Source organism: Amyelois transitella, chromosome 15, assembly GCF_032362555.1.
Source record: "Amyelois transitella isolate CPQ chromosome 15, ilAmyTran1.1, whole genome shotgun sequence".
Lineage (NCBI taxonomy): Eukaryota > Metazoa > Arthropoda > Insecta > Lepidoptera > Pyralidae > Amyelois > Amyelois transitella.
Window position 1 is genome coordinate 6,831,123 of NC_083518.1, and position 144,179 is coordinate 6,975,301.

The 144,179-nt window shown below is 35.3% G+C and overlaps 5 protein-coding genes and 1 non-coding gene across 14 annotated transcripts; 4 read left to right on the forward strand and 2 right to left on the reverse strand.

Annotated features, from left to right (window-relative positions):
* Positions 1–37,434: 37,434 nt before the first annotated feature.
* On the forward strand, positions 37,435–48,869 carry LOC106139515 (uncharacterized). Of its 6 annotated transcripts, none has more exons than XM_060948119.1 (8): positions 37,435–37,574; positions 40,746–40,862; positions 41,150–41,389; positions 43,356–43,598; positions 45,160–45,324; positions 46,016–46,240; positions 46,391–46,473; positions 48,559–48,869. In XM_060948119.1, exons 2-7 carry the CDS (start codon positions 40,772–40,774, stop codon positions 46,459–46,461), a joined length of 1,035 nt encoding a protein of 344 aa, XP_060804102.1. In that variant the 5' UTR covers positions 37,435–37,574; positions 40,746–40,771; the 3' UTR covers positions 46,462–46,473; positions 48,559–48,869. The 6 variants fall into 6 exon arrangements, with proteins under 6 accessions (XP_060804102.1, XP_060804104.1, XP_060804105.1 ...); XM_060948120.1 differs by lacking the exon at positions 37,435–37,574 and adding an exon at positions 37,604–37,801; XM_060948121.1 differs by lacking the exon at positions 46,391–46,473.
* A 3,066-nt stretch (positions 48,870–51,935) lies between these two features.
* LOC106139514 (uncharacterized) lies at positions 51,936–54,972 on the forward strand. The gene is made up of 3 exons (XM_013340975.2): positions 51,936–52,198; positions 52,301–52,510; positions 54,391–54,972. The coding sequence occupies exons 1-3, from the start codon at positions 52,083–52,085 to the stop codon at positions 54,707–54,709; spliced, it is 645 nt and encodes a 214-aa protein (XP_013196429.1). The 5' UTR covers positions 51,936–52,082; the 3' UTR covers positions 54,710–54,972.
* On the reverse strand, positions 54,723–66,143 carry LOC106139513 (serine/threonine-protein phosphatase PP1-beta catalytic subunit). 3 transcript variants are annotated; one of them, XM_013340973.2, is made up of 7 exons: positions 66,007–66,143; positions 64,179–64,310; positions 62,788–63,003; positions 62,195–62,386; positions 60,870–61,021; positions 58,110–58,244; positions 54,723–56,405 (listed from the first exon to the last, which is right to left on the reverse strand). In XM_013340973.2, exons 1-7 carry the CDS (start codon positions 66,053–66,055, stop codon positions 56,307–56,309), a joined length of 975 nt encoding a protein of 324 aa, XP_013196427.1. In that variant the 5' UTR covers positions 66,056–66,143; the 3' UTR covers positions 54,723–56,306. The 3 variants fall into 3 exon arrangements, with proteins under 3 accessions (XP_013196427.1, XP_060804032.1, XP_060804031.1); XM_060948049.1 differs by lacking the exon at positions 66,007–66,143 and adding an exon at positions 65,797–65,817; XM_060948048.1 differs by having other exon boundaries at positions 56,396–56,519.
* A 731-nt stretch (positions 66,144–66,874) lies between these two features.
* LOC106139509 (nuclear factor related to kappa-B-binding protein) lies at positions 66,875–87,223 on the forward strand. 2 transcript variants are annotated; one of them, XM_060948140.1, is made up of 22 exons: positions 66,875–67,611; positions 67,696–67,989; positions 69,380–69,496; positions 70,005–70,378; positions 70,679–70,809; positions 71,213–71,464; positions 71,959–72,071; positions 72,576–72,691; positions 72,803–72,919; positions 73,807–73,980; positions 74,611–74,757; positions 75,145–75,301; positions 75,752–76,456; positions 77,009–77,098; positions 77,477–77,566; positions 79,724–79,838; positions 80,378–80,448; positions 80,735–81,550; positions 82,047–82,214; positions 82,651–82,729; positions 83,135–83,190; positions 84,939–87,223. In XM_060948140.1, the coding sequence occupies exons 1-22, from the start codon at positions 67,180–67,182 to the stop codon at positions 85,068–85,070; spliced, it is 4,746 nt and encodes a 1,581-aa protein (XP_060804123.1). In that variant the 5' UTR covers positions 66,875–67,179; the 3' UTR covers positions 85,071–87,223. The 2 variants fall into 2 exon arrangements, with proteins under 2 accessions (XP_060804123.1, XP_060804124.1); XM_060948141.1 differs by lacking the exon at positions 84,939–87,223 and adding an exon at positions 83,938–84,904.
* Positions 83,445–83,518, forward strand: Trnai-aau (transfer RNA isoleucine (anticodon AAU)). The gene has a single exon. It is a non-coding gene; the product is annotated as a tRNA-Ile (tRNA).
* Positions 87,224–87,874: 651 nt separating the features above from the next.
* On the reverse strand, positions 87,875–95,169 carry LOC106139512 (uncharacterized). The gene is made up of 3 exons (XM_060948177.1): positions 93,515–95,169; positions 91,900–92,031; positions 87,875–90,527 (listed from the first exon to the last, which is right to left on the reverse strand). Exons 1-3 carry the CDS (start codon positions 94,541–94,543, stop codon positions 90,447–90,449), a joined length of 1,242 nt encoding a protein of 413 aa, XP_060804160.1. The 5' UTR covers positions 94,544–95,169; the 3' UTR covers positions 87,875–90,446.
* Between the last annotated feature and the right edge of the window lie 49,010 nt (positions 95,170–144,179).

Here is a 144,179-nt window from a genome sequence, read left to right on the forward strand (position 1 = left end):
AACAAGTCTTTTTCTTATTTTTTTATAAAAATTTTTTGCACTCATCATCTTGTCAGATCCTTTTTTTTAACCCATCATCATTGTCCTTGATGAGGTCTTGTAATTTAAGTATTTACTCATTTTCTTTGTGTTTTTTATGTGGTCAATTAGAGTTATTGTTTTGTATCCTCCAGGCTGTAATACTCGCTGGGCTCTTACCACTTTGTAAAAGACAATAATTCCCCTTTGATCACGATTTGAGAAGGTAGCTAAGTTTGATCTCATTCTACTTGTTGCTTACATTTCTCAGATCTATGAGTCAATGCCATTCCTAAACGATGACGTCATCAGTTTACATAAAATGAATGTTCACGAGTTTGCTAAGACCTCTCGTTATTCTCGTTACGTTACCATGGCACATGTTTTTTTTTGTTGTGGAAAAATCTGAAGAGATAAAATTATATCAGAGTTGTATCACACTTCTAATACAAAATAGTTTCTTATCAATATTTTCTGTAATGAGACCGTACAGGAAAAATAAAAGTAAAATGCCATTCTAGTCTTTCGATCCTACGGTGACACAGCACACAATACAATTTCAATAAATGACTAAATTTTTGTTTTATTAATATACATACCTAAGATTTATACAGTTTAAATCTATATAAATGTAAAGGTTTGTTTAAAAATAAAGAAATTTTAGTAAGAAAAGCTATGGGTGGAGATGTACTACATAAGTAAGTAGACACAATAAAAGTAAATTCAAACAAAGCTGTACTATGTGTGTACTATGTACCTATGTAAGTACTTAGGTACGTCATGATAAAAACAAGAACAATAATAATATTGTTTCACGTGAATCTTTGGCAGTATATCTATTTCACTTAACTAAATCCGGACCGTTTTGGACCGTTTTATCATTATATACCTATTTAGATAGTAATGAAACGCTTTCTTTTAACTAGATATGTTCCGGTATAATATGGTTATAATAATAATATGGCTTTTTCTATCTTACTGCGGCATATGCGAATCAAACTTTATTATTTTTGACTTCCCAAAGAAATTAAAAAGAAAATTAAATAATCTGGATGTTAGAATGTAGATACGAGTAAGTTAGAATGTTACATTGTGCTGACTGTATTTTTTATTCCGAATAGTAAAATAGAGTAGACACATTGCTGACACAAGTATCGATATAATTCCAGTTTTTATCCGCATGTGTAGAGGTGTTTATCCGTGCAAAAGAAGTATGTAGGTATAACGCCTTCTCTGAATCGTTTGGGAATACATTCAACAAAGCGATGCCGTTTATTAAATAAATAATAACAGTGTACAATGGAAGACGGCGGTAGCTCGACAATGGCCAGACAAACTGAGAATTAATTTCGATAAATTCTCAACGCCTTTGATAGATCGCGGCTTCTCTTTGGTATTTTAAATTTGACCCGTCCAATAAAATAAATTTTGTTTTCTTAGTTTTCGAAACGAAACACATTCTATAAAGATGACGTTTTTAGACATTTAATTTTCATTTATTTATTATGCGGTCAATGTAGAACTCTATTATGCTATGGTTAAGTTAAGTGCTTTCCACCTTTTCCTTTCTTTCTTTCTGGTTATTTTAATAACATATTGGTCGTTACTCTGGCAATAATTAATCTAGTCAAAGGACCATCGTGCAAGCGTGTGTGATCAATTTACCTGGTCAAAGGTTTATTTTGTCTCATCGTCTCCGCTCTAGAACTATTCAAAAATTATCAATTTTTTTCCAGCAGGTATTCCCGAAAAACTAACGTGCACCGGTTTTACTTATTAATAGGTATACTTCCTTTTACGCGGTACTTGGTTCAGATTTTCTTAAAAAAATTAAGTAAGTTTTTAAAAATGTATTCGTTCAAAATTTAGAATCTTTGGTAGAACGGATGATCACGACGCCTTCATGATTACACATAAAATATGGATTTCTATTTATAGAGGCAACGGGAGCAATCTTTCTTGAAAGAGATGCAAGAAGAGCTGTGCTGTTGAATTGAGCGTAAAGCCGATTAGCACACAACAGCCTTTCTGAGCCCAATTGTGATTTGGTTCCGTCGCCCGTGAGACTCAGTTTGTTTTTATAGAACACACACCCAATCGCAATGGTGGTGTGAAATGTACTCGTATAATTGTGCACTCAACTGCAGGGTCTGCCTGCAGGTAGTTTAAATACATGTACTTACTTAATTCTTGTATATAAAAAAGGAAAAACCGACTGAAATATGTATGTAAATACACAGCACACACACGGCTGAAATAATTGAATGGTTTTAATTTTTGTATGTTGTTTTGATAAGATTGTTGGGGATGACCAGAAAGGTCGGGTAAAAATGTTTCTTTCATATGTAATGTTATTTTTTTTAATATTGTTGGATTTTTCGTTTTATCAGTGAAAAAGTTAAAAAAATCTTTTTTATTTTATTTTATCTTGCCGCTATATAGGGGCATTTCTGGAACAAGGAGAGCTGCGGGTCTACTGGGCTTTACGAATAGAGATGATGAAAACAAGTTTTATTAGTTGCCAGTTGATTCGTATAACAATTGCACTTTGTTGTGAACGGTTTTTTGTGCTGAAAACAATTTATTCTAACCAGGGTTAGGTATGAATTATAAGGAACTAGAATTAGAACTACCTGTTTTCGTTCATAAATGTAGGTAAGTAAGTACCTACCCAATCTCTAAATGCTCGGCTTTAATAATCACGGTTTTCTTCTGAAACTGGACGCGGAATAAATGTAGTTGTACTACTTACTTTAGGTAATCAAATTTCATTAATCATAATTATGATGTTATTAGTTTACTAAAACTATTTCTTCCAAGACTTTATAAGCAGATATGATTCATATTTTACCTTAATATTTTTCCCAACTAATATCATCGATTTGTTTTCTTTGTGTGACCGGTTGCAGAATGTGACATGGACTAATAAGTGCTTCATGGTTATGACTCCACATTATTAACGTGGACTACCCTTACGGTTTTTCATAGCATTTCATCCCTTATCCCTCAATATTCACGAACTATAATCCTGTGACGATATTCACGATAAATTGCTCGTGATAGAGGCATGAATTGATCTCGGGTGGATGATATTAAAACGTTTTGGGTTTTATTATGTCGTGATAGAGTATATTTTGTTATGTGAGATTTCCCGGAAGTAGCATATGAAACACACAATATTGTCGATGTAAGCAATAACGTTATGATGGACGAGGCCGCGTATCTCTGGTCAGCACGCAGTCGACTTGAAGAGATAAGCGAAGAGAGCTTTACACTTTACACGTAAGCTTAATGGCGTTCAAAGTCCTTTGGAATGATTTATCGTTATGATTGGATTAATATTGTTTTAATCAGATGCAATCTAATCTTTTAGCAGGGTCAAATAGGCCACACGGGAATCGTTTTATGTAATTATCTGAGTTGGTATCAATTCCAGGATCCGTCAGGATCGAACGTGTTAGTGGGACAATGCCATAAGGACATGAAACTCTGATCTTTGAATATGGTTTGTCAGTTTTAGTAAATTTTACGAGATATACTCGTAAATCAAATAAGTACGAGTATTTGAAGCGTGTGAACATAGTAACATTAAACGTGTATATTAACCGTCAAAGTGCAGTTAATACTGGCAACACTAATCCGATAAGTAAATCAAAGTCATCAAATAGTGTAGTTAGGATCTGAAGAACATTGTTAGGGCTCATCGGCACGCGTTGGAGCCATTTTGCGGCTAACCGTGCGGAGGCAACCCTCGCGACTATGGTGACTATGATTCTTGTGAAGATGGAAATTTTGACTAATTTCTTCGTATAAAAAAACAATAGGCTACCGTGGCTTGGGCAGTAATGGCCTTCTCTCATCTTTGTGTGTTTAAAGTTTGCCACCGCCGTCAATGTTTAATTAAACAAACCGAAAAGTCATTAATTTTATGAGTGTCTAATTAGACACTCATAAAATTTGGTTGTATACCTAAGTTAGAATTGTTTGTCGATTGTTTTTCAAGAATTGGGTGTAATCACTTGATTTTTTATTCGAAACTTTAAACTTCTAATTATATCTACATTTTAACAAACATGTAACAAGCTTTTGATAATATCGTTGCATCAATTTTGATTTCGTATTCAATCAGTATACTATTGGATGTTGACATTATATACATTTAAAAAAAATGTAGAAAATTACAAGAAGAAGTTTGATATTAACACCTTCATCTGAAATAACAAACAAAAATTAAGTTATTTTTTTCAAAATAAATTACCAACTTATCACAAACTCATAAGTTATTTTACAAGCGTACGGGATTCGATTTCCGGAAGCACGTCGAACCTCTGTATTACTTATCCCACGCATTATTCACCCACATCTGGTCCCTTGAATGGCGACTGCATGAATTTCAGAATCTTTGCAGACCTCCAGCACTGGATAAGCCGATCCGAAGAGCTTCATTAGTTTATCAACCAGGGTGTCGCAATCGCAACAAGTGTCGCATAGATTGCTCATCTTCGGCGCATGCCCTGCAAATTGGGCTGTTGACAATTTTTTATTTGAAGATGCCCACTGCTTTCAAAGTGTCAACTCCTAAGTTCTTTGTAGGCCTAGTTTGATGGTTACCCTATTCGCGAGCGCATGGATTTATTGCCCTTTCTCTAATAAACACGTTATGTTGTATACCTAACGAATATTAATAACCGACTTCCTGAGGCGCCGATGATTTTCATTTCTGCTATTGGCCGTCGTCACGTTGTTATGGCTTTGTGGGATTAGCAAGTCTAATATGGATTGGGCTTTGAATAGTATTTAGGTTCGTAGTCACAACTGTTTTAGGAAAGCGCGTGACGTCAAAGATACTTATCTATGTATTTGAAAAGAAGTTCTATCTTTTTAATTGTCATGAAGATTTGAAGTTATTGAGGGCATTTACGTCATGTGAAGTCTTATCAAAAGTAATAAGTAACTTTGTATAGTTTAAAGGAAATTTTCTTAAAAGATAGATAGATGTAGTGTGGGGCAATTTAATTAAAATCTCGTTTAGACCTCGCCTTTATAATAAAGTTATAGTTACTTTTCCCTGGTGTATTGGTACTGTCATTACTCGTCCATATGGTCTGTAAACGTAAATACACTTACGTGTAATAAAAATATATTATTATAGTTTCAACTTTGTACTTTCACCAACTTTGTAACGTGAAATAAACCAAAGAACTAGTCACTAAGCGTAGTTTAGCGAAAAATATTTGAGTTTTTCTATTAGTATCGCGGTCCCATTTTTCACGTGCCAGCTCCGACGCACAGACATAAAGGTTTACGACAGGACGTCATATTTATGGCGTTGGTATTGTGATATATTTTTTGTTGTGCGCATTAGGTTTTATCTGACTTTCCGCTAAATCAAGTAGCTACTGGCCGGTGTCAGGATGTGCCCCGTATATCATCGGCTCATGCGACCGTTTTGGGGTTATGTCGCGAACCGGAGGGCGACCGTTTTGGTAACATTTGTCTTATCGATTGACGGCCAATTTTGCTGGCTTGTGAATTCATTTATCAATAGTTTATAAATAAATTAATGATTCCGCTATAAACAGTAAACACAATATTTACATATCTCACAATAAAAATTATAATTATTATTAAAAGTATTTCTTATTATATTCGATGCAATTATCAAATAATTTTATAGTTGAATCATTAGTTATAATAACAAATATTTCATCATCTTTAAATCATTTTAATAGTGAATAAGTTTCATTTTAAGTTTTGTAACTTTGTGATAAAATATAGCAGGTACAAAACCTACAAAATTAAAATTGTAAAGGTAGTTTATACCGGAAATGCATCTTTGTCCGACGCATTTTAGGTAGGTAAACATAAAGCAAAATGCTTTACTTATTTAAAGATATTTTGTGCCTCGCTAAATTGTCTAAACAGACGTTAATCCAAAAAAGTTAGAGTAAATTCGAGGTAGACAATAGCATTAGGGACAATATTGCTAAAACATCCCTGTCAACCTCCCGCGGCGCGCCCGACGGCGGCCCATCCGTGACGACTGGACTTGTGGACTCCCTTACTGACATAGTATAAACAATATCTCTTTCAGAACTGATGCAATTGCTGATTTTATACATGAGAATGTAAGGTAAACTTTTAGTCTGTGACCCCCGCGTTACTTCGCCGAAGTTTGTTCGATTAAGACGTCTCGCGCCCTTTTTTCTGTAAAAAAGGGAAAATGAATAGCACTGGGCGGAAATATTACGGAGTAACGGCATTTCCGCACAATAAATCGCCCTCTAATCAAAGGAAACTAGACGATGTGTCCCGTCGTATTTCTTTATTAATGCTACACTTTATTTTATTGGCCTTTTTTATCGGTTGTATTGTTGAGCTGTTTAGTTTAATTGTGGAGATCCTTTGCTATTCTTGCAAAAAATGAAATATTTTTTGAGATAAAAAATGTGAAGACAGTTTAACAACTGATTTAATGGCAGCTTATAAGCTTCTTCTTTTTCACAAAACTCAGTCCAAGGTTAACATAACACATAATCACGTCTATATCTCTTGCGGGGTAGAAAGTGCCAACAGTCATCAAATAACTGAAAGACCACGTTCAGCTTTTTGGCTTAAATTATATAATTCAGATTCAAATAGGTTGCTAGCCCACCGCCTAAAAGAGGAATCCCGATTAAATAAGCCTATCCCTTAGTCCGTCCAAGTTTGAGTGTAAGCTTGTAGTGGTGCATGTAATTTTTACTTTATTTTTACCGACCATGCTTCCTACCTACTTAAGTATACCAAGGTCAACATTTGTTTTCACTTCAATTTCAAGAACAACAACACACGCATGCTACATTAATATCATTTGAGCATCTTGCAGCTTGATTATATCAAATAACTAATACACAGGTATATGAGGTAGTAGTAGGTAGTTCTGAGCGCCTACTAACGAAGGCGGTTGCATACAAATGATCTCATCCAGTTGTAACAATACTTACAAAATGAAACAACATAGTAGATACCTTGTACCTGTCCTCGTTATCTGTAGGGCGGGTAAATCAGAAAATCGATACGAACCAAGCACAGCGTTAGGGTATCAATCCACTGTTTGGTAGCGATATGTAGCTAAGGTTAGCTGTAGCATGCTATGTTAATTTATTTTCGCGCCCCGACTCGCTCAGCCGCGAGAGTCAGATGAAACGGCGATGTTAAAAACCCCTTTAGATATATTAACTTGTTGGGAATTTCAATAAAAAGAATGGCGGCGATGCGACCTTTATGCATTCATCCAATGCATAAAGATCTAAAGCTAAAGTGGACTTAAAAGACGAGAAAGAACCTTTATTTATAAAACATTATTAGCAAGTCGACATTGGTAAAAATACGCCACTATAGTGTATATATACTATATGAAAATGCTGCAGTGCAGTTTGTTACCTCTTCTTCTGCACTGACGAAGCGGCAGTAAACTTAGTTTTAAGTAACGACGATAAAGTATTTGACGTCAAACAATGTTGTGAAACCAAAAGTTTTGACAATTATTAAGCGATATGAAGTAGGTATCCTATAATAATGAATAAAAATTTTGAATTTTGAATTTTTTATTTCTGAATACAAAAAAATAAAAAATCATTATGATTATCAAATCACGACTACTTATATATCATAGTATTACTCATTTTATAAATTCAAAAGTTAATCTTTAGCGTAGTAGTTTAGACTTTCAGGCAAAACTGCTGGTCGGAATATAACTATACCTATCGCTATAGAGTATCTACTTTTTTAGCCAGTGAACGCGTGGACAGTAACGTGCACACTATTACGCAATAGTGGAGTTGCTGCTTTACGTAGGAGCGTCGCTGTCTACCAACTTCCAAGATAGAACACCTACATATGTCAGAGCAAATTGACGAAGTTCGTGTTTTCTTGAAAACTTAGATTGCTCGTTTTTCTGAATTGAGTTGCCAAAATGTAAGGTGAATGAGGTAAGTAATAGATTAGTTTAGATATTTGTAAAAATATGGTCTGCACTACTAGAAATTAGTTTATCAAATTTTCTGGGTTGCTGATGAGATGTCATAGAAAATATACAGACCTTTGAGTTCGCTTCTACTACACTAGGTACTATACCTTTTTGTGTTAAAAATGCCTAACCCAGGTACTTTTTTTAAGCATTATGGTGCTTGTTCGTGTCGTAAGCTTAGATTACTTATTATTAAGTATTAATCATAAAATATGGTATCGTTGAGTTAGTATCTCGTAACACAAGTCTCGAACTTACTTCGAGGCTAACTCAATCTGTGTAATTTGTCCCGTATATATATTATTTTATTTATATATTTATTTCTGAATTTGATTTGCTAATAATAGTTTTTAAGAGCAAATAAATTTATTACTGCCAAACCACAAGCTATCACCGGAAGTGCAGAATTGAGTCGTCAATAACGTCATTTCCGGGTACTCCCGCAAAATGGCGTCCCGCTGGTTGTTTTGAAAGATTTGCTTCCATCGATTAATGAGCGAATGATTTGTTACCACCATCTGACCACCAACGAGGCAGATTTATTGACCACATTGACCATCTTCAGATGGAATTCAATCACCAAGTTTTAATCACCTTTTGACCGCACGCGTCGATATTGATCGTATAGAAAAACGACAGCTGATACAAAATACAACTCAATTTGGTTATAATGGTTATTGTTGCAAAGTCATTCATTTTAATTTTTTATTAAAGTAATTAAAGTATTTTGATATTACTGTATTAGTTAAATTATTTCCTTCTATAAATATCTAGCGCATTCGCTTTTTAAAGAAAATAATCATCATTTTCTTTTACGAATTATACTTAAGTAGTATTTATACATGAATATAAGTAATCCCGTCTTTATCCCTTGAGAGATAGACAGAGCTAAAAGGATGTGATTGAGATTCACATAGTGACCGTTACTAATAACGAAATAAACACCTACATAACCTTGACGAATATAAACACGAAATATATAGACTACGAAAACTTATAATAAGAATTGATAATACCCTAAAGCGTAGTAGTTTTAATGCTCCCATTTTACCATTGACACAAGCTAACATAAGGAAGTTTATGGTGTCTGTTCTACGAAGTAGTACTAATCTTATAGTTCTTTGTAGGCAAAGGCAAATCATCAATGGAAGTCAGTTCTCATCATAGAGCCATCAACTCCGCGGCCGAGGTCTGATAAGGATAATTAATCACATAGCCACTAACGGATGACCATTAGCCGAGTGCTGAGTCATCGTGCGCGGTGGTCGTCATCGCAAAATGAACAATTTATAGAGTTAAGGTCTTCTACCACTTTACATGAATAGTCTAGGCAAAAGGCCAGGTGAAGTGAACTTGGCCGACAAATACCCAAAGAGACAAGATTTATGCGTCTTGAAAAAAATGATGAATTCCAGCGGCAATCCTCGCACCATGGGAAGGAGCGTAGAAGAAGAAGGGTTTCTATTAGGCAATAGAATAACTGTGTGGTTCCCGTCCGTTTAAAATTGCCCCCTCCATCTCTATCTTAGGCATGTGGAAAAAGGCAACAGAGTAAAGGCACATTGGTATAGTGCAGCTTTTGCGGATTTTGGGTGTGTGTTAAGTTTGGACTGGTTCGGATGGTCAATAGGCGCATCCCGGGCACCTCCCATAAAGGTGAGGATTTATCAGGGTTAAACATTAAGAGGAGGAATCTGAGGTACTATAGGTATAAAGTTTGCCTACAGAATACAAAACATAAGAATATTATAACTTCAGTTCATTTGTGTTCTAAGAGTTTTCCAGAGTTTACCTGTTCTGGAAAGTGAGCTTGTGTTCTATATATTCAATAGTTTGTGCAGGAAGACTGATATTTCAAAGAACCACTTGTTAAATGTTGTTTATAAAATACGCCCTGTTACCCAACACCAGTATTTTGATTCGAATTAATGCTGACGAGGTGCTGGGCTGTAACGATAACGATTTTAGTTCACCTTTATTTCTATTATTATCTATTACAATATTATTCCTTAATCTATTTTCTAAGTAAATCGTTAGATATTCCAGTAAAACCTAAGATTTACCAACTCTTCCTGGTAAATGTCCGAACAGTTTTGAGGTTCAAGTTTTTACGCTATTCACTTTGTTCTTAGGATCTTGGAAACACTTTCTGGTAAGTACAGTAAATGTTGAGAATGTAACACTGATAGTAAGAACTTGACATTGACAGGGATAAAACTGATCAGAAAAGCATTTTTGCAGTTGTGACAGATGTGAAGGACAATGAGTTTTACCAACTGAGTACCAAAGTTATAGTGGTTGGTTAATTAGCTTTACATATAGAATCAATTTATCTCTTGTTCTGAATAAAGATAGAAGATGTTGGCAGTGAGTTTTTATAAAATATGTTAAGTATTGACTGAAATAAATGATTAAGAATAACTCATTGTTTTATTCCCAAACCCTCCATTTACCCGCCGTCAGTGGCAAAACCCAGCATATACCAAACTATATATAATCTGATCAATTTTACAAAGAAATATAAATCGAAAACATAATACTATTTATTTAACACCCCGTTACAAATTAAGTGATAAGCTTATGCCTATTTGTATGGAAAATTGGAATGTAAAGTGGGACTAAGTAGGTATTAAGTTTTATCTGAAGTGTTGTGTTGTGTATTTTCCTAAGTATCAAAGTTATTAAAAAAAATGTGTTTTTTTATCTATTAGTGCTTTCTGTAAACAGTGAATTCGAAATATGAGTTATTTTTATTTGGTTTCCGTTTGTTTGGTTCTATGTAGTTACGTTGAGTTAATACATTTTCTACGAGCGCTAACGACCACCTTTTGTGCTTACAACGGACTAAATTGATCTTCTATTTAAATGTAACTTCAAAAATACTGTAAGTTTGATCTGTGTATATTAATTATACGTCAGCTTCAGAATTATTTCTTAAAAGTTGTTTAGACTGAATTGATTACGATATGACTGTGATAGATAAGCGGGAGAAAATGAGATGGCTGCGGGGGGTCCACCTGACAATGACATGACTGGACATCGGGCGGAGATAAAAAGTTTCTCTGTTATTTTCTAACTAACGTGAATTTATTGTATATTTGTATATTTTATGTTAGGCTTACAAAAATATAACTTTGGCGTATTCGTTAACACATGGAGATTATTTCATTGTATCATTAAATTACGCTAATCCCTTATCCTTTTGTGCGTTTCTTTGAAATTCGGAAGCTGGAATGCTTCTATTAAGAGGTGTGTAGCGTCAGCAATCGTTATAATTGGCTCCTTTATATGTCGCGCGACCGGAAAGGGACCCACGTCAAGGCGTCGCGCCTTTAAAGGGATTTGTAATGGCGAAAATAAAGAAAGAATGTGTTGTGAGATGCTATTGTGGAATTCTACATGGCAGACTGAGTGTCTCCAGACTGAATGACAGTACAGATATCACGTCTATTTTTACGGGATAGACGGAGCCAATGGTCAGAAGATTTAGGCCACGTTTAGCTGGACAGGCATCCAGCTGCACTTCAAGCCTTGCTGCAGTTTAACATTAAAAATAAATAAAACAAAAATACATAATTGTAATGATCATGATTATTTTCAATACCTCATAAACCAAAAGTAGTGCGAAATATTGATCCTCAGTGCAATTTAATCTATGTATCATCCTAAGACAGCGTGTAGGGTAGGTAGATATTGTTTTGATAAGAAATACTGATTTAATCTTTCCAGTGAAGTACTTTTACAATAATAAAGATAATGGACACTATTGATAACAATAATTTAACGTCTATCTATTTGTATTGTTTGATAACATTTATCATATTAATTGTAAGTAGGTATCGATCTGATTCTACATTTGTTAGTGCTACCGCATAAAATCTTCGTGGCTACAAAAAATGGAAATATCGTGGTAAGAGCTACAAAAGTAGAGCTAAATAGCGATCCTACATGTTTGGGGTCGCAACATAATACAATGTCAATCTCAAATGGCAGTTCATTTCTGTTTAATTCACTGGGTAATCGAAGCTAAATTCGGATGTGGCTTATTCTCTGGAGGCGTTCACTCATACTATTTGTTATTCCCGATAAATCGTACAGGGAAACTGACGTTTAGCGAAATTCCCTATTGAGGGGTTATTTGTGTTTAAATTCAGTTTTATGCAATGGCATAGAAGCGTGAAATTGATTCGAATCTGCGCATTGAGAAGGCGGAAGGCTGTGATCGCCTTCATTCATAACCCACGGCCATTCATGCATTTTACAACTTGTAGTACTCTACCGTCGCGCAGGTAGGCCTATTTTATGAATGAATTTTGCATTTAATATTTTGGTTACCTATCTCTGGTATAAAAATCTGGTGTAAAAGTTTTCTTGCATCAAAATTATCTCTACTACAATACTGTAGTAAAAAAAACTTTTACAAAAAGGATTATCGTTTGTTGAAGTTGTAAAAACAATATTATTGACAAAATTACCTACCTAAGAATAGGACCACTCCATCTCTTTCCCATGGCTGTCGTAAAAGACGACTAAGGGATAACCTTACAAACTTGGGATTCTTGTTTAGGCGACGGGCTAACAACCTGTCACTATTTGAATCTCAATTCTATCATTAAGCCAAATAGCTGAACGTGGCCATTCAGCCTTTTCCAGACGGTTGGCTCTGTCTACCCCGCAAGGGATATAGACGTGATTTAATGTATGTATGTATTACCTACCTAATTCTGAATTTAAATATGGCGGGAGCGATCGTCACCCATGCGTCGCCGGACACAAATTAATGTTTACTTTTTATTTAAGTTTTGGTATGAACAATTTGTAGTAGAACATCGATCTTATTTTAATTAATCATGTAATTTAATTATGTCAATGAGAGCGTGCCAGTAAAATAATATTTATGAATATTATCAAACGCAGCACAGTGTCTCATCTAGTTTGTTACAAGTTCAAATACGCAATCAATCAACTTCAAATATACAAAAAATTTAAGTTACTATTGTATTAAGTCTCTTTTTTCTCTAGATGAGAAAATATATTAACTAAAACATTAATCTTGAAACTTAAGTTCTTTTAAAGACTGTTGGCTTTGATTACCCCGCAAGGGACGTGACTATATGTATGTATGTCTTAATTTGCTTATGTTCTAATAATTTAAACAACAAAGGCATATTTTTTTTAAAAGCTGACTAGATGACTTACTCAAGTTAGCTTCATTCATGCAGATGAAAAGGACACTTCAAATGGTGTTCAATGGTCACCCATTATTATAAGTGTTTTACAACGTCCGAAAAAAAATTGTCCATTTTTTTCTTAAAGTCAGGTATCGGAATGAGACTTAAGGCAGTTTCCCACGAGTGGGCCATAAAGTGGGTTATATAGGCTTCGCAAAAACAGTTACGCATTATGCAGTGACAACTCCTTTATTGTTTGTTAAGGCTCGGTTAGAACAAAGCGCCACATGTAGACGAACAAGGATTTCAAGAAGAGAAATCCGCAGATGTTTCAACTTTGGCAGTGGTATTTGAACACGTTTTGAAGATTTCCATGGTTCAAGGATTTTTTGTTTCTAAGAATATCACAATCACAAAGATTAAAAATTGTGATCAAGTAAAAAAGCGAGCGATCTTACTGTTAGCAGCAGTGCAGTTAAAAAATTCATCAGTTGTCACCATATAGTAATATATAGAGAAATGGATTGTGGTCAACACTTTCTATGCATGGGTTGAGCAGTGCATTAATACGAGCACTGAAATCTTTATATGAACATTCGTGTGCTTGTGTCGAGGTTATCCTCGGAATACACTGTATATATAAACGGAGTACACTGAGTGGTTTAAAATTGAGAAAGGCGTGAGACCGTGGCTGTTGAACTATTTACGGAGTTGTTTGACAGATTTGAAAGAGTCTGAACGTGGATTAATGAGTTACTCGTCAAATGTCCTCTCTATGCCGACGATCAGATTATATTGTCGTCCGCCGAAGAGTTACAGGAGATCGTAAACTGTATGCATGAAGCTTTGAATAAGACAGGAAAGACGTGCATATAAGTAAAACAAAAACATTGGGTATTGAAATGGAGAACGAAATGACAGCATGTTATATTTTGATTGGAGGAGAAAAATATGTGTAAGTCAAGAGTTTGTATACAGGATCAAAGTTTACGTCAGATGACAAGTGTAATAGAGCTATTGAAAGGCGAGTGAACGCGGGGGGAACATGGTGAAAAGAGCGTTGCATGCCTTTATGAGCAGTCAGAAACTGCCCAAAAAGGTGTTGTGTCCAAACATTAATGAATGGGAGTGAAAGTAGGGTGTGCAATTAAAAGAAAACACGAAAGCAGAATAAATGCGATGGAAATGAGAGCGTTAAAGAGTACGATCGGTGTTAAATTGAGTGACCGGATAATAGATAGAAACAGCGTGATACGGTAATGTTGTGATATGAAATACGATGTAGTAACGGGAATAGAAAAGAGTATTTTAAGATGATTTGTTCATGTGGAGAGGATGAGAGAGAGAGTATGGAGGGAAAGGTCGGAATGAGAAGGTCTATACAAAGGTGTGATTTTAAATATGTAGTACTTATGTCACCATATAAAATGAACAGCTACAAAGAACTAGTTTAGTCTATCTATGAATAATTATTTGTGATAAAAAAAATGATAGCTATGAAACTTCGTTGAAAGTACAATTATAATGGAAAGAAGCCTTTTATTCAACTTATTTAAAAACCTAACCTAAATGTATTGTCACTTGGCGGTACACATACACATACACACAATCACGTCTATATCCCTTGCGGGGTAGACAGAGCTAACAGTCTTGTAAAGACTGATAGGCCACGGTCAGCTATTTGGCTTTAAGATAGAATTGAGATTCAAATAGTGACGGGTTGCTAGCCCATCGCCTAAAAGAAGAATCTCAAGTTTATATAACATAGCCTACCCCTTAGTCGCCTTTTACGACATCCATGGGAGAGTGATGGAGTGGACCTTTTCTTTTTTCTATTGGTGCCGGGAACCACACGGCACTTTGAGGCGGTCCATGGAATTTTTCAAATATTTAAGTATCTTTATTAGACGTCTACGTGATAAACGGTTTTTTTTATAGATGTTTATGTATTCATAACATATTAAATTTTTAATATACCTACTTACACATTTTAAATAAATGAATACAGTTGATAGGAACACATCCAATTTGAAAGAGCTCAGACGCAAAAACAAAACCACTATCTACGTCAAACTGGCCACAAATTTTTTTGATAATAATTGTTTTGTGAGACTCCTGACAATTATTATATTTATAATTGTAATTTCGGACCATCTATTGAGTAGGTATTCCGGGAACATCCGTTCGGAAGTGACCGGTAGAGAGGAAGGCGAATAATCTTTAGTGTGCGGTGGGCTGTTTATACAGATCTCGGCAACAAAGCTGGTGAATGCGTAAATGTGACCGACCACCCATAGTGACTGGCCACTCTTACAGAATGTTAGATGAACGAAAATACTGCTCCTTGGTACTCAATAAAATGTTTTAAATTTTCTTTTTTGATATCATAGTAAGTATTTTTTTTGGTAAAGCTTAGATTTATTGAAATTATTTTAAGAATTAGGTTCGCTGAGACTGATCTATATTTTGCATTAGTTAATCAACAGATTAAACGGTATAAGATACCTATTATGCTTATAAAAACTTGTTCAAAGCTTTTTCAAACGCAAATAGAGATTTCATTTATCCATTCATAGAAAAAATACTTTAAGTCTGATCAAATATGGCTCTGGTAGAAGAAACATGTTATCCGGATGGTAAATAAGACGATGATTAAATTTTTATTACGTAAATATGATGTCAAGTTCTGAAATAGGCGCAATAACAAATTTGTCTAAAAGACGTAATATTTAATTGATTGTTTTAATGACAGCGACATATTTCTGTTACGTATTGGGTGTTCAATGGCAGCGGTGATGCGTGCCAAAATTTCTCCGACCTTTCTTGCGATGTTCCTGTTTCTGACGGTCATATTATTTTTGTCTCACATTGCGGTCACACATACTCAGTTGATAAATAATATTTAAAAAATCGAACACATCATACTAACAAATGGTTGACACGAGTACGACAAAACTATTTTGGCAAGACTTCGATGTTTTTGTTTAAAAGGTGACTGCGTTCTGAATGTCCTGTAATTCATCTCGCCCGTACAGCAATTACTCGACTGGTCCATTTATCACAGCACCTTTAATTCCAGCCCACATTACCTATTGTAAACAGGCGTTATTCTGTAAACGCTTCTCATTATAAAACTACACTTTGTATAAAAATATGTGCTCGAGTATAAAGGTAAACATTGATTTTTTCAATCGTCATAGAGAATGCGTGTTTGGGCCGGCAGTGACAGACGGACAAAGGGACAATGAGGGATGAGCTTGAATGGAGACCGCACACTCGGTGCGTACTCTACTCCATACACTTGGAAATTCTTTCCGAAATTGTTGAAATTATAGGTAGGTATATTAAAAATTAGTGGTAGATAGGTATGTAGTATATAAATTTAATATAATTCATGGTTAACAACGTATTCGATTCTTTTTGTCAATTGTCTTTAAATTGTGTGCAACCTTTAAAGTAATGATGTAAAACCAAAAGAAATAGAACGGGCATTTTGAGGATAAAATTTATTAACATACATTTATTACGTAAGTACTTACATTATAAAAGTTATCTGTTGCGTTTTCTCGCATCAAACATACAAATCGATCGTAGGAGATGGCTAGCAAACTCTTACTAACTCAAAACCATAGAAATCGGATAATTCTATTTCTGTGCTCAGAACAATTTAAAACATCTAAGGGCCTAAGCTAAGCATAGCATCTGTAGCATCTAGTCATAGGTTCTGATAGTGGAATACTATAAAAACTAAATTTCACATCTGCTGTGTTAAAAGTTTATTCTTAATGGGAGAAATCTCTACTGAACGTTCCCTTTTCCCTAATTGTCAGTTCGCTTTTACAGCAGCCACCTCAATGGCACGGCTTTGATATAAAGAGGATCACACCCACTTCTGTGCGATTGCTTCTCCGCCCATCATGGCGGTTTCTTACTATTGTAATAGTTACGGATTTATTTGTATCCAGGGGCATTCAAGTACGTAACTACCTTTGTTAACGTGTTGATTAATTGGCGAATGCTTGCATTACTTTTATTTGTGAGTAACAGCCGTTTTTCGAGATTTTTCAAAGTTATTTTTTGACGACCAATAACTTAAAGTACTAGGTATTTTCATAAATTAGAACTCCAAACAGAAAAACATTCCATAAATAAATCTCGCGAAATTGGACCGGGTTTCTATAAGTATCTATTGAAATAGTCGGCAACTAGTACTTCTATCCTTTTATACAAAGTTAAATTTTCTTCGAGATTCCGAATAATTATATTTAATACAAACACATAGGTTTTTCAAGACTTTTGGCTCTGTCTATTTAAATGAATTAATGAACATAGGTGCATTCTTTTAAGACAAAATCTACTTTCGACGTAAATTTACCTACTACTACCAGCCTGACGGTACACATACTTTCAAAATAAGCACATAATAAGAACAAAAGACGGCCGTCTCTTAGCTTCCAACGAAACGACACGTAGGAGCAGCGACTGCAGTAAATGTTAACAGATCAGAAGCTATAGCCTAGTAATGTAATAAGTCCTTATGTTAAGTAATTGCTATATCTTCATTCTCGTCGCATCTCTACAAACACAACATATCGGAATTTAGCTGATTTGCAGTATTATTGATGGCATGCGTTGAAAGTCTTAACTCAGCGGTAAAATATGATAGACTGACAAAATTTCACTTCATATATAACCATTAGATTTTCCCACATTTTGTATCAAAATGATGGTGATTTTCTTTTTAACATTTCAAATATACCAAACAATTCACATTATCATGCCGTCCGTTAGTTCATATTTATAATAATCTTTATAAAGGACGGGGAATAGTATAATTAGGTTGCAATATATTATGGAAACATTTTGCTCATACTACACTTCGCAATCTCATAAAGTCTTGAAAATCCGCTTCGAGTAAATTGAAATTGGAGGGAGACGGCACATGGCAATGTTTCAGTTTTCAGCTAGTGTGCGAGAGGGACGGAAGGGGAGGAGTGAGAGCTCAATAACGAGGCATCCAAGGGTTGGCTGTTTCTCTTACGGGTATACTCCGAGGCAATATGTGAAGATTTATGTACCTCCCGCCGTACACAGGGAATACTTACGAGAAGCCTTACGGAGCAACTTATTTCTTTTAAATATCTTCAGCTTACGTTGCGTGGATGCTATAGTAGGTAACAATTTATCTTGGGAGGGATTTATACATGGATAGGTTCATAGGAGTTTGTTAATGAGAAGCTTTTATATAAGTTCTCACCTTGCATTGATCAAAATGGGTGAAACTATCGAAGGCTGTACCTCTACTAGGTATTCTTTTCTAATGGGCTTTTACTTTTTGTAAACAACGGATTCCAATTGGAATTGAATTTTAATTTACTGTTTTTATAATTTTAGTGTTTCATCGCTCGACGTGTGGCCGACGAGTGAGTACTTTTTTAACCTACTTGTCTATGTGTAATGTCTCTACAGGGCTTTTTTATTCCGAAGCTATATAGCTACTGCATACCCTTTTTCTTCGTTGTGGCAATCAAACTTCAAGAGCTTTTTAGTCAGTGCTATAGTTACAATCATCATATAATGGTCGAGTAAAATCTGTGGCTGCTTTCTTTATCAAAAGTCGCTAAATCCGTTATTGTAATGCTTTCCAACACTAATACTTGTCAACAAACACTAAATTATTAATAACTCATTAGGTAAATAATAGTCTATCAAGCATACATACATTTTGAAATATAATAATATTACAGCACAAACAATGTGACGTTTGGGTTTGGGTACAAAAGTCTATTGAGTATACTCGTTTTTTTTTTAATTTTTACCCAACCTTTTGTATATTAGTCACAATATCAGTAAGTAGGCTTACGCGTCAAGGCGAGACGGGAGGGCGCCACTGTCTTCGTAATGAGGATGGATGGCCCTGGATATTGCGCGGCGATAATCCACAGTCAGCTTTAAACGCCTATCACCGCCATCATGCCTTTGTCAAGCCCTAAAGAGCTTTCAGTTGATCGTTGGCGAAGTTAAACTTTTTAATTTATGTCGGTGAATTAAAAAAAAATGTATAATAAAAAATATTTTCTTATTTGAATACGTGAATGAAAACGATAATTACTTTAGAAATGAAATTAAATGATATAAAGGAACCTAAATTCCTGCTCAAACTTGCGGACTATGTGCTGAATACAGTATCAAACTGTACCTAAGAAAGATCATTGAAAAGTAAAGAAAAAAAATACTTTGAAGATATGGAGCCAGTCTCATTTCACCCTGAAATTAGGTCAGTAATTTTGTTATGGTAACATTGTAATAAACCTACTCAACGACTTACACACGTCAGAGAAATCTGAATTATATATGACTATATTCCGATTTTTACACACACACCTAATAAAAATAAACATCCATATCTGAATTGTCACCCTCGAAGCCAATAAGAGTCATACCAGTCCCTCCCACTTAATCTGGAAGTATCGCTAACAAATTTAATATTTACTCGGCCTGACTTATCCTTATAAATCGTCGACAATATTAAAACCACCAGTACAGTTTGATTGCTGAATCGCGGCCACCCCTGCAATTTTAAGGTGTGCCACAATTTAGAAGCTTTCGACTTAATCCCAACGTATGCGAAAGTAGTACTAATTCCCTTCGTTTTTGGCCCGTTTTTATGCGGAGTTCTCACAGTATTCTTCAATTTTTCTGTAATCTCACTCTTTTTCTCCACTTGTCTTCCCCACAGATTACCTATAATCTAGGGCATTCCCCAGATAATGTATTAAAACTGCTTCTTTACGAGTTGTAAGTATTTTTTCAAAACCAAACCCATGTGACGAAATGTTTTAAGAAATTTTGGTTTTTTTAATTTTAAAATTTTTGGTTTGCTTTAGCAAAGTTTGTAGGTAATTTGTTTTTTTTTCCTAAATACGTACAAGAATAATTCTAAACATCTTTATAGTTTCATATTTTACACTTTAATTCCTATACCAAGTAGTTTTGTCACAGTCGCCTACAGAGGAACACGACCCACTCCCCCACTCTTCATGCAATAGAAAATCATTGGGGGGGGGGTCAAATTTATCTTCATTCAATTGGTCTCCGCCGTAAGCGTTTCTATTGGCCCCACGACAAATCTGTACTAGGGTCCTCTGTGCCCCAGACTTGGATTTGCAACTAATCCGGCCTGTGTGTACTGTTCTCCGATAATATCGCTATACAAGCTGCTAAACAATGTGCTAACTTTATTAATTTAAGTTGAAACATAGATGTGAAATATTAAATAGTTATACAATTGATATGCCAAAAGGACAGACAATTTCTCAAATGTTATATTTTCAAATATATAAAAACACTCTTTAAAAGACAATATATTATATATGCACCTTTTAGTAAATTCCATTTCTAATATTGATTAAGTATTCGTTTTTATTTCTTCAGGTTATTTTCTAGAGTTCATCTTTAGACAGATTTCGTTTTGGGCATTTTGTGTCAGCCATCAGGGCATAAATATCATGTTTACACTTTTACACAAATAAACGAACAGTTGTCCTTAACCTGATTAAAAATTTCAACTAAATCTGTTAACCCTCAAACAGCAACAATGACTGTCTAATTAACTGACTAGAGGGCGACATTGTGACACCACAAATCTGGTGTGATGGATCCCTTTAATATCGTGCTACGGATAGTCTGCGTAGGATTATAATCTCTAGTTTTAAATTAAAGTTTGTTCATTAAATTTGGATTTTACTAGCGTCTTTTGTTACCATATTAATCTAAGGGAAGTGGGACAACTAAATCTATGGCTGTATTAAGTTGTATTATGTCCTAACATGTTATATTATGTCCTAACAGTTAGTTTGTCTAAGTAATTAATATACCTATTTAAGGGTTCAACTGAAAATAACCATTACTTCCTTTGATCAAAAACCTAGTTTGTACCAGACCAGATACTTCTCCTGTCACAAGGGAAAGGCTTATTAAACTTAATATTTTTCTTTTTGTTGATGGGCTAGCAGTCTGTCCCCATCAGAATCTCGATTCCATAATTATATAAAGCCATGCAGCTGAATGGAACCTTCACCTCAAGATTGTTGGTTACGCTGTAAAGGGTAAAGTTTTGGCGTATGTAAAATAAGTAACTATGTATGAAATGACTTTCCATTTAATTTTACTTACCATGTTAATACTATGATAATGCTATTAAACAAAATCAGCTGTCCGATCAAGTAACTGCGGCATTAAAGTAAGATGTCCCGGCAGGGTGCGCGAGGGAGCCAATATTGCCTAATCATCCGGCGTTCCCGCCCTCCGGTTGTTTTAGCATTCATAGTGTTTTACGCCACGTGGATTGATTCCCCATTGTTGGAGGCAAATGTTTCACTAAAAGGGGATTGATGTTGCATTCATTATCCATTTTATGGTAGGAATCTATTCATGTAAATATTAAAAGAGGACACTGATTGGCTGCACTAACTTTCAGCCCAAATTGCTGGATCTTCTAGATTGTGAAAGAAGAATCCTTAGTTTAAGAGCCTTTCCCTTGATCGACTTTACAATCTGCGTGATAAGAGAAGTACACGCTATGTTTTTTGCTTTGCTACCCAGACTTACGGCATGGAAGCTTGCACTAGGTATATAAATATTGTCCCATTCCTTTAGTCGCATTTTGCGACATCCATGTGAAAGGGATGGCATAGTAATTCTTAAGTGTCAGGAATGACATGCGAAATAGAATTTCTTTTTTCAGCTTTATTACATTGTATTAATACAGTAAAGCTTTTAGGACCGTGAATTACGCAACGTCGGCATCTTATTGTATTGCCGTGTCTGTAGCCGCCGCCAGCCAATACTAATCGAATAAAGATTATTCACTTCCTTCCTATTGCTGGGTCCACAGAGCTCAGCACGACCGCCACTCTTACTTGCTCTGTTGTTATATCTTTTGTTGGAATGGCTGTCAGCAAGCTACTCTTGCATGAAGCTCTCTTGTGTATTGCCGAATAATTAAAAAAAATCGTAAAAGTTTTCGTATTTGTTTGAAAACGCGTTATAGTTAAAGCAAAAATTTAGATTAGATTTGTGATCTCAAACAATCGCAACGCACTTTTTCAATTAATTTCAAAAAATTAATGAAACAAGAAGAAAATACAATACTTATTTATTAAAACGAACATTGGAACGTATTCTTCTTTAGTTGATAAGAATCTCAAACCCTCTAAATCAGCTTGTTTCATATTTTTTATTTAACTGTAAAGCTTTATTATAAAATATTATTTAGTAAGTTATATGGATGCAACCCTATTCCACTGACTCAAAACACGAAGTAAATTAGCAAGCCGAAAATCAATTGTATATCTCAGTGTGCCCATCGTACCGTTGCAATGAGTAAAGTGCCGCTTTTGTCTGCTGACTGTCCCCGCATGCAATTAGGGGAAGCATGCACCCACATAACTACATTTTTATCTTTCTCCACATTAACCATCGCTGGCTGTTTCCACATAATTAGGCCATTCATCTTTACCGCGAAGCAATGGACTTTACACAGCAAAACAAAATCGAAGGCCTGTCTAATCATATAATAAAAGGCCGTTTCCCATTTTCGACTAATTACACGGTGTGCGATGGTCGCGTTACGATATGCGATAACAGTAAAAGTCCCATAATGGCACTGGCGACGTCGATTGTGTCAACTTTGCCACGCTTTCTTAATGATCCAACCCATAGAATTAATTGGTTGATTCATTGTCATTTATGGAAGGCAATATACGGCGTAATCAAAGGAGTTCACTTCGAGATGAAAACGAAAACCTCGCGACGCTGCAGAAGATCGAACACCTGTGTGTACGCAAGGGATGAATAGAATTGATAATCACTCTACTACAAGTGGTTCAAAAGTTCCGAAAGTTCTTAAAGTCATTTCCGATTGTCCGACATGACCGATGAGCCCGCTGACTTGTGGGTGGAAACATCCCCTGTACTAGAATGACTTTGTGTCCGATTGCATAAAAACTAAGTTGCGTTTGTTGGCGGCGAAACGACGCGAATCGCATCCGCTCTTCCGACTTTTGTCGGCGCGTTCCATTGTCGCATTCTATATTTTTGATAAAATTACGTCACACAATGAGATGGCCGCGCAATGGCTTGTTGTCCGATTGTTGTAACCTCATTGAGCGAATGATGAATAGCCTCTATTCTCGGTCTGTTCCTTCCGATTTTATTTGGTGATGCTATTGCACAATACGCTTGTATTTACTGAACATTACCGAATCTCTATTGCAGAGGGACAGTTTTAATGTTATTTGTTCGATTTATATTTCAACCTTTACGTTCATGGTTCTTTTTATTGAAGAGATCACATAAAGGGGAATTCAGATAATTGATAAATTTATGCTTATTTGTCCAAACAGTGCAACCGAGTCGAAGATGTATCTTTTTTTCTAGAATGATTAAATTTTAAAATAAAATGGCCCATCCTCTAAATAAATTATTAAAATAATATAAAAGATATCAATAAAAAATCAATAGATCCCTAAAGAAAAATGTCAAAATATTTTAGCGGGCCTTAAATCAACCCTTTCGTTACCCACCAGCACTTTGTCAGAATTAATAACCCGTGAACTGGGCCGGTATTCATAGCAACAACTTTTCTGATTTCGGGATTGTTTTACGCATTATTAACCTGGCAATGCAATTACGCAAATAAGATTGAAGAGGAGATGTAGGTAGTTTACTATACAGTCTTGCCTTGATTACCGCTTTGATAATTATCTCAAAACACCAAGCGTAAAAATAAACAAAAAATGTTACTTATGCCTTTTCCTATAAAATTAAAAGCACAAAAAAATTCCGAATATTAATGTTACATATTCCACCTTCTGAGTTTTTTGCTGTGTTTTATATCGGTTAATCGAAAACTTATTTAATATATAATTCATCAATAACAAACCGTCGAACGCGAAATACTCACTTCCAGTTAAATTTTTACCTTTTTTATATCAAGTAAGTATTTTTAAATGATTATCGAAGAGGTTGTCCGATATATGTATAATTATAACAATAGAAGTAGGAAAAAATGGTATGCGAGCCACTGGACTGAAATCCGAGGACGCCGAAAACTGGACTAAGTAGAGAGAAAGTCGAAAAGCGGACCCCGGTCCCGAAAGACGCATCAGGAAAAACACGCAAAGATGAGAGAGACATACAAGGAGCGTCGGTAGTCGAATCGGGAAGGTGCCGGTTAAAAGCGTGATGCGCATAAAGGCACAGGTTCAAATCCCACCTCGGAATTTATGTCATACCAATGCCTTTTTGAAGTTATGTGCAATTTTACATCGTGAGGAGAAAATATTCAGGTAGGATGTGTAACTATGATCAATCCACTACGAGATACCCCTTTGTGTTAAAACTTGATTCTCCCAATCCAGGAGCCATACCCCTAGTATACTCCGGGTTACTCTCCCAGAGTGGTGAGGATGCAACCGGGACTAAACCCAGGCCTAAAATACAAATAATATTGTGTTTATTCTTCCATGCTGGTTTATTAGTGAAGGAAACAACTTAGTGCTTTCGTACTCAGACTGTAAGTAAACCTTGCAGCTCGCACTGTAAAAGATTTATGCTTTTAGCTTTGTCTACCTCGTTACCGATAAAGCCGTGGTGTATGTGTGTATAATTACTTTGACAAGGCAATTTGCTTTTGCAAGAAAGAGTTCAGCTATCCGAGTAATAGATCGGTACAGCGTTTCTTTGCATATCTGATGCATCAATTAACCTATCAGGTAGTAATGCATTGGTAAACACGGGTATAAAGCGAGGGTATAAAAATCAAGCTCTTTTAAGTGTGTTCGAGACATTGAATTTCATTTTCGTTTTGTTAAAATTATTTTTTACATAAAAAAACTCAAGATTTTATTTTGGGTAATAATAATCCATGACATATGATTTGTCTTAGTTTGCAAATGTTCGTGTTCAAATCAATAAAAAAAACTAAATTTAATTTATATTTTATTAATTTGCAGATTAAAGCTAAATAAATTAATTTCATTGCATGAAATTTACATTTAGAATGAAATTTTGTTTACATTAAAGTTAAGAGTATATGTAACACCTAGTCTATACCATGACGATTGTTTTTAAAAACATCTTAACTGTCATTTATTATTTATTCACAATGATATTAAGATTTATCTCCCCAACATCACTATTTTGTGCCTCGTGTAATTGTTTGTAGGTAACGCGGTAACAAGCCGCCTTCAGCTGTCGGGAATCGAACCCACAACCCGGCTAATTACACCTACACCGTGATGGGAAAGATCCAATCACAGCGACGCCTTTGTTCACTTTGAATTTGCATGTTCCCAATAAACAACTCGGTGATGTTGGAAGTGATTTTACCTTTAAGAACAAGATGTCTAAATATATAAGATTGAACACGGATTGACTGAAGATTTATAATCTAGAGATTTATAATTTGACATGTAGGTTCTTTATGTGGTCTGTGCACTCATAGACGGCCTCTGTGGCTCAGCGGTAGTACGCTTGTCTGTGACACCGGAGGTCCCGGGTTCGAATCCCGGTCAGGGCATGATGAGAAAAGAACTTTTTCTGATTGGCCTGGGTCTTGGATGTTTATCTATATAAGTATTTATTATAAAATATAGTATCGTTGAGTTAGTATCTCGTAACACAAGTTTCGAACTTACTTCGAGGCTAACTCAATCAGTGTAATTTGTCCCGTATATATTTATTTTATTTATTTATAGAAATATTCAAACACATAGAAAAATTAAAAAAAAAATGCTTACTTACGTATGATTACTTACTACGACGTTGCGAAGCCAATCATAGCAATCATTAGCATAAGTTTGGCGTAGACGCCTGTACCCAATAACTTTTGTAACCGTGCTACGAACTTGTGCTACGAAGTGCTACCGACAAAGAATAATTTGCACATAGACTTTTGCTTCTTATATTTTTTCTATTATTTTCAAAACTTTACATTTTATTATTATACTTTTTATCTATTCCGTTGTTAATTTTTTTTTCAGAAGTCACATTAACCACTAGTAAAAAGTGTCATCCTTTTAAAAGGTTATTGTCGTGATTTAATATAAATCGGGCCCTTTAAATAACACGATGATAATTTGTCATCGCAGAATGACTCCAAGCACCTGGCCCCACGCGACCCTATGCCTAGTATACAAAGGGCTTTCCGTTCGATTCGCAACGCACCTACTTTGTCAATATGATTGTTTAATTTATATTATGTGATCTTCAAATGGTGTTTAAGTAGTTCTTTAAACATTGTGCAGATGTAGGGAGGCGTTGTTTGGCAGCTGCGGGTTATGTACGGAAGATACGCCTAACGGGAAGACAACGATTTGTTTAGTTTATTTGTTGGTATGCTATGCAGTTTGCAGTGATCTTTCCTGTTTCAAATTAATCCACAATTACCTTTCTTGCTTTGAAGTCACGTTTTTTTTTGATTTGGTTTTTTCCGATTTCGATTGACCACAAAGTTTAGATTTTTTTGGTTTGATTTAAATAAATTAAACCATGATTAAATGAAAATTGCTGATGATGATCTTGTAGCGAAGAAAAAACACAGTGTGTGCCAGCTCTTGCCTATAAACTTGATATTTTTCTTTAAGTCGATGGGCTAATATAAAATGTCACTAATTCCCCAATGTCACTAACTCCCCCATCTGAATTCTTTTTGTAGACGCAGCTGATTATAAGATTGGTGTGATAGTAGCTCTGTCTGCCCTATAAGGGATGAAGTCGTGAAATTTGTGTGTTCAATAAATATATTTCCGAATCGTTAACCGAGTCGGGTAAGGAGGTAAATAAAATTAAAAAGCAGCCCTGTCGACGGTGGCGCCACATTCGCGGTCTCGGGACCGACTTCCTGTGCGCCGTTTCCCGCCGAAATGGATCGCTTCCGGCGCGCACCTATTTGTCATCTCCGAATTGTTTTGCGCAGAAGAGTCGCTATCAGTAATAATTTGTTTTCTTCTATCATTTGAATGCCTGTTAGTATAGTGGTTAGTAATCAAATAGTCATGTCAAGTATACCTAGTAGCTACTCCCTCATATCGCTGTTTTCTCGTGGACCTAGAATTTTGTCTCATTTTCCGTTCCTGCGGAAACTTTGGACAGTTACTTTTATATATAACAAATTTCTATAGACCCAGCGGTTTAGACTGTACTTATGTTCATATTTGAGTCAGTCAGTGTAGGTACTCTTGTATGTAAGTGATTATAAGTATATTTAAAGAACGAAAAATGTTGCTCCATATTTCTTTTTATTTTATATGTCTACTCCATGGCTTCTATAACCAGATTGATCTCGGTGTTGTAATCCGTTTGCTAGTAAACACATCGTTACTCCATCTCCGAGATTAATTCTTATCAGAGGGCGCCACCCTTGCCGAGAGGATTCCCAGGTCAGGCTTAATGAGCCTTGACTCTCATAACATTGTTCATGGTATTTTAAACAATATACGAACGATGAAGTCCGTCGGAAGGACGATTTTATTTTTTTAATTTTATTTGAAAGGCTTATAGTATTTATAGCAGGAATTTAAATATTCAATGCAACATCATTTGTCAGTCATCACGTTACTCGAAAACTACTAGGCAGATAAAGATGAGGAATGAAGGAAGGTAGATTGTAACTAGGAGACGTCCGCTAAGAAAGTATTTTTAGAAATTCTTACGGAAACAGGAGATAAAGGGATTTTTACGCAGGCGTAGCCGCGGTCGGTCTCTAGTAATTTTAAATAAACGTTTATGTAACTGGTTTAATGGTTTTTATGTAAGTACATTCTTCTTTTTACTTCCGTTGTGGAATGAGTAAGGTCGGCTACGTGTCTGATAAGAATTCTCTCTGGAAAGAAAAGAAACTACAATTTTATTAACATTCAACAAATATCTGTACAGAAATATAGTAATATCTACAATTAACCGATTCAACCCCTAATATTTACCTCCAGGAAGGTGTGCTAAGTTGTGTGTGCGTTGCGTCGGCAGGACGGCAGTGTCACGATGTCACGGGTAATTGTGAGAACTGATTGCGTAATTAGCGCGACAAGGCGCAGGGGCGCGGGAATCTGACGCCCCTGTGTTTTTATCATACCCGTGGGACCTTTTAATTACTTTGTTGGTTTAGGGATGTATTACCTAGGATATTGTGTTACATGGTGATCTGTTTCGGAAATAACGGAGGAAGATAGAATAAGTAGTTGGAGTATTCAGTGTGACGGCAATATGCATTGCGATCGGTATAAAAACTCTTTTGAAAGTGAAAAAGTGTATGTAATGAAATGCAAATGCAAGTAAAACGTTGGTTAAGATATCGAAAAGTTGTAGTAAGTTTTAATCCAGAAAACCTGGTTTGAATCGATGAGACTACGAGTATTAGTGATTACAATAGGTAATCCACTTGACTCCCCGACAAGAGTTAGCTCTTTAATTTAAGAAGAAGAAGACAATAGGTAATGTTATAGTGTTACCACTTTTCTATTGCAAATGTAAAGTTAGAATAATGTCAGGATATAGAAAATTTTACGTAGAGAGATTTGAATGGTCGTTATACCATCGTACAACGACCATTCAAATCTCTCTTTTAGCTAGTCATTCGCTTGAACACTTAAAACACCTTAGAGGATGATCTGTCGATTTATTGTTTGCCAAAACAATGCGAGTGCATCAATTTATTTCAATTTACACGAACGTATTGTTTCATGGCGAGGGTGCGTTCCCGCGCTTCCGGACGTCGCTTCCGCCACGCGTGAGACACGTGCCGCCATTTTTGAATTACACCCTACAACAATTGCAGTTTGTTGCCAGCAAAAAGCACACCCAGAAATCACTGTAAAACGGCAACCAATAATGTTCTCTATCAGTTTATCATAAGAACTGTTTTCCAATGTTTGATAAATTAAGATTTACATCGTTTTGATTCAACTTAGCGATGATTGCTTTATCTGTTGTTTTAATGCTGTTTAATAATTATCTGCGACATGGTTTCGTATGGTGTGGTATTACGATGCCTATAATTTAAAGTAAAAGTCATGTCAACGATTGAAAAGGGTGATTTTTATTTGGTAACTGACAAAATGTACATTTACGTGCAAATATTTAAACTGTTTATAAATTTTCCGGGACCCCATGATTGTTTCAAATTAACTACTTCTTCATTATCATACTCGTATGAGTATTTTCATGATTATTATCACATACATAGACTATATGATAATACATAATGAATATACAAGGGGAGTGTGAATGGAAACCGTGGACTGGGAAGGCCTAGACAAATGTACGCTTGATCATGAAGCGAATAAAGTGTGCAAGGATCCATGACAATTGAGGAGATGTAGTCTCTGATTCTGCCTACCCCACCGGGAAAGAGGCGTGATTATATGTATTGATAGTAGCTACTACTTACTTTCATTCAATAAATTACCTTATGTAAAAGGACCATGAGCAATTTTATTTTATGGTCTATTTCTACTATTTACGGCAAGCAATTATTGTAACAAATAAAACAAATATCTCTGGTGAGAACGCGATCGGGTCGACCAACAGAGGCGCATGCATTACAAACATTTGCGCGCCGCACCCAATGTTTGCGCACTTGATTGCTTGTTTGTAGGCTAACTGCAGCATTGTCTGTGGGTCGACTAATATTGGTTTAACATTAATGTCTTCATTTTGTAAATTACATACATACATACATATGATCACGTCTATATCCCTTGCGGGGTAGACAGAGCCAACAGTCTTGAAAAGACTGAATGGCCACGTTCAGCTATTTGGCTTAATGATAGAACCGAGATTCAAATAGTGACAGGTTGCTAGCCCATCGCCTAAAAGAGGAATCCTAAGTTTATAAGCCTATCCCTTAGTCGCCTTTTACGACATCCATGGGAAAGAGATGGAGTGGTCCTATTCTTTTTTGTAATAGTGCCGGGAACCACACGGCACTGTAAATTATTTTGTAAATTATTGTTATAAATTGTCATATATACTTTATATCACCCAGTTGTAATAGGACAGAAATGGTACTGAACTTATACTTTAAAAAATAGCAAGATACGACTATAACTACATTTGTTTAATAAGTCTTTTTAATTAATGTGCTATATAAGTATGTGATGATTTAAGGATCATAACATACTTTTTTAAATAAAATATTACGATATAATCGTATCCAAGCCTCATTTATCATTTACGACATGTTATTTTTGATAACGAGCCAAAATTTCCTCTTTGTAGATTTTTCTTTCCCATGAAAAAAAATGTGCGAAATCCATAAATTTTACTGTTTATAGAACGTATTCTTTTCAAAAGGAAGAGATAAGTAAACTACTGGGTGAAGTACATTGCACGACACAACATTACATCGACAAAGTTTCCCCAACAATAGATAATGTTGCTATTCGTATGCGTAAAACTCCCGAACGGAAACACCGAGCTGCCATCTTCACCGGCGGCTGGTAACTTCGCTATTGTGGCGCCATCTACACTGTCCGATTCACTGACGTGTTTCCGGCTTCTCTTCAAAAGTCTCGAGCTGTCAGCTCAAGGGGATCCCTCGGAGTTTCCTTGAGGGTCTTTTTATTCATCCAATTCATTCGAGATTTATTTGCTTTGCGTAAACAAGTCAAGGAATTCACCAGCGTCCTCTCGTTTCTGTATCAAAACAGGAACGACGTAGTTACGACTGAAATAAAATTAAAGTAGGAAGTTTTTTTGTAACGACTTTGAATTATAGCTAATTACAATAGACGTCATTTATTCGCACTGTTTATCCGGAAATTTTCGCTGGTTTCATCATTTTTAAAGTTTTGGTTTCCAAAAATATAATGTTCTTACATCCGGTCAATGTAGAGATCTAGAGGCATACACGTAATAGTGACTTTCTTGCGACTGAAATCATAAACCACAACTATTTATGAGACGGCCTTTTACAAAAAACTAATCTTAGTTAACCTTTAGGTTTTATACTATTTCACATCATTAAATTTTTTTTGGTATGTTAAGGCAAACAAAAGTAACAAGTGTGTGTACATTTTTCATGCTCACAGTGTCATCTTGCAGTTCGTAATTAAATATGATTCAGACTTGATTAATGCACGAATTAAGGGATATTCAGTATGACGTACGCTGGCTACTTCAGTAGCAAGAACCAGGCCAGGGTCACCGATAAGTGGAGCTCTGACCTGATTCCCTTGCTTATTCATCGCATCACTGCAAATCATACATTTATTTTAATAATATTTATTTATCATTAAAATGACAATTTCCACTTTTGTTACACCAATAAGCCTGCCTTGCTTTACCAATCCAGATATTTAAAAAACAATTACTTTGTTGCCTTGTTCCCGGTGCCAATAGAAAAAAGAATAGAACCACTCCATCTCTTTCCCATGGATGTCGTAACCGGCGACAAAATAATAGACTTATGTATATGTATAATTGGGATTCCTCTTTTAGGCGATGAGCTAGCAAACTGTCACTATTTGAATTTCAATTCTCAATATCATAAAGCCAAATAGCTGAACATGACCTTTCAGTCTTTTGATGACTGTTTGTTCTGTCTACGTATGTGAGAGGTATGTGCTAACTACAAATGTTAAGTATAAGACATTGGACAAAGATAGAGAGAGGTAAAGATTAAATATGATTATTAAATGGTTATTACGAATTTGATAATAATAGTTACTGCAAGAGAACGTCTAGATTTTGTTTGTATCAAACATAATATATCTATTACTCAAAGGCCAAAATCCAACGGGTGGTGATATTGAAGAAAATCGAACAAGTATGCAAACTCGTCTTTATCGCCTGTCCGTAGGCGGCCACTATTCGCAGCAAGGTCGGGCGATATTGTATTACAACTAACCACCAGTCTTGGTGGACCTCTCATTTTCTTCAGTATTACTTTCGTAGTATTTTTTACTGAAAGAGGGTCGGATAAGAAGTCTAGATATAAGTGTCGGTGGCCTAACCGTTAAGGTATCCGAACTAAGAAGCGTAATGCACAGGCATAGGTTCAATCCATCGAAATTTGCGAAAATCAGACCGGAGTCGCTTCCTGAAAAACCCCGATTTATCCATTCATCATAGGCTCAATTTCAATTTATTAATGCATATCCTGTTATACCATTCAGTTCTAACTACTACATTAGTCACATGGGTACTACAACATGAAACTCGAAGAAAATCTAACCTATAACAAAATTTACAGTGGAACGGCAAGCTGTTTTTTCAATTTAATTAATTAAGCAATTTCATTTGATTCAACTGATTAATTAATGATATGCAATAAAGATTTCGTACCCAGAGAGGTGAGGATTTAAAGAATGTAACGAGACTAACACCAGAAAGTTGATGAAGAGGTCTAGATATATTGGTGGGTGTGTGGTGATGTGGTGATAGTATTGTGTACTCTCCGCCCACGGGTATCGACGCGCGTCATCTTTGCCCGGGTAAACAGACGCTCTTTATGACGCCCGGTAGGAATCACGTGTAAGAGAGGAAATGTGATGAAAAGCTGTTAGTGGATCTATTGCATGTCATGTCTCTAATTTTTTGTACCAACTAATACGTCAAGTTGTGTGTTTTAACGTCAAATAGTATTACAATTTTGGCTTTGTTTTTGTACAGTCAGTATAGTATCAATTCTACGACAACATTGTTGTTGGCTGATTGAATTTGTCAAATGTTTACTTATTTAAAGCTACGACTACACTTTAATTATGAGCTTGAATACATGTATGACTGTTAGTTGAAATAGACAACGACAATGTATGTTTAATTTATTCCGCATGATATAACCTGTCTCATGAAATGTTTTGAATCATGTACTAAACCATTAAATTTCCTCCGACTGGTTACTATCTAATTGAGTCATAAATTGAATATAATATATGTACATACATGCGCTGTGCATCATTCTGGCATGTTTCTCGATCGCCTTGATTGTATCTAGATATACAAAACAAAAAAATTAAAGAATCGACTTACATTACATCACTATGAAAAAGTTTACGGTCGAGCCGTAAAGATGCAACCGGAACTTACGTCAAGAAGATGCGATGATAGATAAATGCTACTTCTGCTTCCTCTATTTTATGCACCATACGTGAACCAATACGCATTATCAGCAACTCGAGCATTATTATTATCGGCATTTCTCAAGATAACCTTTCGGACGGTTCAGACGGTTCTGAACATTTCCTACTCCTGTCAAAAGTACTCGTTCCAGCTCATCTTTTCCACCAAACGACAGTTCCGTTCCTTCCTTTTTTTAATTTATAAATTTATAAAATATCTATAAAAATCCGAATGCTGTCAAAAGTAACGTACCAGCTCATCTTGCGACGTCATTTCTACCAAACGACAGTTCTGTTCCTTAAATCATTTGCAACATACGTAAATCAAGACGCCATGAAAGCAACTCAAGCCGCCGTCACCGCTATTCTCAACAACACGTGATGGTTCCGAATGCTGCCAAAAACATACATGTGGCTCCATTGATGGTCGACATTGTTGGTAAACAACGCTTCACATATACGAAATGACTGCCGGGACGATGGCTACCGATATATAATAGGGCAGGCAGAAACATCGACCATGGTTGATTAAATATGTGTGGTCAATTTTTCGTCATATTGTATTCTTTGTCGTTTGTTTGTTAGGCATGATGCTTGAAGGCACGCAGCACTGTTTCTTTTATTGTCTCGCATCCATACGACCAAAAGAGCAAGCAAGATATGTGTGTGAGAAGCTGTAGACAGCATTTTCATAATTTTTATTAACCAAGAATCCGTTGGTCAAGAAATTTTTAATTAAAAGAATTGTACTCTCATGAAAATTTAAATAAGTTATTCTATTAATTAACTTGTTTTAATGTAGGCACAGTATGGCGGTGTCTGGTTTTGAGTTACCTGCTATTTCTGACTGGGTCTTGGAATTTGGATATAAACTCGTCTTGTATATTATTATTTAGTATTAAAAACGTAACAAATTGAAACGGTTAGCAATAAATATTTTAGAAATATCCGGACAATTCGTGGCCTTGACTAAAGGTAAGAGATTTATAATAATGTGGCCTAGAGGTCTATTCTTGGGACATGTGACTCACTCATATCCAACGAGACGAGACGAGATACTATTATCAAAAAAAGAGTAGAACACAATTTTAGCGAGCGTGTAAGGTAAACCAAAAATTGGTTTATTCCACATCCTGAAGTCACCCGTGATTTATAAGAAACGGGTAGCATTTTTGATTGTTTTTGTAATGAGCCTAAGAAATTCAAGGTTTGTACCGCATTGCACGCTAAATTAATTGGCGACTCACTCTCAATATAGTTTCCTCTCCTTGCAGTCATAGTGAAGGCCAGGCGATTTAGATTAGAATGCTAGGCTGCGAAATGTCTACTGGTTTTGCCAATTAATTTATAAGAATGAAAGTACAAATATAAAAAAATCATAAATTCTACTTACAATGTGGTTTCCGGCACTTATGTCAGTTATGCTATCAGTTTTTGGATAAATATTTGATGACCAACAGACATGAAATTTTTAGCCTTATTATGTGTTGATGATTAATATTGTTTAACAAATGTACATACACATAATCACGTCTATATCCCTAGCGAGATAGACAGAGTCACTTGCAAAGACTGGAAGGCCACGTTTAGCTGTTTGGCTTAATGATAGAATTGACATTCAAATTAATTTAGAGTTGAATTTATGAGAACGATTGTAATATGAAGTGGTACTTATTAATTTCATTTCATATCAAAATTAAACACATCATTAACTATTACATCTCTGCTTGCCAATTGTCTAATCCATTAATAAATATAATATACTAATTAAAAATTTTGAACATGGTGCGAGCGTCCAAGTGTAAAAATAAATCTGTGGCAGATACAAATGAGATTATACAATGGGTGGATTTACATTGATGTTTTTGTTAGCAATTTGTTTTGGTTAAGTGTATGTGAATATCCAATTCATATGATGTCATGTTATTTTCACTTTTAATTTTTGGTTAATTTATAAACTTATATATATTCCCGCAACGTGCGTCGGTGGTCGAATCGGTAAGGTGCCTGGTTAAAATGCGTGATGCGCAGAAAGGCACGGGTTCGAATTCCACCACGGCCACGTACCAATGACTATTTTAGATATTATGTACAATTAATTTTGAATACTAACCTATGCTCTTACGGTGAGGGAAAACATCGTGAGGAAACCTGCACATAGCCAATCAGATGTGAAACCATGATCGATCCAATACGGGTTATGTTTAGGTACCTGCAAAGGATGCGGAGGTCAGATGAGAGTCGCTTCGTGTAAAAACCTGACTCAATCTAGGATTCATAGTCAAACCCCGGGCTCATCTCCAGAGAGGTAAGAATGCAACCGGGACCAAAGCTAGAAGGAAGAACAACCAGTACTTTAAAATAAAATAATAATAGTTAAAATAAATGCCTGATTTCGTAACTTTAAAATAATACTATTCTATCTCTTTTCTAGAGATTTGTAAGGCGACGCGAAGGCTAGCAAGGTATAATATATAGACATAGGTTAGGTTACTGTTGGCTCTGTCTAGCTCGCAAGGTATGTATGAAAATCAAACATTCATGGAAAATTATAAGTTAGTATGTTAATGAAAACATACTATACTATATTGACGACCTAAAAACAAAAAATAACAATCAAATGCGCATAGCAATAAGCTCGCCGCAGCAGTTATTTCTGCGTCTGTCGTGGATCCAAGGAGCTTCTTGCTGAAATTCTTGCCGAGATTCTTGTGAAAAGTCTCGCGTGATGACTCGCGTGAGTGTGGAGCGCCTATTAGAATTACGACAAGTTTAAAACTTGAAAAATAGAGAGAGAAAAAGATAAAGAATATTTGCCAAAACAAGAAAAAATGTTTTCATATTCACAAACTTCTCGATTTCACATTCCGCTTTTTAAGAAGCTACAGTAAGAGTAGTCCTCGGGGATCACTCGCTTACTGTAAGTTCTAATAATAAAAAATACTTTTCACATGATCCTCATCACGATTCTCATACGACGCACTATCGCTGTATCAACACCTTTTTCTTTAACGACGCACATTTAAATCAAAGTTTTACAAACATCCGCTCATAATTAAAAACTTACGATCTGCTGAAAATGTTCTGTAATTCTTTTGCGTAGAAGGATTAAAAAATTGGCATTTTTAAAACAGTTAGTAATTACGTATATGTGCATGTGCTCATTAGTATAATGATAAGAAAATGATTTCTAATTTATCTTTTTGAATCATATTTCAAAAAAGGCAATCTCTTTTTCCCAACATAACATCGTGGAGCAGAAAGCAGTAAAGGGGATGTTTAAACAAACAAAGTTAAAAAAATATAAATGGTAAAGTAGTATGGGTTTGGTAAGATCGTTTATCATATTACCAATTACCGTTATTTATTTATTTCGTAAACGAGCATTACGAGCATATAAATATACGTAAGAATCAAGGTAAACAGATGTAAATTTCAATGTCATTACAGCACTGTACAAACAAACCACTCAGAGTAAGAAAATTTGCGGTTGAATCACCTGCGCTTGGGCAGCATCAGGTGGGTGATTCTATTTTTGTCGTCGTTTCAGATTTAGGTATTTACTGTGTGGAAATTCATCTGTTGGAGATATTTAACACACAGATCAATTATGTTTATCTATCAATTATATTTTACGGGGAAGATTGATTGCTAATAGGCATAAAACTTGAAAGGCCACGTTCAGGACTAGGTTTTATGATAGAATTGATATATCCAACGAGCTTTGATTAGATATACCGTGCAAAAATGTAAGTAAATAATTAATACCGGCGCTAATTCTGAAGACTATTAAAAGTAAAAGCTCAAAAGTATTATGTACTCGTAGTAAGTAGACCTCAGATAAGGTTAATTTAACGACTTAGATAATTGGCGATGTATAAAGTATTCACCGGTAATTGTTGTCACATAACATACCTATTTAAAAAATACAATAATCAACTAAGATAAGATAATGCAGATGCCTAAAATAATTTTCAATCACCGGCAATTTATCAACAGTTTTAACTAAACAGACGATGAATAAAAGTGCGAGTGCAAAACGCTCGATATATCCTAGACCAGGAAAGTAGTAAAACACGAACAAAATAATATGTTTGGTGATTACGTTGGGCGGGCGGGAGTCAGGGCGGGGACGCGGGCGGGCGGCCGGCGCGGCCCGAGCCCCAGTGCGCGCCCGCCCCGGTCCGACACTCGACGTCGGCTCGTCCACGACACAACACAACTATTATTTAACGACCATTATTTTAATCGGTAAGACCAGTGTTTCATCTAAGTCCCTTAGGGCTGTGCCAAGTGTGACTCCGTTTGGTCAAATGCGACCGCCCGAGTACGAGTGCTTCGTCTCCCTAAAGTTGCGCAATTGTATCGCCGTCTCGCTCCACAGTCTTGAATGTCGGCCTGAAATACTAGTTTTCAGTTTCGCGGGTGTTTTGTCGAGATAAGCTGACTTCTTACCGGTAACTTTGGTTCTTCAGCACGTAAGTTATGTACTACTTACCTGTTTTAAAGTGCTCGAGATAAATAATAATGTAAATATTAGTGACCACCCTTACATTATAATATTTAATTAAATATTTTTTATGCAATGGCTTACATAATAATATTTAATTAAATATTTTTTTTTATGCTGCCAAATAATATTGGGAAATTATTTGAATGACAATGAAACTTGTAAACTGTAAAAAGAGAGCAATTTGGAACTAAAATACTGCAATTTCATATTTGACTTTTCCTTTATTAACGATTGAGGAGAACTTTAATATAAAATTATGACCTAAAGTGTTTAAAATCTGGCTATAAGCACCATCAGTGGCATATGTCATCATGTTGCTGTGTGCGCATCCCGCCACGCCACAGCTGTCGCGCGGCGTCGCATCCCGGATTGCCGTGAATCCGATCCGGCCGCGCGCGCGCCTATTTTCGGCCGCGCCCCTCCCTAGCCAAATTTGCAATCCCGCCAAATCGACGCCTTCGTATATTTTCGTAACCGTTTCACAATCGCACGATTTTTAACGGGTTATCTAAATGTCGATAAATAACGACCGATCGCGAAAATAGTTCGGCATTGCGTAGGTAATTTTCTATTTTTAAACGTCGTCCGGTACACTTTCACATTTCTTTCGTCGATGTTGAATTGACATTGGCCTTCGTTCTTGACCTGAACTTTAATGGAAGTCCGTTGTATGGTTTGCTATAACTCCATTGCCGATAGCTTCCCTTAGAAGGAATATAAATTCTGATGACTAGAAGCGTACTTAGGTACCTATTTAAGTTTTTTTTATCATTTTTTAATTTTTATAATAACAACATCCATGAATGTGTCAACTTTACTGAATACTGTGTTCAATGAATCCGTTCTGTGATTATTTACCTAAGAAGCATATGCATTGCATTCTGTTAAAATTGCGTCCATCGTACCTACAAAATAAAACTTACCGGAGAAAGTAAATTGCTAAATATAATTAATAAAGAAAAATAAATAATCACAACGAAACCTGATGTGAATTATATTTTTTACAGTAGGTAAGTCAAGGAAGAAATCAATTCTACCTAGTGAAATAGCCACGATGAATCTGAGTTAGGTACTCTTATGAAGTTATCAGGGACCAGACTTAGCTTTGTGCTGATATATCATGGATTATGATAAGTGGATCAAGCTTCTCACCAAGGGAGACACATTCATAAATATATCAAATCTTTATTCAACCAACAAGAGTCAACAGCTTCCAAAAGACTGAAAGGACACGTTCCGCTAGATGACCTTATAATGTAATTTACAATCATAGCCTATCATTTAAAAGAAGCATCCAAATTTATAAGCCTTTCTCAGAATTTAACAATCTGCACTGCAGCTGGCATACATTACTTTTTTCTACTTTGCTACCGGACAAGCATGAAAGCTTGTAGTAGTCGAAGTAGGAGCGCATCCTTAAGTCTCCTTGTATGTAAGCTATGCTATAGAGATGGAGTATTCCTTTTCTCAAGATACAGTTAAAACAAACGCCAAAAGGATAATGACTGTACTCAAAGTAGCTAACTGCCATACAAATCAAATGCTGAAGAAATTTCGCTTATGTGCTTCTAAATTTACCCCTCTGACGCAAATTACTAAATGAATGCTGTAAAGCCCACGTTTTGTGTACATAATCACGTCATATTGAAGTGTGGAAGCGTTTACATTAAGAGATTGATAGCCAGTAAACAACATAGCATTAGGCTAAATTATTACAATCTAGCTTTACTGTCGGTCAGCTCTCAGTTACTTGATTCTTTTTATTCCTTCGGCTTTTATGACTTTGCTTATGCAAAACTGAAAAGAAGTTTGCCCATCGGTTCATTATTGTTACCTATATTACAATTAGTCAATAATACTACAAAAATGGATAAAAGTCTGTTCATGTTATGAGATAACACTTAATATCAAAAAACCTTCTTCTTACGATAAAAATAAGTAAATATCAATACATAAGTTCAAGTGTCATAAAATAGACACAAGGAAAAATTGGCCAGTTTGGCTGCTTTTTCTTTAAACCTAAAATCTGGATTCGTTCCTTGTTCAAGTCAAGATACAATAATCTTTTTCTGGTTGGTTGGTTAGCCTGAGATGTTTATTTACATAGAGTACTTACTTAATATACTATTTATATCCTAAAATTAGTATTCCATACCACTAGGGCGACTTACTTTTGGACTAAATCGATCGGTTTTATTTGTTCCTATTCTATTAATTCATTTCTTTCGTCACATTATTCTGCCCAATGGGGTAGATTAACCTCTTTTTTGGAAATATAGATGCACGTTTAACTATTGTGTTATTGTTACACATACGGTCATAAATTTTGAAGTTCGCTTTCACTATCAAGTTGGTATGAGTTGGATTCTGGATTGTTATATAAAATAATGTAGAGCAGTTGTTCGTTTTATCAAAAGTAAAACTCGAAATCTATAAAGCCAAGCTACCAAAATACACCGAGGCCGTCGTAAACCCTCATTAGTTTCACATCACATTCTAAAGAGCGAGCTTACGTAATAAGAAATTGTGGCCGGCCGCTGACTTGTCCGAAATGAAAATGGCAACAAGGTCGACAGAAACTCGAAAATAACCGCGCGGTGAGCAGACATTCGTAAAAACGGCCGATTTCAAGTTTCCCTGTGGCACGGGCAAGCTGGCGCGCGGCCAAGACCATGGGCCATTCGACACGACAGCCAGCCGACGGCTATTTTTGCTCTGCTGCTAACTCTCCATACGTCACTGCTCTATTTATGAGGGACGAACAAGCTATTATACTCAATTATGTCACTTGGGCATCGTTTTTTAACATAACCTAAGTTAAACTCAAGGTTAATGTTGTTTATTCATTAACTTGTAGACATAATGCCGATCTTGAGATAATTATTTGAAAAATAATCGTTTTGTTACAGACACGAGCACGACATAAGCTGCCACAATGTTTAAAAATCATTTAGAAATGATTGGCAGAAACGAGACGCCATCAAAGAAAGCCAGATTTTGGCAATCCTTTGTGCGTTCTCTTAAAGGTATGTTAATATTCCTATAACAATTTTACTCTTTGGTCAGGAAAAGATGTCAAATAAACTATGATGGGTAAGGTGCTCCTGAAAAGGTTCCACAGGTTAGACGAAAGCCGCTTCGTTCGTATAAGAACCTGACTTACCCAATTTAGAATTTTGGCGCACCATTGGGCTCTTTTCCAGAGAGGTGTATCTACTTGAGACCAACTCCAGAAGTAAAAAATATAAATAAGAAACTCCCACAGAAATTTTAAATCAAAGGTGTCACTTAAACTATGATTCTATTGCCGCAGGATCGGAAGACATCAGAGCCGAGGAGAGGTACAGGCCCACGCGCCGCAGCGTTTTCCCTGAGCTGCTATCTACGTCATATCCCTACAGCAAGTCCATCTACGACGACCCCATCGCCGCTGCCGAGAGGATCACGGTCCCAGGGTACCGTTACCTCCCCGTCCACCGCGAAACTTACGGCTACTCCCCACGCCCAATCTACGCCCACAATTACGCGCGTTCCCTCGATCGGTACAGGCCAGGTTAGTACACAAACCTTGCTAATACATTAGCACTACACTAATGCTACAATCATTGACACAACATTGATGCCCTTATTCACAAACAGCGTTAACGAAATTATTTTTAATTTGACCATAATTTAAAAAATAAACTGTGGTCAGTGCATAAATCGGAATAAGACATTGGAAATGCCATAATCTGTATGAAACTATACAAATAATGTGTCGCAGTCTTGCAGATTTCCGCGCAGTTGTAAACTTGTCAAATAAAGCTAACAATTGAAATGCAATATTAGAAAACGTTTTTGTTCTTGATGGTGATAATTATTATCAGTTGCAAACACACATTCTAAAGTTATTCTATGAAACAGAATACTCGTAACACTGTGGACTAATCATTTTTCTGGCAACTGTTGCCATAGGTCTAATGAAGTATTTTCAGTAGTTTGTAAATAAGGACAGCTCTGTTAAGGACACAATCACCATTTTAATTAATCATTGACGGATTGTCAATTATCTAAATTGGCAATCAGTTTTATGTTTTGGCACGCTGTAGATTTGCCTTTCAAGGCTCAAAATGTTTTAAATCAGCTAATAATAACGATTGATTATATGTATTATACCCACTGTATATACCTTTTGGACATATCATATTGTATCTTAATAAAAATTTAAATACAATTCAGCTATGTGCTTGTTCAAGAAGATTTCATATAGACATGGTTAGGTGTTATACAAAACAAGACACAATTAACAAAAATTGGCATTGAATATAGGCGCCATTTCAATTATTTTCAGGATCAAAAGTCTCCGGGGGAGTTTAAATTAATTTCGGATCAAGTTCATATGAATGCCGCGATACTTAATCACGCGAGTTATTGTACTACTAAAGTACTCTAATATATTAGAGTGTAAATAGAACTTAAAGAACTGCAAGAAGATTATACTGAAAATGCAGTTATATTTGTTGATAATATGTATGCCTACATAAAATCTATGCGGGCTTATTCTGCTATGTTAATATTAAACTTTCTATCGTTTTTTATTTAAAAATAAATAAATTTTGGAAATACTGAATCTGATGTGAATCCTGTCATAGGCTCGGAGATACTATTTGCTAATGAATCGGTTTAACATTACATGGAAAAACACACAGACATGATTTCAATCGAGTTATAAAAATCACGTCTCATTCATATACCGTCTTGAGTTTCAAATCTCCATAATACTTATATATTTATGAATTTAATTACACTCTATTTAATGATAATTATTAAGTATATAAAATACATTAATTATTAAAAAATATTTTATAATTTTGCACATAGTTCAGTCACATAAGAGTTTCGCCATCCGAACTCATTTAATATTTCACCGCTTCAGTACTTTAAATGTTGTTGCTTGCGCTAGTCTACGTTCATAAAGGGTCATGGCTAATAACGCATGGATCATCAAACAGAAATCACCTCTTTTTTATACATAACAGCACCTCACACTTGTATATCCATGAATGTTACATCGATTTCATTGTTTATATCTTCTAGCATTTGTCAGGTGACGCAGTTTATTTTATTTATCGCGTTTAGCGAATATTATACTCAATAAATAATATAATAATCCCATAATACTATTTTACTTATATAGTCATCCCAGGAATATAATTAAGAGGTGAGTTCTTTAGTTGGCTGTATATTTATATCTTTATACCCCATAACATCATTATCATTAAGATTAACGCTTTTGCTCGGCACATTAAATCCAACTAATAGAAAATTCTAACATTAGGAATGCCATGTAAAAATGGTTGGAATTCCAAAATATCTATTCTGTTTCAGATTATCCATTTTTTTGTAAACCATTTCAAGAAACTATAGTCAATTTTCTTTACTCTACTTTTCCACTTAACAAGGATTCTTCAGACGAATCTATTCTTCTTCCAATGAGTTTGTCACATTTTTGGTTATTTCTAATTCTTTTTTTTAAACAGTTTACCATGTGCCGAGGCGCGTGCGACGAGGCGTCGACCCCTTCGACGCCCACAAGGCGTGGCAGGATCATCTGGACAGACTGGCTGCCATTGACAGGCTCTATCCCTCCCGCTACGGCCTCTACCTGAAGGACCGGGCCTACCCCATCACCGACCTGAGCGCCCCCATCCTCCCCAGCCCCCTGGAGAAGAGCCTCAAAGGCATCGAATATGAACCCGACAACAAACCGCACTGGGGAACAGGTAAATACTAACAAATTTATGCACGAACATAATCTGAACGCATTTGTGACGTCACGCGTCCGGCACGATGGGACCAAGTTGTAAAGTATGGAAATGTATGAAGCAATGTACAATACGCGCCTCAGCAGTGCTCCTCGCGCTAGGCGTAATTTCAGCAGTGAACGTGTTCAATTAGTTCCAGGTAGTAGTTGCAAAACTTTACACAACGATTTGACATTCCACTGACGTGGTCGCGTCGTGTTGTATCGCGTTACAAATGCGTTCAGAATTTAAGAATAACATCATGACAGACATAGAGGTAATTGATAGATGATCATCGTGGATAAGCTTTTTACACTCGCCGATATTAATAATTTATTTGTTTTTCCTTACGAAGCTGTTGGTACAAAGTGCTACCTATGTATAATATGTCCAAGAATAATAGAACAGTTATTAAGATGAGAAAACATGTCTCGATTGTACATGACATCTGCTTTACTTACATGTCTGTAAATGTTATCATAGAGCTAGCAAAAAGCAAGCTTTTTTCTAGTTCGATGGATATAATAGTAATGCCAGGATTCGCTGTTTTATTGCATATATAAGAATTGTCTTTTTTGTGTCTCGGGGGACTTAACGAAACAGCGAATTATGGTTATTCGATTATTCCAAAATTATGTACGAAATATAAACAAAAGCATTGCTTTCACTGTGTATGTATACATACTATACGTATATGTCATATTTGGTATATTTCGTATATAAACGTAAGGATTTAAATTGTCAAAATAAGGGCAGTCACCTACTAGATTCAATTTCATGTGAATCTTTTTGTGTGGTTTAACTGCCCAATCTATTTTAGATCTATATATGTATAAACACTTTTTATATTGTTACCAAAATTTGTACAATTTTGCCATTATGAATATTAATCATTGCTGTAAAATAGAAATAAATAGTCACTTAAGATCAAAATTCAAAATTATTTTGTACATAAAATCGATTCTCATCATGTTTGGCATTTGTTTTATAACGCTAGTTAACCACATTGTACTTGAACTCAGGAAGCCAAAGTTAAGACAAAATATATATAGCTATTCAAATAAATAGTATAAAACTTAGAAATATTTTTGTAAATTATGCAAATCAGCAACTTTAATTTTTTTGTTGGATAGTACAAAATTTTATTTACCTAACCTAACACGTTGCAAAATATTTTTATATTAAATTATAAAAGACCAATTCGTGTTTTGATTTTGTAGTTTAGTACCTTGATCATTATTGGTTAATTATTTTGTGTAACGCCAGTAATTTATCCTTAAACTTAAATAATTAATGTTAATAACTCGTTCCACCAGCGCAGCGCCGCCACTTATGCATGAAAGCATTCTGTATAAACATTATACGCAAAACATTCATCAAAGAATGTTCACCCCATTGCGTATTCATGATAGCAAGAACACTACACTCACTGATTCAACACTATAAATAACTTTGAGATCCCTTTGAGCTAGTTCTCTCTGTACGATGTTCGGTTTCCGCGTTACTCGAGTTGGTATTGATAATGAGACTTGCCGTGAAGGAGCGTGGCCGCAGAGGATATCGGACGCATTCAATAAGGATCCCTTTTTCGCTGAAGCTGAAAAATGGGCTGACATTGACCGCTCGCTCCGAGGGAAGTCCCCGACGCCGGTGAAGCCCCGGATAAGCCCGCCCCGCGATTGCGAGGTCGCTTACGATGCCGACGGTAAGCCGGAAGGGCAACAGACCCTAAATAAACACCCTGTATCTTCGTCACGACCCTTCAGCATCGATATTTAGGACATTCAGCGCCTAATAAAGTTCCTTCTGTCTCACATGTGATGTAGTTAGACTTGAATAATTAAAACTGTAGATAGTGCAACAAATCCTTAAAACTATTTAAACATCTTCTCTGTGACTGAAATATCAAGACGTTTTCACTCACCAGATCTTTACCCACTGTTTCTAGTTAGTTTTTGTTACCTTTGTTATGAATAAAACCCAACTGAGTGTACGTGTTCTATACCTGTTAAATAAAAAACCAGCATGAGGAATGCCAGCTTCAATAATATCTTCATATTTTTAGGATATAATTAGAATCACTAACATTTGAAAATAATTCATTTCTATCTTATTTTTATCACTGTTAAAGATACTTGTGAAGTTGTATTCTTATTATGTTCACTTTTTTTTCAACTTCAATGCAATTGATATTAACTCAAGCATTCATGGCCATACCATGGAATGTGAAACTTCAAAATGTTGCATCATTACATGAACTAAAGCATTTGTTGGACGTATCATGTGTGGCTACTCACTGATCGCTTTCGCTTTTTGTTTGGGCGATGACGAAGAGCAGAGCTGTGGGCACAAAGTGCCAAGTCTGTTGTCCTGGCACTAATGGTTTGGCGTAATAGGTGCGCCGCTGTACTCCGCCAGGGGGCGCCGGCCGTGGGCTGATATTTTCAACCCGAGCCCGTCCCTACCGATTTCGGCCATCACTCGAGACCCCTTCTGGTACGACTGGCCGGAGCTGAAGCCGCTCGCGCGATGGGACCGCAGCCCTTCATACATCCGTGACTCCTACCTGTCGCCGGTCAAACGCACCTTCCTATGGGACAAACACCCGATCAGGCCTTTAGGTTAGTCGGTGGCTGTAAATACGCAATCACACAACGGCTTTGGTGTCCGAGCTGTAAATCAGCCTAAATATTTCACTCTCACAAATTATCACTCACTAATTTGTTTTTACTTATTGAATCGTATTTTAATGATGATGTTAATTATGACAGATTTAATGGTGGCAGACTCTCTCACCGTGGATGATCTAAGCAGGACTTTACCGTTCATTCGTAGTCTATAAAGCAACTACCAGGTATCCGATCTTGAAGAGATCCAATTGATTTTACGAGTTTTATCTTGAGCATTTTGTAGAAATTAGTTAGATAAATGGAACCCTTGCACTTATATCTTTAGGTGTACCTACCTACTATAGAAAGCTACAGGGCAGACTTTTAGTTCTTTCAATGACACTAACCACAATTTTTTCATTCCTGCTCGTAGAATGTGTTGTCTCCGCCATATGTTCAAATCCTCATCATTTCAATTCATGAGACTAAATTACATCTAATCATCTGTCATATCAAAAAAGAAATCCGTAATTCTATCGTTACATGATCGTAAATCATTCGTGTTGTCCCTGTTGTATTTCTGACTTAAAAAAAGCATCTATCATTGAACTTTTTTCATATTTTCATATTGTAAAATAAATTGACTGTGCCTGTTCAATACATGACATCACATTTAACTGTGGACACCAATCACGCGAGTTATTAAGTAAATACTTTGCACATGCATTTTGAAAGCTATAAAACTATTAGTAAGTACTTTTTCGATATTGAATCTTTTAATTCATCTGATACGTACATTGATGTAAATAGACAGGTTTCTTTTGGGATTTTTTTGAAGTCGTAAATTAAAATGACTTCCATTTATTTCTTATGTAAGTTCTTAGTGCTTCTTTGAAATGTAAAAGACCAAATTTACTTTTGCTTCTTTGTCAATTTATCTTCTTTAAATATCGGATATTGTCTCTTCAACAAACTCTTTATAGTTCTCATTCGTAACAGGAACTACGGCGTAGCAAAAGTACGGCGATATGTCTCGTAGCTTCGTAGCAGCTACAAAGCTACGAAATATTTCGTAGCAGTGGTTTTAGTCATTTTTCTTTTCAATAAAGATATAAACAAGAAACTGCCTTATTTTGTTTATGAAATAAAAACATAGTACATATATAAAAAGACTACCAATAGGTACCTATCTTCACAGTCGAAGGGAATTAATACGAGAAATGCCAGAATGGATAACGCTTTATTTACGTAGCGACGGCAGTCGCTAAGAACTTTTCGTTTTTAAAGTACAGATATACAGTATCAAATTTTATGAATTTGATTATTCTTCTTACATAGTATTCTTATTTAATCGGGGACTAAACGCATAAAATTCTCAACTCTCATATCGTCTCTGTCTTGTTGCTTACACATAGATAAAAAAAATTAGAACGTTTTTGCTAAAACTGCTAAAATTCACAAGGTATTTGTACAAATGTATTTTTATTTCCGAATGGCTCATTCACGAACTTTAATAGGACATATTTTTTTTATCTTTCCCCTCTTTCTATCTTTGATGTAAAATGAAGTGTTAAAAAGAAAGAGAGGCTAAGACATGTGCGTCAATATTCGTGAATAAGTGGGCAGGGCAATAAAACTAAATAATAATGTATACCTATCATAATAAACATTTTCTTTTTTGAAAGGCAGTAGCCGAGATGATAATATTGCGTACTGTCAGCAAAAATCTCAATTATTATAAAATTCAGGCAGACTCTAAGTGGAGTAATCAGTCGTGAATCCCACTCGTGAATCGAAATAAATTTCTGTGGCGATTCTTTAACTTGTGGAATATGTTATACATGTATTCAGTAGATTTTGTTAAATAGTAAATAACCATGAAAATATAACAACAATTGAAAGGCGTCTGTTGGATCTCTGAATTTTGTTTAATTTCCTGCTTTTTTACGACATGCCGTCATAGTATTTGAGCTTTTCCAACATGGTTAAGACTCGATATTTATTTTACATGTGGCGAAATATATACGCCACAAGTCACAAAAATAAAAAATAAAATCACGCGACGCTATCAGTCAAAAACAGATTGGAGGCATATATACCTAAAACCTCCGACACAACATCGTCGAGCCGTATTATCGCTCCACATACACAATGAAAAGTTCAAAATCATGGACACAGTCTAAAATAATAAATAAATAAAAGGATGCCATGAATTTAAATTCACCACGCAAAATAATTTCTTAGTTTATATATTTTGGCGGAGAGTACGTAATATTGTCTGAAAGGGTATTCAATTAATTACCAACTAATAATATTATTTTATTTTTCAGCTGCTGCTTTCTAAGGGGCGTTCAGCGGATCTATTTTAAGTTATTTACATAATTATCTTAATTTATTACTTTACAAACATTTGTCTACAGCGTCGATTATGTTTTATTATGGATTGGTAAAAATAAAACAGTGAACTGTAAAATTATTCGAGTCATATTCACTTTGTTTCATACAAGATCTCAAAGACTGCAATTCATAGTCACTGTCACGATGAAACACTTGTTACTTATGCATAATACGAATTTTGTTTAAATAAAATATTTTTATGTATTCCAAAAGATAAAAAAATCAATAAAATACTCTAAAACTCTGTTGTGTTTTATCCTTATCCTCTTAGCATTGTTTCCGGGTCGACTTCAAAACACAGGGGCAAGAAATCTCGGAATATCCAGTAATTAAAGGCTGTAAGTATACCTACATCTTTCTTTGTGCCAAATTTCAATCAAAATCAACCCACTTCATTTTGTAAAGACTTATTTTCGCTGTCTTTATGCGGTAATCTCCGAGAGTTGTTGATGATATGCTTCCCTTGTGAAGCTGGAGCAGGTCGCTAGTTTGATATAAACCAAAAACTAGCTGGAAATCTATACAGTTCTTCCAATACAAAGGTATACAAATGCAACATTTCATGGCGATGGGTTTAGTGGTTTTGACGTGAACAAATAAACACTTTCACATTTAAGATATATAAATATGTATGGATATCTTTATTAGTAGAAATAGATTTATTTTCAATTTAAGACAAGGTACCTATCGCTTATTGACGTCAATATACCCGTAAGTATAATAAATATCTACTACCGCTTTCAAAGTGCAGGTATAACTATATGTGTTTTAAACATGTAACGGTTAACCGTTATAGTGCCTTCAAACTATTCTACTAAATCAAATCGCTCATCATTCATCATACAGGTATACTCAGACTCACGTGCTGTGTAGTGCAATACATACTAATAATCAAATCATGCGATGTCCAAGTCGGTCTATTTGTTTAAATCGTAAAATATTTTTAATATTGGCATGATAATAAGTTATGTAATAACTTAAGGCAGAAGGTCCTTTAAGTAGAGACTAAATAGATTAACCGACTTGGTATTACATGGATCTCACAACTTTTTACGGTAGAAAGGAAGGACTGAGCTGCGATACTTGGGCTTTTTTACAGGATGTTTTTGATAGCATCTCACTTCTTTTTGTAGAGTCCTACTTTTTGGTACCATTATGTTTATTTCTTAGATTTTCGTACTTCAAGACATGTCCAATCATGTGTTTTTCATTCCGTCGGCCATTTTACAAGTAATAATGTTGTTCACTCTCATGGGCTAAACACACCCTTACCCACCCTATACCCCCTCCCGTTATGCCTCATATAGTAGGTACCTATCTACACCTATTTTTTTCTATCATACAGTAATGATTCGTTAACTGCAAATGTAACCTTGTAATCCTATACATTTATATAGGATCACAAAGTTATTCGTGCAGTTGTATTTAGAAAACTGGACCGAAATTACAAAATATTTAGGTTTTCCCATGATTAAGACACTTAACTCTATTTGTATTCTAAATTTGAAGCTTCCATGTCTGCTAGAAGTGCCTTAGACTTTTGATGATGGGTGAGTCACAATGAGTGACAAAATTCAGTAACTAACAAATTATCATTCTTAAACTACTGGTTCAAATTGACTGAAATTTTAAATATACCGTGTTTATATAATGCTTGATTACCTACTGAAAATTCAGGCTTCTTGTTTTAACACATCATAATTATAGGGGGGGGTCGAAAATAGCCTGAATTGCTTCGAGAAAAAGATGGTACGGCTTTTTTTTTTGTTAGACTTGGCGGGGGCATTACCGTGTCCCCAGATCAGATATCGCTCTTCATAAATGGCTTTGACAGAACTACGGTTAGATGTCTGCCGATACATACATAAAATCACGCTTCTTTCTTTTTGCTTATTGATGGTTCAATATTGAGCTTCAATACTATCGCTAGTATCACCCACTACATCTACAGGGAAGAATAAGGATAAGTATTTTTTACTATGTATGCTGTAAACCAAACGGCTTCAAATTTTTAATTATTTATGTCACGTCTCAGGTCATCGTTTGTCACGAAAGAAAATAAAATACAGACCTCGGTACCCATCGATTCAAACCTTTGTTGGAACCCATATGTCGTTGAGCTCAGTCGAAAGGTCTACGGGTCTCTACATTACCTGCAACGTCTGAAACATTTTCTTCCCATCAAAACTAAAGTAATGCTGGCTCAAGCACTTGTTATACCCATTATTGATTATGCTGATGTGTGTTGTCTGGATCTAACTGAAGAACAACTGAATAAGCTTGAACGTCTTCTCAATAATTGTATCAGATTTATTTTCTGTCTTCGTAAGTATGACCATGTCTCTGAATTCCGTTCTCAGCTTAAGTGGCTGCCCATCCAACAACGTAGGAATCTTCATATTCTGTGCCAACTTTATAATATTCTTAATAATCCCCTAGCTCCAGGTTATCTTAGATCTGAATTTCAACTTTTAAGTTCCACTCATGAAAGAATCCTACGTTCCTCTAACAGGTTGACCCTTGCAACACCTTTTCACCGTACAGGTTTTTATTCGAATTCTTTCGCTGCTACAGCTGTTAGACTTTGGAATGCACTACCCGATTCCGTTCAAGCTTCTCCGAGCCGCGCCAGTTTTAAGTCGCACGTGGTCCAGTTGTTTCTGACCCAGTCATGAGAGAGTAAATAATCTCTGTATGTAATCTGCTGCAAATATATGTATATATATATATACATATATTTGCAGCATATATATATATATATATATATATTTGCTGCATATATATATATATATATATATACATATATATATATATATGTATATATGTATGTTTAGTGTAGTATATAGGTATATATTAGATATGTATAGGTTTTTAGTATACATATATCGTATAGTAAGTATGTTTGTTATACATTATTATTAGCACCCACACAAAGGTTCTCCGCTTAACCCAATGGTAGACTGTTAGATAATGCTATTAGCATTAAGTCCGCCTATTGTACTTTACAAATTGTAATTGTTACAATAAAGAATAAATAAATAAAAAATACGAACATCTATCGATATAAGAAGTTTGCTTCTTTGCAACTTATAATCATTGCCATTGCCACTAGAAATAGCTGTTTTAAATATAGGTTATATTCCACCTACTCTGGTGAAGGCTTGTACTTGTATGAGACATCGTCCGTATGTCCGACAACGTGTCAACGACAAATCGGACAGAATCGTCGGATGAGATTAAACCATAGAGTCTGGCATTTGTTCATTTTCTATAAGGTTGGCCCTACTGACTTAATAAATGTCAATGTCATCAAACTGCCAAAACACAGCTTGGTTTTGATTTGAATCTTGAACTCAGATCAACGTTGTTTTTAAGTTTGAAACGAATTCTTTTTCTGTTTGCTGTTGGCAATCAACAAATCAATGAAAATATTATTAATTGCCTTTTGATACAAGAAATGGGAGAGCAAATAATGAATAATCAAACTGGTGACGAGGATATGAATTCTTCTGGGATCACTTTTGATAATCTTACTATTTTGAAAGAATTTAGTAATATAGCTGATTTAGTCAGGTAAAAAGAGTTATTAAGTTCTAATGCACCAATTAATATTATTAAGTTACGACTGGACGTGGATGATTATAAAAAAAATAAATTGTATGGAACTTCTTGCAGGATTGAAGATTTCTTAGAGACAGTACCTAAAGCCAAACTCAGAAGAGTCAAATGGATTCCAATGTTCAATTGTTTGAAACAAGCTATCCTTGATGAAATGGAGCAAGAATTTAGTTCAATGTGGGAATATGAAAATATGCCTGCAAAATTGGCAATATTAGAAAAACAAAAAGAAAAATTTGCAGAAGTTGATTCTGATAAACAGCTTTGGTGAGTTTTGTGCTATTTTGACAGCCTCTGTGGCGCAGTTGTAGTGTGCTTGTGACACAGTAGGTCCCGGGTTTGAAATTCTGGTCAGGGTGTAACAAGAAATGAACTTTTTCTGATTGGCCTGGGTCTTGAATGTTAATCTTTTAAAGTATAAGTAAATAAGGGTATTATAGAGTTAGTTATCTCCTACCACAAGTTTCAAACTTTGAGGCTAACTCCAATCTGTTTAATTTGTCATAAATATATTTATAACTCAGACCATATTACCAGGCCCACTTGAAAAATTTTGTGGTACCAGTATGGCAAAGCAGCAAACACTGCTATTTTCACCAAGAATAGGATAGATTTATTTTCAAAATTGGATACAAGGTATCATTTATTGATGTCACATCACTTAAATCTAATTATAACTACTACTGCTTCCATAGCACATGTGTAGAAGAAGTGGAAGAACAAACTCCACTGTAGCATTTTTACCGGACGTCAATTTACAAATATAGATCGCTTAATTATTGCCTACATTAATAAACATGAATAAATGTAAATCAATGTAGGCAAACTTCTTGGTATATGCTATACCATTATTTCAATATCAATATTTTGTCAAATAAATAAAGATAAAATAAAATATGTACACACTGTATAAATACAAAAATGCACAATTTAAGAGGCCATTATGTCAAGCTCAGGCCAGGATATAACCCTCGGTGCTGTAAAAGGCTTTCCTACAAAGCTTATCTTTAATCTATTTTTTTAATTTCCTATTATTCATTTCAACAACACTTTTTGGTAATTTATTATAAAATCTTATACAATAAATCAGAAATGATTTCCCTATCTTAACCAGCGATGCTAACAACTTATAATTGTTGATTTACTAGTACATTCACCTTCTTTTTTTAAAGGGTCTTAAGTTTTTCCCAAAAATTTCCTTTAACATATTTAGGTTTTTGAAAAATTCTTTAAGTGAATCTCTTTGTTTTAGACCATAGATAGCTTGAATTGCATTTTTATTAGAATGAAAATAGTTTGTATGTCTGCTGCTGCTCCCCAAAGCATTAGACCATATGACATTAAACTATTAAAATAACTACTATACTTATACTATTAAAATATATACTAGCTTAGCAATTGCCACATCTGAATAGCATATGCTGCAGAACAAAGCCGTTTAGAAAGTTTCAAAACGTGGGCATGCCATTTCAAATTTGAATCTAATGTTATTCTGAAGAAAGTAGTACTATCAACAAAATCTAATCTTTTACTACTTTTAGTAATATCCACATTTGACTGCCGCACATTGGGAAGTGTAAACTTAATGCTTTGGGTCTTATTTGCATTTAACAGTAAGTTGTTGATTGTAAACTACTTAGAAATGGCGGCTAAAGTGCTATTCACATCATCACAGATTTCGCTAATACGGTTCATCTTAAAAATTGGTGACATATTATCATCTGCAAACAACACAATGCCAGTCTGTTTCTCAATCATGCTTGGCAGGTCATTAATATATACCAGAAAAAGAAAAGGTCCCAAAATGGAACCTAGTCTAACCAAGACTCTCATTAGTATAATGATGGTTTTAATTTTTTTTTATTTCCTACACCTATTATTTTTTTTAAATTATCATCTGAATGGTTGAATTCTTACCTCTGGAGAAAAGGCTAAGGCACACCTGACCACAGTCCTGGATTGTGTTCACTCCCATCTCACGCTCTGCAAGCTTTGCAGGGGATCATAGTTCTACAAATTGTTAGTAGACCTGCACGCTCACTATTAGTTTTGATGCTCTATGGTTTGATTAAAAATTTCTTTATCACTTATTTGGTAATACTTGCGGGAGTGATGATAGATAATGACATCGTTTTTTTGCTTTTTAGGAGACCTCAACTTGGTGATGTAAAAGCACAGTTGAAAGCAAGGGATATTGCAAATTTACAGAAACAGAAAGTTTTATTAGAATCTCTTGCTAAGGAATATGAAACAAGAGTTCAAAAATTGAAGAAAATTATTTCAGCAAAAAGAGGTTACCTGAAAGCTTTGCAAATGGATATTCAGAAATATCAACGCAAAAATGAAGACTTTATAAGAAGAATTGGTGACAAACTAGAGAACCATCAAAATTTGGTCAAAGTGATGATACCTGAACCAGTAGACGTCAGTGACCTGACATGGTCTGATGATATGGATATAAATTGATAACGCACAACAATATTATTTGAATAAAATTTATATTTCAGAAAATTGTACACACTTGAGAAAAAGTACAACGAAATTTTATTTTAATTATATTAAACTCAAAATCTTCTGAACTTATCTTTAACTAGTGTAGATGAAAATAGAGAATAAATGTTAGTGATATTTAAAAGTGTTACTGATAAAATCACATAAAAATCTAATGTTGCTTTATTTGGTTCCAGCTACCTACGGCTTGCTATACACCTGCTATTACAGAAAGCAAACTTTGAATTTAAAAAATAGCAACTTATTATTTATCAACATTATTTACCGACAATCAAATATAAAGCTTTTAATGCATATTCAAGGAAATATTAAAAGTGAAAATGATATCCTAATAGCATAGTACATAAAGATTTAATTATTATGTTTAATAATTAGCACAAGATACAATTACAATGCAATTTTTCAATTACAAGTAAATGCAAATTATACAGAAAGAAAAAATTTACATCTTAGTTTAATAGTTATATTTATTAATGAAAATCATTTGACATTGTTATAACATAGCTAAAAAATAAAATTGTACAATGCAAAACCTGCATATAATTTTATAATATTTAATAATAATAATATAGCAATTGCACTATGTTGCGAGGACTACACTGTTTCTACCACCTTTATTAAAATTATATCAATGCATGAGACTTGCTACCTCTGCAGCGCGTGACAGCCTCCGACGAGAGATCATGCCAAATCTTAATTTTGGAACGTCTACTTAATTTGTAAAGAGTAATACTGAGTGCGAAATAACATTATCAATTTCACTGGGTTCTTCACTCTCAAACATAAAAGGTGAATGCGATGCGGTCTTGTCAGGAAGTAAGACACTTATTTCCTATGACATGACATAGTGAAGGTTAATATCATCTTAGGCCAGTCCCACAACTGGATAAATCCCAAAAATAAATAAACACTAAGTGTACAAAACTAATAGAATGAAAAATTTGATGGACGATTGTAAAATTTTTGGAAAATAATTTTGCCTAATACATCCTAGAATTTTTCAAATAAACAATTTGTCGTCACTTATACGAGACCTATTCATACTTTACATTTATAGGCACATTAGTTACAGAATAAATAAAGCAAATGTGCTTTCGATCCACTACAACTTAATAAATAGTAATATGAAATGTAACGACGCTTTACATCCAATGCCCGCATCTTTAAGATCGCTAGCCCCCACCCCGAGTCTTCAATATCAACTAAACAATTTCATTTCAACATCAACATGTTAGAACAACATAACAGGGTACACTCCGGTGTAGGATACATCAGGGATCGAAAAAGCAATAGTCACCGAGGCATCGCCGAATAGCTCATGTCTTTGCATCCACAACGCTGTAGAACTAAATTCATAAATTAATATCACTCACATTAATAATTAAAATTAAAAATAAGAAGGCACAAGCAAATTGATAAATAAATTTTAACAATATGCGACATATTATTCGGCTTTGTCCAATGACCACACTAACATAATTATAATACATGATACAATTAATCATTTGTAGCGTTCCTCTCACTGTGCCGCACACTGGATTCCGAACGTCAGTTATTTCTTTTTTGGTGGCGACCGTTGAGGCGTGGCGGGCCTGCCGCTGTTGATGCCATTGTATTGATATTTCGCTTTCTTCTCGGATGGTTTCAATATCTACACACCAAATAATACTTCACTTTTGGCAACGTTCAACAACATTATTTAACGTTTAGTGCGAAGAAAAAAAATCTATTGCAACTTCGTCTTCTTCTCTGACGGTTTCAATATCTATACACCAAATAAAACATCCATTTTACTATGTCGAAAAATAAATTAAAAGTGTAAAAAAAATAACTACATAGTAAAAAGAACAAATTCGTGACACTACTGGTTCTACTTTAAGATATATTAGGTGTATACAGATACCGAATCACGTCTTTAGAGTTTGCAGGTTAAACAGAGCTTTCTACATTCAAGGATTGATGTACACAAATTTTCCCTTGAATATAGATTTTTATTATACTCTGTTCTTCCCACTTTAATCCAATAATTTTTTTAGAACACCTTTACAAGCTAGTCTACAATGGAATGGCTAAATAACAAAAATGCATTTACTTCTTATTTTGCATGTTAAATGAATATTTAGCCACATAACTACAGTCTAACCTCATTGCTTGTCCTCTATTACAGAAAATAAAATTCCAGAAGTCAACTCTAACTGTATAGTTGTGGAAAAAAATTAAGAATACTTTTTTATTTATTTTCTGACGCAGAGGATTTTTGAGGTGCAGGTGTAATTAAATAGAAAATTAAGGCGAGATTATAATATCAGATACATAAAGGAGATATAGGCAAGTTGGATTAGGCTTAAGAAGTTGTGAAAATGTAAAGGGTGATAATCTACCCATCCAATTTTTTTTAAGAAACCAATGCTGTTAAAATGTGTATTTTAAGAGTAAGTATCTATGCACTTTTTGTTTCAGTCTTGCCTTAATACCTTTATGATCACGAGAGCTTGCTTTTCAAAAACTATTTTGTACATTTACAAAATCTGTTAGGGCAGTTTATTTTTAGGCCACATTATAAAATACATTTTATTTTATTAAATTGGTAAAAAAGGTATTTATAAAACAACAAATACCCTAACAAATAATGCAAGTAAATCGCAAAATAAAATGAATATGCACTGGTATAAGAAGCGGAGATTTTTTTTTAAATCGTTACAAAAAGCCTTTCTGGTATAAATTTTTAAGAAAGGTTACGAAGAAAAATTTATAAATATTTAATAAAAAATGTCAAAATTCTCCTTTTCTGGTATTCAGTTAAGTGGGTTAATGGAAACAGGTGTTATTTGGTTCGCTTGACAAAAGGTAGTTAAGAGTTAGGTTTAATGAGTATGTTATTATATAATTATATAAATTATCGATATAAGTTATGGTCACACCCCATTACAACAAGCTTATTTTCCTCTCGCGTTTAATACCTGTATTATTTATGAATAGTGCAACACGAAGAATTTAAAAAGTTAAAACATTTTTTCCAGTTTCCATTCATCCGAAACTTTATGACTATACTTCCTCAGCTGCAGAAAAACTTAGCAATTAATAAAATAAATTTAATCGCGCCCTGTATGCCCGTATTACACTTGACTAAATGAAGACTTCCCAAGTGATTTAGAAAAAAATTTAAGAGAAATTTTTCAGTAGGCGGACAAATGTTATATCTTATATTAATCGCAATACAATCAAAAATAGTACTTACGTAGTATCGAAAAAGTCGCCATTGACACCACTTTTATTATTTGCTGTTCTGCCTATTGAAAAACTAGATTTTCAATCAAGTGTAATACCTGCTTTAAAATATTTTATGACTTCATACCTGGAAAGAACACATGAGCGTCTCATCGACGGACATCATACCGCCAGCGTTGTCGAATTCACCGCAATAGTTTGGTGCGGAGAACAACGTTACGAGTTGCCTCTTCGCGAAGAACTCGTATCCATCTTCGACCACCTAAAATTCAGTAATGAATAAATTTATTTTATTGCACAACTGCTAGCAACCCGTACCCGCTTTGCACGGGTAACATTTATAGATATAAACCTTTCTCATAAACACCTCTTTTCTACATTTTAAACAGGAACAAAATACGTCGATAACTTTCCGAGATTAGAGCATACATATAGAATGTGAAACTGACTGTGACTTTATAATATACTTACATTACATGAATAGGTACATCATAAGTGATGCACAAAAAATTATAATAAACCTCATATCACCCAGATCAATCTGTGTGGTTACATTATAGCTCAAACAAGATCCAAAGTTCGAGGATAGTAACTCAAAGATAGTATTATATATATTTTACGGAGACAGACTGAGCTAAAAGTCTCAAAAAGACGATAAGGACACGGTCAGCTGCATTGCTTAATGATAGAATTGAGATTTAAATACTATTATAACCTGCATGGAAAAATAAGCAGTTGGCACACACTATGATTCCCCTTCGCTACCAGACCATGGCACGCGCCATGTTATGGGGACAGCACGAAAGCTAACTCAAGATGAATGTGCGCAAATTCCCGTAGTCGCCTCTTTCGTAAGAGGAGTCTACGGGAATGCGCAGCGTGGGAATGATCCTATTCAAATGTGCCTAGAACCGAATAACAAGAGCAATCCTCTAAACAGATCTCAACAAAGGACGGTAGCCGTACACGCTACCTCTAGTGTTGGGAGCACAAAAGATCTAATAATAGATGATTTGTAAGCGAGTTTACAATCAGTTTGAAGTTAACGTTTGATAACTATGAAATGGAACACGCGTAGACAGAATCGATTGTATTGCAATATGTCTATTATTATTGTATTGCAATATATTAGTTATAATACCTAGTGAACTGAATGGTTCAATATATTATGTACTCTATTGAAGTTTTATTTTATTTTAAAAAAAAACATATCTTAGGAAAAAAATAAAGAAGACAATCTTTTTTTACCCAATATTATGATTCATAAGGAGACAAAGATAAATATAAGATAAGACTTCTCAGAAATTGACATAACAAATAAATATGTGGCGTTACGCTATCAAAGTTAGTAATTTGGTAAAATCGTTCTTATGGATATAAATGTTTTTTTTTTGCATTATTGTGAGCTACCATCCAAGGATTCTGGATTATTTCATTAATTCTTTAAATCTCTATGTACATTTTGGCAACTACTGCCATACATGTATTGCGATTGCAATAGCTTTCAAATTCTTACTTGTGACATTTGTACCAGTTGTATGCAAATAAATCATTTTGAATTTTTGTTTTTTTTTTCAATGCACATCATTAATACTCAAAAGTCTATAAATATAATCAGATCGTGGGTACATTACTTGAGAAAATATTTTTTCTCAAAATATAAGATTTGAGCCACATTATTTGATATTAAAAATATTATAAAACTAAATTTTCCTACAAATTTCCATCTTGCTCAAATGTTTACCAATCAGCTTACTAAAGAGTAAAGAACATAAATACATACTTAAGTACATAATACATACGGATTTTCCGTGAGGTTCATATCATTATTGTTTTGTTACATTTCAGCGCAAGGTCGCAGTCTCTTGTAAATAACTCGCCGCTCACTCATTACTACATTCTTTATTATTTCTACTCATATAAATGTGAAAGGTGTATTTACAATTAATTAACATAGGCATTATAATTAAAAATTCTCAAAGTCAAGGCCTAAAAGCAGTAATAAAAGTTATTTTGTTATTAATAACGTCTCTTTTAAAGAAAATTATTGTCTTGTTAAGTTGGGTTGGTATCCCAAAATATAAACTTACTTTTTACATAAGATAATCATAAATATAATATAAAATAAATAAAAACAAGCTTTGCATTTTCCTCCAAAGAACGTTTTTTTGTAATATAATATTTCAATGCTGCCTCCGCTGGGCCTAGGCAGAAGGAGCATACCGAAGAGTATGCGGAACCGAGAATGGAGAGAGACCGGACAAAATGGAAATAAATAATTTCAGAAAGCTGACCTTGAGCTCTGAACCATATTAGTGTCGGGTACGACCAGGAATAAAGATGGGAGATATTGTCGTTTATTTTGCAGAAATTCCAACATATTGACTGCAACATCGTATAAGGTACACCTTGTTCAAAGTTACTTCATATGTTTTGTGCTAGACAGTTGTTCAAAGAAACATATTGTCTTTCAGTGAGTTTCGTATGTATGTCACGATTGAACAAAAGGTAGCCTCGTGACCTGTAGCCTGCTTATTGTCAATCATTTCTGTCAGAATTATAATTGTTGTGATCAATAAGGTATACCTTTTATATAAATATCTATTTGTTACACTCACGGGTAACTGCTGGACAGATTTTTATGTGACATTTGAAATCGACTTTAGAACCAGAGGTCAAACATAGGCAACATTATTCGTGAGCCAAGTCGCGAGTTAATCCTATAACATTTTAAAAATTGACATACGCATCTGTCTGTTTACAGTAGTCAAAACCGACTAAACAATATACAGTATACAGTAAAAGTTAAGGACTACAATGAATCTGATTTTCTATGCATTTCCCTGAACAAAACATAAATAAACCCGAATTTTAAAATCTTACTTACCTGATGGGCACGACAGATCAAATCTAAATCGTGTCTGTTAAGGAATTTGCTGACGACATCCGGGCCGAATGTGAACGAGACACCGCGGTCATTCTCACCCCAACCTTGCACGTCTTTGTCCGGGTCTGACCAGAGCAAGTCGCATAGTAAACCTGAAAACATACAAGTTTGATGGATATTCTTTGTATCTACAATTGTAAATTGTAGGAATAGTACAGTCGTCCGCAGGGCAACTTTACACCACATTTTCGATTTAAAATAAAATATAATTAAAAAATGTCATGTTTATTTGCAGGCGAGTGCTCACGGGTATGTTCACGGTTGCCTACATTTGCTGTATTGCTTTAGAGCCCGGGGTCATTACATTGACGGTGATTTGACTACATTAGTAATTTTACACAGATCGACTGTAGTCGGCCCTTCGCAAACTAAAGGCTATATTAAAACAAAGCTCAAAGGTTGCTTATTTAGCTTAGTTTTGCCATTTTGTTTTCTAAGTCATACGATATCCATTGATAAATTCGGAGTTTTCATCGTACTGACCACTACTGTTATTGTTACTGGTACTGTTGGAACCCACACGATTGTAAGTAATATAGAAAACATAGAGGAAACATTGAATAAATAAACCAGTTATTCAATGCACAGTTAAAATCACTAAAACAATTTAGATACAAAGCTAGTAGGTGTAAAGTGTTAAAAAATTCGCAAGTTGTCTGAAATATTAAGGTTGAAACAGGTAATTCTATATCTGTGGCGGAACTATAAAAGACCTCTCTAAGCAGGCGACGAAAAATACATGGAATTTGACATACTTAATCCTAAGTGATAAAAAGATATGTTAAAAGCAAAAAGTATCGACAAAAGTTTCGAAGAAACGCGTGAGAACCAGAACTTCGATTACTCATGGCAGAACCTTAACAATTCATTCAATAACATTCCAAGGACGAGCTGTAATATAATGACTCACAATCATTACTTACAATAAATGACTATATAATCAACAATTAACAATGATAACGACACAATCTATTGTCCTAATTGGCACAATTAAATCCGCCACATACTAGATTGAAGAGTATGGATTATAAATTCAGTTCATGATTCTTTATTTAAAAATAGCCACACTACTGGATCGATCAAGCATGCCAAACGCAAATATATGTAGATAGTTGCTTATGTAGAAGTCCGCTTAAAAGGATTTCCCGAAATTTCTAACATACTTACTGCATTTCATCCCATAGATGTTAAGAAAAGATGTGCCGTCTTTATCTCTTACGGGGTTCTGTGTGAAAGAGAGAGTACTTAATTCAAATGTATATTACCTGTATCTGGGACATCAGTCGGTCTCATTATCCGCCTAATCTGCTCCATACCCTGAAGGTCTGGAGACAGGCCACCGTGACAGCAGAATATCTTTTCATCAATGATGGCGGCAATCGGCAAGCAATTGAAACAGTCCGTGAATGTTTTCCACAGTTTTATGTTGTATCTGCGCTTGCATTCGTCGTAAAAACCTGTAGAGGATAATTGATCGTAGGATAATCGATGTAATAATCTAAATATAGACTGCAATTTACATGTCATGTTGAGAAGTTGATTACGTAAATTATCAAGTTTAGAATAAAATTGAGATCGAGTTTTTCGTACCTTACTAAGACTTGAGAGATGGTTTTTCATAAAGTGTACTACTGACCTTATTGGTTTTAATTTCAGTGGTATTAATATAACGAAGATATAAAAGGTATTTGCAGCTGAAGAAAAAATTGTGTCGCTTAAAATTATTTTACAACACGGATCAATAAAATAAAGATTGAAAAAATTTTTACTGGTAAATCAATACATGATTTTACTAAATACCTAATTAAGTTATTATTATTTTACTAAAAAAAAAGCTAAAAATTACAGAACTCATTACCATAAATACGATTTATGCTGGCACATTCATGGTTTCCTCTGAGCAAGAAGAAATTCTCAGGATATTTTATTTTGTATGCGAGCAGGAGGCATATAGTTTCCAGTGATTGTTTGCCACGATCTACGTAATCACCCAAGAATAAATAATTGGCCTCCGGTGGGAAACCTCCATATTCGAATAGACGTAGTAAATCTGTGTACTGGCCGTGAATATCACCTGTAACATTGCATTATTGTTATATAAAAGTTGCTACATAAAATGTATAAAAGAAGGGGATGACTGGCTTATCTGTCAATGCGAAGATAAATCAGAACAAAATGAATGCTGCTATTTGGCACACATACAGATATAGTAGTTAAGTCATGCTTTGGTGGCAATAACATTTGGAAATTTCCATGGATGAGAACAAGATTATGCTTTTTAAAAATAATATAGGTACGCGCATGTAATGTACCTTTATTTTATCTCGGACATTTCAAATCATGTTACAAAGATCCGTGGTCATTCGAGCAACTGAAAACCTGTGGGCTATGGCTAGTATAATGCAACGCGAAAGTTTTAATATCAGTTTAGGGCATTATATCTATACATGCCCATATGTTTAATGCCCTATAATTAATAATTAAGGATTAGATAAAATAATGAATGAATAGTTTGGTTCCTAAGTTTCTTAATACCATTATCTAGCAATTAGATTTATTTTAATAGTGCCGTGTGGTTCCCGGCACCAATACAAAAAAGAACAGGACCACTCCATCTCTTTTCCATGGATGTCGTAAAAGGCGACTAAGGGATAGGCTTACAAACTTGAGATTCTTTTTTAGGCGATGGGCTAGCAACCTGTCACTATTTGAATCTCAATTCTATTATTAAGCCAAATAGCTGAATGTGGCCATTAAGTCCTTTCAAGACTGTTGGCTCTGTCTACCCCGCAAGGTATATAGACGTGAACATATGTATGTATGTATGTAGATTTATTTTATGATAATATCCTAAGTATACATATAATGTACGTATATAATAAACTAGCTGTGCCTACTATGCTGTGCATTGAAGCCCTCAAGGATGAATAATTTTCCCCATTTTTTTCATATATTCCATTATTTCTTTGCTCCTTGTAATTGCAGCGTGATGTTATATAGCCTAAAGCTTCCTCGATAAATGGTCTATTCTACGCAAAAATAATTTTTCAACTCAAATCAATAATTCCTGAGATTAGCATTTTCAAACAAACTCTTCAGCTATATAAGTATAGATATACACGCAAACAACATTGTTATTATGAATGAAGGCAAACCAAAGGACACATACTTATTTGCCAGCTATAAAAAAAAATAGCGGTAAGACAAAAGTAACTTGTATTACAACAAGTTATGATATTATGAGTTTACCACAAATTTTGAGCGGTGCCTCCAACTCCAGTAGTATCGGCTGTTGCAGGAATATCTCCCTGGACTTGGTGCAGAGGCCGCGGACCTCTGACTCCGACATCTGCACTGTCTTGCCAGGCCTGCATCCTCGAACTACAACAAAATTTTGTGTTTTAAAAACTTAAGACATCTGTTTGTTCAGTAATTTCATGAAGTAAACTGACATATTCAATAATCTATATTTCAAACCAGAATCTTCTGTTGCCTTGATAACATCCAGATCAATTTTAGAGGCAAGGCAAGATTGCAACATTAACTGCCAACCAAAACTATAAAAAATTCAATAGATTAAAATCTTGTGATAATATTGAATTAGTCAGATTACTTGGATTAAAATCATAAAATTTACTGAAAATAAATCATTAAAGGATCAAAACAGACAAGCATATGAATTTGAAGCACTATGTTGAAAGAATAACAAAATTGGACATTATATTTAGACGAGCCTGATAAAATAATATATTGATCAGTAGAGCTCTTTTAACATAGTTGACCTTAACTGAGATAATACATGGTTGAATGATTCTTCATAACAGCATAGGACTAGGAACAAGACAACTGTCATTTCAAGCAAACAATGGTTGAACACAATACAAAAGAGAATACCTACTTAGCTGTCTTATGGATGTTTTAATGAGTTTTACAGTAGTCAAAGAATATACATTTAGCTCTATCTGTGAAGGTCCTGAAGTTTATGATTAGTGTAAATATTATTTTAGATTGAATATTTTTACTTGATGGAATATTCTATAGGTAGATCAACAAGCCATGGTTTATGTACCTAATACTGTATATTGTATTGTATCATATTTATAACTAATCCTCACTGAAGAACCATTCACAGTAAATAGCTAAATTGAAGTTCTAATAAATAATACATGCAAATTTAACAATTCACTTAATCTTCAGATGTAAAAAATAATCATAATGACACTTTCAATTTCAAGCAAAAACACACAGGAACACACATATACTTCACAATGCTGAAAAATTCTCAGTTATTTTAAAATAAAAAGATAGTGTATACCTTGAATATAATAAAAATATGTTTGGCTTATTAACAATTATTAAATAACAATTATATAGATTATAAAAAAAAGTAAAACAAATGAAAAATTGATTAAAAAATTATAAGGCAAAGTTTAGTTCATGAGGCAATTTTATTTCAAGTGTAAAAACAATTTATTCCAACAAGAAAAGGAAAGATATGGAATCATGGAGCACTGGTTGTGATGCTGTCTCTTGGGACTGTTCACTAAAGGGACAACAAAATAAACAATCTAGCTCAACAATTTTTATGTGACCATACATTCTCCTGAAAAGATGTCTTTCAATTTCCCTTTTCGCCTCGCCGTTTCCTGTTGCAGCCTGTATACTGTTGTAACCCATCAAAAAGCAGCGTAATAAAGTAAAATAAATAAGTTTAAATCGAGTAATAAATTTAAGCACAACAACAGGCTCATAGAAGTATTCCATGCAATGAAGTCTGACATCATTGGCAACAGAATGCTTCTGTAGTGTAGCCTTGCTTTATAATATAGTACAGTTCATTCCAAAGCCGAAAATAGATATTTGCTACCTCATAAAAAGGGCGAACATCAATTGTGGAATCTGATAAGAATTTAGGATAATCGATTTATTTATGAGTTTGACGTTTCTATACCACTACATACTCGGTGATATAATTACGCAACTATGAACACAATGAGCTTGGATCAATTAATCTAATAAAACAATCTGGAAATATAGGATCTGGTGTGCACTGATTATGAAAGAAAAAGATCTTTACCTTCTAAAAGTCTGTGAATTAGACTGTCAACATTGAGTTCGTCAGCCATATTTACTACACGAATAATTTACGTCAAAAAGTCAAATCCTTCGACACACATAACACCATTGTAGAATGTAGACTGCCACTAGTGTTGACGCACCATGTAGTTATCGATAGTGTTTCGTTCAACATACGATATTTTAATATTTTAAAGAGAAAGAATCGCTTATCGATAGTGAATTTTGGTGCAAAACTATTTAAACAACTATAATATCTATAGTATTGCAACATATGGCTGCACTTTATTGTCACATCTTTACATTTACGTACAGCCAAGGTTTCATATCTAATAGTGACATCTAAATAGTGACAGGTTGCTAGCTCGTCACCTAAAAAGAAAATCCCAGGTTTCTAGGTGTAAGAGATAGACTTCTAAGACTGTCTTTTAGACTTGGGCCATGGGAATGAAGTGGTCTTATTCTTTTTTATATTGGTGCTGGTAACCACACAAATATACATACATATTTACACCCCAAGTTGATTCGTAGACCCCTTTAGCTTCTCTCATTCGATTTATTAAATACATGTCGCTGCAAATTATATAAAAAGCATATCTTTCATTGTTTTATCGTAATAATATTGCTAAAATATATCGATATTGAAAAATTAAAAAAATCGATAACCAAATTATCGATAGTCCAATTATTCACGCACCACCGTGCTTGTTTGGTATCAATACATAAAATTGTCTATAGAAGAGACTACTAAGCACTGAACGGTTTTATTTTACCGAAATGGTGTGTTTTGACCTTTATGTACCATAGACTATGGAGCATTATCACAGACAATACTTTTTTATTCATAAATCCTATTCTCGTGTGAGCAAAATGTCGCTGTTCTTGATTGTCAAGCTATTTTCTCTTCGTAATGTGCCGTACTGGCGCATAGTATGTATGAAACGCCGAGCTTTGGCGTGTGCGTTCTATTTTATTTTAGACAAGACTTGACGACTGATTACAAAAACTTCATGACTCCCAGTTCGACTTTGTTGTACAAGTGCTTTGGTTTTTCATAAACACGAACAAAACAACGCGAAAACTCAATGTAGTAGTTGGAAATTCTCTGTAGGGAGGAGTGAAAAGTGTAGGTTTACTAACACGGTTTCGAAAGAGTCCTTCAAATTTGGTCTCCATGGAGAAAAAGATGGAAAGTGAGCAAAGTGCGAGTGGGTCCAGTAGCAGTAGCTCGGAGAGTTCGAGCGGGAGTTCGGAGGGCGAGGAGGAAGCTTTGGAAACCGTTCGCATTTTAGGACAAACAGTAGAAATCCCCCAGGATATCTGTGAGGACTACTCTATTTTCAAAGAATTCTTCTCCATGAAGACTTGGAATGCATTGGAAGATAGTCATAAGGAGCATTTGATGAAATACTTGCCCAAGTTCACAGAAAATGATAAGGAAGAAAAAGAGAAGACTCTCAAAATGTTATTTGATCATGAACCATTTCATTTTACATCACCTCTTGACAATTTTTACAATAATCTAAATCAAGGCAACTATAGACCAGATATAGCAAAAATGAGGAAGTTCCTCAAAAAAGCAAGTTTAAAACAACAAAAACACAAGGTAATTCTGAATCCTGATCTTCTAAAAGGATTTTGTTAATACTTTTATGTTTATTATTCCTAATATAAAGAATTTTACTTTCAGCTGAAATCATACTATGCAAAACTTTTACCTGAGGTCTTAATATCTCGAGAAAGATTGCTGGCTGTGGCCAAAGGAGCGCCCCCTGGTCCTATACCTCGCCTGCCCCTTTTGCCTCCTAAACCATCTTCTAAGAATAATTTCAAATCTGTTCAAATGCGAGCTAGGCAACGATACTTTGAGGAGCTGGCTGCAATTCGAACAGAAGTGGGCGGGGAGGAGTCTGATGACGAAAACTATCCTGATGGTCCACCAGAACAGGCTGTCAAGAAAAGAAAGCCTACTGGCTCTATACAGGTAACAATGAATTGTTTTTTAGGTAAACTTTGAAGGTAGGTGTAATTTTCACTAAAGTGCTCAGAATTTAAAAATTTGATTTGACACTGGTCAAGGTTCAACATCCTTACATAATTTGTCAATGGAATAATTCCAAACATTTAATAATAATATCACAAAAGCTTATACTCTATTTGAATTACTCCTAGTAGTGATACATACATACATAAAATTACGCCTCTTTCCCGGAGGGGTAGGCAGAGACTACCTCTTTCCACTTGCCACAATCTCTGCATACTTCCTTCGCTTTATCCACATTCATAACTCTCTTCATGCAAACTCGGCGGTTTCAGATACTTTTGACCTGACCCTTTACCAGGACATCCTTAATTTGATCAAGATATGTTCGTCTAGGTCTTCCCACTCCAACCTTTCCCTCCACACTCTCCTAATACATATGTACATACATATAATCACGTCTAAATCCCTTGTGGGGTACACAGAGGCAATGGTCTTAAAAAGACTAAAAGGTCACATTCAGCTGTTGGGCTTAATGATAGAATTGAGATTTAAATAGTGACAGGTCACTAGCCTGTCGCTTAAAAGAAGAATTCTAAGTTTATAAGCCTATCCTTTAGTCGCCTTTTACGATTTCCATGGGAAAGAGATGGAGTGGTCCTATTCTTTTTTCTGTTGGTGCCAGGAATCACAGGCGGTAGAGATCCTGTTTAAATTTCTTGACCTTGACCTTAACATGCTACACATGATCTATCCCTCCGAGAAAGAGGCCTCTTTCTCAATAAACATGGGTTTTTACCTCAGACTAAGTTAATCATCAACATGTAGGTAACATTTTTATGAAGTGTCCCCTGCGTGATGCTAGCCAAATACGAGTACATTAGTCTGATCCGATTTAGCTTGCAATACAGTCAAGGTTCCACTCTTTCTCTCTGGTGTACTCTATATTGTTACATTTTTTTATTTACTAATTCATTCAAAGAGAGTTTAGGATAGATGCAAGTTGGGTGTTTAACTGCTTTGTATTTTTTTTATAATCTTGTGGTGGCTTGTTCTCCAATAACTATTGATGGTCTGTGGCTCCGGCTGCTTTAAACAAAAAGCATTTAATTTCATTTTCGCTCTAGATAGAGTAAAAAGTAAATGTACGTTGGTCTACACCAAACGCTCATATTTTTACTAAATTCAAAAACAGTAACAGGATTTTAAGGACCTTTCTTAGTGCTCCCCATATGAAATCTACATGTAAATGTAAATGTAAATGTCAAATCTCTAGACCCCGCATTTAGAGTTGTGTGTAGATATGTCATTCAGCCACTGTCTTCTGTTATTAATGTAGATCATCATTAATTTCTTTTATTGTTGAATAATAATATCTTGAATTTTATTTCAGAGTCATGACGGCAATGTATCTGGAACACTTGGTAGCTCTGACTCCTCCCAAGCTACTTCATTAGAATGTCTCAAAAATATTTTATCAGCTCATAGACTAAGGAGGATGCATAGAGAGGTATTTTTTTTTGTTTTATTTAAGGGAAAAATTCTGCTATAGATACTACATATATGTTTTTATGTTTTTATTTGCTATGTAACTTAATCTATACTTATATTAAAAATCTGAAGAGTTTGTTTGTTTGAATGCACTAATTTCAGGAAGTACTGGTTCGAATTGAAAAAATATTTTTGCGTTGAATAGACCATTTATTGAGGAAGGCTTTAGGGTATATAACATCATGCTGCAACTATTAGGAGCAAAGAAATAAGGGAATATGTGAATAGAAACGGGGAAAGTTATTTATCCTTGATCGCTTCAATGATGCCCTAAATAAGTTTTCCACGCGGACGAAGTCGCGGGCACAGCTAGTTACATATATAGTCACAACTATATCTTTTGCGGGGTGAACAGAGCCTTGAAAATACTGAAAGGCCTCTGTGTGGGGGCAGACATTTTTACTACTGATCACATGTATCTCACAGTCACTCAGAATACAAGCAAACTTATGAATTTTCCAATACAGAATCATCCAGAACTGAACACTACAGGAATAACATTAGAAGACATTAAACAAAGGGTTGCACTGGTGAATGGTGCTAAAAAACTCATGTTTGGAGGTCAGAAGACAGAAACACCTTTACAGAAGCTGAGAAGGGGTCCCAAGAAGGATAAAGCAAAGGAAGTTAAGTCTAAAAAGGGCAAAGAGGAAGTGTTACTAGAAGGCCCGGAGAACAGGCCTTTACTTCCAAATATAAAGATAAAGTGTGAACAGGAAGAATCTGACTCTGAGAGTTCATCTTTTGTTGACCCTGTTGCCAGTCCAAAGTATTCTAAACAGTTATTGGAAAATCATGATATCAAGCCAGAAATTGATGTAAAATACCCTAATACAACAAAGTTAGTATTTTGATCTCTTGTTAATGAAAATAAAACCTTTTATTCCTTGAAGGATTTGAAAATATAAATATTAGTCATTCTTTAGCAAAAGCATTTAATAATTATTTCAAAGAGCGTGTATAAATGCTTCTTCAGTTTCAAAGAGTGTGTATAAAAAAAGCTTGTAAATTTTGTTAAAGCACAGTTTTGTTTTGTTTTAAAATAAGGTCCCAGACATGTATAGTAAAACAAGAATTTTTCGCAAGAAAAATATAGTTTGATATAATGGAATAAATATTAAACTGTTTCCATGAATTTCAGTATGAACTTCAATGATTCCAAATTGGAAGATGTCATAAAACAAGAACCGCCCGACCCGGTGCTGGCAATGCAGAATGCAGCTAGAGTATTACAGCCAGTGCCTATAAAACTTGAAGATTTGGATGGTATAGGTGAGTACAATAAGTTAAAAATATTGTTTTTAGAAGTCCTTATAACTTTGGTAACATTTACTATGAAAAACAATTTTTCATTAATATTTGCATGTGTCTGTACAACCTAAAGTAAGTAGGTACATGTACTTATGGGTGAAAGTTGTTACTGTTACATTCCAGTGTATTCACAAAAGTTATTCTTAAGCTTCTGTTTGTATTTAATATTTAATTTCAACAGATGCTTAGCGTAATATATTATCGATTGTAAAATCTCGCTTTTATCTTAATCAACCAGGTAAGGTTTATTAAACACCTTGTGAACTTTAAATGAGCTATCCTAAGAGCATTTTCTCCCAGTCCATTTTCAGAAGATAGCGAACAGATTCAACATGTGACATAAAATGATAATGAAAAATTTCAGACATGATGGCTTTACCAGTAGAAATAGCGGACGACTCCGGCGAAGTTTTGCCTGTGGACTCGGAGAGTGCAGAGGAGCAGTTGATAGACACTGATGAATCTCTCACGGAGACCACTCATGCTAACTTTTTGTCGTTGGTCCGGGCTCTGTTCCCGGCTAGAGCGGCTCACAGAGCCTCAAAACAGCAGCTTCACTCGAGGTGCGGTGCTGTGATGAGGTCGCCTATAGCCCCCCTTAACACATGGTATAGTTGTGAGTATTATAGTTTTTTATTTCAAGTATGTAGCAATTGTCAATATCTTAAGGAAATAATAATGGGGATTTATTCAGGAACATTGAAAGACGATAAAACAATAATAATAGGAGGAACTTTTGTCCGTGACTACGTTCGCGCAGTGATCTCGAAGTAAAGTCCCGCATTCGTAGCGGCCATCCTGACAATTCACGATAAATCCTGAATTGACGACGCCACTTGAACAATACTGGCACAAAGTCAAAAGAGAAATAATGGAAAGAAGGAACACACATAGATGACAGAGAGAACATTTGTCTATGGCCTGCATAAAATGTAAATCTTTATCTTTACCATTGTGAAAGTAATTTCAAATATCTGCCTATCGTTATATTGTTTGAAATTTCCAAAGAGAAGTCAGTTGTACATAAGTAGAGTTACAGTTACTCAAAACTAGAAAGGTTTTGTAAATAATTAAGATTAATTTTTTATAACATTTATGTTTTGCTTTTAGTATCCGATGACTGGTGTGCGGAATTGGATTCAGCCCTAGACTTCTTAGCAGGGGAACGGGGGCCGCATCCTGATGACTTCGTTCCGTATTTACAGTTCATTCCTGAAACTCAAGTAAGTTTATTTTGTATTTAAAGTAAGAAATATAATATTTACTAGATAAGAATTTTGTGATCTGTAATTTTAATCTTTACATTTTTATAATTATTTAGTGGTTTTTTTGAAAAAAAATTTCACCTGTGTTCACTAGTCATAGACAAGTGGACATATTTGCAGACGTCGTGCTTGCATAGCATTGTTGTTTATTGGCTATGTGGTTGGGGTATAAAATAAAATGGCCAAGATGAACATACCTTAATAAATCAGTTCTAAAATTTTTTCCGCTGTTTCTTGTACATTTTGGTCAGTCCGGTAGTAGATTTAATTATTAGTTGTGTTTAACGTCACTAAGTGGTACCTTGTCATCATTAGGGGTCGCCTGCGGCGCCGCCCGCGTATTTAGAAAAGTCGCGTTTTCACGGGAATTCTCTCTGAGAGCACCTCTAGACCACATAATAAACCTACATGATAAATTTTAAATCAGGGTTTATAATTATAAATGAAATAAATGTGATATAGATGTACCAGTGGATCGGCGCGGGCCGCGACTGCGACGCGATCCTGTCGCGGCTGTGCGAGCGCTGGCTGCGCGCCGCCACCCGCGCGCCGCCGCCCACTAGGGCTCCGCCCTCCAGGTCGGTATTTCTTTTCTTCGTTTGTGACAATCAAACTCCTTCGAGATTAAATTTTTCAAAAACCCTTTGTGTCACAGATAAGCAAAGTTCCGTATGTATCATAATTTACAGACATCCGACTAATTGGGTGGTCCGTGCGCCGACGGCCGCTGAAATCGCAGAGTTCAGAGCTCAAGAACGAAAGCGTTTTGCTTCTGCGGCGAAACCTTTCACTTATGTGCAGTATGGGTGAGTTACTAGTAGTTAAACCTGTGTATCGCAAATTTGTCGAAAAATAATATATATTGGCCAAATACAAGGGTCAGGTTAAAAGTACCCGAAACCGCCGAGCTTGCATGAAAAAAGTTATGTATTTGGATGAAGCGAAGGAAGTATGCTGAGATCGTGGCAAGTGGAAAGAGGTAGTCTCTGCCTACCCCCCTCCGGGTAAGAGGTGTGATTTTATGTATGTATGTATAATATATAATATATATAAATATTTTTGTTGTGTCCAAGGGTGTGGCTTGGCTTATTTCGGATTGAAAAGTGAACTTAGAATAGGAGTGATCACTGTCTAACCTTTGCAATCAATAGGTTGGCTAAAGATATCAGAGGCGTCAGTTGGCATTTATGCCAATGGTGTGCTTTGGGGAGAAAAACCCATTTACTAAAACACACCAATGGAGAGTTCAATATTACGGAACAGAATATCAAATAGTCGTTTTACTTGGGGCTTCAATAAATAATTCAGAAACAAGTTCAGCTCAGCTTAGTTCTTGAGAAAAACCTTAACGAAAGTTATGAAAAATTGTGATACTGTTTTTGATGTGATGTGTTTTTTTACTCTTTAAATTTCAAAAATGTAGTTGTTTAGAATAATTTTTACATTTCATACACCAAAAAGGTTTTAGTCTACTTTATTCCTGGGTATTCTATTCCCGATTTTTTTTTCCCGATAAAATTTGTAACTTCGATCGTTTCTTGGATATATTGAATTGATCATGAAAATTCTTTCACCGTTAAAAAGGTCCAGTATCTGTGGGTGTTCTAGACTGTTATAAAGTGTGCCTGTACCGCGGGCGATCTCGTGGCGGGCCGCAAGTAAGCTACCCGTATTAAGTGTGTTCCGTTACCAGGTACCGGTCGGTGGTGGGCCCGTGCGCGCGCGCGGCGGCGGGCGGCGCGGGCGCGGGCGGCGCGCTGGCCCCCGCGCGGCCGCGCGCCGCCTCGCTGCCCGCGCTGCTGCGGGACGCCATCGCGCGGCTGCCCAACGGCCAGGGCACGCGCCACGACATACTCACGCTGCTCAAGTACGTGCCACCCGCTGCCTTCTGTGTCTTACTCATTCTGTAGCTCCCATCTTCTTCCGGTTACGGTACTCTCGGTGGCATCCTCACCACTCTGGAGAGGAGCCCGGGGTGCGCCTTTGACCATGGATCCTGGATTGGGTGAGTCAGGTTTTTCCACAAAGCGCTCCCATCTGACCTCCGCAATCTTCGCAGGAGAAAGTTACACATCCAGTTACCTGAATGTGCAGATTTCCGATGTTTCCGTAAAAGCATCGGTTTGTATTCAAACTAATGCACATAACTTCGAAAATAGATACAGTACACACCGTGCAGACGAACACATAGGTTTCGTTTGCGTCCCTTCGTAAGCCCCACAGGTTAGCCTTGATTCGACGGTGTAGAGGACGCCTTCAAGTATAATTCTATAGCCAATCCCGTGAAGCCCGAGGTCCACTTGTGTGTATTACCACGAAGTGTTTTCCGTTTCATCTTTTCTGTTTCAAAGTGGAAGGCAAAACTGTGACATGACTTTTAGCATGATCATATAAAAAACCGCATTTATTAAATAATTTTTCTTTTACCAAATTTTCCAGCCCTTAAGATGAAAGTATGACCTTATACATCATGTACTATTGTTGATCATTTTTCCAGGATGTCTCAATGGATTGTGCCCTGTAACGACCAAACTTTATTGGCCGCAATGTCCACGGCGTTAGATCGTCTAAATTCGGCCAAACGAGATCCCATCGTGAAGTATGACCAACGGACAGCTATATGGACCTATTTGTATAGGCATAGGTAAGATCATGGAACACATAAGTTACAGAAATATTATTTCCATGTGTAAGTTTGGCGAAGAGGGTATTAGATGTTGACATGTTACGTAGACAGAAACGTAACCAATCAGAACAAAGATTGTTTCTTGAAATCTAAAAGGAATAACTAAGACTATGCACAGCACTATAACAATACCATTATGAATTTTATAAAAAAGCAGCATGGAATAATACTTATTTTTATCACAATTTGTTCTAAATTTTCTTTTTAACCTTCAATCTGTACATACAAATTTACAACATTTTTTTTTAATTATAAAAAAAGTAAAAATCATCTTGAAGGTATAAAAATAAAAACCGACTTATATTATTAGATAGGTAAAATAACATATCGATTGATTGGTTGCAGGAGTGAAGAAGACTGGCTAAAGGCAAGCAAGAGTCGTGCGTCCGTGAGCGTGCCGGCCGCCAGCCCCCCGCCCGCCGCGGCCGCGCCCCCCGCCCCGCCTGTAGCTACGCCCACTCCCACGCCCACATCGCGGGCGTCTACTACTCCACAACCGAAAGTAAGTTCATAATATCAAAACTAGTCATAGACAAGGTGGCTGGTATGGTCGTACATTCATATAATCACGTCTATATCTCTTGTGGGAAAAACTGAACCAACGGTCTTGAAAAGGCTAAAAAGCCAGGCTTTACGATGGAATTGAGATTCAAATAGTGACAGGTTGCTAGCCCATCGCCTATAAGAAGAATCCCAAGTTTATAAGGCATTCCATAAGAGGCCTTTTACGACATCCATGGTCAAGGAACTCGGGAACTGTTTTCTATTTCCGATTACATTCTCAAAAGGAGAATTAGTGGACACTAAAGGATGAATTTACTTGCTGTGCAGAACTTTAGAATTTTGACATTAGTGTTTTTGCGTCGCTTACACTTATGCAAATAAAACTTATCAGTATGTATAAATCGGAAGCAATTTGAACATTGAAATTGAAATCATGTTACGATTTCAGGTGGACCTAGAAATTGGCACTGTCGAAGAAGTAGTTGAAAACGCATCAGACAGTGACGTAGACGTTGATGACACCACTGTATCTTCCGTTTCGCACCTCTCTTCTGCCCAACTACTCATGCAAGCTCAGGCGAGCCAAGGAAAAACACAAACTACCCCACCGGCGGCTAAACCTAAAGGAAAACTAGTGGCGATGCCTCAAAAACCAAAAGCCACAACCCCGAAACAAGCACCGAAGCCTACCCTAATGACCCAATCTGTCAAACAAGCGAATCTACTGAACCAAGCGAAACAAGCGTTAGCGCAAACTGTTAAAATAACACAAAAACAAACAACGCAGGCGAAAATCAACACGCCATCAAAACCTACTGTCACTCAATCGCCCAAACAACCGGTAGTAACACAACCCAAACAATCTCCTACAGTCCCGAAAACAACAGTTCAAACGAAGCAAACCGTGGCGAAACCTATAGTGCAACCGAAGACTGTGATAAAACCGAATGCGCAATCGCCGAAAACAATTGCTCAAGTTGTCAAAACTACAGCTCATGTGATAAAGGCTCAGGTTAAACCAGTTCAGAGCCAAGCGACGGGTCAGACTGTCACGCAAGTGTCGAAAGCGTTGCCACCTGTCGTTGCGACTGCCACTAAATCGCCGCTAATAAAACAACGGCCATTGCTAAAAGTTGAAACGGCTCAGGTTCAGGTAAGATTTTATCATTCAGCTAGGTATAATAAGAAAACTAGTCAGATAGATAGATGAGTGGAGGAAGAGGGAGAGGTCTGTAAAGGTCGTAGCTAGTGGAAATCCATAGTTACCTCAATGGGAAACAGGCGTAATAGTATGTATGTAGTTAGTAGAGTATTACAGTCTATTTTGGGCTTTGCGGCCATATGTATGAGCATAGTACCTACAAGAATCAGATTTGACAATCTTATTTTTAGCAGAGTTTTTTTAGTTTTATTATTCTATATTTGGTTTACAAAAAGTATCAGGATCCAACGTGTATATTTTAAGTTAAAGCGCTAAGCGTGAAAGGCACTTGTCTAGACATCTTGTGTTTAGGTGCAATATAATTAAGTGGAATTCGCGGTTTCGAGAAGAATGTGTGGCATCATCTTGGCTGTTCAACCCATGATGGACAGTTATTTGACAAGAAAATATAAGTTGTCGCTAACATCAGTTAAACATCTACTTATATGAATAAAGTGCCCAAATTACACAAAAAATTAGTTCAAAACTGGTTTTCTATTTCAGATTCCTGTGACTACTGTACAAAGCCAACAGGTTGTGACGTCGACTGTAGTACCTGTGGCTACAGTAGCGGCTCCACAAATTCAAAACAAGGTACGTATAATGAAATCAACCAATATACCAATGTATATTGGTAAAAATGCAATTAGAATCGAATGGCGGTTTTTTTTTAAGTTATCATATCATATCCATCCCATGTTCAACGAAGCAATAGATTAAAGCTATTTTCTGAATAAACATCGTTGAAAAAGTGAGATAATAATCAACATTTTACCACAGAGAATGAGTTTATCTCTACCATAAACCATCTAAAATAAAAAGGAAAAATAAATATCGCGATAATTACGAAAAATGTCACTTATGCTCTTTACCAAACGTATGCTATTTGCCAATAAATGGCGTTTATGTAATTAAATTTTTTTATGAATTGTGGGTAACAAACAGCAAGTAATTTTCTTTATTGTTTTGTAGGTTGTGCAAGGCACGCGATCTCTTCTGATAAGGCCGCCGGCCGTTCAAACTACGGTCACCGCTGTTTCCACGCCCACTACACAAGTGCAGGTATGTTCAGAAACCGCTTTACAGCTGGTTATATTGTTTTAATGATATGATTAAACAAATCAACTTCTTTATTTTCTGCGAACAGATTCCGCTTCTCAGAAGCATGTCGAATCTTTGTTTTGTATTGTGCTCACACCACGCATTATTCACGCGCACCAGATAAATACTGTTCCCAAGGAAGTCCAAAAAGTTGACTAAGGAAATGTACATTTATCAGGTGCAGCTTTTGTCAAGTTCCAAAGCTAAGGGCTAAGTTCCCATTTAAGGGTTGCGGTGTTCAGGTAGGAATCGCTTCGTGTAAAAACCTACTTGCCCAAACCAGGTTTATGGTCATAAGGCGCACCCTGGACTTCTCTCTAGAGAGGCGAGTATGCAATCAGGATTATATGCAGGAGGAAGGAGATAAAAAAACCGGCCAAGTGTGAGTCGAACTTGCGCACGTAGGGTTCCGTACCATGATCACATTTATTACTTAAATTTTTATTTCTTGTATTATATAAAAAATTATATTATATAAAAAAAATACGTTTGTTGTATGAGACTTTTGATAAATAGTTTATTGTTATTAAATTATTTATTTGGAAAGGTAATATACGAGTAAATATTCTGTGAAAGTATTAAGCGTCTACCCGTTTCAGTTATTAATATTGATTTTCACTTTAATTGTGAAAATTTCAGCTCTCTAGCTATTTATTACGAGGGCGACACTGAAAGTTTTTAGAACTGGCCATTTGTTGTTTATATAATAAAAAAAATAATTCGGATTTCAAAAATGGAACACTTTAGCAATAATAATGAGTAAAAATTTCATTCAATTGTCATTATTTTTGCAATTTGGCGGGAAAGTGAAAATAATTCGTGCCAAAGCCAAAATTATAATATGATTTTAACGGGAGAAAATTTTCGTGCAATGATTTTTTATGACTTTCGGTGTAAGTTAACTCAACAAGAAAGTTACAATAGACTTCGATTGGCCTTTCATAATAAAGCCCCATCTCGTGCCACTGTTTACAACTGGTTCAATGAATTTAAGCGTGGTCGGTCTAATCTCCCGATGATCTGCGTGAGGGACGGCCTTCTACGGCGACGACTGAAGAAAACATCAGTGTTGTGCGGCGTATGATAGAGGCTGACAAAAGAGTTACCTATTAGCAGATTCGGACAAGTCTAGGCATTGGTATGAGCCAAATTCATAAAATCCTCCATAAACATTTAGAGGTCAGGAAGCTTAGTGCCCGGTGGATACCCCATAATTTGACTGAGGCCCAAAAACTCCATTGTGTTAATTGGTGCCGTGATATGATTGAATTTTAACGGAGGTGACTCAAATGCCGTATTCGACATACTTACGGGTGACGAAAGCTGGATTTATTGTTATGATCCAGAAACTAAAAGGCAGTCGGCCCAGTGGGTGTTTCCGATCGAGGAGTTGCCCAAAAAAGTGAAGAGAGGTCGAAGTGTGGGAAAAAAGATGGTGGCTTCGTTCTTCGGAAGGACAGGCCATTACGCAACAATTGTTTTAGAGGATCAAAAAACAGTGAATGCAGAGTGGTACACCAATTTTTGTTTGCCACTTGTCTTTGAAAAGTTTGGGAGAAACGAACTCGCAGCAGAATCCTCCTTCATCACGACAACGCCTCGGCGCACACCGCCAGGCGAACCATCGACTTTTTAGAGACATCAAATGTGGAATTGTGAAAAGTGCAAGGTCGGGGCTGTATGGCGGTTGACCCAGCAACCGCCATACAGCCCCGACCTTGCACCTTGTGATTTCTATTTATTCCCCAAAATAAAAGAAAAACTTAGCGGTAAACGTTTTGTGAACGCTGAGGAAGCAGTCGCTGCGTTTGAAAGGGCCGTCGAAGAGACACCTAAGGAAGAGTGGGCAAGGTGCTTCTCCCAATGGTTCCATCGGATGCAGCGATGTGTTGACGTAAAAGGACACTATTTTGAAAAGATATAATAAAACTAATATTATAGTAGAATGCTCAGTTTTTGTATTTCTAAAAACTTTGAGTTTGACCCTTGTACAGGTTTATTAGATACAGTATGGTGACAGTCAGCGGAGGTTTAGCAATAAGGTCCCGTTTTTACCTTTTAGGGAGTACGCAACCCTAAAAAAGATTAATGAATAAATGATGTTTGTGACTACAACAGGAGCTGCTGAACGCCCTGCAGTCGGCGTCGCGGCGCGGCGTGGTGCGCGTGCTCAGCCCCGCCGCGCAGGCCGCCGGCAAGTCGCTCATCTCGCCGCGGGCGCTCATGCCGCAAGGTAGCTCACTCGTGCATACTTACATTCTATCTGCCCCGCCGCGCAGGCCGCCGGCAAGTCGCTCATCTCGCCGCGGGCGCTCATGCCGCAAGGTAGCTCACTCGTGCATACTTACATTCTATCTGCCCCGCCGCGCAGGCCGCCGGCAAGTCGCTCATCTCGCCGCGGGCGCTCATGCCGCAAGGTAGCTCACTCGTGCATACTTACATTCTATCTGCCCCGCCGCGCAGGCCGCCGGCAAGTCGCTCATCTCGCCGCGGGCGCTCATGCCACAAATTTATTTAAGTTCAGTATAACAATTCATAATTTGGCTGATACATTTCGTATAAAATATCAATTATCGGTTACTATGATGTTATTTACCACCTCCTGTAGATAGCTGCTACATAGGTTGGGCTCAGGTAAAACACAAAGTTCTGGCTTTATATCGTCAAAGGTGTTAATGGACAAAAAAGGCCGAAAATCGGTTGAGAGTCGAATAAAAAATGTTGGAAAGCAGTCTGCCTAAAGTGCTCTGATGTATTTTGTATTTTTCACAGGAACCACTGTGGCTAATAAAAAGCGTACTTCAATGCCGAATGCGGCGTCGGTTACTACGATAGCACAACAGGTATGTTCTACTGACCACAATTTAGATTTATTTCTCCAAAGATTACAAGTATTCACTTAAAGAGAAACATGTTATAAATACTAAATATGAACTAATTTTCGTCGAGCTTATTCAAGTTTAAAGTGAAATATAAGAAAATATTATATAAATACAAATACATACATATAGTCACATCTATATCCCTTGCGGGGCAGACAGACCCAACAGTCTTGAAAAGACTGATAGGCCACTTTAACTAAAGATGTCAATGTTCATCCAATATTTAACATGAAAATTAATTTGCCAGAGCACGGCTACCGTAACGGCGGTAGCCAGCAGCGTGGTGATGTCGCCCGGCGTGACGTCATCAGCGGTGACGTCATCGTCCGCTCGCGGCGTCACGTTGCCGTCCCGCACCGTGCACATCGCGCCGCACGCCTTACAGCTCTCCTCGCTACAGCTCTCGACGAGAACAGTGCGGCTGTCCACCGGGCAGACCGTCCAGCTGGCCAACCCGCAGGCCGTCAGACCGATCTCCGCGAACGTCAAGACCACCCCGAGAACGCAATCCTCGCCGGCGATCAAAAACCAAGTTTCCACCGTCCAACTGTCCGGCCAGACGGTACAGATCGCCGGTCAGACCGTCCAATTGGCCGGCCAGAGTGTACAATTAACCGGACACACGGTAAAATTACCGAGTGGTCAAAGTGTACAAGTCGCCAGCCAGAGTGTTTTACCCTCACAGAGTGTTCAGTTACCTAGTGGGCAGACAGTGCAGTTAAGTAGTGGTAGTGTGCAAACTGTCCAGTTAGGGTCTAACGTGCAATTAGCCAATCAAAGTGTTCAAATTCCTAGTGCTCAAATAGGTTCTCAGACGGTGCAAATAGGCGGGCAGACAGTGCAATTGAGTGGTCAAACTGTACAGTTGCCCAGCGGGCAAACTTTGCAGTTATCTGGTCAAACTGTCCAGTTGTCTGGCGGGCAGACGATCCAGCTGGCTAGCGGGCAAACTGTGCAGTTGGCGAATCAGACGCCGAAGTCAATAGCTCAAGTGGTGAGGACGCAAACTGCGGGAGATAAGCCGGCGCAACCGATAGTGGCGAAATTGCTAACTAATGCACAGGCAAGTATCCCAACTAATATTTTAAATGCGAAAGTAGGTTTATTTGAATGTTTTTGTATCTTCACGCTTTAAGTAGAACCAATCTTCTTGAAAGTTTGGGTATATATTATTAGGACTCTTAAAAAAGATGTTCCTGTGGAATTTTCCGAAAATCCTGTATTCTTTTGTAGGCGCTTAATTTACGCGGGCGAAGCTGCACGTAAGAGCTTGTTCCTTAAAAATCATAAAACGAAAAAACAAAACAAAGAATTTAATGTTGAAACCAGTCAGCCTTATAAAAATTGCAAATTGATTAGGAATCAGGTTGATGAAAATTTTCTTTATTGAAAAATACATTTGATTTATCAAAGACTTGAAAATGGGGATATGGATCAACTTTTTCCTTAAAAGACCGTTTGCTTCACATGAATGCGAAGATGTATCTCCTTTTTACTGAGACTATCATATATATCTCTAAATAATACATGTGTTTTTGAAATATAACTCATCTTTGCAGGGTCAAATGATATCGCTAGAGGGCGTGGTAGGCAATCGTCCGCCCGCGTTGCAACAGTTACAACAGCTTCAACTACAGGGGCCCAGGGCTCGCGGCGCCGTCAGGTTGCTGTCGCCGCGGCCATTGTTGTTGACGGCCGGGAAACCACTGCATAATATTATATTACAGGTGAGTTATGAAATTTTCATGTTGGCCTTGTATTAAAGTGAAAACATAGTGTGTGCCAGCTACTTCTCTCCAGGTGAAGTTTAAGTGAAAAGTAAACTTAGGATTCTTTTTTAGGCGATAGGTTAGCAACCTGTTCCTATTTAGATCTCAATCCAATGTTGACTGTTGCATCTCTTTACCCCGTAAGGGATAAAGACGAAGTTATGTGTTACGAGTTAAAAATAATTATTAAGCAACGTTTTTTTATACCTAAAGAAATCACTACCTCTAATACTGTATATATTTCTTTGTACTTACAATAAAATAGAAACCATGTTCAAATAAAAAACCAAGATCATATCCGTGGTCAAGTTTACCTACCTACTTGTAAATTTTCACTATTCTTAATCGATTTTTTTATTCAAAAATTTAAAATGTTTTATTAATAATTTTACAGCAGAGTGATGGCAGTGCTATAAGAGTTACGTCCAGTGGCGGTGTCACGCCATCACAAACTATAGTTTTAAGTAATATAGGTAAGTAGCAAGAATAACATACATTATCAAGTTTTTATCAAATTGGAGATGTGCTAGAGAAGTTGTATCAAAAATACTCATTATCGATTAGCCTATATTTAAAGATTAATGAATGAAACTGTATGAATTGATGATTGCTTCCATATTGGTCTTCTCTTTCTGTGCAGATAGATAGTCAATAGTGTAGTGAAGTGTATAGTCTCTGCCTATCACTTGAAAAGAGAATTTATTTATGTAACAAGTATACAACATGTATATGTGTACATAATATGGAAAACTTATAATTTTAGATGTTTTATTTCAACAGCAAAGTCTGGTTTTATAAATTCATGCATACAAATTTATGTTGCCAAAAACATACTCTTATTTTTTATTATTATTTAATAAAACTTATTATTGTTTTAGGAGGCCAAGCGGCCACCACACCTACTACGTCAACGCCAGTTTTAAAATTGCAACAGGTAACCTCAACTCAACAATGAATTACGTTACGTTTTACAATCAATTTTAACCCAAAGCTACTTAAACAATTGTTATTTATTTATTACGATACATTCACGTTATCGCTCCGATAATAGTAATTTCGATAATAATGTATTATAAATCTATTAGATACATTTTATTGGAGTTGCAGATAAATTTAATTTTTATAGTTGTAAATGTGTACGTGCCTAAACATGAAAACGTAGTCATATATTTCGCCCAAAGTTACATCGGCCCATTAGCTCAGTTGGTTAGAGCGTCGTGCTAATAACGCGAAGGTCGCGGGTTCGATCCCCTCATGGGCCACGATATTTTTGTTTTCATTTCTCTTTGTTGATACAAAGAGACATAAGAAAGAAGCTTACATAAGAACGCGATATTGTTTTTTTTTGTCTTGAAGTTTTTCTTTGATTGCTACTCAACTGACAAATTGAAAGTAAAGGTGACATCCAGTGGATAGAACTAGTTGAAACTGGTCTTTGAAAATTGTTGAACATAGTCAATGCATCGCAATCTTAAAATTTTTCTAGGGCCTCTAGTTAATAAAAAATGCTAATAATAAACAATTTTTATAAATATTTCCTACAGTTGCTCATTAAACTGCGCCACGGAATGATAATTCCATAGTCAGTTGATTTTCCAATAAAAATCGTAAAAGTTCAAATAATACAACATACAAGATGTTTTCTGGACATGTAAAAAATTAAGGCTGCATTATATTCTAGGTAAACCCAATTCATCAAGTAAAACTCGCGCAAGGAATAAAAATACAGCAGGTGAAATATAAAATGCATGATTCAAAGGTTTGGAGTGTGGATGTAGTTTGATAAAATTGAATGCAACACAAACTAATGTTTGGTTCTGATTAAAATTATACTGTACTGTTGCATGGGCGTATAAATATAATGGTGTTGGGTCAAATTTTCTATTGACTTGTGTGTAGTAGCTAGGCTGTATTCATTAACAAAAGAGTTTCTGTCCATTAATTACGTAATTGTAATAATAAAAATTAAGAATAATTATAAAATATTGCAGATTATAACAAAAAAAATCATGTCTATTTTTTGGCCATGTTTAAATTCCATATTGACCGACACGACTACACTAAATTTACCTTACTGAAATATAAGGTCAAATTTTACTTGCGAGACTTGATTATAGACACCATGAATAAGGATAAATGACGCTTTAAGCTTGTAAAGTGAGCTACAGTGGTTGCAAAATTAACAAGTAGAAATATGTCATGTTCGAATAATAACTGCCTTTTTTCCTCTTCTCTCGCAAATTTTTTCTTTTTCTTTTGTTTTACAATATTTATTTCATAAAATATGTTCAAGTGTGAATGTAAATCTTCTCCTTTTGATTATAAAATTCTGAATCAGCTTGATGATTACTGCTTTTTAACAACTTCAGAAACAGATCGAGAGATTTTATTGCTTGTATTATTTACATCATGTCAGGTTATGAAAATATTCTGCCTCAGAATTATTTTTTAATTTCAAAAAGATTATTTAGTAAATAATGCACTGATTGAATTATAACATAACACATAATCACGTCTATATCCCCTGCGGGTAAGACACAGCCAACAATAATTCAAAAGGCCACGTTTATGGTTGAGTAATTAATTGAATTATAATTTCTTCAACTCTTGCAACTGTCAAAAGTTAAATCTTAAAAACGTATATAATCATAATTTCTTACCAAAATAAAATTTCATTCGCAGCAAGGGACATCAACAAGTGTGGCGTCAGCTAGCGGCGTCCGCAGCGTACTGATGGACGGGCAGCAACTGAAACTCGTAGGGGGGCGCCACGTGCTCGCCAGAATATTACGGCCGGCGCACCCTCCTCAATGAAGTCCACGTGTCCCTATACCTTTGAGAATTAAGGAATAGCTTGCTGAATTGGCGGAGGGCAAATAGCTTGTAGGAAGGACGATCGACTAGGCTGAAAAATTCTCAAATGGTACAGGCAAAACCTTTCACTAGATGGCCCGATATAACGGTAGAAGACGAGGAAACTCACGCCGCTTCTTGCCGATCTACGTGATCTTTTGGATAAGGCCCTGACTAGAAAGTTATGAACTTCTTGCTGCTGAAATTGTTGTACCTTTTTGGTAATGTTAACAATTTGTAAATACCTAATTTTGTAGGTAATTCGGTTAAACGTGTGAATAGAATAAAAGTAAGTTTACAAAACTATGTCAGAAGTGTGCTGTTTGGTTTTGAAACTCGCTCCGGGGTGTGCAAGAGTGATTGCCTTAGCAAAGCTCTGAATTAAGACTATGTTTTATAATATGGTGACAATTTCGTATCAATACCGAGTTGACGTACTTGTGGATGGGAATAACTAGCTAAATTATTTAAAACTATTTTCATGACGAGAGGTTAATAAAGGTTTATCATTAAATAGTGATCATCATTGCATGATTTTTGTCGGCTTCAGAGCTTATACGGTACTGCCTCGAGTCGGAATAGATTTATTTAAAAATTTTGACTTTTCAAGGAGTCTCAGTATTTTTTTATAATTCCTGAAAATGTACAAAGACAGTATTGTGTGTCTGGACGTAGTTGTCAAGACTACACCGAGGGATTTATAAATTATGTAGATATTATGTAGTTTACTTCTATGACATAATTTTATCGTTCTAAACGGTTCTAAGTTCGTATTCTTATATTGTGTAAAAAAACTTAGAAGCATTATAATTTTTTATGTTACGATTTGTGTTGTAATATTTAAATGTAAGTTTTATTACTGTTTCAAAATATTATAGAGTTTGTTTTAACTTCCTATCAATATCGCTTTTATTTTGTTTAACGATATGGGCAATAGATATTTAAATGTAAACACATTTTATATGAAAAATAAAATACCTATCATACCACAATATTTGCAATGCAACGAAAATATATTGTTGGCATTTCATTTCTAAAAAGACCTGTTTTTGGATTAAGAGCCAAATTTCCACTCACAAGTGTATTTTTGTTTAGTAAATGTTCAATTTGTAAGGATATTTGCCCGACCATGAAGTTTTCTGTCTTTCTCTTAATAGTTCGATCATAGTAATGTTTAGTAAACAGAACCAATAGTATTAATGTTACTGTTCAATTTACGAACACATTTTTAAGTAGTCTAAAGATACTACTACACAGTTGCAAACTAAAAGCAATGTCAGCTTGAAATGCGCCTTAACGTTTATTACAGAATAGAATAGAATAGAATAGATTTATTTTCAAAATTGGATACAAGGTATCACTTATTGACGTCACATAACTTAAATCTAATTATAACTACTACCGCTTCCAAAGCGCATGTGTAGAAGAAGCGGCGGAACAAACTACACTGCAGCATTACATAATAAAGGAGTTTGGTAAATGTTGCACAATAAAAAAAATTGCTAGGGATTCTCAATACACCAATTCTTGAATGTATTTTGGTCGCTTTCTACGACTTTCAAGTGAAGACTATGTGTTTTACAGTTCACGAGAGCCATTCTCCATTTACCAAATTACCTTTAGATTTATTTCTTAATGAATACTACTTTGTGTAATATGGATATACCATGCATATTTAATAGTCAGAAAAAATATGAGCTACCTGTAAATATTTACAAAAGGAATTTTTAAATAACGAATTGTCTCTTTTACTAGACGACCTCTATGGCTAGGACCCATTTCGGAGAAGGTCCTGGGTAATAAAATAATACAAATTTTTACAGAAATTCATGCCAAATTATTGCGACACGCTCTTTTTTTGGCAATTAAAATATCATGGTTTGGAGCTCAGGACACAAATAAATAGTTTCAGACGTAGTTCTTATATACAACTTTTATGGTTCGATTGGTGCCTGCAGAATATTTCGCTCTATAATTGTTACGTATACATACATATACACATTGTTTCATACAGTTTTCACTAAATGAGGGATCGTCTCGTTTGTTTCGAGTAAATGTTTGGTTTGATAGGTCTGATGATCACATGAATATACGAGTAAGTCAATTTATAAGAAGCTATGAGTTTTTTTTAACATTTAAACAACCCGTTGTGCTTCCCGCTTAAAGTAAAAACCCCATCAATATCAGTTCCTGGGAAAATTACTGCATATCCTCTGCTGCACCCATAAACTTCCTACATAAGAAACATGCATTACAAATTTCAACACTAGAGACCCAGCGGTTTGGACTGTGCGTTGATGTCATTCAGTATCCTATTTAGATTATTTTTATATAGAAGTAAATAGAAAGATTTAAGGGTGGGAAACATAATTTATTTCGTATTATGTACAATGTTGGTGTTAACAGCAATACAAAATAATTACACCGCTCAGGCCACAAATAACTATTTTTCACAAAAGCTACCAAACTTAACCACTATTGATACAAGTCGTAGTGCTAAGTATACTTTGCGTTATATAAAATATCTAGCAGGTAATGATTCATGGTTTACGATTACTTTTGGTAAACATTGGGACCACAGAGCACTGTATCCCACTTGGTGTACCATATTGATGGTACTTTTGATTGTTGGAGGCATTCCTAAAAAATACTGAAAGGATTACTAATTCCAAAATAACCAATATTTTGGAATTAGTAATCCTTTCAGTATCACAAGAACCACTGATGGTACTATAAATCAATCACTTCTATCTACCATGATCGTGTTACAGATACGGAGGTGCCGGGATTTCTGTGCTCTGTGTCGCGACAAGACCGTTCCCAAATTTTTTGCTCATGTGGTCTTGCATACAATTCCTTCTACAGGGAAATACAACAGAGGTATCACATCTTGTAATGCAGTTTATTCTTTAATGTAAAACGCCGCTGTCGGGGAATAGAGATGCGCAATCGACTTATTTTTCTTCATCATAACCCTGGTTATAATTAAATTACAAGTCCAATGTATTTTATATTTTTGAATATATAGAATAGGCATATGGCATAGGTATTTGATGGAAATTCTCATTCTCATCACTCTTCTAAAGAGGTTTTTTTTCTCCAACAGCGAGTGTTTAACATTACCACAACAACCAATATTCCATTTGGTTGTACACGCATACAACTAACGTTAAAGTTTACAATAGTTATTGAAAATAGCACACGAAGTCTGCCAATATTAATAAATAATTGAAACTAATAGTGCCGTTACATTAAATACATTTTAAAATATTTTACAGGAATATTGGGCAAAACCTGGGTTTTCGATATAGTGGGAGTCGCTATAAACCTTTCCTGACGAATGCCTACGACATTATTAAATAAGTAGGTTTCGCCGACCATATATATGGTTGTGCGTCAATAAGTCACAAGAATAGGGGACATTTTTCACAAATAGGTACATTAGACATTCACTAACAAAGGATATTTGAGATTCCCACTAGCGTTCAAATTCCATGAGCCCGAACAAACGATATTCCTTAAATTAAAAAAAAGAAGTACTTTTGTCATATTAATGCACAAGAACGAATAAAGTTTATATCAGTCTTATATCTACTTCAATTAATTAAAAAATAATAATACGAGTATTAATTCATACATTCATAATACATTCGGTTGTAAATATTCAAGAAACTTCAAATGTGCACGCCTGACACGCTTTTTATAATAAAGGGTATTAGTTAAAATGTATGATAGGTAATATAATAATTTAAAATTAGTTTTTGTACGATAATGCTATATAGAATTTGCATTGTGTCGCCTGCAAGCAATGAGAAAAATACCTTATTTAAGCTTTTTTTTTTGAAGTAAAATTTTTTAACTTGTTAAAGTCTACAAATTGTCTTTTTAAGGGAAGTGTTGAAAAGACTTTTTGCGTAGACTTTAACTAATAAAAACATCGCGCTGTGAGGCGTGCAGTTTATAATAAAAAGTGACGTCAAACACATAGAATAATATTAAGTACATCGAAATTGATATTTCATCTTATCCTATTCAGACTACACGAAAAATAAAAAGATACGTTTAAATACATGTATAATACCACAGGGTTTCACTAATACTGACGAGTCAAACAGTGCACACTTTCAGAGATATGATATAGTTTACACGAAATACAACTGTGACATGTAAATTCATTTGTATTTAAAATTATATTTATAAGTATCTTATGTTTTACCGGGATAAGTAAAGATCTCATTGTTAACAGACACGTCAATTAGCAACGTTTACGTTCAGGATTGAATCTTTACTAACCTACACTTGTAAGATGGACATAATATAAAGGGAGTGAAAATAAATAGGGAAATAGGTACTTCTCGTCTCGCATCACATATACCTAATACATATCCGTTCAGATGAACTCCATCTAATTTATTTTCCTACCGTCATGTTGCCCGTGACTATAATAATCATAACAATGATATCATAGATTTTTGATTATAATAATTTTGTACAAAGGGAGAAAAATTTGCATAAAAATACCTACACTTATCGAAGACATGAGTGTTTTGTCATGTCATAAATATAATTGTAATGCCACTGTAATAAAGTAACTAGCAAGCTCATCAGGGCATTACATGGGCATTTTGATCAACCATCTGTATGGTTGATCGAAGCATGGACATTGGACACTTCTATACTAACAATCTTCTCGTTGCCATGGCAAATGACATGCAAAATTGTACATTACGTTTGTAACAAAAATAATTTCTAGCAAATTTGGCCTTTGTCTTCCCTAATTAGTCGAATTACTAGACCGTTTACAAAATATACTTATTATATCGTATCTCTGAACGTTCTCGGCCGAACTACAAACCGTATTTTATATACAAACAATAGGCACTGAAAGTTTGAAGTGAGATCATCGGTATTAGAAGATTAAGCTCTTCTAATGTGGGTTGACTTGGAGTGCTACTCTATAGCGGCTAAATCATTACAAGGTGCTTCGAACGCCTAGTGTGCGAATGATTGGAGGCCATTCCACCAGGTTTAAAAAAAAACACGCCAAGATTGTTGCTTTATTGTAGTCCGTCTTTGATTTCTTATTGAACGGGCAAATTGATGTATTTTTATCCAACGTAAATTTAATACCAAATGACCCGGCATTTATTATGCAATTCCCTGTTCATCTCTAGTTATAAGATTACTTATTTTCCAAGGGATTAGTCGGCCATTGTTTTTTTTGTACATTATACCCAAATCTACAAAAAATAATAGCAATAAGAAATGGTTTCGTGCCTCCAGGCGCACATAAGGCGTTCATGTTATGGAACAAGCTAGAAGCGTGGCTCGTGAGGTTCACTCTTCGGCGTCTTCAGCATCAGGGTTCTCGGCCGTTAGTAAATTGGTGTTGTCCTCGGTCTGCGGCTCGGAGGTCAGCTGCTGGAAGAAAAGGTCCGTTAATCTTGGTTTAAATTTGTTCTCTCTGTCTATCTGCGGTACGATGCCGCTCACGAATTCGATCGAGCGATTTTTTTTGTATAATATAGGTTATTTACGAGCGAGTGTTCTAAGACATGTTTGATCAGAATCGGTTGAGCCGTTTAAAAGTTGTTCTAGTTGAAAGTGGTAAAGCAAGAACGAATATCGGCGAATATACTGAAATAAAAGCGCACTGATTAAGAATATTGTTGATTGAATCAAGAGTGTCCAAAATTTTACTCATAATTTAAAAAAATATCGACTAGAATATACAGAATAAAATGTATTTATTACTTCGTACTTCATTAATATCTACTGAAAGTTATACAAGTATGTACCTAAAACTTATCATTATTGCGCGTAAAAAGTTAATAGATCCTATCTTCCTGCAGATTTTATTTCTGAATGTTACAATCGTCTCTTTATTTAAGGTAAAGCCATAAAACTGGAGTTTTATTAACTCCGCTTTCATCGATAGCTGAAACGAGGGCCGTAATGTGCCACCCTAAGCAAATGACTGAAAATAGTCGTGTAATAGTCCTATTTAATGAGTCGCGGAGTCAGGACATTAAGTCAGTTTGATTGCTGTGGCGAGGTTAATGTTATAGAAAAGTTTCTGTGCAGAGGTAGTTATTGTGTACACCTTGAAATGAGTCTAAGTAGATACCTACTACTATTCATATTAACCTGGCTTGTAGTCGTTAGAGATGACATTATGACTTTCCATTTCACCGAATACCTAGAATCTTTTGTTTGCTTTTGATAAGGGTTTACAAAAGCTGTAGCAAAACATATTCCCTCCTAATCAACACGATTTGAGCTAGCCTATCATATTTACCATACGAGAATATTTAAGGACTCGATCGTACCCTAATCGTATCCACCGGAACCATTAAGATGACGGTAAGAGTTTTGTTAACAGTCACCCACTCTGTCTTTGCTACAATCAATCTGTTTTTGCGACCACGAGTATCTTAAATTATGTACCTATATTTGGTAGGGACCAAATATATATATATATATATATATATATATGTATACCCTCACACATATATATCTGAGGGTAACCATAGCAGAATTAACACGGGTAAACCGTTGTATCTCGCGTAGGGAATAACCCACGTTGCTCATACGTCTATAACCACGTTGCAGGAGCGGGCAAACTAAATCTTATCCTATTTAGCTGGATTCATGGTTAAATTGATAGTGTTTTAACTTCAGTCGCCAGTTACTACAGTGAATGGTTGTGGAACTTGAAAGTGGAATAAACCTTTATTCAAACGTGCTATAAATCAAAGTAAATCTATTTTCGTTATATTTATAACATTACCCCAAGCTGCGCAGACCCAGCAAGGGTCCGCCTGCGTCGTCGCACTGCCAAAGCGAGGAGCAGCACCAACACAATAGAAGACAACGCAGCCACTAGCAATGGCAGCAACAAGTTATCGCCCGGGGAATAACCCTGTAAAAAATTGCACCAGTAAACATAGATATATATTCACATTGGTTCCCTAGAAGCGTCTGTCTATTTGGTATCATTTACTTATTATTTTAAAATGCAACAAAGTGTAAAATAAATAATTATTCCACTTGATAAATAATTCTGACATCCTAAACGCAGCAGTCAGTAAGTTTCTGAAGGCTATTCTTCAATTCTATATCACTTTTCCCAATTTAAACCTTCTAAATTGAGATATTCTAAGCTAGATAATTACTGTAGGAAGTCTAAATGCACTTTTCATTGTTATAAAAATTTTGTCAATTAATTCCCATAGGTTATTGGACCACATAATTCAATTCTTGACGTGCACCGGGCCGGGTCGCTTGTTTACTAAAACTACAACATTGCAACCTGCATTATAGAACCTTAGTGAAAACACATCAACAGATAATATCACTAATTCTTTCATTTAATAGTAGGTAAGTACTTATTGGACGTCATAATATCAGTGCAATTCCAATGCGAAATGAGAGATAGTTTTAAATTTAAAAACGCATTATTCAAAGAGTGTTTTTAAAACTTTTATCCCGCAAAAAATTATGATCCAATTGCAAAACCACTACCTTATATGTTATTCGTTGAGTAGTTTCGAATATGTATAAGCCCAAATGAACTACAAACACAACCTCCATATCATATTACCTAATATATACCTACACTGCTACAGCCAGGATCAAATACCTACTTGTCCATTTTGGCCTTTCATTTCTAACACCATAAGTAGGTAGTTTCAAAGAACCGAATATACTGAGATTGTTTGGGGAGATTGAAAGGCGAAGGCACTATTTCTCACAAGACATGAAAATTACTAATAGTAAAGAGTTGTACCCATAATCAGAGCAATAATTTGTCTAAGATGATATTTACTGTTTATTTGTTTCTAAACAGATGTGGGGTTTAATGCCCAGCCAAACCGACAGCAAAAGTTAGGCGAGCCTTGAATCCAAATCGAAGCTGTTGGCTGGGAATCAGTTACCAAGTAAATTTGTGATTGTTTATTAATCTTTATCTACAAATTCTCGCGATAAAAAGACAACTTGATTTGCCTTGTCTTTGTAATAATACCTACTTAATACAGCTCGTAGACCCTTACTTTTACCTAAAGGTAACAGAACAGACAATTACGGAAGTATACGTCCTATATAAAAAGTAAATAATAGATAAACCGATGAACATTCATGCCTTATTATTTTTGTAGAAGAGCAAACTCTGAAAGATATTTGGGTTATCTTTGCCTTTTTTTAGTAAATGTACCAAATTTGTTATCAAACACGAAGTTAAATAAAAAATATAAACACTTGCGGTTTATTTTTAGCCGAATAGTTTTATGGTCCGCTTTCATAACAGCTGTACGGTACGTAACGATTAGATCAAGCATGCAATCGCACTATAAATTATACCTATTGAATACTGAGCGTTACATAATACTAGTGGTCAAACTTACCGACCACTGGAAGTACGACGATGTGTCTACAAATGGCCACCTCGCTCCATACCAACCGTCACCGGTTTTGGACACTGTCACCTCGTCAGAATCAGAACCTGCCACAGCAGACTCCGGTTTAGAAGGTGGCAACGAGAACACTTCGTCAACTTCTAAAGATTCCTTAAATTCTTCGTCATCGTCCACGGACAGAATCGTATCCTTCAAATCACTTAATTTCGATCTTTCACTAGTTGTAAATTCAGTCGTTACTGGAGTCCTTGTTGTAGTTCCTTTCGTAGTGATCAGAACGTCATCAAACAGCTTACTACTTTTTGTGCCCTTTTCAGGAGGTATATACGAACGGGAATAGTATTTGAACACGTTGCTAAATGTTATAGGCTCTGGAGTGATAGTAGCTCTTATTATTATGTCTTTCTCCCAAGGTTTCATCGACATGTAACGATCAAGCAAACGAACGGTACTAGTCGGTAGGACCGTGCGAGTCGTCAATTCATCCGCTTCTGTCGGAAGAGGTTTTATACTGGTCGATGGAATTAAACTCTTCCAAGACCTTAACGCAGGCATTGTCCACGCTGGAGTTGCTCTGTCACTAGTCACAGAAGAGACTGAAGGTCTTGTCGTCGTCGACGTTGTAGTTGTGCTTGATTCAGTTTTTAACTGCAATGTCGATAATACTGCGGGTGAAATCTTTAATTCCTTTTTCCTCGATTTTGCTATCTCCCGGCCTGTAGGCGCAAGCGGAGGAGACGTAATAACTTCATGTTTCTCTTGTTGATTCCGGCGAGCATATAAAGCTCCATTCATGACATAAAGTGGTACAGCAGCCAGTGCGAGAGCAACTATCATCCCAAAAATGACGAGTAAAACATATTTGACTGTTGATCTCCTTCGTGAGCGTCGTACATGAATAGATGGACTGTAGTCCCGACCTTTTCCTTTGAGACCACTATTGTTTAACACCTCCTCCGTTTGTGGAAGAATGGTGTACTGGAGACTGTTCTCTCCGTGTCTCACCGTCTTGTACATTTTAGTCGTTTCTTATTATCACGAAAATATCACTATTGTGGTCACTTAATTGGTTCTATCACATGCTCGTTTTGTTCACTTTTGGACACAGAAAAAAAAAGTTCCGTCTCGTGGTCGCGGCTCATTAATATTGAGGAGAGTCGGTGTGGGACATTCCGGCTTCTCGTGCTTTGTGCAGCGTTGTCGGGTTCGTGTCTGTGGAAGTAGGGTCGGCGCAGGCGCGACAACATTGAGCGGCTCGCGCTCCCCTAGCGCCGACGGTTCCTCGGCTCCACGCTTTGAGGTTATGACTTAGACGCCGGCTTCTATGCTTCATCACATCATACGACAATAACAATAACATCAAGAGCCCATCAACTACAAAGGCTGCCTCCTCACAGAGATGTTTCAGCTTTGTACTTAATTGTAGCGGAAAATCGTCGGTATTTCTCAATAAAAGTAACCTGCTCCTTGTTAAATGACATGTAAACTATATTTTAGGTAGCGGATAAATGTAATCCAATACCAATTCGGGCAGCTGGGCAATCGACTGGCAAAATATCAATGTGTCTGTTGATGTTCTCTTCGTATTAATTAAACATCTGTGTGCAATACCTAAGAGTAATTATTAATGACATTGAAATAATGATAAGCAGACATAAGTATATATTTTTTTAATTACTACAATATAATGTCAACTGTGTAACATATGTAAACAATTAATAATCTACTTGATGTATAGCTGTTTACTTATGTTTCAAAGTGTCATTATAACACAGCAATCAAATGTTTTATACATTGGTCTTGTTCATTCCAATGTTTAGTCACCGAAGAACAGGTTCCCTGGACGTCGTAGTGATTCAGAGTGCACTTTTGTATCAATTTCTTGAGTAACTGCGTTATTGAATGACTCATATTTCCTGCTTACATAGTAAATTGCTGTATAAAAGTTTATGTAAGGGGTTGTTACAGTCTCTTGACAAAACAACCAGTAAGGAAGGATTTTGAGAATTTACATTGGGTGCACGGTACACTCACTACTTAGTCCCCAGGCCAAATTGAGTGATTATATTAATGAATGTACTAAATGAATTGGCTTTAGAGCGAAGTAAAAATATTTGTAGATCTTATAGTCACAACATCGTATTTTGTGGTGGAAAAAAATAGACTGTTCCCGATTTAGATAAATATACGGTATAAACCAAGGAAAACTGCTCCTTTTCTTTAGCTAAGCAGACGGTGAACGTAACTAGGGGTCTGCTATGTAATCCGTTTAAGCGTCGTCTGCCGGGACCGGGACCACCGTCAACTGTATTAGCGTTGGTTGACTCAATAACATCGTGTCTTTGTCTAGATATAGATAGTAAGTCATTGAACTTTTACTTACATGCGTCTAGTATGTCTTTATCCTTTTCGAATAGTATTTAAAACTAGAAAGGCGAGTTCAGCTGTATGGATTAATGGTGGAATTCAGTGTTAGATTGCTAGCCTTTAAGCTATAAGAAATTTAAAAGCCTTTCCCTTGATCGACTTTTACAACAATAGTCAAGGTACTTACCAGTTTGAGAGTCTTCTTTTTTCTAGAGGAAAGGCATAAGTCATGCCACATCTAGGGCACGTAATACAGGTCAAACAGGATCTAATGTTCTAATATTCCAAAGTGGGTTGATAAGAGGTAAGCAGCCGACCAGTAGACTTTTGCTGAAATATTTAAGAGCTAGAAAATTGTCACATGTCACCGTGGTTTCGTGTCGTAAAGAGAGCGCATAAAGAGAAAAGATTTAGTATTTTACACTCTGATTGACTGGACCCCCGGAGTTACATAGGCACATTTTATCCACAGAAATTCATCACAGAAACTTGGGCAAATTGGCAGTATTGTTCATAGCAAGAATCACAAAAGAGGTGATTCGTGATATCATTTCATCAATATAAAAATAAATATTAGTACCTAGTTGTCAGAAGAGATGAATCACAGTGAATCAATCATAATTATCGTGCAAACGAAATCTTCAATACAAAATTCTGGTGCTCAAAAAATCCCCTGAATGTCGCGGCGAGGTAGATAGGTTACTCGTGCATCACAAATTACTTTTCTTGTGTGCAACTTGCGAGTTCCAACGCCGCAACAACAAGCTATTCTTATTCTAATCAACATTAAAAAAATCAACAGGGAGTGAAAAATAGAGAAAACATCATTTATTTAATGTAGAGTACGCGCAATTAAAAAGAGTTTTTAATCAATAAATAAAACCGTATACAGTAACAAAATAAATGTATGCTTAGGTACATTTTTACAAAGTTCTACTCGTTGAAAGATATTTTCAGATCTACATTTTTTTTTCTATCGAGTCAAAATATTTATATCATGTTTTGAGATTTGTATTTGAATGACAAGTATATTTTTTGAGAAGAATCATTGCAGTGAATCGTCTACACGACGTTGCGGCACAGCTGAATTGATAAAACAAATTATAACAAAATGGTTATAGGGCATACCTTCATAGTGCTTGCGCACGGCATACATTAACACTTAAATTTTTATTTCTGTTTCCTTTTTATATTTCTATGGTGCGCTCTATTGCTAAATAAATAATTACACTGGGAAGTGTACCTATTAACAAGTTTTTGCGTCCGGTCAAACAGCGAACACTATACGAATACTAATTCACCTGACCTTGGACGAAATCACGTTTCCTTTCGAAATTGGTTCGTGAATACAATATTTTTAGAATAAAAGTAAAAAGGGACCAGCCGAAACAAATAAAAGGGTTGGCCAAACGAATCTTCCCACTTTTTGTTCGTCGGCCATGTTTTTCTACCCATTTGATACGTCTGTTTTGATATGATGCTTTTAGAGGTAGAACTCTATTAATTATCCTCATCTCGATAACAATCACAAGGCCTGTGATATAAGACGATTTATCTCTCTGTCATAAAATTGAAGAAATGTTGAATTAGGCACAGCAGGTAGTAAAACAAGCGAAGTTTACTGCGATATTTTATTCTTGCAGACGAAATAGCCTTACGGCCCACATAACGCGAAACGATTATCTATATTGCGTGTGTTAATAAGATGGGTCATCTGTTTATTAGACAAGTATTTAACGGAAATAAAATTATGAATATAAACTGTAGGAAACAAACTGTAAGGAGTGCCCAACTGAGTTCCGTCTTCCGTATTTTGCTACCTAACTATTATTTGAATGCATTACAAAAAAAAATATGCTCTAATGCTCTTTTTTGTATACCTAATCAGTATAGAATTGCTATGCAAAATGTTTTGGGAGTCTCAAAATCCCACCGGTGGACAGGCGGGAGTACTTCTCGTTAGATCTATAGTAAAAAGTTGTTGACTATTGTGATTGTCCTATTTCTGTAAGTCCTGGCTATAATGTTTTATGGATATAGTTTTATGAAGTGAAAGTTTGTTTTAAAGATAAAAAGTAACTCTGAACGTAGAAAAACGAAGTAGGTTTAGAATGCAACCGTTTAACAAACCATCATTATAATTAGTCGCTATGTTACACCCACATAAATTATTCAGGAGATATTAGCAAGGAACCAATTAGTGCAGTCGGCAGTGCTGTAGGGCTTGCTCTAGTACAATGACACGACAAAGGTGCTATTTTGGTGTAGTCCTGGACCGACGCCAGCGCCCCGCCGCGGGGTTCGCGTAAATAAACGCACATGACAAACGCACGCAGCGCTCTCTTCGGACCCATTTCGACTAATTTAGTAATGCCCTGCGGTAGGACTGTATCGGAAAACGTTGAGGGTGTAGAAGTTAAGCTTCTGTGATAAGGTTTATATCTATAATGAAAAAGGTATGTGGTTCCCGACAGAAGGAAATGTTAGTATGCTATCATATTACTACTTCTATCGTATATTTTATTGTTATATTGTAGAAAACTGCATATAAAAAAAACTAATAACTAGGGAATTAAATGAACAAAGACGGGGGGGCATCGACAAAAAGCTAACAGAAAATCTTTGCTGCTATACATGATGACTTTATCAATGATGCGCTTGATCAGAAAAGTGGCTGACTTATTACAAAATTACCAAGACGATCCAAAAAATTTTCTTACGCACAAAATTACAGAAATATACCTAGTATTCTAAAGATCGATTTATCGTTTGGCTGCTTCGATACTTATGACACCTATCATTTTACGTGTAGGACGATAAAATTGACAAAGGACAACACATTGCGTGGTTATTATCCGTTTAGTGAAGTGCCCGTTTTACGAGCTTTTTTTCTGTAGATTATTCTGAAGCCACACTATTATGGCCGATACGAAAATTATAGCCGAAGATAACCTTGGAGAACCAGCCGCAATACTCGTATCACCGATAAACTTTCCGCATCGAATTTGACCACAACAGGTTTTGAAAGCTGGTAGATCTTGCTATTTTTTGTGATGGAAAACAATTAAAATGTTCAAATATTGTATCAATGGCAAAAAATGTGATAATTCAAAATAAACTGTACAACCTTGAGGGTTCAAAGCACATCCTGTCAGCGGGTTTATGAGTTGCCTAAATAAACATTTGTGGAACACGTGTTGGAGACCATCGCCCGGACTCTGCACCTAACGAACCTTACTGTTGTCGTAAATTCACTTTTTGCCAAAAAATATTCTTTCTTGCATATTCTTCCATGCAGTCAAAAAACAATGTAAGGGAACTTGAGATGTCTCCAATGCCTGCTGTGTTTAAATATTAAGGGTGCTACAATAGTTATTTTTCTCTGACACTTTCTAAATATTATGTCTCAAACCCTTGGGATTTAGATGTCCCCTTGGATAAGATAAGCGAGACATTCAAGCTTGAGATAAAAAAATATATTGAAAAACAATTGTGCTAATATCAATTTTTTATTTGTTACATTTGATACATTTGACCTCTTTAGGTATTATAAATTAGGTACCTAACGATTATTATTTTCTATACAAATCAATAGCCCTGCTTCTTAATGCACTGATACATTTTTTATTTTAAACAAGCTGTTGCTCGCGACTTTGTCCGCTTTAAATTAATATAAATTTTAATTCATGTTATTTCAATGGATAAGCAGTTTCATGAAAATATTTTCAGTGCTTTTTGCATGTAAGAGTAACAATTACGCACATCCTTGCAAACTTTCGCATTTATAATATTAGTAGTACATATCAAAAACAATCATAGAAGTAATAACGCCCTTTTTATGTTTAACCTATACTAAGGTATGTAGCAAGTTATAACAATAAGACTAATTTGGATTTCTATGGGTTGGAAGTCTAATCCGAAACGAACTGCCTAATTTCGACTTTGAATATACTTATTATTCATAAGACAAGACATTAAGAATTTATAAAACAAATAAACTTTACAAATAAGTAGGTGAATGAGGGAGAGGCTTATGAACTAGGGATTCTTCTTTTAGGCGATGGGCTAGCAACCTGTCACGATTTGAATCTCAATTAAGCCAAACAGCTGAACTTGGCCTACCAGTCTTTTGAAGACTGTTGGCTTGGATGGATTGGATTATATGTAAATATACTTTACAAATCACAATGTCAAACAGATACAATCAATAGTAATTGTCGACTAACCAACTAGTCCCAACGAGTTGTCCCATGGGCAAGGGAGGATTCTGGGTAAAGTCACTCTTTTGAAATGAACAACTGACCATTTACTTACGTTCTTCTTTGTTGATGTTGTTTGGTGATAGAAAGACATCATAAAAATTTTGATTACCTATAGTATCTAGTATGGACATTTTCAAGGCCGTAAAATGACAAGGCACAAAGGCAACGTTCCCGAAAGCTTTTTTGCCGTAAAACAGTAACCTCGTCAATGAATTTGTTTCGCTTTTTGATTGCTTTTCTTGTAAGCAACAAATAGACAATATAAACAATTGGGAGTTATTACATGTTTTAAAATGATATGGCACATAAACAAAGTTGCCGAAAGTAGTTTAGCCGCATTAAAGCATTTTTAGCCCATGGTACGTACAGTACAGTACTGTAGTTGTAGAAAAAAGCGTAATCGACTTTGCCGTAAAAGAAAAACTCATCCATGATGAATAAATATAATAAAGAAGGGAAAGAACGTTGAGGTTCCCGTGATTTTAATACCTATTTGTTATAAATTATGCAGAAAAGCCTACCACATGCCTTCCTAAATGAATCAAGCTGCACCGATGTAAGTTGCTTTTTACGTACTTTTTAGGTATTTTTCTAAATTGTACCCGACCCTGCTTAAATTTTCACGTAAATTACCCACTACTGGATCAAGATCTAAGATTAATCTCAGGTTCATTCCCAGCAGGCGGTAAAAATGATTGAATACATAACTGCCTCTTATAATTTCGGGTAATGACAAGGTATGAACCATGCGGAAGGGTATTGCGTTTGGCGGTGTGCCCGTGCGCAGATATATCGTGGCATTGGGCCAGCCACGGTCAGGAGCGGCCGATGCACTCTCTGCCGTCACCCTCAATCACTCCTCACTTGTCAATGGCTCGTGACGAATGGATGTGGAGATGCTTTGCAAAAATTTAGGCTGGTTAAATGTGATCCGTGTGTCTTAAAGCGTAGTGGAAGCGTGCTGGGCATAACCTTAAAGAACACGGCACAGAATTTTACTATATAAACCTGAGAGTTGTAGTTGTTAGAGTAGAGAGTTATAGAGTATCACAGTATATTTAGGGTACTTTGTAATTCCATATGAGAATTAATACTAGATAAATTTCTTATTTAATCAAAGTCTTATTAAATAATTATCATTATCTAATAGACGTGAATTAAGCGAAAGAAGTATGTACCTAGGTATCATGGAAAGTGGATGTTAGAAGAAATTGATCTTACGACGTTTCTATTTTACATTGACCAAATTCATATGAATACCACGAAAACGCAATGAAGTGGATAAAGTAAAATAATCGCTTTCTAAGGGTTTGCCGAAAGAAGAAATTACAGCTTTTGGAGCACCTCCATAGGTATTACTCTTACCCACTAGTAATATCACACACCACTTATGTCGCACTTCAAATTTATGTTGTCGAAAAGTATACAAATAAATATACCCAAGTGTGATGATGTATTTAAAATTGAATGTGCCAAACTTTTGTAATTCAATGGGATAAACATTTCAATATCTTTGTCAAATTGTCAAGGTTCCCTATAATTTTAATGCTCAATTTCTCACATTTCACATATTGTTTATTATAGCGTTTATGCTTATTATAATGAAATTGCCAGGCGATAAAGGCCATATGGCTGCCACTATCTACATTGACTGAGTAAGTTAAGTTTTCTATAAACAACGTATCTTAGCTTTTTTTCGATAATTAGGTACCTACCGTATACGTACATGTCAGTTTCAGTGATTTTTGAAGACATTCATTCATAAAAATAATGTAGTATTCTTACCGTGATGTCATCTATTCAGCAATTTATTGCATTACCTACTTATGTGTTTTATTGATGTTAATTACTCATCAACTAACAAATTATTAATGAAGATGTTGTTTTATTTATGTTTACTTCTTATTTCTTGAATAAAACTATGTCGTAGAAAAACTCAGTTAGGAAAATCTGCCCGATATATGATGTCACGCGGATGGTGCCCAAAATCATATACATATTTATAAAAAAAAACCCTTCTAAATTACAGATAAAATAATATGGGATCAGTTTAAAGTGGGCTTTATCATTTTGAATAAAAAAGTAAAGTTATAGGTCAGAAAAAAGTTTACTTAGCCAATTGTACGTTTAATTAGTCGTAACTATTGAATATTGGCAGTAGAATTGGCATTGGCATAGGTTCAGGGCGTTGAACCGCTCGTGTGTGACAGTATGCAATGATGAAAGTGCAAGTGCACTGCCCGATCTTGTGCTGGCAGTCTAGTCTAGTCTAGTTCGAGAATTAGGAAGTGCGAGTGTAGACATCTATATATATATTGTAAAACTCTTCCGTTACTGAGTAACTAACTGACTGGCTGACAGATAACGCACAGCCTAAACAGCTGCGTATGAGAGTTGGCATGGAGGTTCTTTGTTTGGTCTAGGGGAAGGATTCCCCGAAATTCCCGCGGGAATAGGAATTATCGGTATTTCCCGTTTTCCTCTGTTATAATATATGTATACATACACACAAGCACTTAACACGTGGCTCAAACCCCACGTTTAATTTAGATATAGATATAGTGACAAGTTGCTAATCCATCGCCAAAATGGAGAATCCCAAGTTTATAAGCGTGATCGTATGTCAGAATCATCTCAGGAAGTGAAGCACCTTGCAGCAGAATTTGCCTTTTCAATTAGGTTTAAGACCAGGAAAATACATTTCTACGTTCACACTCATGTTCTTTCTTCGTGCCCAAACTAGCAGGGTAGCTTGTACTAGACGAATGTGCTCCTATTCCCTTAGTCGCTTCTGTTTCCGAACAGATTGTAAATGTCAACTAAGGGAAAGGCTAATAAACTTGAAATTCTTCTTTCCGGTGATTGGCTTGCAACCTCTTAATTACATCATTAAGCCATACAGGTGAGAATGGCCCTTTCAGTCTTTTCGAGACTGTTTACTCTGTCTACCCCGTAGCGGATAAAGGCGTGATTGTTTGTATGTCATTAATTCTTGAATCATCTCTATTACTCTTATCTTTTCTCCAAAAGTAAAAAAAAACCGTCTAGACGACGGCAGTCGTCGCAATGGCGCGACGATGCTCGGTTCCTCGAAAGTACAAAATTTGGGACCAACGATACCATAATAATTATATTCGTAAAAATAATAACGCACTTTTTATGTAAGCTGTGTAAATGGAGCTGTGTTTGTTTACGTGTGTTTTTATTACAAAAAAAAATTTAATTTTTTTTTCTCAGTGCAATTGCACTAATATATAATCTGCAATTTTATGAAACGATAAAAAATCTGATATTTTTGGAGCTTAGTGAGTACCTAGCTAGAAAACTAGGTATAACTAAAAATACCTATAGCTACTTTTAGCTATAACTTTAGTTATACCTAGTTTCTCTGTCAGTCTGATGTTCCTGTTTCCCTAGAGATAAATCTTTGTAGTTCCGTCAGCACCGTAAAACTTGGAATAGTTTTGGAGATTCGCCAGTCGGAGGTGATCATTCAAAATATATCTTCTGACTGTTTGACGTGATAACTTTTGCACATGCCAGCTGGACCGCCGTTGTACTCCGTAATCTGTCACTATAGGTAATACATTCGTGAGACGAAAATAATTTTCAGGTAATTGACATTGAAATGTTAATTTTAACTCAGTTTGTTAGCCTCTGGTCTAGTGGCCTTGAGGATTTTATGTCAGCTCTTTCATATTAACGTTATTTTGTTTTAAGGCGTAGATTGTGGTATATATAAGTACCCGAAACCGCTGAGCTTGCATGAAGAGAGTTATGAATGTGGATGAAGCAAAGGAAGTATGCAGGGATCGTGGCAAGTGGAAAGAGGTAGTCTCTGCCTACCCCTCCGGAAAAGAGGCGTGATTTTATGTATGTATGTAGGTTTGTATGGATTGTGGTATAGGTTGATAAACATAATAGTATAGTTTCATCCATCTAGCGATTGTTCCAAGGTCTGCCAAAATTTACTATCCTGAAATTGGTTAATCAGGTGTTAAACTAATAGTTGATATAAATGTACATATGAATATATATACTTAACTTTCTACGAAATGCGTAGTAACTTTATCAGAACTTTCATAACAGCTCTGATATCTTATTGACATATGACACTGAAAGGTCCCGAGATGAACACTTGTGACCCTACACGTATCTTGAATTGTCATATCATTCTGACTCATCTTTGAGTATAGCTTATTCCGGCGATTTCGTTTGTATTTTTTGCAACGCACTGTAAAGTCTAGATCACTAAATGAATAGCGACCAAGCAGATTTAATCATTTGATAATAAAGATTGACTAAAAATATATAAACAGACTAAATACATAGGGAGGCTCATCATTTGATTGCGGAGGCTCGCCAAAATATGCTTGTAAACAAACCGCTAATGGTCTCCTAAACCTTCGTTTTGCTTATTAAAACAATCTAAATTTACGTTTCGGTCATAACGAGCTAGTAGATTGTGTTAAACGTTTTTATTACAACCATGTCAGATAAAGCTGCTCTCCACATGTGCGGGAATATTCCCACGACGCCTCGTCCCTTCACCCTGCCTCACCCCCTCTACTACAGCATGGTGTACACAACATATGGTAACCACCAAATTATGTTGATCTATCTACTTCTATACACAATCTGCAAAATCATATAAAACACCGTCTATTCGCGGACCGCAGAGGTCAAGTTTGATTGGTTAACTTTTACCTCCCGGGTTTTCGTGCATGTTCGCGCCTAGGGCTTCAGGAGTTAACGCTAATTGAGCGACGTATAATTGATTAATGAAATATTAAAGGGGAAAATGGATATGTTGAGAAATGCACGTCAAAAACACTTGTCGTGTCAACATGTGTTGGTTGCACATGGGTTGGTAGACTTTAATCTCGTGATCAACTAGAAGGATTGACGCCGTTGACGGAGCATGCATTGGAGTGATGATCGTAAAAAAATTATGATGAAGCTGTCATTATTTTCAGTGCTGATTACAGACGGATGATTTGATAGAGTAAGTATACGTTCCTAGGAATGTTTCAACATCTAACCAAACAGGCAATGAGCCAACAGTTGAATATTATGCATTCGGGAATGTGCTATGAGGAGAGTACCTATCACTTATTTTCTTATGCACTTTTAGATACTATTTTATTTTTGTGAAATTGACTTTAAGTTGTAAGAATTTTTATTTTATTACTAGAATATTTATATTCGTATGAATATTCTAAAACGAATATTCGTTTTTAAAAAACGTGAATATTCCAAATTATCATCCGAGCACATGACGCATACTTCCTTAAATCATGGATTGGAAGCAATGCAGATTTATATGGGGTTAAAAACCCTAGACATTAGTAAGGCTTCCCTTTTACACCTGCTTTCTGTTATATGATATAGACTCAACGACAGGTTATACTCAATCACGTAGAGTACGTACATGATTCTGTGTATACAGCATAAAATGAAGAGAAAATAAAAACTTTTAAATTTGGAATAACAAAAAACTGCAAACATGGGTCGGACTGTGAAATATTGTTTGTTCTATGAGTTCTTTTCTATTTATGCATGTGTGCATGTGCAGTGTGGCACCTGACCTAACCCAACCCCGCACTTGTGAGACTGTCTCCCGTCGACTGGTAGTGAAGCGGCTGCGGCTTCTATCTTTTTTAATTCTCTTAAATATCGTAGCAGACATGCTACGATATTTAAGAGAATTAAAAAAAGGAAATTTTTGAATTTAAAAACGCTATCCTACTTTTGTTTGGTCTAAGACATAATTTTAGTCATCTGTAGATTTAGCGACTAGACTATTTTTCATTGAACGATTCATCAATAGACAGTAATTCTACGCCTAAGGACAAAAATATAATGTCGAACTTCAGCATAGATTTGAAATTTTTAGGCAGCTTAAAATTAAGATATATTTCAAGTTTGGGTGAAAGTTGATTTGAGGGATCGAATTAGCTTGGCTTAATTTGTTATAAGAGAAAAATTACTTAGACGATTTTACAAGTTTTTGACAAGTTATTTTAACGAATTTCAGTATGAGAGGGTGCTATTTAAAATACAATGTCTACCTATTAATTTTACCATTATCAAGCCTAAATGGTTATATGCATAATTTATAATTAATAATGAATATCATGCTCCTTGCGATGCTTATTTAAATTTTGTCACGACTATGAAATATACCTACGCAAGTGTTACTTACGTATTATAAAATAAAATGTCGATATTAACAAATCACAACAACAACCTGTCTCCTCACTACTGTGCTATGTTTTTTTAAGCGTGGGGTTGACAAGTCCCACAAAAAATACAGCTTAAATGTGGCGACAACGGAAAATTTCGAGATCCATTCTTCGGTTCTTAAGAACAAATTTTAAATTTCGTTATTGAATTTCTCGCCCTTAAGTGCATCGGGTGGGACTTGAACTAATGGCCCATAAATAAGGTTGTATAAATTTCACTTGGCGGCTGTACATTTTATTTTGGATACTGTTGGGTTGTGATGACTTTTACAATGTTCGTCGAAAAGGCAAAAACAAACTTAGTTTTGTATACCTACGAGTAGAGAGAATAGGATGAAAGCTAAGCTTTTACCTCCGCCGAGAGGTAACGTTTAAAGTACGTAATCTGATATGAACTTTGTTCAGATTTAGAACCTCATCGCTCTTGTTTTTAGGCATTCATTAACTTCTAAAAATCTATGCCTAAGACCTGGCAAGTCACACTGAAATAACTAAAATAAAAATACTTGAGTATTTTATGAGCGTTCGTTTGCCTTGTCTCCTGTCATGCGCACGACTAGAACATTTTACATGCGAGACGCGACCTCTGCCGCTTCTCCGAAACAAAACAAAAGGTTCAAATATTTCAGCTATATATACGTTACGGTTATACATACATAATGCCGGTTAGCTAACTAATTTGTGGTATATTGGTTTGCCAGAATATATGCACGGTTGCGTTCCGTCATAACTCAGTGAACCATTTGATAGATGTTTGAATTATTTAATTTTCAGATATACTTACAATACATACAAGCAGTTAGAAATCAAAATCTGTCAAAATCAAATATTTATTTCATCAAAACGAAAGAATATTCGGGATATTTCTTTAAAATCTTTCTTAGCGAGTGAATTAAGAATTAATATAAAAATTTACATCGAAAACCAGTGGTGTCAGCTATGCATTGATAGTTGTGACAGACACCGAGGCCTTAGATACATACAATTTTTTACATAAAATTTAATTTCACTCGCATCAGAAAAATTGCTCAACCAATCGACTGTTGGCGAAATCGTATTATCATTGCTAAATATCTTTCCGTCCTGCACCTTCCTTTGTACGGCTCATTTCTCCCGCCATCCAGCCAAAACACGTATGAATATAATCAAAGAGATCCGCTTGCAAACGTGATCGTATTCACAAGGAGATTTACGTGTTCCCTTACCGAGAGCCATAAAGTATGTAAATATCAAACTATAATGGCAAAATTCATGCTAAATATTTTTTGTATCACATATCGGTTAAAGTCATGTTTTGATAAAGTCAGGAGTAATACGGGATATCTAAAACGGGAAACATCATCATATCAGTCGTAGAATGTCCAACGTTTCAGTCGTAGAATGATCATCATCATATCAGTCGTAGAATGTCCAGAAAACCTTTGGAAGGAGCTTGCTTCAAATAGAGCGAGGTGGAAATCATTGTAGGAGGCATCAGACACATTGGTGTCTGAAGCCTCCTACAATGATTTCCAACTCATTTTCAACAAGACAACATAGGTAGGTATTTAATTAGATATTTTTAAATGTTGAATTGTACCGTGGAAGTGTTAGTTGACTATTCAGGAAGGACAGACGACCTCGCCTTTATTCGCACGAGGAAGAGATTTCACTTGTAGAATTTACAGTCATTGTCTATGTTTAGCTCTAGGAGGAAGTTTTAACGCTTGATCTTAAATATCGTCGCCTTGCAAGCTTAGAATTTAAAATTGTAAGATAAATATTTTATTATTTTGTTTAATAAATCATGTTAATGTAGGCTTATACTTATTCAAACTTTTGCATCATGTTCATATATATATATATATATATATAAATTATAGAACTACGAGTGTCGTTATCAATCAGACGCTATGTCTAACTAAAAGACGTGTAAGTGTTTCTAAACGCTAAGTACAATAGTTATTTTCATCTCACAGGCAGATTACACCATCGTTTTGAGTCTAGATAACAAGTCCTATTTTTTGTGAGGCAGCCTCAGGCGATGTTATTCAATGCAGGGTGATTCTAAAACAGAGGCGGCTCGCTTTGATCACGTACTGTGGCAGACGCGAAAGGCGAGAATTCCACTTAGTTAATGATTGTGCAATAGAGGTAAGTAGTACTTGTTAATTTAGTGAGGGATTATAAGTCTAAAGACTTTGCCTCAGCTTGTTTATGGGCAATGTGAAAACTTAGGTGGAAAAGGATTACTATTACTATTAAAGGAGTCTACTTATATTATTTGATTGTCAGTCTTTTCAAGACTATTGTCTCTGTGTACCTCGAAGGGATATAGACGTGACTAATAAGTATATAGGTAAATATCTTTTGTAGCACTACGTGCGGTGTGACATATGTTCGTGGTAAGTGAAATAATGTAGTCTCCGCCTACCCCTCCAGGAAGAAGCCACAAAGTAATTTTAGTATCTATAGGTATTTATTAATCCAATTCTTGGGTGTAAGCCTTGTAATCTAATCAAAAATCATACAAAAAAGTGATTTCGTGAACATAGCCGATTTCATCTAGGTTTATTAAAACCAAGGCCAAGTTTAGATGATTGAGGCACACATTATAAATAGTATAGAAATATAAAATATAGTATTCAGTTTATAAAATTATTTTGAATTCAATGTAGACAATATCTTAGTATGAAGAGCCAGTAAAATTGTACTAAACATATATATTTAGTCTATACATCACAACAACACAGGTTGCATCCTCGCCACTCTAGAGAAGAGCCCGGGGTAAGCTCTTGACCATGAATCCTGGATTGGTTGAGTGTGATTTTTACACATCTGACCTCCGTAACCTTTACAGGGCCACCTAGCCCGTGACTTCTTGACTGAATTTCACAATCTGCGCTGGAAGACAAACAGACAATATTTTTTCTACCTACGCTACTAGAACAGCATGTTATATTTAATTGAAGTTGAAGTTATATTTCAACAAAACGCAGGAAGTCCTGTATCTATACTCTGTTTAATTTGTGTCTGACCGAAGTATCAGATGAACGTAAACAGCCAGACGTGCCGACTGCCAAATTTCGGCCGAGCCATCTCGAAGTTAATTGGTGCCACGGATTTCCAAGAACATTTTAAGTGGCTGAAGAACATTTTTCATCGTTAATTGGTTTTAAATAAGGCCCCAGATAAGTTGTCTGAACTTTAAAGGAATCTAGGAAACTGATGAGTTGGATTGTAATCAAGATGATGGATCAATTTAAATGTTCCGCGTAGGTACCCTTTGCGTACAAATTCTCTACAAAACAACACATAATACTTACACATTGTTGTTTTACACTCGTGTTCGATGCATTATTACCTAGCAAATAAACAAGAATAATATAATCGCAATTAATCTGATAAGCTGTGCATTGCTCGTCATGCTGCAATTAGACAATAATAGGATCCATGCGTGAGATATTCTCTTCCTCAATGCACAGCCATAAGCATCAACGCATGCACACATTCACAAGTTGTCGAGCTCAGAGTGACACAAAGGAGCCTTGTTCGTGAACCACCGAAGGTCGACCAGAACACAACGTGTTTCCTCCATGCACTAGCTACGTACTCGTACATTTTGTTCGAGAAGTTCATGGCTATTCTTATTTTTGTTCGAGATAAACTCGGAGGAAGGTCAAGGATTTTATTTTTGGCGGATCCATCCCGCTTCTGTTGCCAACGACCTGCTTTTAAACTTTCGGCTGTTGTTTATATTGCCCAGAGTGAATCTTGTTAATGGATTATACGTAGTAAACATTCTATACGCTCTCGTAGCTAATGATTCAAGTCTTTCATGTTTTGTCTCGTTTGGGCTCGATGACGATGTCGTGTTTGAGAATACGAATGTAAGAAGGTATATTTCAGAGGAATGCGATCATTGAAAAAAAAATCTATTTAAATAATCAGAATGTTCTCTTTAGTCTGGTATGTATGGTACCCTGTAGTCTGTGATGGTACCTAAATATTCTGTATGATTTCGCAGCTGTATATTTTATTCCCTGTTGACAGATTTAATTCCGGTGATAAATTGAATAAATACTATATTTACTTAATAGAATTTACTGAATTGGCAACTAAATAGAATTTATTATGATCAGGTGGGGATATGAATATGTCATTAGTTCTATTGGAAACTTGTTTTGCAAGAGTCCATGACCAAATATAAATTAACAACAGCAATTGTCGTTGTAAGTACTTAACTAAGCTAAGTTTGCTAAAGTGAGGCTGTGTTAAAGATAAATAAAAGCTGAGCTGTGACGCAAAGTACGTAACAATGTAGACAAACTCTGTTTTATATCATTCATTATATGTATGGATTATTAAGAAAATGAATATTAAACAGAACTTTATAAACTTCAATCAACAAACCGGAATTCTAACAAATAAACTCTTGCCACTGTTGCAATAGCAATCGTATCTTTGTATGCTGAAAATATAAAAAAAAAACGGCAAAAATAAATGAAAATAAAACAAAATAATGCATAAAATTTTTCTCTATTTTCATACATTTCTTTGGTGTGAAATAGGGGCGACAAGATAACTTGAAACTTGCTCACGTTGTTGGCCAGACTTCTTTGTTCCCAACCCAACATATGTATAAGCGTATATGTATTGATATCTTCGGTATTTTCCTATGGCAGGCACGGCATGGTAGTTTTTTTTTAAGATCGCATAACGTATTCACCGTAGTTGACGAATTAGCATTTAGTTGGTTATCGCCGGCGGCCGACTGTCCTTGGAATAAGGATGTGCCAAAGTGTTTTATTTGCCCGTTTGAATTGCCGAGCAGGCTTTGGGAGCCGAGTCTTATGTGTGGATCAGTACCGATATTAAATCCCCCTAACAGATTTACATGCTGTACTGCATTTAGACTGCCTCTGAACTACGGGTCCTGGTTTCACAATCAGTTTTGATAGAAAATGAACTTTTTCTGATTAGTTTTGGTATATTGTATTTTGATCTTTGCGTTAACGCAAGTTTCGATTTCAAGTTGCGTGATATTTTGCGGGATAAATTTAGGAATCATGCATTTCTGGCATAGTATAACTTGCGATAACAATTTCGTTTTATTTTGCAACATACGATGGGTTGATTATCCCTATTAAATTTCCGTGCTAAAGTGATTAAATCTTTATTAAAAATTTAATAACATAATCAAATGGAGCAATACAATTTTCTTTCAAAAGTATATACCTTCTAGAATTACAACAAGTAATTACTTAATAAACTAAAGTAGTTACTACATAATAACGGAATGTTACAAAACCTCTTTCTGTCTCTGCACAGTGGCCGAATTAGAATAACTATACAAACATAGAGCGAGCTAGTCGGACGAGCAAAGTGTAAGCTGCAAAAATTTGTGTATTTTCTACTACGTCACTTTATTAACTTAAATTGTTTACTGGTTAATTATAAATAAATAATTTTATATGAAAGTACCACTTATAGACGAAGAGAGCGGGCGTTAGAAAAAATTGAAGCACAAATCTTTTGGACTTATTTTTAGATCTTTTTGGTGTGAGGAACATCCGTAATTGTCAATAATGTAGGTATAACAAAAGTAATGAGTTTGGACGAAGCAAGAAAAAATTGTAAAGATCGTACGTAGTAAGTGGAAATTCTGAAAAAGATGGAAAATGTATGTTTATTTTACAATTTCTCTTAGACTTTCAAAATAAAGAGATTTTACAAAATTCTGGGTTGGCGCGCACTCTACCACATGAGATTCTTATCCTAAGTTAATTCAGCATTTGCATGCAGTCACTGAGATTATAGCTAGGCGTTTCAAAGTATCGTAAACTTGGCAAAATAGTAACACCGTGTCATGGTTTCCTGTAGTCATGGAACCCGATATGGGCGACGGTATGCCTGCGGGATATTTTGCATGTAAAGGAGGATTCAAAGTCGGGAGCGCCCCAAGCAACCAAGCAACCCGTCTAGCAACCTCTAAAATGAAATGTTATCCCAATCCCAACTACTTAATATTATAAATGCGAAAGAAAGTTCGTTTGTCTTTATTCCCAAGTGCCAATGTATGCCAATAGTCAGAAAAAAATTAAATACCAGCTGTATTTCTTTTTAATTCGAAATTGAAACGAAACAGAAATTGCAATCAATGCAATCATGAAAGGGAGAAAATGAATCAGGGATGTAATTTGTTCAATATTGGGCCATAATCCGCCTACGTCAACTTGATCTACGAGTAATGAATATATTGCGAAATTATTGCTTAAGATTTCAACGCAAAAGTGGTAATGTCCAATTGTTCATATAATTTGCAATTTGTGATTTTCCTACATGATTTATTTTAACCTTGTAGGTAACCAGTTGCAACTATTATAACGCTTGTAGCATCGAATTAGTGTCAAACATTGCTAACTACCGAACCGCATATGATGAAACTCATGAAACTTAACAAAATATCTATACATTATAATAAAATAGTAAAAATATTTTGTCTGTACATTTACTATTTTTGACTGAAATGGATAGAGGGACACTTATAATGAATAATAGAAAGCAAAAATATTTTTTTTAAATTTCTTGTCTGTCGGTCTGTCTGTATGTATGATCACGATTATCTCAGAAAGTACTGAACCGATTTACTTCAAACTTTCACCAGTTGCTTTGTTTTAACTCAGAAGAACATTTAAAGTTTGTTTCATCAAAATCGGTTCACTAAAAAAAAGTTATCGACATTTGAATGAATTTAAGGCATGAGTTTGCCTGCAAATAAGTTACGAAATTTAAAATTCAAAGTCATTTATTTATCATTATACCTATAACATATAAGCGAAAGGCGACTAAGGGATAGGCTTACAAACTTGGGATTCTTTTTTAGGCGATGGGCGAGCAACCTATCACTATTTGAATCTCAATTCTTTCATTAAGCCAAATAGCTGAACGTTCCATTCAGTCTTTTCAAGCCTGTTGGCTCTGTCTATCCCGCAAGGGATATAGACGTGACCATATATCCGGCCTCGATGGTCCATTGGTTAGCGCGTGAGACTGTGAAGTTGGCGGTCCAAGTTCGAGTCCAAACAAAAACAAAATTTTATTTTTTATAAAATTTAATTTTTTTTTTTGTGTTGTTTGAGTATTTTATTTAAAAAAACTGAAAATCAAAATACTACATATAATAAAACGGTAAGAATATTTTGTTTGTACATTTAATATTTTGACTGAAACGGATAGAGAATTTTTTTTTACATTTTTTGTCTGTCTGTCTATATCTGACTGTATGATTAAGATTGAAATCGAACTTCACGCGGACGAAGTTGCGGGCAACAGCTAGTATTTAATAAGAACAAAAGAAATATAACTAAGTACCATACAAAAAGGGAAATCCGTGACCTAGTTGTAATGCAATTGGGGATAATTTTGATGAGATGCAAGATTTATTTTTGTTGTAAGATTGACAATGTATTTCATTTTTTTGGTCATTAATTTAGTAAGTTTGTCACGTGTTTAGTTTAAATTTTATGTTATCTTTTTTTGCTAAGTCGGTATATTACATTTGTTTCAACATATTTTTTTTACAATCAGTGTTAGCAGAAATTATTCCATGGCATCAGCTATTTTACGAGGTTTAAGTTACAGTAGCGTTTCCCACAGTCCACATGACACTTCAACTGGAGAACCTACCTGTGTCTATGCGTTAACTGTAAATACTCTAATTATGAAACAGGATACCTGTCTATCTTGGTTCCTAGCCGATCATCTGGTACCTAAGTCGTCTTTCTTGTTTGTTGTTGTCTATGATTACTGGCTGAAAATAGTTGCAAGAATGTATCTATGAGAAATGTTATATGGGTATAATTCTGAGATTCAAGATTGTCACAAGAGGTGGCAGGTTTTTGGGAAGAATCATGGAAGCCCGAGGCAACTTATGCCAACAGATATAAATTAAAGTATTGTTTTAGAGAACCAACCGTCCATATGTATAGTTCTACGTTCTCTGTTTAATATATAGCGTACCTATTTCCAACAGCTTTTTATAGCTGTTCACATCAAAGTATGTAAATGATACTTTCAAACTGTGAAACGATTTGGCAAAGATTATACGGTCCCACCACGCCCTAGGCATTTTTATGCAATGTGAGTGCAGTTGTCTTGTACAGTGATTATGTACCTATATCTTGCTTATATCAAAAGAACGTTAAGGTTATGCGGGTTCATTGCACCCATAGTTTTGGCGGTAATGCGTCGTTGTGAATCCCAGAAATATCTGATAAATATTTGTGCTGCGCAGACGTTCGCGATCGTTATGAGTGACGCATGGCTTTACCTACGCCACGATTTGTATCTAAATTACGTTTGCAAATATTTTTAATACAAAGTTGTGAGAACATTTTAAAAAAAGAATCTGACTGACATATCAAAGCGCAGCCCAAACTGCTGGGACTTAGTCTATTTGTGCGCCTGCGGGTAGAATACAGAATACCCTACTAAACGACACACATTTGTAACCTGTATTCACTTATAAATATAATGTGATTAATTAATTTCAATAATTGAACATTTTAAGTTTGGCATATATGGAGTCCCTTACTTGATCTAGGTGTGCCCGAAGAGATTAGTTTTACACGGGCGGAGCCGCTGGGTCTATTCTAGTATATAAATACGAGTATAATTCATTGGCCGTTTTAATCATGAACATCCTTCCTTACTTTCCTTAACATAATTGTTTGATCCATAAATAAAAACAATGACAATCGATGGGTGTATGTATAACTGGCCTTGGAAGGCCGAGGAAGTGAGGAAGCTGTGCGCTTCCGGCCGGAAGGCGTGACGTCATGCGCCTGCGCTTCCGTCAGACTGTCCTGGCGTCGTGTGTACTTACTGAGTTGATTTCATGGTTTTCCTCTTATGGCTACGTTTGGATATCCATGCCTTTAACTGCATCTTTCTTTGTGTTAAGGTTTGGCTTGGCAGTATTTTGGAACTATGTGCATATTTATGGCGTCCAATTCCTCAATTTCAATTCCTCCAGGGGTAAATAAAGCCAACAGTCTCGAAAAGACTGATAGGCCACAAAGCCCATTTACCTGGATTTATTATATATCAGATATGTATATTAGCTTTTACATATAAAATTTAACAAAAATAAGAAATAATCTGGAACACTTTTTTATATATCTATTAGTAGAAAACATAAGCATTTGGCTTTGTGGGGTACACAGAGCAGAGCAAGGAATTAAGACGTGTTATATGTACTTACGTATGCTAAAAGGTAGTAAACCACACTGGAAGTGCATTGCACTGAGGAAAAACCTTGGTTGTCAGCCAAGAGTTTTAGTTCAAGATCGCTTTGAAAAAAAAACGGAAATGTTTTGGGTGTATGCATATCTAGACGTAGATAAATAAACTAAATTAAAAAAAGAATCAATGTTTCGATATACCTAAACTGACAAAACATTTTTCTCTTCAGCTAATTCTACTCATTCTTATGTGGAGAAGACATAGTATATGTTATCTTTATTATGTGTGTATTTCCGGGATATTCTGTTTTCCAGTTGGGAAACAAAGAAATAGTAACAACCTTGTTTCCCAACCTTTAAAAAGTAGAAACCGCCACACTTATTATTCTTGCGTGTCCTATTTTCGTCTGTCGGAAACAGTCGGTGTGACATAGATATAGTTGTATGGTAGAATACGTGATGCATTTTAATTTTAATACGAAACTGCAGGCGACCTATAAACTTCAATATCACCCAATAATAGTCTACCGCTTTGACTCCGCTATTTTAATTTTATACTCAAGAGAATGTCGATGAACGGACGGTCATTCAGGACATTTTATTTATATTGAATGTTTTTACAATTCGCACTGTGTGGCATTTCCTTTTTTAAACTAGTTTGTATATCCTGCAACTCTGATATGTAGTGTACTGAAATAAACATTAGCTTTTAATTGAAAGGAGGTATTATGTTATCTGTTCTACATTATGTGTTTTAAAACTGTAATTATCATCGATGACAATGGCTCATCTAATTAAATTTCCTATTTTATCTTGCGAAAAAATGTAAAATGAAAGCACGTTTTTAGTTTGTGAAGTTACAACAAAATACCTCAGCAACAGGTCAAAACAACTATTAAAATTTCACAGACCCTGTAAATTTTTGGATATTGAGCCCACGATCTGAAGGATGGTAATCGCACCTCAACAATGTTTATAATTTTATTGCCAAAAAGAAAATCGAATCCACAAAGACTTGGAGTTCATGGTAGCATTAGCAATATTTTTTCCTCTAAACCAATAATTTCGAGCGGTTAAGAAATCTATTTGGCAATCAACCTAAACCCACTTTTGTACACCATTGGTTCATAGGAAAAGTGGTTTTGATAGGGGTATTGCTATTGCGTAAATAATGAGGTATAGTTTTTATGCTTTATAATTGAATCTTAAACTTAGAGCATATTGACATGATCATAAGTATGAATTCATTGCACTCATAAGATCTGCAGCTTATAATGACAATTAGCCAGATCCTAGGACGTGAATATCTTAAATGAAAAGATCAAGTTTTAGAGCCGTTATCTTCTAATAAGGCTGTACTGAAGTAAGGATTAAAGCCTTTCATGGAAAAATACCGTCGGATGCAAATTGTTTGGTAACTAACTCGGGTTATTAGGTATCCACCCGAGACCCAGCGCTTTAATAAAATGTACACTGTTCGTGTGTTATTTCAGATATAAAACACAGATTGTTATCCATCGCTTTATTTTGTTTTGACGGGCAGAATATCTTTTTTGTTGGCCGTTCAATGTATGTGAATTAGGAATTATAGTCGTTGAGAAACGTTGAATTGGAGGTGGTTTGAAGGTGTCGAGTGTCGTGGTAGTAGAGGCAAGGCAGGCGTTGCGTGGGCTCGTAGAACGAGTGGGACCGGTCTACAGATGTCAGTTCACAACACAGGCATGTATTCGGTAGTATTTTATTACCTAGGAAATATCTTTGGTAAACAACTCGAGTATATAAATGTTAAAATGATAAATTACGGAACTGATTCGTATTTCAGTTGTTTGCCTCCCGCAAATCTAGATAATAAACCTTGATTAAAGAATTTCTGATTCATGGAATTCATATGAGTAAGTAAAATACCTATCGATTGTAACTGTCTTAAAAGTAGCTCTGTTCCCAGTGGGGCTAAAGGTATTATCAAGACGATAAATACTGTTATAGTTATATCAAATCGAAGCACATTTTGTGTATCTACTAAGCAATTTTACTATTTTACTACAGTGTTTAACCAACTTACTTTCATCCTCATAGACCTTCGTTTAAAGTAGTGATTTTAATATTCAGGATAAATTGGTTGTTTATCTATATAAGTATTCATTATAAAATATAGTATCGTTGAGTTAGTATCTCGTAACACAAGTCCGAACTTACGTCGAGGCTAACTCATACAGTGTAATTTGTCCCGTATATATTTATTTATGAGCTAATTACAACAGAAAATACGTCTCTGTACAACAACAATCTAAGCTGAGTCGCTTAGCAGGAAAAGCAATACGGTTGTTTGCGTAAACATGCTGCACATCAGCTGGCCTGGACCCAACATAGTACAAAATGATTAGATTGTAGAAGGATTAGCTTGTATAGTACACAATTTGCCCCGTTACTTTTAAACATTATTCCTTTTGTACTCTTTTTTGCCGCGATTGTCCTAAGAATGGACTTGGGGTTAAGCATTTCCATCTAGTAAGGTGTATTGAGTTCTCTCGTCCTCAAGAAGAACGGAGTCGCTTCGTGTAATTAACTGGCTAACCTAATAGCCACTCAGTCGACCTACTCCTTGATTCTGGAACTTTTCTAAAGGAAAGATGCAAGAGTGTTAAATTTATGTAAGTATGTAAGAATATTGTTGAGAATTGTTAATATGCGATTAAGGGAATGGCTAATAAACTTGGGATTCCTCATGTAGGTGAGGGCTAGCAACCATTTATTGTTTTAATCTTAACGCATCAGGAAGCCATATAGCTGAACGTGGCCTTCCAGTTTTTTCCAGACTGTTGACTTTTTTTACCCCGCAAGGGATATACACGTGACTATATATATGTATATGTATGTACACTGATATTAATTGGTACCACACATAATTATGTAACTACTCATTCTATTAAGTCTATTTATGTCGTTCACCATCGGTCGGTGTTTGAATAGTCATCACACGATCGATCGTGAGTAATGCTAAGTGGGTAACTTAAGCAGAGCTGCTTTAGCCGTGAATGTTACCACCGACTTTGAAGTACCACTAATCTTAACTGCAAACACTAGACGCATATGGTGCGATATTTTTAGTATTTCTTAGAAGTTTGTGTGTTGGTCTGTAAACTCTTTATTGCACAATAAAAATACATACATACATAAAATAACGCCTATTTCCCGAAGGTGTAGGCAGAGACTACCACTTCTTTCCACTAGCCACGATCTCTGCACACTTAAAAAAAACTGATAAACATTTTAATACAGAAGACACAATATTATAATAGGTTGTTTGACTATCTGATTATAATAGGTTGCCGGAGTCTGTTCTTTATATGCCTAACCAAAAATTCAAATAGTATGTAAAGATAGTACTTTGTGAGAGCTTGGCACAGGAACCTCGTAAAGATTTGTAGTAGTAGTAAACAAATACACACACTCACACTACCTAACACGCGCGCATACATATTCTTTAATAATTGCTGAATTTTGCCTACTAAAAATATTTTGTATTAGTTTAGATTTAACATCAAAATTGGCACTTAAGTTGTTCTTCTTTTCGCTTATTGTATGAAAATAATGTAACTAACAATCGGAAGAAGCTTGCCTCCCATACCACAGGGAAACCTTCAATGGCGGTCGGCACAACAAACTTTTGTAGACACATACTGATTAAACGATATTTGTATTTGTAACTTAAGATAATTTAAATCTGAAAAAAAAAACAAATCTATAATTTTTATTAAAATCGACATGGAAAATCCATTGTCAAATTGAATAAATTACAAGCAGTTAGCGACACAGTATGATTTCGCATGATTATCATTATCTGTGTCCCCATTGCATTATCTAACTGTGGCATAACTATCTGAAACGTGCCGAATCTCTTTTGTACGTTACGCATTTCAAACATTGACACAATTCTATATATTGTTTTATCTTAATTTAATGACGAAATGTAGAAAATTTATGGTAATGACATCTACGGTTGAATATAAAGCTATTTGCCGCGTTTATCATAGGACTAACTCTTATCCTCTTGTTCTTCTTCTCTATTTGTCGTAAACCGTTACAATTTTACATATCCATACAAATATATATGGTATATGGTGCTATTCTCTTTACACAAAAAAAAAATTATGACGTTGTTTTGTTTGTTACGAATAAACTCAATTTTACTTAATGTATTAATTGTATCTTGGTAACAACCCTGGGTTTTATAGTAACAGCTGTGAACAAAACGTTTTAAATGTGAAAGTAGGTAATTAGTATTGATTGCTTAGCTAAACCAGTTTAAAAAGATGGCTGTAGTAAAGAGTAAATTCATGAGGGCCTTAGAGGTGTATCAGATTATTTTCCTTGATAAAAATATGATTTGCATCGTTCAGGTAGGTCCCACTGGAATAATGTCGTTATTCTATAATGGAAAGGCAAAACAACATTCAGAAATATCTCTTGTGTCAAAGTCTTTATTCGCAAGAGTGAACCAACTGCATTGAATGCTAAACTAATAAAACACTTGTGACATTTTCTCTGATCGGAATAACGATATCTTACAACCAGTTTGGCGACAAATTAAAGTGTTATGCATGGATATATTTTCTCTGGTACAATGGTCCTGTCGACATTATAAAGTGTCCATTAAAGGCGGTATGTGGAAGCTGTTTAGTCAACTTTTAGTCCTATATCAAGAAACCGAACAATGTGAAAAACTGGATAAACTCTTTGAATTTAATAGACTTCTATATATGCTTAATAACGACTGTTCAGCCAGCATCAATTGCTTGGGGAAACGTTTGGATGCTATTTTGTTTATAAATGTTATTTCTCGTTCTTTAAAAAAATAATATGGGTAGGTCTTGTACTTATATACTTTTATGCAATTTTTTGTCGGTACAGTTAAATGTTTTATCTGTGCTGCAAATTTTCATATAAGTACAATTTATGTTTCTTGTATACCTACTACAGCTAACTGAGGTTAGATCAAAGACCGTATAAAGTGGAAAAGGTAGTGTCGAAATGCTTCGTAGCATTAAGAGCTAAAGTTGCAGGGCTAAATGGGATTTAGGAACTTCTGACAGGGTGAAATCCCGGTCTCAAGCTATTCCTAATATCCATAATGCTTACAATGTCTCTTTATCTATATGGTCAACAGTCCAGCTGAGCAAAATTTGCTCAGTTGAGGGGCTATGTAAATAAGTATTTATTATAAAATATAGTATCATTGAGTGAGTATCTCGTAACACAAGTTTTGAACTAACTCTGACGCTTACTCAATCTGTGTAATTTGACAATTACATATATAGGTATTTATAGTTCAGAGTTTCTACACTTAAAATATATATTTTGTAAATGCAGGTGCAACCTTTGCGGTTTGTAGGCGTGTCTGTTAGTTTGCAACAAATGGACTGTAGTCATTTAGGGCCGCATACAAACGTCTGTCCGTAACCTTGCACAGGACAGTTTACCTAGCAGCTAATCTAGGCCATGAACACGACCAATATTTATTTCTTCCTTTTTTAGTTTCTAGAAATTACGATTTTAATTTTTCTTTTTTATTAGTTTTTGTTTCTTGTTGACATTGTTGTTATTTAATTATTTGTATTTTTTCTTAGTGGTCTATAAATCCTCCAAAACGAATTCTCATATCAAACCAGTTTTTTTTAGAATACGGACATAGAGTTAGTTATTCATGATATGGTTGCTGCGCCATCACCTTCACTAGTAAACCAAAACAATTTGCACTTCTACCATTGCCGCTTTTTTAATAAACAAAGGACAACTTTAATACTAAGCATGTAGTGAACATCTCTTCTTGCGATGTGTCAATCTGTCATAAGACTGGGCATTTCGTCTTCTAAGCAGGTTTCTGACGAACAACTACGAGGTTTTGTAAGGTGACACGACGTGTCTTGTTGGCGTTACCGGGCTGATGTAATCCACCTGTAGAAACCGGGACAAAGTCAAGGTCTACTTTTCACTCCACGCTTAGTTGGAGAAATATTATATTGTAATCTAGGTATATAAATATTCATAATCTTAGGGAGCGATTTAGATGGGAATTGCTGTTTCAAAAAACAAATTAAGCTTATTCTATATTTGGAATTTCCAGTTATTTATACATTTATCTAGTAAGAGTATCATGCTGGTATATGTCGACCTATTTGACATAAACGTGACTTACTACCAATAGAGACTTACTGAAAATAATTTCATTCAATTTACTTTTAAGATTTCAGAAAAAAACAATTAAATTTTAATACTATGATGATGGTTTTAGACTTGAAAAATAAATTCCAAGATAATAAAAGTACGGTAAAGGCAAGTTTCTTTTCCCACAAAACCGGAAAATAAGGTATGTTTTCGCTATATAGATGCAAAGGCTGAAAGCCGGGTTCTGCGCCGCTTATTAGCGGTCATTTAGTTTGATTAGCAGGTAATCTGGATCATCTTATTAGCAATGTTGCTTTAGTAATAACTAAATATTATTACTGAACTCTAATTTGACATTTAGACGAATAAAACTGACTGACAGATTAGTAAAAAAAAAATACTATTGACAGAGACGACGACTAGACACGACCTGATTTGAACGAAAATTTGGTGTGTTTTTATTGATTGCGACCCACCAGACCCTTCTGAATTATGATTATTGAATTTTTAAGTGCTAAACGATGCTCTTACGGTCAGGGAAAAATCGTGAGAAATCCTGCACATTCCGGTACATCTTAACTGGATGTGTAAGTATGATCTAATATGAGTTAGGTTCAATTGCGAAGGTTGCTTTTAATAGGATTCGTATCGTTCAAAAACCTTATCGACTTACTCAAACCAGGACAATGTAAAAAAGCTACTTGTAACACCAGGGTTCTCGCCAGAGAGGTGAAGATGTAACCGAAAAGAAAGTCAGGAGAAAGAAGAGTAAAAAATTACAGTTTTCATTATAATACTTTTTGTTTTAATGATTTTGTATTTCAGGTTAATTATATTTCCGTGATTAAAATATTTCACAGTGAACATTCTTAAGATACGCACTGAATAATCGCAACCTCTCATTGCAAAATAATACAATGACACACGGCCCGCTAGCGATTACCTATTATTACGCAACCCGCTTACATTTGTAATCGAGTATGTGTCGTTCCAACCGACTTTAGAAAGAAGAGGTTCGTGTATTTTTGGTTAGATATATTTCTTACGGAGAGAGAAATCATCTTGAACAACCTGCACATTCAGGCATCTGGATGTGTAACCATGATCCAGTTTGGGTTAGGTTGATAGTCAGAAGAAGGAAGAAGAAGGAAACGGAAGAAGCTTCTTGTAAAAACCTGACTTACCAAATCCATGATCCGTCGCGGTTATAGGCGCATCTGGTACAGTCTTTGGTATCCTCAGTTTTAAATTTCAATTTTAAATAACATTGCCAACTACTTTGTTTTGATAGTTTAATTAAAAAAAGTGGAATTCATTTGCAAATATAATTAATTGAAAAAATAAATTAATGCGAGTAACTAGATATACTAAGAGAGAGAGCCTCAAGAGAGATATAAATACCAGCATTAGTACTATTATGTGTATAAAGTTGTTAATATGTCTTATGTTATAATGACGTTGATTCATGTTGTTAATGACCTGTTACATAATTTATATTAATGCAAATATTGTTGAATTGATAGTTATGTATTCTTGATTAATTAAAAAATACTTATTACAATGATAAAATTGTTTCTACGATAAGTAAATAATTTCCTGATGTTTAAATTATAATTTTCATGTCAAAATACAAAAATAATAATGTTTATCGTTTCTAAAGAGTCCGGATTTTAAAGCTTAATATGTAATTCCGAAAATGATAAAATTTATAATGTTAAAGTATAAGCAGAGAGGTTTCTGGCAAAGTAGAATAGGACCGTTGTTCCTACTAGACGGTGTCGCAGAAGGCGATTAAAGGCTAAACTCACTAATGCAGTGGATTTGGAAGAACCACTCGAAATCACACTTAGATATTTCTTTTAGAACTGTTTGCTATTGTATGTAAGTACGAATACATCACTTAAATAAACACTCTTAGTGTACAGAGTTTTTTGCTGTGAGTATTAACATAGGCTTGTATTATGTGCTTAATATTTTTTGTTCCCGTTTGGGCGAGGCAGACTTGCGGGCATTACAAATGAAACCAGTTTTGCAAAGAATCGGACGAAGTTACTAAGTTAGGTATACCTGTTTCTTCCTAACTACCTTTTGCCTCCAGCCATGGAATGTTTAAGGCTAAGAAGGTATTTAAACACAATTCTATCATTAAGCCAAAAGATGCGTGGCCTTCCAGTATTTTGATGACTGTTAGCTCTGTCTACCTCGCAGGGGATATAGACGTGATTTTATGTTATGTTTTAAAATACAACGTCCGGGCGAATAACACCTACGATTCAAAATTGAAAATGTTATAAGTATGATGTATGTTATGATGTATTTTCAAACTTTTCCTGTATTATTAGCTTTACGATTTTATAAAAATAGCATGTACTTACATTTTAATAGTTTAAGCGGCTTCTGTTTTTCTGTATTTCACTCTGCAGTTCACTAGCACCGATTGAAACTATTTGTTTTAATTAAATCCTGCTTGTATCTATAGTATCTAATGTTCATTAACTTATCTATTTACTTGTATTTACCTACATTTCAGATTCTATGTAGGTATGTTGCTGTTTTAAAAAGATAAAAAGAAAAATTTAATACATGGATTTTATTTTTAAGATTTATTGCTATAGATTAATATTTATTATGGAAGAAGGTACTTTTACTTTTACTTTTACTTTTAGGAACTATGGATAATGTTGCTAATTTCATGGCTTTCAGCTATGCTGCCACTTGTTGATGTCATCCATAAATGTGTATATTTTATATTATATACGAAATACACTTTGTATAATCTTTATTCCTAAATTTCCATGAAAGTAAGGATCCAGGCAAAAGTTGTCAAAAAATCTATTGTTTCTTATATAATCTAGACTTAGGGTAGTTGAATTGATTGGTATTACTGGAGTGCACCTCCAGGATTGGATGTTTATCTATATACATAGGTATTTTTCATAAAAAATAGTATTGTTGGGTTAGAATTTCGTAACAAAAATCTCGAACTTACTTCGAGGCTAACTCAATCTGTATTATCTGTCCCGTATATATTTATTAATGACATACATACATACATACATATGGTCACGTCCATATCCCTTGCGGGGTAGACAGAGCCAACAGTCTTGAAAAGACTGAATTGCCACGTTCAGCTATTTGGCTTAACGATAGAATTGAGATTCAACTAGTGACAGGTTGCTAGCCTATCGCCTAAAAATGAATCCCAAGTATGTAAGCCTATCCCTTAGTCGCCTTTTACGACATCCATGGGAAGGAGATGGAGTGGTCCTATTCTTTTTTGTATTGGTGCCGGGTATCACACGGTCTTATCATTTATTAATTTATTTACACTATTCATAATCGATACTATTAACATTGATAAAAAATCATAATTCAAATGACGTTTATTGCCTGAGCGCAGAATAGACGACTGACGACGTGGCCGAAGATTTAGAACGTCAAGTTTATCGTTCTACGTTTACAATGTAGCTTCGTAATGTATGTGCTGTACCGGGACGGTCGTGAAACCTGACCGATTTATGTGAGAGTTCATAGGTGATTGATCCGACTTGTATTTCGTAAAGGTACTAGTCCATAGATTTGCTGAAGTGTACGCTTAGCAAAGTAATACCTAAAGGACAAGACGAATCGTTACAATGTACTTAACAATTATGACTCTTCCCCGGAGATGAAAAGGAAGTATACCTTTCCACTAGCCGATTTTGATTATAACAGTACAAAAGTAGACTAGGTAGTAAGTAGAAATGTAAGAATCTGCGTGCATAGTATTTGCTAGCTGCCTTTGTGCTACACTTACGTAGGTCTACAATCTACATATCCCCTTATTCCTAGAATGAATTTATATTATAAATAGCCGTAATGACGCCGACTTAGAATGTAGTCAACGAGTCTGCAGCTCCCTTCAGAACTTTTATCATCTACAATATCACCATCATCGGTTAGACACATCTATCCTTACATTATAAATGACTAGTGTAGAAAGTAGTAATACTTTTTTCTGGATATTTTTTTTTTCAAATTCTGTGGTGCCTCTGGCATTATGTTATAAAACAGTATAACATAAACCCATGATAAGTCCATTATAAAATGAAAAATTTAATAAAATTATTTCAATTGCCAAAGTGAGAATGATTACAAGTTTATTTCATAGTTACTTATATGCTGCGAAGACGGGACAGGTCACTATGTTGGTAATAAAGCTATTTGTTTCCATCGGTTATTATTAACTAATCACGATATTCTTATGACATGCACTTGTATAACGAGCTCCAAGTTTTCCTTGTGGTTCTAATGAAATCCATTATTTTGCTATGACCCGGATATTTGATTATTTATTAGGATAATCCGGCTATATTATGCGCATGAAGTGCCTATTTAAACACAAAAAAATATAAGGAAGTACTCGAGTAGCAAAAATATTCAAGGATTATTTGCCGTTTTTATGACACAAATGAATAATAGATAAATACACTTAACTCTACACCGAAAACCTATTAAACTTTATAAGTTTTCGTTTAAAAGCTCTGAAAATGTGATTAAAAATTATTTCACGTATGGATATTGAAAATACGCAATTAAATATATGTGCAATGTCTTAAGTAATAATTTTATTTACATAATATCAAATCACATTCACTCCAATGTAATTGTATAAAAGTAGGTACAATTTGTGTCAAAATAAATATACCTCTTTGTTATTAAGGTAAGCCTTACATAGCAAACCTGTCAGTATAATTTAAACATAACATATAGTATTGAAGTCGTAATACGTAACAATCCGAATTGAATTAACCAAGAAACATTGACGTAATTTTTAATGAACACGCGATTTTTTTGCTATCCCTCCATGACCTATGATTGTAAAACTTTATTGCTATACTTAATTATGTCCTACATATAGTTACGAAAATAATTATCATGGTAATGATTTATTTTTGCAAATTTATGTTAAGTATCTATGCTTTTAGATTTTTTGTATGCAAATTCACAAAAAAAATGTAACAGAATTATGATTTATTGTAAGTTACAAAAGTTGGGTCTTCTGATTTCCTAACAGATTAAAGTATTAACAAAAAGAAAAAAAGAGTGAAAGATTATTCTTGTCACATAGTTGGAATAAGCAAGTCAAATGTTGTAAGGGCGGACTTTAAGAAAGAATTGTCACTAAAATGCATAATGCGGACCCTTCTATTTGCGGATTATGTGGAATTATCTATGTAAAACGCAAATAATGTACTTCGAAATCTTATACATAGACTCAGTGCATTTTTATAAAATAATATTTATGTATTAGGTCGGTACGATTACTGTGGGGTTATTGTTATCAACACATAGAATTTTTTGCAATAATTTGATATTTCTTATTATACTTATTATTGTACTTAAAGTCAACAACTTAAATGCGTAGGTATACAGAGACGAAAATTCAACAACAATATAATAGGGAACTTTGATTGTACTTACTTATAGAAATCAAGAAAAGTAATGTATACCTATTAAGCATTTTTTTTCTATGGTATTATCTCAGTTAATAAAAGGTTTGAAAATATAAGGTGTACCTATAGTACATTCTCGTCCTGTATACTGAGTTACTTATTCACAGTTTTGATTGTGCCCGAATGTTTGTTACCTTAAAATATTCTATGGCAACATCCTTTGGAATATTGTAACATATTCTTTGTCCATACACAGACACGATTAAAATGATAATCCGTCCATTGCTACGCAACGCGTGTGTCTCTTAGACAGGTACTTTGTTTACCAACACTCGCTGAATGCGAATCGAAGATTTTTTCCGTACATTTCAATAGTTTACCAATGAAGGCAAAGCCGGGCACCGGTTGTATGTCACCTGTCACACTCGTTACAAAGAGAACAGGTTGGCCTAAAATGGGTGTGGTATGTCTACGGCACACTGACGTATAAAAATATAGACTGTGAATATAAATCAAAAAAATCCAAAGCTTTAAGATATAGTCGTAGGTCAAATCAACATAAATTTTAAAGCACATCATAGAACTCCATAACACATGTTTGGGTTATGAAAATGTGTTCTTATAATATTATTTCATCGTGCCCATGTACTTACACATACTATTACTTAGGCATTTGACTCTCAGTCGAGCAAATTTTACCTAGAAAATTATTCGAACAAATGTTAATAAGTATTAAGTGACAGAATATTTATTCTTTATTGTAATATTTACAATAGCAAATTACTTATTATAAGTTTACAAGTTTATCATCGGCGGAAATATTAAAAAGACTAATTCTGTCCAGCGCTAATGTGTAGAGATCAGTGTTGCCTCGTCATTAATGTGCTGGCCACAAAGGGCAATTCGGCAGTAATTTGAATAACTAAACTTCCTTATGGAGGCGGGCCGAGTCGTTTGACGTCACAGCATCTAGTAACAGCGCCATAAAATCTGTTATTTTGTAGGAAGCCACCGTAATATCCTGAGGCACTTCGCAACGTAGTTATTAAATGTCAAACTAAGTAAAACAGCGTTTGTTGCAAAACTATATTCCTAGTAGGTATACACTTAGTATTCGACAAAGATTACAACAAAGTAGCTTTCTGCGTTAGTCGGTCTGACTCAATATAAAACACGCTAGGGAATATTCTGTGCAATCACAACACAACTAACATACATATATACTATATAAAAGACAGCTTTATTGTCACATCTGACTGAATCCTGGAGCGTGGTTTCATAGGCGGGCTCCGAGCTAAATTGATGGATAAAGCCAGGACCTTCTGATAATCTTCTTTTCTATTGGTGTTCGACAATCAAGTCATTCTGTTATATCCAAATTATTAAAAAGCAATAAATTAAATATTTTGGAGCTGAATGTAGTACGGTTTTTTTTCTGACCATTTTGTAGTCCTCGAACCGTTAGTTTAGAATTTGTCAATTCGGATAATTGACATATTCAAAACTAACGGTATGTTCTAATTAAACCGTCATCAAATTAAATCTTTTAAAATAAAGAGTTTACTCTTTATTTGATGTCTATGTGCATAGTATTTACACTTAGCTAAGCATTTATCAGCTCTAATAGTAAAACAAATCAGTGTAGCCAAACCTTTGCAAATTTGAATATAATAGCTAATCTATTCAAGGACAAAGATGTGTATAAAGTGCAGGTCACGTAAATACAAATCTCTTAATTTGCCACGATATTGACGAATACATTGTTTCTCACCGAGAACGTGAAAAGAATTCAGAGAAAATATTGTAACACAAAAATTTTAATTTCAATAAGAATAACCTCGTACAACAAAGAGCATAAATTGGGACCACGCCACGTCCAATGTTATTTTGGTTCCAGCATGTTTTGACAAATTTCCGGCACCCTCGGGCTTTATTAAGAGCACATTGTTATGAATGTGCATTCTTTTGTTTTTAATTATGTATGCACTTGACACATTAACGTGCACAAAGACTTTAACAGAAAGATTTATTGTCCTCAAAATTCTATTACTACTTTTCACATCTTATTTAGTTATTTTTTCTATGCTTAAGTTAGGAAGGTGTAAAAAAGGGTTAACCTTAGAACGAGGCAAAACGCCATAATGCTGATGATACTAACTTAATGCAGAAGTTTGTGTTTTATTTTGTTTTGTGTTTACTTTTCACGCAAAAATTACTGAACGGTTTCGTTGAAACTTTGATTTAAGTACCTACCTAATATAGTTACACATCTACAGAATACAGGGATCCATCATTCTCCTGGCGTTAGTCCCGGTGGTCTTCTCACCTATCAGAGAAATGGCCTGCTCAGCTGGGACCATGGCTCTATATTGGTACATACATACATATGGTCACGTCTATATCCCTTGTGGGGTAGACAGAGCCAACAGTCTTGAAAAGACTGATCGGCCACGTGCAGCTATTTGGCTTAATGATAGAATTGAGATCCAAATAGAGACAGGTTGCTAGCCCATCGCCTAAAAAAAGAATCCCAAGTCTGTAAGCCTATCCCTTAGTCTTATATTGGTTTAGTAAAGTAATATAGCTAATGCATCATAATAACAGATAGGCACCAATTAGCACGCGACCGAATCCGCGGGCGGTCGCTAATACAGCATATTTCTCTCAGCATACCAACGTCTCGCTGATATAATTGTGCACAATCTAATTCGAATAAGTCAACTTGCTTCGTAATCATAAATCGCGGTACAGTTGGCGGTTTGGTTTGTTTGTGCCTACTTATCTACAGAACAACATGACACCCGCAGGCAGCCTTGAATTTCATTGCTCGGCTGATAAATGAACCCGTTGTGACCACTCGGAAACTATGCGAATATTATATTACCTACAGTATCCCACTAATAATATAAATGCGAAAGTGTGTGTTTAGTTTTACTCATTTACGCAAAAAAATATTGAACGGATTTACATGTATGATGAAATCACAGTAATAAAGCTTAGGCATTGCAATAACATAATAAGTTGTAAAAAATTTATAGAGATTAAAGACAGACGAAGTTTACTTCATGTATAAACTTCCAGAGGGTGATTAAAATACGGTCTATTTGGGCTATATACACATATATACATCATAGCAGTCCAGAAATGGGCAAATAAAAAGTGCTAATCCCATAGTTGTCTTCTACAACATTCGCGAAAAAGAGGTGGAGTGGTCTTAGTCTTGTAGACAAACCAGTTAGATTACGTTGCCTTTCTGTTAGTGTTAAGAATGCTATCAAGTATAAACTTTATGATGTTTGTCAATCGTATTATCATATTCATTGCTGCGTAATATGCAGTCGTAATGTATGTGTGAAGGGACTAGACTGAGACTGTTTACTTGTTCGACTTCCTAGATAGGTGCTAAAAGTATCATAAATCTTTTTAGTCGTAATAAACTCCACTAGTAGTGAACGGTTAAGTAATATTCAATATATCCTGGGTAATATGGCAGTAAAACATCTTTAAGTTGTGTTATTCATAATATAAGCTAGTATTGAAACGCATAAATGAATAAGTTTTGTGTTTAACTAGCTGTTGCCAGCGGCTCCGCCTATAAACCAAACGCAAGCACTTTTAGGTCCTAGTCGCGTTACAAAATATATACCGGATGCTACATAGATTGAGTTAGCGTTGAAGTTCGAGACTAAACTTTCAAAAACACGTACCAGACATACATACATAAGCAAGATTATGTTTTTAATTTATATACTTTGCGGATATGTAGGTAGGTGTACTGTGGTGACTCAGCTAATAAAGTTTACGAAAGAAGCATAACAAAAACACGCTAAGTTCATATTTTAGTCACAAAAAAAGGAATTAATTTGAAAAAGCTTCATACACGGCTGCACTCACAATCTCATTGAAAATAATAAATTGGAATCTAAAATGCTGACTCATTTGTCAAAAATCGCAAATACTTTAAAACTGCTGCAATCTGGCTATGATACAAAACGGAATATTACTTATAGTATTGTTAACACACTAACTTATATATTTTTGTTAAGTTTTCGGCACTATTTTATTTATGTAATATGTTATTATTATTGTGAAATACACACATGCAATCATATCTTTATCCCTTACGGGGAAGACAGAGTCAACAATTTCGGAAAGACGGGAATGCCACGTTAATTTTTTTTAATTAATCATTGTAAAATGTGCCAAAATTAATTAAAAGAAGAACACTGTTAAGGCCAAGTCGCCAGGCTCGCTGATGTGTTAGACGTGTTGTAACCGGGAACCTAATTCTAGTGAGAGGCGGTTGCCCAAGCCACTGGTTGCCAACTAGGAAGTGATGGTGCGTGGGGCAATTGACCTTGGCTGGCTGATGGCGGGTTGCTCGGACCGCCTGACTGACTTCTACGTATATTCCAGTTTGATATGTCACGCGTGTGTCATGATGAGCACGTATCTGATGATGATGAAATAAGATTCTTTATGATGACAATTTAAAAAATAAAAATATAAAGACTTTCCGATCGGAAAAGGTATTCATAGTGAAGGAATAGTACCTTTATACTTTTTTATTGTAATACAGAAAAGTAATGCTTTTTATTCCAATTCTAAGAAGCTTTACTTTTGTTAAGTATTAATTCTCAAAAAACTTTTTAAGATAGGTGTGTCTTTTATACATACGTTTTGGATTATTTGTCTGTTAGTTTGATTATACTACTACCTATCCATCTGTAATATTCAGATAGTATATATTTACATGTCTTAAAGAAATACAATTATTTAAGGATAATGGTTTAAAATTTTTATTTGTTTATTATTAAAATAAGGGTAAAATCCAAAAATATAATGCGGAAATTATTTCATGGTAGACTATTAAAATTAGTTCTGATTATGATTTCAATTGGCGTATAGTAACAAGAAAATTGAGTAGTCAGACTTTTGCAATCCCCCAATTACCATTAAATGAATGTAACATGGCCGTCTCCAATTTAAAATTGAGAGCAAAAACAACGCAATAATGTTGTCAGAGCGCGCTGAATAATTTTGATCGCCATTTATAAACGTCAACAACAATTTTCATATTCAGCCTTTGTTTGCTAACTCGCATTTTATGCCGTTTACATTTGTTTCCTCCTGTCATGAGTATGAGCAATATATCGTAGACTATATTTAAGTATAGTGCTACCTTGAATTTATATTCATCGAATGTTGACATTTTTGTAATTTGTAACTATGTATATACAGTGCTTCAAAAATTCTGAAGACATGGTGTCCCAGGAAACTGATAGATGTCTAAAAACTTTATATTTAGACATCTATCAGTCTTAATTTTTTCATGAATGGTTGAGAATTAAATCCGAAATATGATAAAATATTGTCTCAACTTTGGATCAAGTCTATCCTTACTAATATTTTTGGAAAAGACAACTTTTTCAATATCATTCTTTACTAGGAATTCTTCGAGAATAGGACTACTTATAGAATAAACAAAGATCCTGAGATTTGTAAATTGTAGAATTTAGAAAGTTCACAGCATTTTTAACTTTTAATTTAATTAAAGTCTTCATTAAGGTTTTTACTTAAGTACTTATATGTTTCTGTTGTCATAACAGCTTTCCGCACATCTGTGGCAAGATACCTAACAGGCCCACTATTTACATAATGAATTGATAAAACGATAGAGCCCTCATAATCGATACCACTGTACCCATATTTTAACAGTCACCTCATACACACATACAACGTCTTTTTCCCTTACGAGGTTAAAAGAGCCAATAGTCATAATACTATAAAGCCACGTGTAGCTTAGATGGTTAAATGATAGAATTGAATTTTAAAGATAGTGATAATTTGCTATCAAAAAGAACTATCCCAATTGACTTTTTCAATCAGATTTTCCCTTGTGGTTCCCGGTACGAATAGAAAAAAGAATATGACCACTCTAACTCTTTCTCATGAATGTGGTAAAAGGCAACAAAGGGATAGGCTACTCGAGATACCTCTTTTCTCTTTTACATATCTTAATTTTATGAAGAAAGTAAGTAAGTAAGTAATTAAGCTGAACTTTTCCTTTCAGTCTTTCGATGACTGTTCGCTCTGTTTACACTGTCTACGCCGCAGGGGATATTGACGTTATTATATGTTATGCAATCAGATCAGGAAGCGAAGAAGCTGGCACTGTCAAGCTTTTTCTCCAGTACACCCTACTAACATTTCGTATAACTGTATCTTAAGTTTTCAACTACTAAGTACCTAATACCCTATGAGTGAAATAAAGTCACGTTGTGTATTTATAGCTTTATGCTGTTAGTTTTGCAACGAAATCACCTCATAAATCTAATAAAGCATATTAAATCACATAATGTTATAAATTCTAAGACAGACTGGCGTTCACTTTTACTTTCGTTGCTATTGCGCGGCCCTCACTTCCCTCTTCAATGGTGGAGGGTCAATATACGCTTCTCTTTCGCTCTCACTGTTGATCAGATAAACTGGTCTCTCTCCAACCTCCCTTTAGCATCCTCATAATACCAGTTCTGTGCGCGCTTAGTCATCTCAGGTCAGAGATAGTGGATCCAAATGTCAGTGCAATCAGTTTCAATAACTGCGACGCAATTCCATTTTTTTATTTATAATCTAGTTGCATACGTGTACAACGACGAGATTATCATATAGTTTAAGCACAGACGCGTGTTGTTGAAATTTTATATTGTAATTATTTGTGCTGTAGTAGCTAAAACTGTACATTGGGAAATTATCTGAAAAGAAAAAGAATGATCAAGTAAAATGCTGTGTGTTAGCATTTTATTTGACCACAAGCAACAGGAAAAAAGAGAACACAATCGTTTGTTTACAAGGGCTATTTTGTCATTTATTTTATAAGATGTACTGATTATAAATTAAACGAAAATAATTTGAATCATATAATCTAAAAGTATATATTAAAAAAATTGCTCCTGTTTTGGGCACTCGTACTATAATTGTTCATAGGTAGGTACGTCGTCGTATTAACAACGCTTACAAAAACATATGTCAAGCAAAACGTTAATCATCAGGTTTTTCATATCATTAGCTCTAATGACATAAAGAGAGCCGCTGAATTTAGCAAGAATTCGTCATTCCAATAGGTTATCACCAAAGATAGCCTGTTAACACAGGTATAATGAGTATCTTCGGCTTCTCAGATCCGCTCAATAGGTCAAAGAGTAGTCTGATTGTAACTATTATGCAGTAATTGGTCAACATTTGTGACCACTGTCATCAGGCTACCTCAAATTCTTGCAATTACATATTCGCCTGAGTTGAATCTCGATTGCCATGCATCTGGGCGTAGCAATTGAGTAAATCTACCCCGTAAGATGTAAAAACGTACGTGTAAAGTTCGACCGTTGATTTGTTAGGATCATATTTTAAGAGGAACGCGTTTCTTGAAATTCTATCAAACATTATAAAATTAACGATTTAGAACTGTTTACTAAATTAATGGTATCCATTTGTCTCACACTTATATTTCTAAAAACAATTATAAGTACTAATTATACCAAAGCTTTCAAAGATCACATTTTACTTATATAGGTAATTCTAATAAATAAGCTCAATAAGGAATTTTTACTTGCGCCAAGGCCAATCGCGAAAGTGGGTAAACACTCAACCCTCAACAAACGAACCCCTTGATAAGGAAGTATAGTGTTATCATCAGCCTCGCATATCGCACAATGATGACTTTGTAGGGCTCACCTCACTCAACTTGACTACAGATAAAACAGACTTACGGAGACCAAGCGCCGTCGTGATGCTATAACAAGAGTTGCAAGAAAGATTGAGTTTCTTGGTCTTATTGTGATGTAATATGGGTTTCGGAAATTCTATTATTTATTTTGTACACTTGTCTGATGAGAGAGGTCTATTTGAGATATATGGTCATAGAAGCTATGTTTTAACAATGTATTTGTAACGACATCAATGTGTTATACATTGATGTCGTTACCGCTAAGAGGCCGACTGGTTTTACTTCTGTTATACCTTTGCCTCATGCTTCGGAGCTTGGAGTCCTCCTGCGTCGTTTCGTTAATTTAATTTTTAATTTAAATACAATTAAAAATTAGAGTGGAAAGATGAGCAATGTTTTCATCTGTTTATTAGTCTACTCTACGATCCGACGGTTCTCTTATCAACTGATAGCCTCGAACTACACTCTGGAACTCTTCCCCTGCTTCAAAAATAAATGAATAAAATATTTTGAACTCTATGTAAATGGACAAAATAGCTCAATATTAGGTATCGCTATACATGAAGAATATATTATATTAACTATCTATATATAAAATGAATAAGATATCAACCGCATATAATATAGCCATGACACGGATGTGGAAAGATAAAAAGTCATGGACGAGTCATTTCAATACTATCTTAAATTAATTTCTTTTTAATGATGCGTCTTCAATGCATCCAATATATATGATAACCCAAAATATATATTTACTTTATATACTAAAAAGCTAGTAAAGGAGGTATTTACAAATTTTAAGTGGTAGTTACTATACTTAGTACTTGATAACCTCAATGGCGTTATCGTTGTAAGGTTAGTTTTAGTTTCGACTCTAGATCTCAAATTCAAATGAAATAACACTGCAAATTGAAAATATTTGGAATAATCAATATAGAACTGAACAAATATTGCTAAAATTAAATATGAACGACATTAAGTATATTAATAGACTGAAGGATGAATTTGAAGATTTAGATGAAATGAGCGATATTGAAGATGGATGGAAGGAATTTAAAGAAAGAATTGTGAAAGTAGCTGTTGAAGTGTGTGGTGTAAGTAGAAGTAGGAAAGGAAAAAATCACAAAAATGCGTGGATGAGTAAAGATGTGCAAGAACTTGTGCGATTAAAGAAGAAAGCATGGCTGGATTTGTTAGCAGCAAAGCTAACTTAAGAATGCAAGAGGATAACCTCTTGCATTCTTAAGTTAGCTTTTGAATGAAGATGTGAATGAAGCCCGTAAGGAATATAAGAAAATGAAAGATTTGGTTAAGAAAGCTGTGATTAGAAAGAAAGAAGAGTATAAAGAGGATTTTGATAAAAGGCTATCAGAAGACTTTCAGTCAAATCTGAAAGTATTCTGGAAATCCGTAAGGTCAGCCCGAGGAAATACTATAACCAGAGAGCTGACTAGGATCAGATGCCAGGATGGTAGCGTTGTGAAAGGAGAAGAATGTGTACTAAAGATATGGAAGGACTATTTTGAAAGTTTATTTGAAAAAAAGGAAGAAAATAAGAAAGAGTTCTGCTATAGCGAAGAAAAAGAGAATGAGATGGAAGGCGAAATTGAAATGTTCGAAATTGTGGAAGCACTTAAGAGTATGAAAGCGGGAAAGGCTGCTGGGTGTGATAGTGTCGGTCGAGATGCTTAAAGCAGGAAAAGGCGTAGTAGCTAGTCAGTTGTACTGCCTTTTCAATTTGTGTTGGAGAAGCGGCCGAGTACCAAAAGATTGGTGTAAGGCTGTTATCGTGCCACTTTACAAAGGAAAAGGGTCACAGCTGGACTGCAAAAATTATCGTGGTATAAGCCTGCTTAGCGTCGTCGGCAAATTGTATGCTAAGGTATTGATTAATAGAGTCAGGAATGAAACTGATGACAAAATATGGGATGCTCAAGCGGGATTTCGAAAGGGAATGGGATGTACTGATCAGGTCTTTTCCTTGCGGTGCATAGCCGAAAAGTTTTTGGCCAAGAGTCAAAAAGTCTATTGCACATTCGTAGATCTGGAAAAGGCCTATGACAGAGTTGAGAGGAATGAATTGTGGTCAGCACTTTCTATGCATGGGGTGAGCAGTCTCTTAATACGAGCACTGAAATCCTTATATGAGGATTCGAGTGCTTGTGTCAGGATAAACGGAGCGCACACTGAGTGGTTTAAGATTGAGAAAGGCGTTAGGCAAGGATGTGTTGCGTCACCGTGGCTGTTCAACCTATTTATGGATAGCTGTTTGACAGATTTGAAAGAGTCTAAAAGTGGATTAAGGATGAATGAGTTACTCGTCAAATGTCTGCTCTATGCCGACGATCAGGTTATACTGGCGTCATCAGCGGAGGAGTTACAGGAGATGGTAAACTGTATGCATGAAGCTTTAAAAGAGAAAGGAATGAAAGTGAACGTAAGTAAAACTAAAACACTGGTTTTTGAAATGGAGAAAGAAATGACAGCATGTAATATTTTGATTGGAGGAGAAAAAGTGGAGCAAGTGAAAGAGTTTGTATATCTAGGATCAAAGTTTACATCAGATGGCAAGTATGATAGTGATATTGAAAGGAGAGTGAACGCGGGGAACATGGTGAATGGAGCTTTGCATGCCTTTATGAGCAGTCAGAAACTATCCAAAAAGGCTCGACTGGCTGTGCACAGGGGCGTGTTGGTCCCGACATTAATGTATGGGAGTGAAAGTTGGGTATGGCAAAAGAAGCATGAAAGCAGAATAAATGCAGTGGAAATGAGAGCGTTAAGGAGTATGATGGGTGTGAAATTGAGTGACAGGATAAGGAACAGCGTGATAAGGGAATGTTGTGATGTGAAAGAAGATGTAGTTACAGGAATAGAAAAGGGTATGTTAAGATGGTTCGGTCATGTGGAGAGGATGAATGAAAGCAGGTTGACTAAGCAGATATACAAGGAGAGTGTGGAGGGAAAGGTCGGAGTGGGAAGACCTAGACGAACGTATCTTGATCAAATTAAGGACGTCCTGGTAAAGGGTCAGGTCAAAAGTACCCGAAACCGCCGAGCTTGTATGAAGAGAGTTATGAATGTGGACGAAGCGAAAGAAGTATGCAGAGATCGTGGCAAGTGGAAAGAGGTAGTCTCTGCCTACCCCTCCGGGAAAGAGGCGTGATTTTATGTATGTATGTATGTATGAACGACATCATATTAGTGGACAACAATAATTTTTGTACTTCCACGCAAGCAAATTCCGGGATAAGAGCTAGTCAACATATACCGCATCTGACAATATGCACGTAGATCGCCCCTCTATCAGTGTATGACTAAGTTATCAATTGTTTACACAAACAAACAGACAGTTTGACAAACGCGCTGGCTTCGAGGATCGGTTTATATATTATTTCGGTTTATAGATTTAGATTTCCCAGGATGTTGATTTTTCTATGCTTTTGGCTTCTAATTCACTTAATCATTCTTCTTATCATAGGAATCGAAATCATGTAGGTATCAGAAAAGTTATTTTGAAAGTAAAAGTTCACAAAATAATCATCTGCTCTATCTAAACCAAAGAAATTTTATGACAAATGAAAAAAGGCCATAAAACTTGCGTTAATTTTTATTTTAGAGAAAAGCAATCTCAGTTTATCAAGAGTAGACAACATAGTCGTTAATATTTCAATATTATCATCGTATGAATGAAGGTTACAAATGAGGTCATCGCTATCACCATGTTAGTTAGAAAAAGAAAAAAGTTCTTATGTAACACAGACATGTTAATTTTTTTAGATAACGTGATAAGAAATACAGTATTTTAATAAAGAATACTTTATCGATATCTGTTCTATTAATACATTTTTATCTTTATAAGTCTACATATAGGTATAGTTGCCAGCACTAGGTATTATTAAAAAAAAAGTAATAAAAAAAAATAACTATATAATACAACAAAGATATAAAAGCAGTATGTACCTATATACAGATACAAAGAATGAACTACCTAAAATTTCCAATAGAAAAAAGAACATAAACTACAAGAGAAATGAAAATCCTGTCATCTCAAACCCTGGTAAAAGTACATTGTAAAAACAATGGAGTAAGTTTATTTTGGTCGGATTGTACGCTAACCGCACTCCCAGTGTTCTCGGAAAACGCCGCGGTGGTCGGCTCTCCTTTGTTTTTGAACGTGAGATGCACGCAAATTAACTAAATATAGATCATTTGGGTTGCAATTGCAACTAACGCAGCACTTTGTATCAATGCATGTATTGAAAACGCCGTTTTGCACAAAGGAAGCGAATGAATGTTAATTCGTCTATGAAAAAAACGCGTCATACATACATATTTCACGTCTTTATTTGTAATATCTTTCTTTCTTATCTTTATATTTACATAGTAACAAGAAATAGTAGGTACATAGAAATGAAGTAAATCATTTGCATTGTCGGACTTATCCCATGAAGGGATCTCATAAGATATGTTTATCCTATACAGAGAAACAGAGCCAGTGGAAAATATATCGGTAATCATAGAATATTAGTTTTCTGAATATTTTGTGCCCACGCTTACTTCACACGGTCGAGATGATGTTGAATTTATTACCAGAACCATGCTAAATCTTAAAAAAGTATACGATTCTGTTTTTCAGTTGAATTACTATTTAAATAGCAATAAAAAGTTCTTTTACATGTTTAAAAATTTTAAAACCTAGCGTTATTAAAGAAAACTTAATAGTTCGTATCAGTATTACGTATGTAGAATTTGCAATAAAAAAACCAGAATAAATACAAACCAAATAAGCATTATCTACGCAGGATATGCTTCTTCCGAGTGACTAAATCACAAGGTCACTCCTACAAATGAACATCATGGTGTAAACAGTTTGTTTTGATATAAATTTACATAAGTTTGTAAGTATTGTAATAGGATTACAATTCTTGAATAATTATTACTTTGTTTATTGTTATACTAATTATTTACCTACTTCTTAACATAATATCAACCATATCAACCCGAATAAAACTTATAAGGCCGCATTAAATATATTTCTGATATTATTCAGAGTTCTCTATATTTCAACGGTTTTACAGATAACTGTAACGATAAGCCATTTATTTTCTCAATATAAAGAGTATTTAAATAAGGAAAGAGAGATCTTTTTATAAATATTGGTGGTGGGATATATAAGTATTAAAAAAAGTGTTTTTATTTGTAATGAAAAATCTAAAAATTTCTAAACCGATTATGATTATGTTGAAATTCGGCACCTATGTGGGGGTAAGAGCTGTGTTGGAAATGCCGAAGGAATGTCACGTGCAAAAGTTAAGTATGATATTTAGTCTGACACGGGCGAAGGCTTGAAGATTCTAATAAGATTCTAATGCAGTATTAATCAGTCTTCAGTCTTATTCACGTTTACTGAACTATTTGACTAGAAATGTTACATGACGTCATTTTACCGAGTTATTCTGTTAATTTCTCGTCCGCGTGTAATGAATACAGTTTAATTTTAACGCACCCTCTCGTTTTAAATAGCCGGTGCGAGGGGAAGTGCAGCTAGATTGGCGTACCGCTAATAACACGATGCGGGCGCTGTACTCGGAGAGCTAGGCGTTAAATTACTTCTCATTTTTTTATATCTCATTATAATAAATGTCTATAAACGTTTATATCATTTTTGCACATCTTTGTATGCTGTAATGTATAACGGTTATACTCTTATTTACTTACTATATGTAATTTTTATTAATTGTTTCTGATGCCTAATTATAACGGAGATTTTTCCCTTAAGTACTGTCGATACAAGTTCACTTAATTATTAAACTCGCTTAAGGGCTATTTAATTTGATGTGAAGCCTGACCAATTACGATAATTACATCTCCAACGGTTACAATCGCTGCATACTAACTGTGGCCCGAGGCTTCACTTTTATAAGAAATTCCGTAATGAAAGTACCATTTATTACTTTTTGAAGGTCTAGTCTGTCAATTTTCAACTATTGTTTTTTGAGTTAGGTCGTTGCGAAAAATATGTTTAAAAAAATCAGATGCTGGGGGACATTTCATTAGAAATACAGAACATACACACATATAGTCAAGTATATATCAACTCCAAAAATCACCAACAGTCTTGAAGAGCCTAACAGATATTCAAGTAGTGACAGGTTGCTAGCTCATCGCCTAAAATAAGAATCCCAAGTTTATAAGCCTATCCCTGAGTCGCCTTCTACGCCACCTAAGGGAGAGAGATGGAGTGTCCCTATTCTTTTTTCTTTTGATGCCAGGAACCACACGACACTATAACCTAAGTATTTATTACACTTTGTTCTGTTTATTGTTCTTATGTATTTTTGGTATAGGTACATGAATTATTTATAAATAAAAAAAATATATATAAATCTTTACTCTTTATAAGTATACCTAGCTATCTGTAACTGTCTCTTAGACTATATCGGTTCGTATTCTACGCACTCCCTGGTAGTTGTTCTGTTTTTTACAATGACGGTTGGCGGTCATCCATCTAATAATTACCATATTGATTTCGCCATGATAAGCAATAAGCTTGCATTAATAATTAAACATTAATATCAATTATCACAAAATTATCCCACTTTTAGCAAACTTTATGTCTCACAGTTCTCAGTATTTGTTAGACGAGTTTTTATCAAGAACTTTGGCAAAAATTCAATAAAATTTCCAGGAAAATTCGCCACCAGGTGCAAAGAAAAGATTATAGAATCATCATGTACTTAGTCTTACTTTTTAGTAAATAGTCATCATCATGTATTAATGATAAATACAGTCATAATTTGTTGCTAGAATCACACGCAGATTTTTAGCTCTTTCTTCCAAGCAAACTCAGACCAAGTTGTGAACTGAATCCCTCACATTCTTAAAGAAATTATTAAAGGCACACATATGTACATTGATTTATGCAAAATTTTAATTTTGACATAATTAAGTACTTACTTCGAATTAAGTTCTAATGATATCTGTTTTTGATTTTTTAAGGTATTTTGAGTCCGTTTGATATATTAATCTGTTTGGTGTATGAACCGAAGTACAAGGACTTTGTAGCAACAGTTGTAAAATTACTATTTTATACAAATCTCATAGTATGTTCTGTGCGTTCTCAATAAACAATGATCAATTATGAACATATTCAAACCAGAAGAGCGTTAAACCATATTGTCATTAGTTGAGTACACTTCAACCGTCGATTAGTTGGGGTTGGTCGCCCCAAATCGGGGGAGGCAATCTGGGTACGGGGCAAAATATGCGGGCGCCTCGTGTGGACCATCAACGAATTTTTTACGCTACCTTGATCAAACCTTTTGTTCATATTATTGCCCTTATCTCGAAAATATTAAAGTTCAAATTGCATTATTTCTAATTTCACAAATCTGCCATTAAATATAGAAATCAAAACAGAGAAGATTGATGTCATGGGAAGTTAACGTGGGATCCTGATAAGTTTTTGTTGGACTGTTAATTTACTGCGTTACAATGTAGAAGAGTTCAATTTTAATGCGAGTGCATCAATTTAAAAAAATGCATTTAAGAGTCGATTACTGGAGAATACCAGCCGATTATTAAGAGTCCCAACGATTTATTGTTGGTGTCGATTTTTTTTTTTACTGAATACATTACCGGCACATTATGGCCGTGCAACCGGGCAATTACGTGTTACGGAAGCAATCTACAGACAAACGAAACTTATTACGTACTGTTGTACGTAAGTATCGTTATCTCATGCCAGTGCTTGTATTGTTTACGTCACGGATATGTTTATCTCATAAACTTTTATGCCTTGACTAATACTCACGTTTTTTCTATCTTTTGAACTAGTTATATGTATGTGGAACTGCACGGACCGCTTCCTAGTACGCCTTATCGCGACGCGACGGTGTAATTGCGACTGTATAGCTATAGTTATACAAAATAGTACTTTTGTATGTACCTACGTAATCAAGTTTTTGTTAGTTTAATAGTCTTATAAGACTAAAAGGCCTTGTTCAGCTATAGGTAGGTATGACTAATAATGAAATTAAGATTCAAATAGTTTCAAGTTGCTAGCCCGCCGATAATAATTCCAAGTTTTTTATCTATTTTTGACCATATTTAACAAATTATCAAAAAGTGCGGTTTATATAATAACCCTTTCGGAACTGCAGTTTGCAGACTAATTATTAAGGAAAACAAATAGGTATAGTTTCTTTGTAAATATATAGTATCGTTGATTGAGTACCACACGTCACAAGTCTTGTTTGTTTAGTTTTTTATTCGTTTGAGGCTAGCTCAATCTGTGTTATTTTTCCGGTAGGCACATATTTTTATTTATTTATTTTACCATTTGTTATTTACTTATTTATTAAGCAACATTTATGTAGGTGAATCAATTCTGTTGTAATATAACGTTTGACTCAATTGTATTGTATAATCGTCTGCATGTTGATATTGGTAATAGGCAGCAATCAATGGATTAATAGACACGTTACCATCAATCAAACAATTATCTGTGGAATTAAAAAAGAAAACAACATTATTAACACGCAATTATATCCGGCCCATACTGAGAATACAACTTTGCATATGATCAAAACATGCTAATACGAGTATGTCTATGTAATATTTGTACCAAATAAATAGAAAGAGATAGACGTGGACGGGACAAATTGTAAGGATTGAGCGAACTCAAAAGTAAATTCAAGATTAGTGTTATGGCATACTACGAGGTTACAATCACGACTAAACTCACGCCTCTTTCCCGGATGGGTAGGCAGGGACTACATCTTTACCACTTGCCACGATCCCTGCATACTTCTTTCGCTTCATCCACATTCATAACTATCGGCGGTTTCGGGTACTTTTAGACTACATTTTGTAAATAATAATCCAATAAGCCAGGCCAATCAGAAAAAGTGATTCGATTATAATCATGACTTAAGCGGGGATCAAACCCGGAACTTGTTGTTCAAAGGAAGCACTACTTTCAAATTAATTGAACAAAAATATTTAGAATCAGTAATAAATTAAATAAAAGCTTCGCTCAATTAGGGTAATCGTTACAAGTCACCCTAGGATGTTTGTTTGACACCAACGGTCACAGGCCAACCCCTATCCCCGAGGGGTGGGGTAGAAAGGTTAACGTATTCACTTATCAATGCTCTTCAATGGGGTTGATTGCACCAAACGATGCTTCAACAGTTATTGCGTATATACCATGACGGACTCGGTC

Excerpts from the sequence above, each read along its gene's own strand:
- LOC106139515 (XM_060948119.1), top strand. The coding sequence starts at position 40,772 with ATGTTTAAAAATCATTTAGAAATGATTGGCAGAAACGAGACGCCATCA. Across the intron at positions 40,863-41,149 it reads CTTTGTGCGTTCTCTTAAAG|GATCGGAAGACATCAGAGCC; the intron begins GTATGTTAATAT and ends CTATTGCCGCAG. Across the intron at positions 43,599-45,159 it reads CAAACCGCACTGGGGAACAG|GAGCGTGGCCGCAGAGGATA; the intron begins GTAAATACTAAC and ends CTTGCCGTGAAG.
- LOC106139514 (XM_013340975.2), top strand. The coding sequence starts at position 52,083 with ATGGGAGAGCAAATAATGAATAATCAAACTGGTGACGAGGATATGAAT. Across the intron at positions 52,199-52,300 it reads AATATAGCTGATTTAGTCAG|GATTGAAGATTTCTTAGAGA; the intron begins GTAAAAAGAGTT and ends AACTTCTTGCAG. Across the intron at positions 52,511-54,390 it reads GATTCTGATAAACAGCTTTG|GAGACCTCAACTTGGTGATG; the intron begins GTGAGTTTTGTG and ends TTTGCTTTTTAG.
- LOC106139513 (XM_013340973.2), bottom strand. The coding sequence starts at position 66,055 with ATGGCTGACGAACTCAATGTTGACAGTCTAATTCACAGACTTTTAGAA. Across the intron at positions 63,004-64,178 it reads GGCACCGCTCAAAATTTGTG|GTGATATTCACGGCCAGTAC; the intron begins GTAAACTCATAA and ends GCAATGTTACAG. Across the intron at positions 61,022-62,194 it reads GACTGATGTCCCAGATACAG|GTTTACTATGCGACTTGCTC; the intron begins GTAATATACATT and ends GTATGTTTTCAG.
- LOC106139509 (XM_060948140.1), top strand. The coding sequence starts at position 67,180 with ATGGAGAAAAAGATGGAAAGTGAGCAAAGTGCGAGTGGGTCCAGTAGC. Across the intron at positions 70,379-70,678 it reads AAATACCCTAATACAACAAA|TATGAACTTCAATGATTCCA; the intron begins GTTAGTATTTTG and ends CATGAATTTCAG. Across the intron at positions 74,758-75,144 it reads ACCTATTTGTATAGGCATAG|GAGTGAAGAAGACTGGCTAA; the intron begins GTAAGATCATGG and ends GATTGGTTGCAG.
- LOC106139512 (XM_060948177.1), bottom strand. The coding sequence starts at position 94,543 with ATGTACAAGACGGTGAGACACGGAGAGAACAGTCTCCAGTACACCATT. Across the intron at positions 92,032-93,514 it reads CGTCGTACTTCCAGTGGTCG|GGTTATTCCCCGGGCGATAA; the intron begins GTAAGTTTGACC and ends AATTTTTTACAG. Across the intron at positions 90,528-91,899 it reads CTGGGTCTGCGCAGCTTGGG|CTGACCTCCGAGCCGCAGAC; the intron begins GTAATGTTATAA and ends TTCTTCCAGCAG.